We start from the raw sequence: 108,591 nt of genomic DNA, 5'->3' as shown, positions 1-108,591 counted from the left end.
TCTTGATGACTCTTCTAACATTTTATCGTTTATTTTTCTCTGTCTCTACTCTCTACTGGATACTGTACTTATAAATTTGGGGATTAAGGCAAATGTTTTGTAATTTGAGTATCTGTGGTGTCGCGAGGCTCTGAGCTTGCTTTTGTCTTTGCTGTCAGGCTGGGGATGACTCGAGCCTTAGGCTTGTGGAGCATAAGCTCTGCCAATTTTCATGGAAGCTCCAGGGATTTTTGACACAAGCCTTGACATTGGTTTACATTGGTTTACATTGGTTTACAGTGTGTTAAGTATCCCACTGAGCACTAACACTGAACTTCTAAAAGCTATTTAAAAGTTAAGACATAAAACCCATCTTGAGTTCAGAAATATGTGAGTTCTTGTATTCTATAGATTATGATTAGAATTTGTCAATGTGATGATGTTACTAGTCCACGTTCATGGGGCTAGATGGGTGCTGGAAGCTAGGGCAGACAAGGTAGAGATGCAGTGAGAAAGAAGTAGTAAGTCTAAACTAGCGCAACCATAGGGACCTCTTTGGTATGGTACTAGCAGCTGTGAAATAAGAATTTTGTTCCTGGGGCTGAGAGTGCCCAGCAGGTAAGAGCTCCTACTGCTGTTTCAGAGGACCATAGTTCGGTTCCCAGCTCCCACATCTGGTGGCTCACATTTGCCTGTAACTCCAGCTCCAAGGAATTTGATACCCTCTTCTGTCTTCTGTGGTCATCGTCAGACATGGAAATTAAAAAAAAAAAATTAAGCTATATGTCTATTTTTAAAAATGACTTTATTGTACAACTGAAGTTGAAGCTTGACATGTTTAAAGAATTCAGTTTAGTTTTGGCAAACATCAGGGCGTAAGACCATGAAAAAGTAAAAAACATTCTTAAAAGTTTACATTTGGTGTCGGTTAATACAGGAAAGTTAAGGGGAAAATAAGGACATTGTCATAGTCAGTTCAGACATCGAATTACCGACTGGTGACAAGCTCTGGCTTATACATGGCTATCTGTGTCCTCACAGAGTGGGAAGCCTCTTCTTGTCTGTACCAACCCCATCTTCAGGACGTATCTCCCAGCTCTTGCAATACTGTCACACTGAGTGAGGGTTAGGATTTCAACATAAGAGCTTACTGGGATGTGGGCTGATAAAGTACTTGTCGTGAGAGCAGTGAGGACCTACCTGTTACATAAAAGCCAGACAGTGTGGTGGCGCACACCTGAAATCCAAGGGCTGGGGAGAGATGGAGGGACTCAGTGGCTTCCTGGCTAGCTTGTTTTACCAAGTCAGTGAAGTCCAGGTTCAGTGAGAGAACCAGAAAAAAAAGTGGAGAGTAAAGACGATACCCAGGATTGACTTTTGACCTCCATAAGTTTACATACCTACACACATACACACACACCATACATAGAATTCAGTGGGGAACATTCTGTGTACAGAAAATGGGTGTTTCTTAGAACTACCATTGACTCTGTTCCTGTCCTTTCTCCCTTGCTAGCCAACTTTTATTCTCCCTGGCTTCTGTAACCGCCCTTCCCCAACGCCACCGATTGATCTCGTGTACTAACTCCATATTCTTGGGCAGTGACATGGTCATTCAGCCTTCCATCTGACCAGACACACACTTGTAGTACAGTGAGCAGCAGTTGCAGAGGGAAGACGTCTGCACTGTTTCTAATGAGGGTCCCTCAAAAAAGAAAAAGCCTATGTAAGGAGGAACTGATTAAAGAAATACAAGTGTCTCGTGGAAGGTGGAAGATAAACTCAGTAGTTAGGGTGGGCTCTGATGTTTCATCAGTAGGAAATTAATTAATTATGGGCAAAATTAATTTCTTGCCCATAGGTCTTGTTCATTTACACATCTGCTTTGTCCGCAGTCATATCCTTGTGTCCTGTCCACACCCCTCCCCCATAGTTTAACTAGCTGATGCTTTTTGGTAGAACACAATTGTGACTAGGGAGACCTCTCCTTTCTCACTCTCTCAGTTTATTTATTTTATATAGATGAGTGCTCTGTTTTCATGCACACCAGAAGAGGGATTCAGATTCCATTTCAGATGGTTGTGAGCCACCATGTGGTTGCTGGGAATTGAACTGAGGACCTCTGGAAAAGGAGCCAGTGCTCTTAACCACTGAGCCATCTCTCCAGCCTGGGAGACATTTCTGTTAAGGGGTCTATCATATATAGCTGCAAGACCAGGTCTGTGATTGGCAGAGTAGAAGAGGGAGACTTTCTGGGAGTTGCCAGCACATTAAGGGCTGTGTCTCTCAAAGATGTCCTGCTTTAGTGAACCCTCCGATGCCAAACCTGGCAACTTGAGTCTAATCCCCAGGACCCACATGGTAGAAGCAGAGAACTAACAAAAAGTTATCCTCTGACCTTCACACACATACACACACACACACACACACACACACACACACATCCTCAATAAATATAAAAAAATAATGTATTAAAAAAAAAACAATAAAAACCATGGTGACACCAAAGGATAAAATGACTGCCATTGAAAAAGCAATGCTGCTGTTGTTGGGGTTTTTGTTTTGTTTTGTTTTTGTATTTTTTTTGTTTTTTTAATCAAGCCAAGCATTGGTGGTGCACACTAATTCCAGCAGAGGCAGGCAGAACTCGAGAGTTCAAGGCCATCCAGGGCTACACTGGGAAACCTTGTCTTTAAAAACCAAAACATAAAAGGAAAAGGAAGAAAGAAAGACAAGAAAAGGCAGTTTGTGGGGCTGGTTGATGGCTTTGGTGGATACAGAACTGTGCCCCAGAGTGCCATGTGAGAGTTTAGAGACTTTAGAGCCTGTGCTGGATAGTTTCTTGTCAACTTGAAACAAGCTAGAGTCATCGGAGAGGAGGAAACCTCAATTGAGAAAAAGCCTCCATAAGATCTGGCTGTACATTTTCTTAATTAGTGACTGATGGTGGAAGGCCCAGCCCACTGTGGCTGGTGCCTCCCCTGGGCTGGTGGTCCTGGATTCTATAAGAAATCAGGAGGAGCAAGCCATGAGGAACAAGCCGGCAAGCAGCACCCCTCCACGGCCTCTGCATCAGCTCCCGCCTCCAGGTTTCAGCCCTGCTTGAGTTCCTGTCCTGACTTCAGTGATGACTACAACTTGGAAGTGTAAGCTGAATAAACAAACCCTTTTCTCCCCCAGGTTGCTTTGATCATGGTGTTTTATTGCACCAGTAGGAATTCTAACTAACACAGATTCCTAGTAGCCACGTAAAGGTCATTTGGGTGTGTTCACCCACCAGGAATCCCAGTGCCCAGGAGGTGAAGACAAGAATCCGCTGAACAAGTTAGTTAGACAAACTGAACTAGTGAGTCCAGGTTTAGCTAGGAACCCTGCCTTATAAGATGGAGAGTAATCAACCTCTGGCTTACACACCCTCACCCCCATGTACATGCATGTACATCTGCATGCTTACACGTGCACATATACAGTGCATGTCACTGTCACTGTATATGTGACAAAGGGGGGGGCAATTTGTTACAGCACCAAGAAGACTGTGGTATTTGAATGAGAATGAATACTTGGTCCATGCTTGGTGGAACTGTTTAGGAAGGATTAGGAGGTGTGGCCTTCTTGGAGGAGGTGTGTAACAGGAGTGGACTTGGAGGCTTTAGAAGGCTCCAGCCATCCCTGGCACACTCTCTGCCTCCTGCCTTTGGCTCAGGGTGTGTGTTCCCAGCGGATCCTGCCACCATGCCTTTGCTCTGCTATCATGGACTCCAACCATCTGGAACTGAAAGCCCAAACAAACACTTTTATAAGTTGTCTTGGTCGCAGTGTTTTATCACAACAGTAGAAAAGTAACTAAGAGAAGAACTGATGTTATACATCATCCAGATGTACGTAAAGCACCAGGCTCCATCAGTGTCCAGGAGTGAGAGGAAGGATGAGTAGGCAAGGCAGGACAGCAGGCTTAGGACTAACAGTCTCACGGGGCTCTGCCGTACAGAGGCTGTCCTAGTTACAAAGTCCTTGGTCCTGGGTTAGTCAGCTAGAGGAATGCTGCCCGAGGGGGTGTAGGAGCTAGATAGCAGAAGGGGGTGTCTCCAGGTGAGTGGTCTGTGCGAGTGGTACCCTCACAGAATTGATTTGCTATCTCCGGAAGTAGTGAGTGCTAAGAGGGACAGTCTTAGGTCAGTGAGGCCCTTAATTCTGGGTCATCAAAAATACAGCGCTAGAGAGGTGGCTCAGCAGTTAAGGGCACTGGCTGCCCTTTCAGAGGACCTGGGTTCTCTCCCAGCATGCACATTGCAGCTCACAAACATCTGTGACTCCGGTTGCAGGGGATCTGATGCCGCCTTCTGGCCTCTGCAGGTAGCAGGCATGCATGTCGGCACAGCACCCAAACGCATGAAAAGAATTTATTTTTTAATTTAGAAAGGGAAAGAATACAGGAAACAGGGTGCTAAAGAGATGCCTCGGCGGTTAGGAGCACTTGCTTCTCTTGCAGAGGACCCGGGTTCTCTGCACCCACACTGGGCTTCTCACAATGTCCTATAACTCCTGCTCCAGGGGACCCTCTTCTGGCCTCAAGGGCCCTGCACGCACATGACATACGCATATACAGACACTTCCGTATCGATAAAATTTAATATTTTAAGAATAAAAAAAATATATAATTACTATAAAAGGCAGCTGCTGTTCCTGAGGCTGTGGTTCCCTGGCAGGGAAAAGGCCTGCTTGTGCTTACAGATTAAAAGAGTCTCTTCAGAGGCTTACTGTGTAGATGGATACTGGATGTTCTTTTCAGTATGAGTATGTGAGAAACTGGAGAAGGTGGTTTTGGCTTTTGCCCTCAGCTTGGGTCTCTGAGTTTCCTATGTAACTAGGAGAGCTCGCCAGCCCACTAACCCTGTCAATTTATTACCTACTGTGTCCGCTTAGTGTCCGTCTTATGGATTGCATGGGTCACAAAGTCAAACAGAGCTCCAGTCTCTTCTAGTAATGGGAAAGAATATGTTAATTAAAATGTGAAAACTATGAGATGGATGAGGCAGTGGCTCACAACTTTAATCCTAACCCTCTGGAGGCAGACAGTTGGATCTCTGTGAGTTCAAGGCCAGTCTGCTCTACAGAGTGAGTTTCAGGACAGCCAGGGTTTTTTTTTGTGTGTGTGTGTGTGTGTTTGTTTTGTTTTGTTTGTTTGTTTTTTATTATTTTGAGAGACCCTGTCTCAAAAAATCCAAAATACTACTACTAATAATAACAATAATAATAATAAATAAATTATAAAAACTACCCTTGGGCTGATAAACAATGGTGAGGGTTCTTTTGTGGTCCAAACGTTGCCACCTTTCTCTGCTGCTCCCTTCACTTGAGTTCATAGGTGTTGTCCAGGCCCTGAACACAGGGTGGAAGAATGGCCTTCAGTCATCCGGTCTTAGACAGCCCACAGGATTCTTCCAAATGCCATTCTTAACTGGCAGTTTAAATAGACCTCTGTCCCTGCTCTTTGTTGCCACAGAAGAGGCATACCCTTGTCTACTTGCCGTCACGAGTTCTTGAGTTAAAGTTTGAGGGTGGACACCTGGGGAGCCCCCTCTTGGGTACCTTTGGAAATTCTGTAATAGAATTTATTAAAAAAAAAAAAATCAAGGGCCTGGGGGGTGATTCAGGGGCTAAGAGGACAGGAGTTTGGTTCTCCACACTCAGAACTGGGCGGCTTACAGCTTCCCATAACTACAGCTCCGGGGGATCCAATGTCATTCTCTGGACTTTGAGAGTACACTAATACACATGTGGCAGGCACACACCTACACACACACACACACACACACACACACCACAAAGGTAAAAGCAAAATCTTTTTGAAAAAAATGAATCAGGTTTACACCAAATAGGATAGATGCTATTTGAAAAAATGGGGCCTGGGGAGATGGCTCAGCGAGTAAAGGCCTAGATAAGACTGAGGACCTGAGTTCTGATCCCCAGTGTATGTGTAAGCCGACATAAAGGGGATGGTATGTATGAACACTGAGGTATGGAATTTATTAAGTGGCTGCTGTTCCTTTTTTCGTGAGCGTGTTTATCACAAATGACAACGAGCAGATCACTGCTGGCTAGAATGACCTCTTAGCCAGTTTCACTGGGAATGCCATAAGCTTCCTGTGGCTTGACAGCATCACACAGGAGCGAGAGCTAGATCGGAAAGGTTGCCTGGTGAACAATAAGCCCTGGTGATAACGTTTGGTATCAGATCTGGTTTCCCTGGCAACCAGAGTTCACTTAACGAGTGGCTCCAGGCAGCAGACACGAATTTTCCCATAGCAACAGCACATAAGGAAGTCCTCAGCAAATAATATTTCATTTTGGTCTGTGTACACAAGTCACTGGGTGATTTAAAAATAATATCAGAGTGCCGAAAGAGATAACACAAGGTCTGGGTGTCCTTATTCCTTAGCCATCTCTATCTCCTAAGAGATTATTTAGTTCGTGTTCTGTTGCCATTCCTGTACATGTTTCCCTCAGATTTGTGGGGTCTCCAGTCTCATAGTGAGGAACAAGAAGGTTTGACTGAGTTGGTTTTGCACACCGAAGGCTAATTGGGCTTAATTGGCAAAGAGATGGGGAAGGAACTAAAAGTCACAAAGAGAAGCTTTGGTTCCTGACATCTTTCCAGCTGCTGTATTGTCACTAGGACAGGACAACTTCCTACACCATCTTTGGACTCTGAGTCAGGAGCCAGCACATGTCCATTTATGCCAATTTGATTTGGCTTCTCTGTTACTGAAAGCCAAAAGCACCCTAAATGGATTTGGTTAAGTAGCCTTCCCCACACCTCTTTCCATATTGTTATATCACTTGCAGCAATTCCATCTGGCTATTGGTCCATGGAGAACACGAAGGAGTCTGCGTATCTCACTCATTGGCTCACCGTCAATATTGACAATTCTGAGTTCGCCTACAGAACTATAGGTAATATATTTTTACTTTCATTTTTTCCATTTTTTTCTTTTTTATGTTTTCTTTTTTATTTTTATATTAATCACAGGTTATTTACTTTGTATCCCAGCCATAGCTCCCTCCCTCATTTCCTCCCAATCTCACACTCCCTCCCTCATCTCCGCTCCTTTCCAAGTCCACTGATAGGGGAGGTCCTCCTCCCCTTCCATCTGACCCTAGCTTATCAGGTCTCTTCAGGGCTGGCTGCAATGTCCTCTTCTGTGGCCTAACAAAGCTGCTCCTCCCTTGGGGGTGGAGGGAAGGGGTCGAAGAGCCTGCCATTGAGTTCATGTCAGAAATAGTCCCTGTTCCCCTTACTAGGAAACCCACTTTAATACTGAGCTACCATGGGCTATATCCAAGCAGGGGTTCTAGGTTATATCTATACATGGTCCTTGGTTGGAGAAACAGTCTCATGAAAGACCCCTGTGCCCTGATATATTTGGTCCTTGTGGAGCTCCTATCCTCTCCAGGTCATATTAACTTCCCCTTCTTTCATATGATTCCCTGTATTCTGCTAAAGTTTTGATTATCACTCTTAATATCTGCTTTGATACACTGCTAGGTAGAGTCTTCCAGAGGCCCTCTGTGGTAGGCTCTTGTCCTGTTACTTGTTTTCTCCTACATCCATTGTCCATCCCATTTGTCTTTCTAAGTGAGGATTGATCATCTTACCCCAGGTCCTCTTTCTTGTTTATCTTCTTACTTTCATTTTTTTAAAGGACAATGTGGATGAGCCAGCAAGACAGCAAGAACTACACAGAGAAACACTATCTGGAAAAACAAAATCAAACTAAACCAAACAAATAAAGAAGAAGGAGGAGAAGAAACAATGTTTTAGGATAAAAATTTCTTGTAGATGTTATCTTCATATAAATCCAAGAATCAGACATGTTTAAATTAAGCAACTGCAAGGTACAGGGTCCTAGGATGAGTGTATGTGTGTGTACATGTGTGTATATGTGTGTGAGTGTATGTGCACATATGCATATGTGTATGAATGTGTGTATATGTGTATATGCATGTGTTTTGTGTGTGTATGTATGTGTGTATGTATGTTTGTATGTGTGTATGTGTATATGTATGTGTTTTGTGTGTGTATGTATGTGTGTATGTGTATATGTATGTGTTTTGTGTGTGTTTGTATGTATTTGTATATATATGTGTTTTGTATGTGTATGTATGTTTGTGTGTGTGTGTGTTGTGTTCTTGAATGAGGTGCCCCAGACCAAGCAGTTTATAAAGTAGTAAGTGTGCTGGCTAGTTTTATATCAAGCTAGAGTTATCTGAAAGGAGAGAAGCTCAATTGAGAAAAATGCCTCCATAAGACTTTACTGTACATTTTCTTAATTACCGATTGATGGGGGAGGGCGCAGCCCACTGTGGGTGGGGCCATACCAGGGCTGGTGGCCCTGACTTCTGTAAGAAAGCAGGCTGAGCAAGCCAGGGAGAACAAGCCAGTAAGCAGCACCCCCCGTGGCCTCTGTATCAGCTTCTGCCTTCGGATCTCCGCCTTGTTCCTTCCCTCAGTGATGGACTAATACCTGCAAGTGTAAGCGGAATAAACCCCCTCCTCCCAAAGCTGCTTTGGTCATGGCGTTTCATCAGCAATAGTGGCCCTAACTAGGACAGTATGGAAGAAACAGATAAGTAATAAGCAGATCCTGGATGGCTGAAATGAGCTGTAGATGGTACTTGCTTGATCACGGCTATTGTAAAAAGAACTCCCTGCAAAACACGTAAATGACATCACAGATATAGATGCCTGTTGGGCGTTTGAGCCGTTTGCGCCCTCTGGTGGTGAAGCTGTCCGCCGCACGAGGGCGGCAGGTGCTCCGGAAGCCTCTAGGGAACGCAGAACTTCCTCAGGTGAGTCAGCTCTGGGAGACAAAGAGCAAAGCGCCAGCAGCTAGTTCTTCTCACCATCCTACACTCAGTCACCCCTCCACCAAAGCACGCGCACATTCGCCCAACAACTTCCCCGCTTCCTTCTTTGCATCGTGGCGTTTCGCTTGCGATCCTCCCTTCAGCTCACCCACACACTCAGAGCCACCCCAGCCTTTCTGCCCTTGGACACCTGGCATGCTTAGTCGTCACTTCCCCATGAGAATCGGGTTCTCAGTTAATGTCAGTTCCTTTCATGTAATATTCCTGCTAAATTTTGCTCCACTCTTGATTTCCCAGGGTGATGCCATTTATTGTCATCTGTACTAATTTGGAATGACGGCTAGGAGCCTCGTGATGTCCATTTCATTAATAATGCACACATTTTAAAATTAACTCTGCAAGCATTGTGGCAGCTAAGTGCCGAGGAGCTGGGAACATAAGCAACCAGAGGCTTTGCGGAGCTGAGGTGCACGGCAGCTACCTAAAGCAGCCTGTCAAAGGCTGCATACGTAACAGTGTGAGCAAGAAGTGGCCGGAGCGGAGAGGCTGACGGGGCCAACGAGGTGTACCATGGAGTCAGGGACACCAGGAGCTTGCAGGGCTGAAGAGGGTAGGATGGCCTTGTAGATTTGCAGAAACAACAGCGCAGGAGCCGAGGGGACGATTTGGTAATTCAGAGCGCTTGCTTGCTGATCGTGCAGAGGTTCAGTTCCCAGCACCCACATGGCAGCTGTGAGCTCAATACCAGGGGACCCGAGGCGCTCTTCTGACCTCCACGTGGACTAGGCATGCATGGGGTGCACACACATACATGCGGGCAAAGCATTCACTGTCACATAAAAACTTATACATCTGAAAAGAGAACATCATATCAAGAAACCACATTCATTCATTCCCACGGCAGAAGGGAATCAGTGAGGTCAGGACAGACTATCCAGCACAGGTTCTAAGCTCAGATTCCCAGCACCCACATGTCTGTAAGCCTAGTGCTTAGGATGGGGAAGGAGGCAGTGAGAGGCAGATCCCAGAAACTCACGTCCAGCTAAACTACTGAATTGGCAACTTCAAGGATTGGTAAGAGACCCTGTCTCAACAAATAAGGTGGAGACATGATTAAAGAAGACACCTGAAGCCAGATATGGTAGCAAATGCCTTTAGTCTCAGCATTTGAGTGTCAGAGGCAGAAGGATCTCTGTGAGTTTGAGGCCAGCCTAGTCTACAGAATGAGTTTCAGGGCAGCCAGGGATACACAGGGAAACCCAGTCTCAAAAACAAAACAAAACAAATAAGAAGAAAAAGAAGAAGAAAGGGAAAAGGAAGAGGAGAAAGGAGGAGGAGGAAGAAGAGAAAGAAGGAGAATGAGGAGGAGGAGGAGGAGGAGGAGATGGAGGAGGAGGAAGAGGAGGAGGAGGAGGAGAAGAAGAAGAAACCTGATGTAGAACCTCTGGTCTCTACATGCACACTCATATGAGTGCTTGAGCACACACACACACACACACACACACACACACAGTCACAGTCACACGCCCCTTCCTGGTGGTGAGGAAGGGGAAGGCAGGCCACGGATCTGGAGCAGCTGCTGAGGGCCCGTGTGATAGGACACTCGGGAGGCTGCCGAGTGATGCACAAACATGTCCAGGACCTCCTCCTTGGGCATTAGTCCTGGCCAGTGGGAGTGAGAGTGTAGGGACGCCTGCAAGGCAAACAAGTAAAGTGAAAGGAACTTTCATTCGCCTGACGCAAATGTTATCTCGGAGGCTTGCTGCCTCCATCTGCTAACCTAGGCCTGGTCCTGGAAGCTTCTAGCCTCCTTACAATCTAACCCAGGCCTAGAATGTTTTCAGCTTCTGAGACTTATTGATGAATAAGCTCACCCTTTCTTGTTCTTACTGAGCTCTGGGCTCACTGGTGCAACTCAGCTGCTCTGGCTTAAAGCTGACTGATTCAAACTGGCTTCTCCCAGCTTCTGACTGAATTGCTTTGCTTAGCCTTACCAACTTCGGCAATATGTTTTAATCTTCTGGCTCCTTCTGTTTTCATCTGTGTCTAGCTTGTTCTCTCTTGAACCTGTCCCTGTAAAAGTCTCCTGGTAAAACTGTCTCCTCCTCCTCTCTCTCTGCACTGCTCTCTCCTAAGTCTCCTTTCACCTCTAGTTCTCATGAGAGTTGGGTAAATCCTATTCTGTCAAATCTTTCTCTGATTCATCACGTTTTCTGCCTCTCAATCCCCTTCAAACATGGGTGTTTTCTCCTTCAAACTAAATTTTCCTTCATTATTGGAGATTAAAGGTGTGTGCTAAGGGTCAGTCTGTGTTCCAGCCACAGTGGCAGCCATATTGCTGGATTAAAATTCCTCTACAAAGTAATGGTGATCCGGACACAGAAACCGTAGTTGTCCCCTTCGACTTCCTGTCTTCACTCCTGCCGTCTAGGCTAAAGGATGCAGGTGTGTGAACACTCTGGCTGCAGTTCAAGTTCTAGCCACAGCTCCAAAGGCCCTGGCAAACAGACGTCCCCTTTGGGCCAATGGGATCACATTGATGCCTCATCTGCTTTTCGGAGGACAAACTTGAGATCCCAAGTTGTCCAAACTCTTACCTGAACCTCAGAGTTACCTCGTTTAAAAAAATTATGAGGTCCTTAGTAACACAAATAATGGTCTAGAACAGTGGTTCTCAGCCTTCCTAATTCTGCGACCCTTCATGGTGTGGTGACCCCCAACCCTAAAATTATTTCGTTGCTACCACATAACTGTAATTTTGCTATTATTATGAACACGAATGTAAATATCTGACATGCAGGATAGCTGACATTCAACCTGTGAAGGGGTGTGACTCACAGGTTGAGAACCACTGGTCTAGACGGAGACTGGAGACTTAGACACTGGGTGCCATAGCCCCACAGGCCAATGGATTCCTCACTTTCCAGGAAGAGTGTCAGAGTCCTGGAATCTCCACAAGCCCAAGGCCAGGGCTGAGGTGTTGGCTGACGCAGGGATACACACGGGTTACTGTAATCAAGGGGGTCTATCTTAATTTGTTAGGCCTGTCGTGCCAAAAATAAAATAAAATAAAAGTCCAAGGCTTAGCAAAGCAGAAACTTATTTCCTCATACCTCTGGAGGCTGGAAGATCAAAAGCAAGTAAGTTTGGTGCCTCGAAGGGCCTCTGTCCTGAGCTTCTTTCTCTTAGTTCCTGCCAAGGCTGTCAGCCTTTGACACTTCTTTCTTCACATAGCAATCTCCTCATATGTCTGTGACGTCACAAGGCCATTTTTTAGAAAATAAAGGCACAGGCTGCCTTAAACTAGGAGCTTACCCTACTACAGCAGGGATTCAGTCCATCGTTTTTTTCTGTAGTAACAGCACAATCGTAAATGCATAACAAGGTTATTTAACAACAGACTGTATATGTGTATGTATATACGTGTAAGTATATGCATACAATGTTTGTATGATTGTAAGATTGTAGAGGGGCTGGTGTAATGGAAGTTTTGGTTTCTTTGTAAACTCAGTTATGTTATGTAAATATGTTTTTGTTTTAATCCCAAGTGTGGGATTTTAGCTTGGGCTTTAGTTTGTCTCATATGGGGCGTGGGTTTCGACAGCTGGTAATGGCCTGCCTTGTGGGTGCGGCATGGAGACGGGCGTGGTCTAGGGTTCTGAGGATATAAATATGAGAGCTCAGAAGGAAAAAAGTGCGGCGTGCGGTGGCGGCGTGTGGTAAGTGGCAGTCGGGAGAGACCAGAGACTGACGGAGCCAGACGGAGAGAAATGCAGCAGCGTGGAGGAGCCTGCTGCCGCATCTGCTGTTGATGGAGATTGGTTAGCCCCTAGAAGAGCCCACTGGCCCTCAACAGCAGGGAGAAGTGGAGGGGTTTGCACCTCTTCTCCCCACTAACCTTTCTCTCTTAAAGGGTTGGTGGAAGAGAAGTGGAGGCCTAAACACCCCAAATAAAGTAGAGTTTAAAGATGAGGGCAACGGCTGGTGAGATGGCTCAGCAGATAGAAGGCTTGTTGCCAAGGCTGGTCCCCTGAGCTCCCTCCCTGGAGCCCACAGGGTAAAGGGGAGAGCTGACTCCCACAGCCTCTGACCTCCATATGGGAACTCTGGTGCACAAGCACCCACACACCTCCACAGGCACAAAATAAATACATGTAGAAGTGCAAACGATTGCTAAGAAACCTAAAAACAAAAAATTATAAAGGAGCTGGGTTCTAATCAGTGAAATGGTTCTTGTTATAATGTAATGTGTGGCTTAGCAGGTAAAAGTGCTTGCCACCGAGCCTGAGTTCAATCTCAACCCCTTGGTAGAGTTTCTCTGCTCATCACAGGGGTGGTTTCACACAGACAGACAGACAGACACACAGACACATAGACACACACACTAAATCAATCAATCAATAAACTGCTGGTTATGGTGGTACACTTCTTTAATGCCAGAACTGAGAAGGCAGAAGGGAGGGGCAGGCAGACTTCTGTGAGTTTGAGGCCAGTCTGGTCTACAAAGCCTGTTCCAGGACAACCAGGGTTATATAGTGTGACCTTGTCTAAATAAACCCAAAAGCCAGGATCTCTGTGAGTTCAAGGCTAGCCTGTTCTACAGAGTGACTTATGGCTACACACGGAGAAATCCTGTCTCGAAAAACCAAACCAAATCAAACAAAAAGCCAACCAACCAACCAACCAAACAAACAAATAAACAAACAAAAATAAAAAACCAAAACCCAAAACAACTGTAAAAGAACATAATGTCATAGATTGCTCAATGCTGGCATGAGTAGGTCTCTGCTCTGTCTGTCCTGTTGAATTACAGTGCTCACACTTTTCTACAGTACATGATACTCGAGAAGGATAGGTGATCATGTGACTGCTCATCTGCTTGTGAGACTCTACTCTCTGACATTAATTTAGAGTATAATTCTGCTCTTTAAAAAAGATTATAGCTGGGTATGGGTGAGTACACACCCTCAATCCCAGCACACAGGAGGCAGAGGCAGGAGGATCTCTGTGAATTCCAGGCCAGCCAGGGCTACATTGTGAGGCCCTGTCTAAATTGTCTCACACACACACACCAAAAAAGTAGAAGTCATTACTGTGAAACAGTATGTGCTATTATACCGGCCTCAAACATCTTGTGTTTTTGGAATCTCTTGTTTATAACATCAGATAGACAGATAGATACACCACACTACACACACACACACACACACACACACACACACACACACACACACACGAGTATGTTTATATATATATATATATATATATATATATATATATATATATCCTATTTTAGGTGTGTAGAAGGCTCTGCCATCTAGGCTTATGTAAGTATACACCATGATGTTTAAACACAATGGAAATTGCCATATAGCACTATTTTTTCAGAATCTATCCTCAGTGTTAGATGACTCATGGCTGTCTCCAAACATGGTCATATTCTGAGGTTCTGAGTCTTTCTGCAATTCTTTGCCGAGCGACATAATCAGCCTGGTAGGGGGGAGGAAGGGCAGATAGGGACACTATCATATTTTCATTACAAAGATGCATTTGCAGCATCTAGTAGAAGGAATGAGCAGAATCACCATATCGATCGTTTGTGTCTTCTGATTTAACACCCCCAGCTCCTCAGCCAGATGTCCCTGGAGGAAGACAAGGCTGATACCAGCAGAAACTAACTTGATTAAGAGTTTCTAGGCCTGCCCGGATCCAAACATCCACAGAACAAGGAGTCATTGTGAAGGTGAGATACAGACATTGCCTGTCTCAAAGCATGACCAGACAGAGGGGCAAGACTGGAGTCTGGAATGGCTGACTGCCTTTGCGTCCACGCCCGTCCCTCCCAACCCACGTAATCTACTCACTGGAGATGAGACCTAAGAGAGAGCCCTAGGCCATCAGTCTGCTGTCTTTTCAGATTGCTGTCGTCTGAGGTTCAAGGGTCGGTTCCTGGGCTGGAGAGACAGGCTCTGTGGCTAAGTACTCACGCTGCTATAATGGAGTGCCCCAGTTTAATTCCTAGCTTAAGTGTTGGATATGGCTCACAGCTATGGGGCTCTAGCTTCGGGGGACCCGACACCTCTGGCTTCAGGGACACTGTCATGCTTCCACACACAATTAAAAACATAATAAATCTTGGAATTATTAGGGGTTTTTTTGTTGTTTCTTTGGTTTTGGAGACAGTGTTTCTCTTCTCTGGATGCTCTGGAACTCAGAGATCCACCTGCCTCTGCCTCCCAGTGCTGGGATTAAAGGCGTGCACCGCCGCCACTGGCCCTACTTTCATATTCTTGTTAACTGCTCTACACAGCTCTGGGTCTCTCCAGAAAGTTAGGACTTGGCTTGAAGACTCCAAAAGCTGTCTAAAGAGTTCCTCCCCTCCCCCCACCATGACAAACTCACGAGCAGCCACCAGGTGATTTCACATGGAGGTTTTTGTTCTCCTGGCTTCAGCCTTTCCACAGTCTTCACAAAATGTATGTATTGCATTGGATCTCTGTGCCTTATGGTTGGTTTCCTGGGTTTTAAGGCTTGTCCAGTGCCTGGTTTAAAAGCACTTTTTTTTTTCTATTGCTTTCTTCTTCCCAAGTTATGGGGTAGTATTGACCTCTGACTTAAAGGAAGATTCTGCTCCTTTTTATCTGGCTTATTTCAGAATTCCATCTCCAGAACAAGTGGCACAGCCCCTCCTCCTCATGAAGCATGGTCCGATTATGCTTGTGACCCTATGAAAAAGAAGCAGTGTTGGCATGCACTCTGTCTCTGTCTGTCTGTCTGCTCGTCTCTTCCTCTTTGTCTGTCTTTCTTTCTCTGCCTCTCTGTCTCTGTCTCTCCCTGTCTCTGTGTTTCTGTTTCTTTGTTTCTCTATCTCCTAGTTCTTAGTGGAGCAAATGGCTTTCGTGTCCCAACTGCAGCTACAGGGTTAACATATAAAGGTTTCTGGCTCTCTGAGTATTTTATCTGCACTCTGTTTTCTTTCACAGACAAGCTGCTTTGCTGTGCAAGGTCATCGAAAGCTTCATTTTCTTGGCCAGCTCTTCCTGGGACCATATGGTAGTGTAATTTTCAGACTTTTGTGAGGCAAAGGAAAAATGTATGAAAAAAAAATCTTTAAACCCTCATATGTATGCATACCAGCACACGTGTATGACATATGTGTAGTTCTTCTGTATAGTAATGCTAATTATACTGCGCCTTTTATTTGTAGTCACACCTCTAATGTTACGGTTCTAAAAACATAGTACTGAGAAAATACTTTACCAAGCTGCTACCTTCCAAACCAGAACTGTCCTAATTGCATTACAACTATTCTCATTTAAGCAAAAACAGCATGCCATGCCTGACACTGTCCACTCTGAGCAATCCCTGCCATGCCTCACACTGTCCACTCTAAGAAACCTCTGGCATGCCTCACACTGTCCACTCTAAGCAACCCCTGCCATGCCTCACACTGTCCACTCTGGGCAATCCCTCCCAGTAAATAAGAGACATCAGAGACTAACCACAGAAGCAGCACGTCCATGGTCATCTGAGGAGGACCACTCACCTTTCACGCTACTTTTCCTCACATATTTGCATTCTGTGTTATGAGGACCCTTTTGTACTCTGCGCTGTCGAACACTATCAGCAGGTACACTGTCACCAGCTTAGCTTAGCTCGTACCCATTGTCAGTGGTTTGCTGGTTCGGAGCTAACCTCCCTCAGAAGTTAGCTGTCCCTGGAGGGAGTACAAGAGAGATACCAGCAGGAGCTAACTTGATTCAATGTTTCAAGATGCACCGGAGCCCGAGCATCCACAGGATAAGGAAAGAATGCAATGGATGCTGAGAAGAACGCGAGAGAGCTACATCTCAAAAACATGGCTGACCACTGGAGCATAAGGGGTACACTGAAGTCCGGCGTGACCGGCTGCCTTTGCAGCCCCCAGTCTCCCCTATAGGCTGCTGGCTGGAGAAGCAATGTAAGACAGGGTACGAAGCCACTCTCGTCTCAGGTTGCCAGTTCTCTCGATAAAGTGCGGTTTTAAGATTCAGCTCCTGGACTAGAGCAACAGCTCGTTTGGCTAAGTGCTTGTTGCACAAACAGGAGGAGTTGAGTTCGGATCCCTAGCATCCACACACAAAAGCTGACGCTGTGGTGCTGTAATCCCAGTGCTGAGGAGGCAGAAACAGGAGGAGCCCTAGTCCTTTCTGGATAGCCGGTCCTTCTGAATAGGTGAGTTCCAGACTTACAGAGAGACCTTGTCTCAAGAGGGGGTAAACACTCAGTTCCAAGTTTTGGCTTCCACATTTGTATGCATGCACCCCTTCCCTCCCCACCCCCAAGGATTCAATTCTATCTCTGCTTTTATTGATTTATGTAAGTGACCGGCAGTATGACCCAAATTCTGGTTTCAAACCTACAGCAGGGTCTCTGTCAGATCACAGGTAGTGACAAGGGAGAGGACTCAGGTTCACAGAAACACCCTTCCAACCAGGCCTCCTGCAGACTGGAAACCAAGGTGTTTCCCCAGGGCAGCCTGGCCCTCACAGACTCTCACTAACCACCAAGAGCCCATTGGCCATCTCCACCATCCTTTTCCAACCACCATGGAGTTCTTTGGAAGGTAGCTGCGGAAGGGTGATCTACTGTTCCTTCTAAGATGAGCTTTCCTGACGTCGGCACTGCTGACATTTGGAACTGGATAATTTCTGGCTGTGGAAGACTGGCATGAGCCTCGTAGGATGTTTCACAGCAACACTGGCCTCTACCCAGCAGGTGCCAGTAACAACTATCCACCCTCCTGTAAAACTGAGGCAATAAACAATGTCTCCACACTTTGCCGAATGTTCGCTGTTGTAAGGATGGGAAGCCTGAGTTTATTCCATTCTAGTGCTTGCAGTAAGTAGTGGAAGAGGGAGTATGTTTATTATTTTTATTTTTTTGCCTTTTTGTTTTTTGTTTTGTTTTTCAAGACAAAGTTTCTCTGTGTAGCCTTGGCTGTCCTGGAACTCACTCTGTAGACCAGGCTGGGCCTCAAACTCACAGCTATCCACCTGCCTCTGCCTCCCTCAGTGCTGGGATTAAAGGGGTGAGCTACCGTGCCCAGCTGTTTCTGTGTTGTTATTTATTTATTTATTTGGAAGAGGGAGGATGAAGGATACTGATGTATCTCTTTCAGGGATGGCTCAAAGTCTAGTCATGGTCTGGACATGAAATGTAAATTCTATCACTGAGAGATGACTGGCTGAGAAGGCATTTGACCTCATCAGTGAATCAGTCTATCGATGAATGCGTTATTTAGTGGTATTTCTGGGAAGCGGGGCTGGCTGGATCAAGCAGGCTGCTGGAACATGCTCGGGGAAGATGCACCGTCTCCGGCTACCATGAGGGGAACAGCTCTCTGCCCACTCTCTGCCCACTCTCTGCCCGCTCTCTGGCTCTGACGACCTGCCTCACTGTTGCCCAGAGACAGTGGAGGCAGCCGGAGGGAGTCTGCACCTACGAGTGGGAATATACCTTCGTCCTGTAAATTGTTCCTCTCCGGTGGACTGAAACAGATACAGAGGGAATATCCTGCTCTGGGCGGTGGGTTGGACGACTATAATCATTCTGATAACTGCAATCATTCAAAATGACGAGCTTGGGACAGTGATATTCTGTGTGTGTCTCATGTGGTTGTCACCGGCAATCACTGATTCGCTGGCTTAGCCTCTGCACGCATGTTTGAGGACGTGGGATTCTCTGGGCCGTTACAGATGCGTTTCTGAAAAAGCCGGTCCTGATATGCAGAGAATCAGCTGCCAACGGGGAGAGGTGTGTGAAAAGACTGAAGACTGAGGGCTTTGATGAGGGCGTGGCAGCAAAACAGGAAGGTTTGAGCACACTGAAGGGGAGGAAGGGCTAGCTTAGGCCGTGGCAGCCTGTGGCCAACAAGAGTATACTTGGCTGTCTCAAAAACGGTTAACGTGGGGGCTGGAGAGACAGCTCTGTGGACTTGGGTACAATTCCCGGCACCCACATGGTGGCTCACAACTACCGTTAAATTCTAGTTCCTCAGGAGCCAATGCTCTCTTCTGGCCTCCGCAGCCATCACACATGCATGCTGTGCACAGACATATATGCAGGCGAAGCATTTATATACATACAATAAAAATAAATAAAACTTTGTTTTTGTAGACAGGGTTTCTCTGTGTAGCCCTGACTATCCTGGAACACTTTGTAGAGAAGGCTGGCCTGGAACTCAGAGATTCCCCTGTCTCTGCCTCCTGAGTGCTGGAATTAAAGGTGTGTGCCACCCACCACCCAGCAATACATCCTTTTAAAAAAGAAAGATAAGATATTAAAAACGTGTTTACAGGTCAAATACCAGTTAAGAGATGGTCCAGTCATCAGAGGCCGGCACCACATGCTTGGCTGACTACTTCCAATGACTTTCTTTTTTGTTTTTTCTTACTTTGGGATATGTTACAGGACACCTGGAAGGCAAGATGGCTGTAGTCACGTTAGGCTGGACTCCTACAGTGTGTATGAGGGCACATATAGCTATGTACCTTAGAGTTGGGCTGACTACTCTCCTTTTCCCCTCCTGTGCCATCAGGGTAGGTGAGTGGACACCGTTGGCATTTTCATAATGTTACACGTGGGGAGAAGGCAGAGCTACTGAAGTCAAAATGAGAAACAAAAGTTAGTGTTTGCTTCAGCTGCACATATACTGAAACAAAAACCAGATTTTACATTAGTGTTTTTACCCGGTTGCACAGACCCACCCAACTCTAGGCATATGAAATACACAATGCTCACAACCATCTCCCCTGAAATTTTCCTTCAGTGTCAGAATCCAGGGTAGCCTGAGTCCAGAGTTCGAGAAACACAGCCAAGCCCCTTCTGAGCTCACTTCTGCTTCCTGATCTCAGCTCTCTGACCAAACAGCAGCCAGAGTTAGCTCAGCTGAAGCCGCCAGGCAGAGAAAGCGGGCCCCAGAACCGAGGCTGGTGACTGGAAAAGGAGCAGGTGGTGGAGATGGCCAGTGGAGTGGATTATTAGCAAGAGCGAGGACCAGGCTGCTCCGGGAAAACCCCCTTTTTACATAAGAATCAGCAGTGACTAACGCTACAGCAGCTGTGCTGTCCCTCGGTGATCAGAACTTTGCAGCATAAACGTATGGAGCCATCATCGCTATGCAGATTGCCACTGACTGAAAGGAACATCATTACACGGTGTCTGACAAGACGTACTCAGTGATCACATCGCGTTCTTTTTTTTTTTTTCTTTGAAGATTTATTTATTTATTATCTATACAGCGTTCTGTCTGCATGTAGACCTGCATGTAGACAGCAGAGGGCGCCAGATCTCACTATAGATGGTTGTGAGCCACCATGTGGTTGCTGGGAATTAAATTCAAGACCTGTGGAAGAACAGCCAGTGCTCTTCACCTCTGAGCTCTCTCTCCAGCTTCTGCAATCATGTTCATAAATGACTTTCTTTTTACTTGGTGAGCTGACTGGGGATGTAGGTGTGTGTCTAGGGTCTTTACGTGGTATAGTAGCCATCATGCATAGAATTATTATTTGTTTTCGTTGTTTCTGACAGTGTTTTTGGCCTGTCTGTATTTCTAAGACTGTTTGCCTACTTTTAGTTAAGCCAAGGTTATTAAACAAGTCTTGCTATTCTTTAACCATTCATAAGTGAGACACAGAAGGATGTGTGGGCAAGAATGTGGTCACGAGACATTCTGTAGTAAGGGCTGAGGCACAGACTCAGAATGGAGGCCTGTGGTACCTGGCTGAGTCATTCACTGCATTTTCAAACCCACGATTTGTGTGTGTGTGTGTGTGTGTGTGTGTGTGTTTCTGTGTGTGGGGAACATGGGTGTGGGTTACATGTTTGTATGTGTTTGTGTGTTCAAGTGGGTGCATACATGTGCCTGTGGAGACCACAGGCCAATGATGGGTATCTTCCTCTTTCTCTCTCCACCTTAGTTTTTGAGACACTAAACCTGGAGCTCACCAGTTTGGGTAGTCTGGGTGGCCAGTGAGTTTCAGTGACCTGCCTATCTCTGCATCCTCAGCAAGGGGATTTAAAGTGTCCTGTGCAACTGGGGATTCGAACTCCCAACCTTACCAACTGAGTCATCTCCGAAGATTCCAAAAAACATGATCTTTCAGCCTGCTCCGTCTGCCTGTGGCGGACAGTAATCAATGCATGAGCACAGTCAGTGAGGAAGAGCTTTGGAATAACAGCGTCTCTCCTGTGGTCTAGAGGATTTTCCTCTGACATGATTGACACGCTCTGTCCAGCCTCTGCACAGTATGAACAGAGCCCTCTACCTTACAGGACCCTCTGCTCTGAGCAGAAGGAGTCCACCATCCGTTCTTAGGGAAGCGGTCCCCGTCTTCCCAATCAAGCGCTTTCTCCAGCCCCCCACAAAACTCTCGCAGTTCGAGAGCTGCAGCCATCACTGTCTTGTCAACTTTGCAGTAACACGTCAGGCTTCTCAGCGGTGTGAGTAACATGGGAAGCTGCCGGGTGAATCACCCCTTGTTTGTGTCTCTGCAAAGAGAGATGTTTGATGTCACAGTGCAGAAGCTTAGCTGGGTCCAGGCGCAGGTGTGTGTGGTGGGCAGGGCGACGTGATGACATGAGGGAACACACTTCAGCAAACGAAGATCTTTCAACCACTGAGAAAGAAATGGGAACACAACAGTGGAACAAACAATCCGTGCCCCATTACAACGCCACAAAGGCATTTTTTGTTGTGTGTGTTGATGTGTGTATGTGTGTGCGTATGTGCATGTATGTGTGGGTGCACAAGCACATGTGTGCTCTTTGGTATGGAGGCCAGAGCTCAGCCTTGGGTATAATCTCCCCAGGAGCCCCTCATCTTTCTTCTTTGATGTGTCACAGATTCTTGCTGGGCTGGGTGGCCAGGGAGCCTCAGGAGCCCACCTGTCTGATTATAAATGTGTGTCTCCATGCTGGGCTTTTTATATGGGTGCTGGGGCTTGAACTCAGGTCCTCAGGCTTGTGCAGCAAGCACTTTATCAGCTGAGATCTCCCCAGCTCCCATTTTCTTTCTTTTATTTTTATTTTTTTGATACAGAGTCTCGGAAAGCTGATTTCAAACTCACATAAATTCCTTATACTCCTGCCTCTGACCCCTAAGTGCTGGAATTACAGGTGTCATTCCTGGTTAGTATGCTTTCACATGTGTGGGGCACACAAGTGTGTGTTTGCACATGTGTGCTTGTGCACAGGTGTTTGCATGTGTGCACATGTGCATGAGAGTTTGCACAGTGTGCATGTCTGTGTGGAGGACAGGGGTGGATGTTTGGCATCTCCTGCTGCTCTGCTCTTTGTATACTGAAGACTCTGTCAGTGAATCTGGAGCTTATTGACTAAGCTACTCTAGGAAGCAAGCCTGCTCTAAGGACACTGTCCACACTGGCACTGGGATTACAGGCGGGCCACCACCTCTGCTCGGCACGTACGTGGATGCTGGGAATCTGCACTGCAGTAAGTGTGCACCCCATGCTGGGCTTCTGAAACACGGGTTCTGGGACTGAATCCAGACCTCATGCTTCCACAGCAAGAGCTCTATGGACAGAATGGTTTCCGCAGGCACAAAATATTTTCATTATGGAAACATTAAGAAAAGTATGGAGAAATGAACAGGGACGTCTCACGACCCTCAGCGGATGTCTGACACCGCAGGTACTGGCGAAACACACCTACGCACAGATTCAGTGTGTTTTCCATCTTAACGGCTGCACTTGCTTAGCACACACAGCGGCTGGAGCGCTGGTGGTTTGAGACGCGAAACAGCAATAGCCTGAAGTCTCTTTTCCTTCTTCACAACTGCAGCCACAGACAACTGTGCTGCCAATCTCAGCTTAGGCATCTCTCTCTCTTGTCTTAGGTGAAGGATTCATGTACCTTTTCATTTGAAGGGAACATTTTATGGCTTTGCGCTGACGTCTCGGAATGGCTGACATCCCGTCCCTTGTGCTCTGGGGCTATGATTATGGGTAATAAGGGCTACTTGAGCACAAGTGCTGAGGGCCTTGAGAGGAGGTCTGATAACCAGAAAGGATACTGAGTGCCGGAAGGACGGGTACTGAGCACAGTGTGAACAAAGAGATGAGTCATGCTCCGGGCTGGATGGAACAGGATGGTCCAAGATTTCATCACACTCAACGGGGCCCAATTTAAAACTTACGGAGTTTATCTCTGGGATTTTCCATTTACTATTTTCATGGTTGGTCATGGGTAACTGAAACAGTAAAGCTGAAGAGCAGCTAAGGAGAAGTTGGTCTACCAGACAGTGACATGCATAGCCCCCCGTTACTCAGCCTCCACACATACCTGCATTAGTTGACCTTGTTTCATCTATTCGGATTAACTGTTTTAAGTTTAAACACTTATCCATGGAGGAAGCACATGTGGAGAACAGAAGACAACATGAGTTGGTTTTCTCTCTGCTAGGTGGGATAGAGGCAGAATTCATGTTGTCTGGCTTGTCAGCAGGTGCCTTCACTTGCTGAGCCATCCCAAGTAGTTTAAACCAAACGCTCAACACAGTGTAACTACCATTTCATTGTTTTTAAGAAAAAGGCATATTTCTGACAGAAAAACTTCTTGAAAATATCATGAGAGGGGCTGGAGAGGTGGCTCAGTGTTTAGGAACAAGTGTACCAGGAGGCTTGCTATCACCTGTAACTTCAGTTCCGGGAGGATCTGATGCCTCCAGCTCCCCTGGGGACATGAGCATATACACAGACACAGACAGACACAAAAATAATAAAAATAAATCTTTAAAATTTTAGTTAGGATCACCATGATACTATTGTCATACAGAACCCGACTAACAATCGTTCCTTAATATGCAGAAAGAAGTCACCCCGTGTTCAGTCTCGTTGACTGTCTTAACCCTTAGGTTTACAATTAATTTGGAATCGGGTCTCAAGGTCAGTGGGAGGCAATTTGTTATGCATGCCACTTAACTCTTTTATACTCTATTAGTGTTTGTCCTCTCTTCTCCCTCTCTCCAGATTTGACTCCCTCCTTCCAGCCTGTGTTTACCAGGCATTGAACTCACATCATCAGCCTTGGCTGTAAGCACCTTCACCCACTGAGCCATCTCACTGGCCTCTTGATTTTTAACGTGAGAGAGAGAAATGAAAGTCATGGTTACTTTAAAAAATTTTTAATATTAATTACAGTTTATTCACTTTGTATCCCAGCTGTAGCCCCCTCCCTCATCCCCTCCCAATCCCACACTCCCTCCCTCATCTCCTCCCATGCCCCTCTCCAAGTCCACTGATAGGGGAGGTCCTTCTCCCCTTCCATCTGACCCTTGCTTATCAGGTCTCATCAGGACTGTGGTCTTCCTCTGTGGCCTGTCAAGGCTGCTCCCCAGTCAGGGGGAGGCGAGAAAGTCGTGGATTCTTATCCTTTTATGTTTCATAGACTCTCTCAGCAATCTGATAGACTCTTGATGAGCGTAATATTGCCCCATGTATAAAGTTAAATGAGGGGGTTACAGAGAAAATTACTGTTATAATCCTCAAAACATTAAAAAAATAATGTAGCCAGGCTTGATGGTGCATGCCTATAATCCCAGCACTAAGGAAGGCAGAGGCAGGCAGATCTCTGTGAATTCGAGGCTAGCCTGGTCTACAAAGCAAGTCCAGGAAAGCCAAGGCTACACAGAGAAACCCTGTCTCAAAAAACCAAAACCAAAACCAAATTTGTAACATTAACAATTGTATCCTTTTAGATTTCATTTGATTTTTGAAATGAAGTTTATTTAACCAGGCTGGTCTTAAACTTGTCAGCTCATGGGATCCTCAAGCCCCAGCCTCTCAGGAGCTTGTGTTTGTCAGCACTTTAAGCAACAGGCAGCTCTGTAACATGCTCTGGCATGCCACCCACTTTACTACAGTTTCGTTCATTTATCTCTGTAGTTTTTCACTGTTTGGAAATACTTTTAGAAACTTAAATATGTTTTCTCAGTTATGTAAAAGGCCTGCATGGATTCAAAGTTAAAACTATTTTAAATAAGGTGTTTGTAAAGAAGCCTTGCTTGCCTCTGTCCTTGCTACCCTACTGCTCTTTAAAAGTAGCCATGCATGGAAATGACCTTCATTCCTGAGTATAGCTTCGTAATTCCCCACCAATATCTGAATGGTAGGCTTAACCAAGAAGAGAAAATAATGAAAATGGAGAAGAAATAATCAACAAGTTGTCAGGAGCTTGACTACTAAGAATGAAAGAATTCACCCAATAGCCAGTGGAGTGGATAAATGGGCCCAATCTCTGCAAACTATTGTGCAACTTCCAAACACTGAAGAGAAAAAGAAATTTCCATAGGTTTTCAGAATAGAGGAAAAACAAACAATAAAAGAGGCTAGTAATAGAATCTTTCTAGCAGTTTCAATAATTCTTGGAGGTAGAAGTCATTGAAGTAAATGATTTCTGATCCTGAATTTTATACCCAGACAAACTAGAATGCCAAGGATGAAGTTTTGTTTTGTTTTTTTTTTTTCTTTTAAGCAGTCTTAGAATATTTACTGGATAGGGATAGCGCATAAAACTGGGAAGAAATACCCCAGCAAGTAGCAGTCAAACACATTTACAGACATGAACACAGCAATTAAATAAACACCAAAAGACAAAAGCAACTGCTTTAGGGGAGTTAGGTAGGAGGGTAGCAGGGATTGGCCTTTTTTTTTTTTTTGTAAATAATACCAATACTTCATTTTGACAAAAATTTAAAAAAAAATTGAAAAGCAAGATCTACTTATGTAACAATTTCGAAGAGTGTAACAACAGATATTAGAGGGGAAAGTGAGCCATGGAAATGAACGGAAAAGCACCGAGGCACACTTTGATCTCTTATTGTCTCTGTAATGCCTTGCCTTACTGTGATGTAGGACACCTGGTAGGCCTTTTGGAAGTAGTTGAACAACGGGGTGCGGGTGTACCAGAACAAGTTAGAGCAAGGAAGGATTCATAAAGTCTCTTTAAAATGAAAGGCCTAGAGCAGTCTCTGTTAACAGCAAGCTTCTCAATTTTTTTTGTTTTTGTTTTACTTTATGGATAATCGCTCGAAAGGCTTTAAAAATTGCAGTCTGAGATGTACCACATCACAATTAAATCAGAAGAAAACCCAAGCACCAGAAATGGGAAATTGCAGGAGGACAGTGCGTTTGAGTGAGCAATGTGCTTGGGACCTTGGATTCTAAGGCCAGCTATAGGCAACAGGGTGCCACCGAAAGAACTTTAAGGGGAAGTGGGGTCACACGTTTGGGGGCCTGAAGTGGGAGAAGACCAGAAGGAGCCTGCTGGTTAGGACTGATGAGGCCCCCTGACGTGTGCTGAGGGCTGAGGTGTCCCCCGGGCTCCTGTCTTCCGCCCCTCGACGAGCCCTGGGTGCTGGCCCAGGAGACCCGTGAGCCACCAGGAGGCGGCCGCGCCCTCTGATTGGGTCGGGGACCCCCCGATGGTGGGAACGCGACTCCTGTCCCCTCAGTCGCGAGGACCACCCGGCGTGGGTGGGGTGGGGGACGAGTGCGCGTCCCTGTCCCCGAGGGCTTCGGAGCGACGAAGCGCCCCCGGGACGGCAACCCGCCCGCGTGACAGGACCCCGACATGACGGAGGCGACGAGCGTCGCGCGGCCCCGGCCTTCGCTGCCCCGTCCGCTCCCGACCCCCGGGGACGGCGGCGCGCCGGGCGCGCGGTGAGTGCGACGTCGGCGCCTGAGGGGACGACGCGGGCGGCCCGAGGGGAGCGCGCCGCCGCGCGCCGAGCCAGCCGGAGCGATGGCTTCCAGGGCCGCGGGCCGCCGCCGGCCCCCGAGGAGACGCAGCTCGCGACGGGGCCCCGCACCGCGGGCCCGCGCTCCCGCCGCGAAGCTCGCCGGCCCGGAGGCCGGGCCTCCCCGCCGCGGGCCTCTCCCGCGCGCCGGCCCGGGCCGCGAGCCGCCCCTCGGGGCCAGGGCGGCCCCGGCCTCTCCCGCCGCGCGGCGGCGCGTGACGGCTCCCGGGCCCCCGCCGCCCCCGCCGCGTGGGAGCGCGGACCCGGCCTGCGCCGCGCCGCCCCCGCCGGCCCCGCACGAGCCACGGGAGGCGGCCTCCCGCCCCGGCCCGGGCCCGGAGCGCGGGGCCTCCGTGGCCCCCGCGCGCGTCCCCAGGCGGCGGCGGCGGCGGCGGCCCCGGGCCCTGTGGGACCCACGCGCGGCGAGGTGCGTAGCTGCTGTGGGGGGCGCCCGGGGCCCCGCGGCCTGGCTCGGGGACGGAGGAGGGAGGGCGTGCGCGGCGGTGACACGGCCCGGGGGCGGGAGGTGGGCGGCGCGGCCCAGCGGAGCGTCTTCGCTGCGGGGACGTCCCCGGGGCCCGCAGCCCGGCTCGAGGTGTGCGGGGCCGCGCGGGGAGGGCAGCGCGGGATCGGCGGGCGGCGCGGGGCCGAGCCCGGACGGGGAGGCCTCTGTCTTCCCTCGTCCCCCCGCCGCGGCCCACCCTCCGCGGGGCGCCGTGCGCAGAGGTGTGGGCTCAGCATGCCGCTTGGCCGGGCCCTGCCCTGCCCTGCCCATCCTCGGCCCGGTCCGCACTCTCGCCCTCGGGGGCTGTGCGCACTTGTAACCCGCCGGTGGCGGACGCGCTCTCTGCTCCCTGCCCAGGGGGGCGTTTCCCAGAGGCAAGCGAGCTGCGGTGCTGCAGCCTAGGGACGGTTCTTAGGGAGATGCGCAGCTTGGGGTGGGGGTGGGGGTGGGGGGGGTGGGTGAGGAGAAAAATTTAAAAAGAGGGAAGATGGGGTCGTGAAATCTGCAGGCTGCGCTGGCTTCAGCTCAACTGTCCTAATCCCTGCTTCTTTAGCTGGAGAGGATGATAAGCTGGGACCCGGAGGCCCTGTGTCCCTCACACCAGTATTTATCTCCAGCTGCCCAGTGTTCGGTGTTTCCCCGTGCCAGACATCTTTTTGATTTTGAGGAAAGGCTATTACCCTGTTGGCACAGTTTTTTGTTGAACAACCAGTTTTGGTGCTTTCTAGAAAGCACCTTGTATAGGGATCAGAAATATGTTTTAACTGTTTTTCTACCAGGTCTGTTTTGTAGGATTGCAGGGGGAATTCTTTTGTGTGTGTGTGTGTGTGTGTGTGTGCGTGTGTGTCTCTTTAAAGACAGTTAAGAAAATCTGTACAAAATAATGAGTTTCATGATGACATGAATATTACTGTGCCTTGCCTCTCCTTGCTTGTCTCTGCTCCGCTCAAATTGTCCCCCGTGTTTCACATCATTCATATATATATAGAAATCGGATTCTACAAATGAGAAAATAATTTTATTATTTCAGTATTTCATGAAATTTCTTTTAGTGTACACAGTGGGCTTTAGAGTTTTTCATACAAATACGTCATTGTGTTTTGCTCATATTCAGCCCCCACCAGTTACCTCCCACTCACCAAAATAGTCCCCCTCTGCCTTCATGCAGTGTGTGTGTTTTAAATTTATACTGTACACGAGAGAGAGAACACGATTTGCTTTTCTGAGTCTGGCTAATTTTGTTTTACTTGATCCCAAGTCCTATTCATTTTCATGCAAAATGATGTAGTTTGATTCTTTATGGATGAGTAAAACTCAATTGTGCATATATACCACATTTTCCTTATCCGCATCTCTTGAGGAGTGTCGAGGCTGTGATATTCTCGATGAGTGTCTGTATCTTGGATACTGCAGCAATACATATGAATGTGCAGTTGTCCCTGTGTTTCGCTGACTTCTGTTCCTTCAGGTAGATGCCATTGAGGATCTTTAATCTTGTGACTGATTTCTTCAATGGTTGCACCCCCCCAGCTACATGGACACCACTAACCCCAACCACAGCATTATCAGTTTTTGTTGTCAAGGCTGATTTTCCTCACCTAGTGAAATGGACTATCAGTGTAGTTTAAATTTGCGTTTTCCTGATGGTTAAGAATGTTGAATGCATTCAACACATTTATTGACCATTTGCATTTCTCCTTTTGAGGACAGCATCCAGTTCATTTGCCCATTTGTTGATTGGCTGGTGTGTGTGTGTGCGTGCGTGAGTGCGTGTGTGTGTGTGTGTGTGTGTGTGTGTGTGTGTGTGTGTTTCAATTTTGGAGTTCTGGGAGCTAGAGAGATGATTCAGTGGTTAACAGCACTTCCTGCTCTCGCAGAGGACCTGCGTTGGGTTCCCTGACCAACACGGTCGCTCACAATGTCTCTAACTCCAGTTCTGGCCTTCTGACGCCCTCTGCTGGCCTCTCTGGGCACACATGCACTTCAATTCATATATGTAGACAAAACACTCAAACGTACTATAAAAATAATTAAGTCTTTAATTTTGGAGTTCTTCACTAGATATTTCTAGTATTAATTAATATTAATTATTATTATTTCTAGATATTAATTCTTTATCATAATGTATATTTGATGAAGATTTTCTCCCATTCCGTAGGTGTCTTTTCACTGCTGATTATTTCCTTTGCTTGCTGTGTAGATGCATTTCAATTTTATGTAATCCTATTTGCCAATCAGTGCAATTATTTCCTCAGTTTTTGGAGCCCTTTTCAGAAAGTCCTTGCCTTTCAGAGTGGCAAGGCTTACATTAACCTGTTAGTGATCTATACATATCTTTTTTTTTTTTTTTTGTACAGGGTGAGAGGAGATCTAGTTGCCTGGGTCTCCATGGGAATATACAGTGTCCTCAGCCCCACTTGTGGAACTTTGGTGCCAATGTATGTTTGCCAGGAAGTAGGTGGCTACACCTGTACGCTGATTTATGAGTCCCTATTGTACTCAGCTGTTTCCAGTATCATGTTAGTGTAGTGAGGGCGCCTTAATATGAGTATTGCGATGACACATCTTTCTTCGTTCTGCCAGTGATTGGTCTGGCTATTCGTGGTCTTTTGTACTTCATATAAGTGTTTGAATTTTTCCTACTTCTCTGAAGTATGTTGAGACTTTGGCTAGAACTGCATTGAACCTGTAGATTGCTTTCAGTAACGTAGCAATACTCACTCTTATGCTGATCTGTGGTCATGGGAAGTCTTCCATCTTCTAGTATTTTCTTCAGTGTTTCAAAGTTTTCATTATAAAGGTCTTTTTACCTCCTTGGTTAGGTATTTCATTTTTTAGTTTTGAAGCATTGTGAATGCTCCCCCCCAAAAAACAACCCTGTTTTTTTCTTTGCAAGTTTACTCTTGTCATGTAGAAAAGCTACTGACTCTGTACGTTGATTTTATGTACTACTTTGTTGAGAGTATTTATCAGGTAAGAGTTTTCTGGTAGAAATTTTCAAGTAAGTGATGTTGCTTACCAATAGGGATTTTATAATTCTTCCTTTCCCATTTGTCACCTTTTCTTTTTGTTTTCTTACTACTCTAGTTAAGATTTTTTTTTTACTTTCTTTTTTTTTATTTTTTATTTTTTTATCTGTTACATTTTATTAACTCTGTATCCCAGCCGTGTCCCGATCCCTCATTCCCTCCCAGTCCCTCCCTCCCTCCCTCATCTCCACCGTGCCCCTTTCCAAGTCCACTGATAGGGGGGACCTCCTCCCCATTCATCTGATCCTGTTTTATCAGGTATCTTCAGGACTGGCTGCAAAGCCCTCCTCTGTGGCCTAACAGGACTGCTCCTCCCTTCGGGGGTGGGGAGACCAAAGAGCCAGTCATTGAGTTCCTGTTAGAAATAGTCCCTGTTCCCCTCACTTTGGGAAACCAATTGGTTACTGAGCTACCACAGGCTACATCTGAGTGGAGGTTCTAGGTTATATCCATACATGGTCCTTGGTTGAATGTCAGTCTCAGAAAAGACCCTGTGCCCAGATATATTTGGTCCTTGTGGAGCTCCTATCCTTTCCCCATCAGACTAACTCCCCTTCTTTCTTATGATTCCCTGTACTCTGCCAAAGGTTTGGTCATGAGTCTTTGCTTTGAAAACACTGCTAGTTAGAGTCTTTCAGATGCGCTCAGTAGACTCCTGTCATACATTCAATGCACATCCCATCTGTCTTTCTAAATGAGGATTGATCATCTTACCCCATTCTAGTTAAGATTTTAAACACTATGTTGAATGAGAGCTGAGAGGATGGATGACCTTTTCTCATTCCCAATTTTAGAGAAATTGTTCTCAACTTCCCCCCCATTTTAATGTTAATTATATGCTCTGTCTATTCTTATTTCTTAGAGCCTTTTTATATAAATGGACGTTGAGCTTTATCTAAAGTGTTTTATGCATTGTTGAGGCAATCGTATGATTTCTGGTGTTAAGTTTATCTGCTGTATTACACTTACTGGCTTGTGTATGTTGAACCATCCTTGCATTTCTAGGATAAAATCAACTTGGTCATTTTCTTAATGTGCTGGTTCAGTTTGCAAACATTTTATTGAGAAAATACGAATTTATGTTTGTCAGGGAAATTGGTGCATAGTTTTCTTTGTATTTTTATTTAGTTTTGGAATCAGTATTACTAGCTTTATAGAATGAGTTTGGGATTGTTCCTTCCTTTTCCATTTTATGGAGCAGTTTGAGGAGCATTGGTATATTAGATCCCCCTCCCCCCACTTTTGGTTTTTTGAAACATAGTTTTTCTGTGTAGCACTGTCCTAGAACTAGTGCTGTAGACTAGGCTGGCCTCAGACTCACAGAGACCCACCTGCCTCTGTATTCTGAGTGATGGGATTGAAGGCCACCGCTACCCAGCTTGTATATTAGCCCTGTAAAGATTTGGGAAAATTCAGAAGTAAATCTGTTCATTCTTGGATTCTTCTTTTTTTGTAAGACTCTTTATTACTGTTTGAATCTCAGTGATCACTATGGATCTTTTACAATTGCTTATATCCTCTTCATGTTATCTTGGTAAGTCATCTGTCTGTCCCCAGGAGTTTATCCATTTTGTCTAGATTTTCAAGTCTTTTGGAGTTGAAATTTTTAAAGCATTCTCTAATGATCCTGAGGATTTCTCTATCCACTATAGTATATGTCTTTCATCTCTAATTTTATTAATTTGAGTTTGTCTATTTTGTGTTTGTTAGTATTTGTCTTATGAGATTGAAAGGCCCAGTACTTGGCTGGGGGCTTAACTTATTCATTATATTGTCTTGCCATCTTCATGCTGTGCCTTCTTTACCTCTTAGACTGATTTTGGCTTGTATTCTACTTTATCCTATATAAGAATATCCACACAGCTTGTTTGTGACTTCTGCTTACTTAGTATATTAAGTGTGCCGTGAGTTCTTGGACATCGTGGTCATATCTACATATTTTTTCTCCTCTTATTGTCTGGATTACTTAGTCCTTGTCTTCCTTCCCTGATATTCTTCCATATTCTTATTTTAGTCTATTGGCAACTCTTTCTACTTAAAACAAAACTTGACTGAAATTTTATTTCTAGAATTTCCTTTTTTAAAGCTTTATTTTTTGTTATTTTAATTTTATGTGTATGAGCATTTTGTCTGCATGTATATATGTGCATTATATATGTGCCTGGTGCCCACGGAGGTCATCAGATCCCCTTGAACTGGAATTACAGATGGTTGTGAGCAGCCATGTAGATGCTGGGAATAGAACTTGGGCCCTTTGCAAGAACAGCAAGCGCTTTTAACCACTGAACCATTACCAGCTCCACATTTTTAACATTTCTTTTCTTTTTTTTTTTTCCTCAAAATCTCAGTTTCATTGCTGATTGGTTCAACTCTTGAGTCTAAGCATCTTTTGTAGGTCTTTAAATTCTCCAGAAGAGATAGAGATGGGGTGAGTGTATGTGATATGCCCTTACAGAACTGGATTTCGCTCCCACAGGCCTATGGGATTCTAAGTCCTTACACACACACACACACACACACAAAACAAACAAACAAACAAACAAAAATCAAAGCAAAAAAACCCAAAACCAACAACAACAACAACAACAACAAAACCACGGCCTACTGCACAGAGCTATATTCCCAATATGCCCGCTTAGATGAGCCAAAAATGAAATAAAGAGCTTCAGTGTAGTCATTTTCTTTTTACAATGACACAATGTATATTTTATTTTTCAAAAAGCTGGTCATAATTCACTAAGAAGACCACAGTCATTTCATGATGAAGGCGTTACCAGGTAATTACGGGTCCATATGGGATTAGGCACCTGTTCTTTTAACTTCCCAAACCACAACAAACAGGCCCTGCCTCTGTGGCATGCTTAAGCTCCTCTTTGCTGGTTGGTTCTCTTTTCTGTGGTTGCTATCAAAGATCCATTTCTGTGGTCTGTGCCCTTTTGTTATTTTACCTTTGCTTCTCAGGGTGAAATTCCTCTTAGCTGTGAAAATAGAGCCTGCAGGTGTTCTATTTGAGGGCAGTAGAGAGGGTGTGAGGACACTTAAGAACTGAAGTGGAGGTCGAAGGTTGGTTTCTGGCACTGGTTATTATTTTTTTTCTCTTTTCCCAATATGGATTTGCTAATTCTGAAATGTGCATAGGAATGTAATTTTTAATACAATGCTTTATTATGTATAATGAGCTACATAATATATAACATTTACTTTACAGTTGATGTGTGTATATGCACTTTTACAGTCTATATATTTAAATTAATTTTTTTACTGGCCATTGTTTTTAGTGACTGTGAGGAACAAGATACCCTTTGCTTTTCCAGATGGGGAAGTGGAGCTGAAAAGTCAGTGCTTTAGCCTCAGACTACTTTTCCAATGGGTTTCCTTAAGAGAGCATAATGTTATAAGAAACCTTTATACGCAAGAATGGTGGAAACACACATACAGAGACACAGACAGACACACAGACAGACAGACACATACGTGCACACACACTTAGAAAAGTTAAAACTTTTAAGTTACAACCAGAGATCAGTAGTGGAGGCAAAGCTGGGAAAACTCTGAGTATAAAAAGATCACTGAGCAAGACAAATAAATACTTCGGTAATTGAGAAATGTCATTATGCTGAAATCAAGAATGTTGTTCTTTTTATGGTAACAGCACTGGCTATTTTGTTTTTCTTATCTTAAAGCCTGTAAAACAAATATGGCCTTGTTTTCTTCTTTTGGTAAAATCTGGAAGAGTAAAAAACCTTTACCCGTTATACCCTGGGCTCAGTTTGCTTGAATTAGCTCCATCCTTTGCTGCTTAAATAAACTCCATGAACAGGGTGAGCTGGTGGGATGGTGTGTCCTTTGTGCTCAAAGCAAACCTGAGTTTAGCAGTATCAGCTTTTGAAGGTCAAGTACCATTTATGTAGAATCCTGATTTGCTCAGCACTGGGTCTTCTTGTCCTTGAGGGCAGCACTTGACTGGACAGGATTTCTAGCTTGAAAGACAAGGAGAGTAGTTGGGAGGAAACAAGAACAAGGATGCACAACATAGCAAACACAGCATTTCCTGGCCGTCTTGATTCACTGTGATAAGCGTGTTCAGCAGTTTGTGTCTAACCAGGGTGAGCTCCTCCTTCATGTTCTGGGGTGCTTCTGGGGCCCTCTTTTTTTGTAAGTGGCCTGTGCAACTCGCCATATAAGCAAAAACTAGGAATTAAATCTTTATAGGTTTTGTCTTTGTTGTTCATTTTGTGAGGGTATGTGTGTGGTACATACTTGACATAGCACAGGAAGAAAGGTCAGAGGATAACTTGCTGGAGTTGGTTCTTTCTTTCCACCTTATGGGTGGGTCTCAGGGATCAAACTCAGGTGTCAGGCTTGGTGGCAAGTGTCTTTAGCCACTGACCCCATCTCTCTGACTCCAGGATTTCTAGCTTGAAAAACAAGGAGGATAGTTGGGAGGAAACAAGAATAAGGATGCACACACAGCCAACACAGCATTACCGGTAATGCCATCTGTAAAATGCCCTTCATCTGGAAAGCCATTGTCTGAGAACACAATGAATTACCATTCCAAGGTCTTGTCTCCCCGCACATCTTTAGCAGCGGATTATCTGAGGGACAGGAAGCAAGAGCTTCCATTACTGTAGGGTTAGTCTTACCCCTCTGACCAGGTCTTTGGCCATGTTTCTGAGATTTTGTTTTCTTATTCTCCTCTCTGTGTAGCAGGGGGAGGTTTTGCATGGGTGACATCTAGATCGAAAGCTGATTCAGAATAAACCATTAGCAGTGTGTGTACTGGGCTACAAGTGGGTTCTTTTCCACAGAATGCAGTGCAAACATGGAATTATAATAGACTGTAGTGAGCCTGTCACTTTGGTCACCCTTGGACCAATTCCTTCTCTGTCCATCGACACCCACCCTTCCTGGGACGGCACACACTTTGCTAATTTTTAGACACCCATTTAAGCCTGAGCACACTGACAGGTAATAAGTGTGGCCACTGGGCTTTCTCTCCAATCATTCCTTTTTACTTGTTTTAAACTTATGTTTGCTTTTTTTTTGTTTTGAATCAGTTCTGATCCTCAGAGATATCTGATGGCTCAGGTTTGAGCTAAGGGTATACACCGATAAGCTTTGCTAATGGGAACAGAACATAAGCCATGCTGGGCAGACCTGTGAGGATAGATCAATGGAGATGGGAGCAAGCACTCAGACTGTAGCCCCTCAGTTCTCCTAGGAAGAAAAACGGGAAGTCAGTTTTGAGCTGTATCTGGATAGAGGAAGAGAAATTCAAGCAGGTAGGAGAAGAGGCATCAGTAATGAGAGGGGGAAGATTCTAGATTAAAGGACCAGCTGTTTTTTTTTTTTAAAGTATTGGTCAACATCAGGGTTTATACTATAAGCATAAATAGTAATAGTTTATCCTATGCCAGCCTGTGTGTAAACTATGGGCTCTGGAAATCAGCAAGGTGTGAACATAGCTTGTAACCTGGCCCATGTCTAATTTTCTTGTTTGTCTTGCAATAGGGGCAGATACACACTTTTCTGTTTCATTGGGTTGGTTTTTGTAGGATTTGCATTTAACTTTGAAATTCATTATGTTTTTCTAGTCACTGCTACTCTTTGTATATATACCTTGTCTTTCCAAGCGATCGTGAGGACAGATTTTGGATTCAGACTTGAGCTTGTGCTTTTCAAGTAGGATTCCAACCCATGTAAGCCTGTTTCCTGATCTGTCAAATTGGAATAACTGTATATCTCCTTTATTGACTTTTTCCAGTTATATTCTGCAGAAAATGGCTGAGAAGGGTTTAGCATGGCGCTGTCAGGAGTCTGCAGCATATTCTTCCTGTTGACGTGCAGCTGCTTTGGATTACTCTGATGAAGGTAGTGAGCAGGAAAAAAAAATGCCAGTCGGGCACATTCAGAGGCTCTGTGGAAATTGGAGTTCAGGCATCATTCATTGCACCTTTTCTGTGACTCAGTAGGTGTACTTAGGAAGGGGGTGCGTCCACTTCCTAAAGCAGCAGTAACAGGCTGCCACAACTGAGGGGCTAAACCAAAGAGCGGTCTCTCACACTTCAGGGGCGTTCTCCCCGTGTGGGCCTTTCATGGAGACCGTTGCTTCGATTAGTTTCTTTTTTCTTTTTTCTTTTCTTCTTCCTCTCCCTTTTCATCCTCTTCCTCTTCCTCTTCTTCCAGACAGGGCTTCTCTGTGTAGTCCTGGCTGTCTTGCAACTTACTCTGTAGTCCAGGCTGGCCTCAAACTCAAAAGATCCACCTGCCTCTGCCTCCTGAGTACTGGGATCAAAGGCATGCAGTGCCACCACCATTTGGCTTTAGTTTCATTATTTTATTTTTAACTATGTATATGTGTGTGTGTGTCTCTGTGTAGCTATGTGTGCATTAGTCCAGTGCCTGTGGAAATCAGAAGAGTGTGGGGTGCCAGATCTCCTGGAGCTAGAGTTCCCAATCTGTGTGCTCAGAAATGAACTCAGGTCCTCTGGAAGAGCAGTATGAACCCTGGAACAGTATATCCAGCCCCATTTGGTTATTTCTTAAATGTTTTTATGAGGGGATACACGCGCGCGCGCACACACACACACACTCACCTTCTTAACCTCTCTCACTTGTTCTCCTGATTGCTCTACAGATTGCTCTCCAATTTGCTTTATTCACTCTAATGGCATACTTTGCCAGGTTTTACGCCGTATATAGACTCACCTCTTATTTTAGAATATCTTAGTATTGTTCTGCTCCTAAGATGTACCACACTTTACATAAATTTCTCTGTGGAACTTTTGCATTTGAATGGCTTTTGCTCTCACAGAGAATCATACAGTGAATAAAGCATATTTGAAGAACAAATTCCCAACAACTGAAAGCTGTGTTCAAGTTTGGAAATTAAATGTTTTGTGACAGATGTTTATCTGGCTACAGTGTAGGTGAGAGGGACTGCCATACTTTTGCCACACTCTTCATAAAATGGTTATGAAGATAAGTCTCCTTCCTCTAACATGTTTCCAGTAAGGTTAAGTGATTTTGCTTCTGATGCTTCCTTCTAGATCTTAAAAATATTCTAGTTAATTAATTAGTTAATTCTGTGCTGTGTGTATGTGTGTGCACAAGTGCATATAGGTGCCCATGTGCTTGTGTCTGTGGAGGCCAGAGTCATCCCTGGGTGTCTTTAATCACTGCCTCATTGAGCCTGGGACTCGCTGCTGAGCTGGACTTTCTAGTTCGTGACCTCCAACGTCCCAGGGCTAGGACTACAGCACTGTGCTTCTCTGCCAGCTTTTTTCTGGAAGTGTCAGGAATATGAACTTAACTTGTCATGCTTGTGTTGTAAGCACTCTGTTGACCAAGCCAGAATTTATGTACATATAAACAAATGCATCTCCCTATTTGTATTCAACATTTGTCTGCTTATTATTTATTATTATTTATTTTATCAGGAAAGGGAGCATAATACAGTATTCTGTACCTGTTTTCTTCAAGTATAATTTGAAAATGATACTCTATCAGCACATAGAGATCGTGTAAAGTATTTTTTCTTTTTTTAAAAAATAATTTATTTTATGTATATGAGTGTTCTATCTGCATGTACATTTTTAGATGGTTGTGAGCCACCATGTAGTTGCTGGGAATTGAACTCAGGACCTCTGGAAGAACAGACAGTGCTCTTTACCGTTGAGCTATCTCTCCAGCCCAGAAAGTATTTTTGTAAAAACTGTTGCATAGGTGTACACTTAAAGAAGCTAATCAAGAAGGAGGACCCTGGGTAAGATGCTCAATCTTCATTCAGAAAGGCAAATGCTTTTATTTTATGTGCATTAGTGTGAAGGTGTCAGAGCCCTTGAAATCAGCATTTCATACAGTTGTGAGCTGCCATGTGGGTGCCAGGAATTGAACACAGGTTCTTTAGAAGAACAGACAGTGCTCTTAACCACTGAGAGTGCAGGGAATCATATGAAAGAAGGGGAAGTTAGTATGACCTGGAGAGGACAGGAGCTCCACAAAGACCAAATATATCTGGGCACAGGGGTCTTTTATGAGTTTCTATCTCCAACCAACCAAGGACCATGTATGGATATAACCTAGAATCCCTGCTTGCATGTAGCCCATGGTAGTTCAGTATCCAAGTGGGTTCCCTAGTAAGGGAAACAGGGACTATTTCTGACATGAACTCAATGGTTGGCTCTTTGACACCCTCCCCTCCCCCCCCAGGGAGGAGAAGCCTTGCTAGGCCACAGAGGAGGACATGGCAGCCAGTCCTGAGGATACCTGATAAGCTAAGGTTAGATGGAAGGGGAGGAGGACCTCCCCTATCAGTGGATTTGGAAAGGGGAAGAGAGGAAATGAGGGAGGGAGGGTGGGATTGAGAGGGAATGAGGGCTCCTGCTACAGCTGGGATACAAAGTTAATAAACTGTAACTAATATTAAAAAAATAAAAATTTAATTAAAAACAAAACAGAAAGGCAAACGGAAGAGGGAGAAAACAGGGAACAGGTCGGGAGCCTATCACAGAGGGCCTCTGAAAGACTCTATCCAGCAGGGTATCAAAACATATGCTGAGACTCATAGCCAAACTTTGGGCAGAGTACAGTGAATCTTATGGAAGAAGGGGGAGACAGAAAGACCTGGAGGGGACAGGAGCTCCACAAGGAGAGCAACAGAACCAAAAAATCTGGGCACAGGGGTCTTTTGTGAGACTGATACTCCAAACAAGGACCATGCATGGAGATAACCTAGAACCCCTGCACAGATGTAGCCCATGGCAGCTCAGTGTCCAAGTGGGCTCCTTAGTAATGGGAACAGGGACTGTCTTGGACATGAACTCATGGGCTGTCTCTTTGATCACCTCCCTCTGAGGGGGAGCAGCCTTAGCAGTCCACAGAGGAAGACAGAGAAGCCAGTCCTGATGAGACCTGATAGACTAGGTCAGATGGAAGGGGAGGAGGACCTCGCCCATCAGTGGACTGGGGGAGGGGCATAGGAAAAGTAAGGACTGATAGGTGAGTGATGTTTATTTTATTTTTTTCTATAAGTCAGTCTTGGAAACTCAGGGTGTTTGTGGATATTTCATAAAGATTGTCTTTAAAAAGCTCCTATAGGGCTGGGCATAGTGGTGCACCACTTTAATTCCAGCACTCAGGAGGCAGAGGCAGGTGGATCTTTGTGAGTTCAAGGCCAGCCTGGTCTGCAGAGTGAGTGCAGGACAGCCAGGGCTACACAGAGAAACCCTGTCTCAAAAAAATCAAAACACAACAACAAAAAACTCTTACAGGAATTACATGTGTATTTTTTTTTTTTTTACTAAATTCAGTATTTTATTATTCTAGTTTTTATTTCTTTCAAAATCTGTTTCCTCAGGTGGGACAGATACAAGTTATTTTGGTCCTGTGTTAATTTCAGCTTGTAAACACCAAGTCTTACAGCAGTGTCAAGTTAATTAACCTCCCTAGGAGTCTTGCTTCTCCTTTTCTCACATAGTGAGCTGTTCCATTAGTAAACTCCAAATTTTAATGAAAAAATGTATTTTGAAGTATTGCTTAGTCAAGGGACAAGAGTGAGTCAGTCTGAGGTGAGTCAAGTTCTAATCTGAGTGTCAGGGGAAATATAAAATCTAAAAACTGACTGTATTGAAAATTCTGCACAGAAACAAGCCAAGTCCAGAAAAAACCAGTAAAATGTTAGGCTTTTTCCCCATCCTCTTTCAAGCAAGCAAGCAAGCAAGCAAGCAAGCAAGGAAGCAAACAAACAAATGCCCATATTGTATCATGAAATCATGTCAGAACATTTTCTTTATTTTTCTTTGCAGTGTCAACAGTGGTTTTATTGGGTTTCATTTTTGTTTTGCCAGTCGTTGCTCATCTTTAAAGGGAATTAGGCAGAAAAGAAACTTAGTAGTTTGGGGAAGCTCTGGACTAGCAAACACATCTCTAGGTACAGAAAGAGCATGCTCTAGGAGATGTTTGTTCAGCACAACCTTTGACCTCCACACACACACTTTATATCAAACTCTGGTCCCGGGAGTTGTTCCAAGAGATCTTACCCCATGCTCACAGGTGTTACGTGTTCTATAGTAGGGCATGGTCAGAAAAAAGAATCATGATGTTCCAGATGGCAGCATGATGGTTCAGAGAGTTGAGAAATATCCAGCCATGTATGTTTTTTCATACATTGGTTGCATAGGGATTGGAGACTACATTTCCCACTGAGCAAACAATATTTTGATGTTGTACCTGGGCAACAGTTCTGTCCAGAACTGCACTCCCCAGTAGGACTTTTTGCTATGATGGAGACAGTTTGTTTTTTTCAAAGAGTAGCCGCTAGCCATCTAGCAATGGAGCATATAAGATGTGCTTAGAGTGACTGGAGAATGGGAGTTTTGTGCTGGAGAGACTACCCAGACATTAAGAGTGCTTGCTGCTCTGGCAGAGGACCTGGGTTGGATTCCCAGCGCCCACATAGCAGCTCACACCTGTAATTCCATTTCCAGGGAATCCAGCACACTCATCACATATAAAAAAATGGGTGCTTTGATTGTATGTTATCTAATTTGAATTAAATTGTCAGTATCCTTTCTCTGATATGGCCTGTCCTGGGTAGGTCATGCTACATCTGTACCCTTTATAAGGTCTTGGCAGAGAGGCCTTTCCATCCCCACCTTTATGGCATCATCATTTTACATTTTCTGCAATGTTCTCTACAAATAAAAACATTTGTATTGATCGGTGTAGGGAATGGAATTAAGATGTTGAAAGCATTTGTCATTGAAAGTGTGAGCAGAATATTTCGGAACAGGAAAACACAGGTTTGTACATTGTGAATGCTTCGGTCTTTGTAGGGGATTAAAAAGACAGATCATATCATGCATATCAGATATCTCCTACTAAAACTCTCTGCCTGGTGACAGCAGCCAGCTGTAGAGTGGTGGCCTTTGAGGACTGTGCCTTTGCAGAGAGATGGATTTACCGATTGCTGGCTTGTTCTTGCTCACAGGACCCCTCGGGAATTTGCTTTGCTGCTGTGCAACAAATCCAATGCATTTTACAGCCTTGGGAAGTGGAACGAAGCTTTTCTTGCTGCCAAAGAGTGTCTCCAGTGGGACCCAACCTATGTGAAGGTACAGTAGGAGTGGTGGCTTCCCTCTTCTTTTGTCCTCTTAATTTGCTTGTTTATTTATTTTTTTGGTCTTTGTTTGTTTGTTTTGTTTTCTTGTCAAAGTGGATATTCTAGAAATGCTTCTCCTTGAATGCACTTGCTTTTGAAGACAGAGGTCCATGGGCTGGGGGAGCCTTACCTCCAGAGGAGTTCAGAGATGGCGAGTGTTGAAACATGCTGCCTGGGGAGAGTAGAGCCTGACTCCCTGGTAGTTGGAGCTCAGTGAGAGGCTGGAGGAGCTCATTTAGACAGAGATAGACAAAGATTTTTGATTTGCAGGAGGTCTTTGCTATCAGCAAGCTTAATTTTAGCAAAGCTTTATTTCAGATGGCAGTTCAGTAGAAATCAAACTCTTTGAGGAAAGTATGGAAGTTCCAGGGGCCAGTAAGGCTGTTAACAAAGCTCAGTAAATGGTGTGTGTATGTCTGTATTTCTTTCTTTCCCTTTTTCCTTCCCCCTTCCTTTCTTCCCTTCTTTTTCATATTATTTTTTTGTTAATTAATTTGTTTATTCAGTTTACATCTCGGTTCTTAGGTCCCTCCCTCCTCTCCTCCCAGTCCCACCCTCCTGCATCCTCCTATTCTGAGGAATAGGGAAACTCTGCCCCATCCACACACTCCAACAGGAGGACTGAGTTCATCTTCTTTCCCTGTGGCTTGATAGGGCAGTCCCATTGTGGGGAAGTGATCGGAAAGCAGGCAACATAGTCCAGGTCAGAGATATGCCCTGTTCCCCTCACTAGTGGCCCCCATGAAGCTGTCCATCGGCTGCATATATGTAGAATCTAGGTCCAGTTCATGCAAGGTCCTTGGTTGGTGCGTCAGACTCCATAGGCCCCTCTGGGCCCTCGTTAGTTGGCTTTGTTGGTCTTCTTGTGGAGCTCTTGTCACCTCTAGGTACACTTATTCACCCCCACTCCACTTTTCTTCCCTCAGTTTGGAATCCTCAGTATGCACCTGCCTGTAACTTCAGCATTAGTTGGAGAGAGAGCTAGGTGAATCTTGAGGCCTGGCTGGCCAGCTGGTCAGTCTTGCTGAAGTGGTTCAGTGAGAAATCTTATCTAAAAAAAGTAAGGTGGAGAGCAATAGGGGAAGATACCTGACATTGACTTCTGGCTTCCATACAGGTCTCTCTTTCTCCCAAAATCTCTCTCTCTCTCTCTCTCTCTCTCTCTCTCTCTCTCTCTCTCACACACACACACACACACACACACACATACACACACAGAGGGAGAGGAAGGGAGGAGATGAGAGGAGAGTTGAGTTTCTTTGCACACAGTGAAACTTCTGGAGTTGGACTTTCCACATTGCAGTCTTGCTTTTCTTTTCAGCAGGTTAGAGGTCATGGGAACATCATAGCTTTTTTTTTTTTTTTTTTTCCTTTCCCAGGGATACTACCGAGCTGGTTACTCCTTGCTGCACTTGCTCCAGCCTTATGAAGCTGCTCGTATGTTTTTTGAGGGTCTACGACTTTTGCAGAGAAGCCCAGACCAAGTGCAGATTCCTGATTTTCTTGTTGGGATCTTCACAACAATGAGCAGTAAGTCAAACTGGAGAAAAGTATTTTAAGTTTCTGTTACTCTGAATGCCTCATGGGAAAATGACTCCAGAGTGTTCCTTTGGGGCTAATGTATTCAGTTGGAATGAAACTAGTTTTACCAGAAGGCATTTTGGAAGCTTCAGTGTCTTGTGCCTTTGTAAAAACAGTCAAGTCCTGTCACACTCATGACTTAAAGCTTTGAAGTCATGTTTTATACTCTGTAAGTTTCCTTTGCTGCTGGTTAGAGAATTCCTGCATATACTGTTTGTCCTAGATGATTTTGTTCTTCCTGTGACTTTCAAGTATTTTTTTCTCTAATCTACTAAAAGTTATTTATATTTTTAGAAATATTATTCTTAGTGTATGTTTCCTCTCTTAAGTTTTCAGACTATGTCACGAGCCTTTATGCACTGTGCCATCCCACTGACCCCTTAGTTGCTACGAACATAACCTAGAGGGCTACTGGAGGGTCCTGTGACAGCTGACAGGGTGTGTTTGGCATCCTAGCCGAAAACTTCTTTCCCAGGGATCAGACTTTGCTCATCCCAGGAGGGCTCACAGGGACCTTATATATTACATCTCTTGCCAGAAATGGTGCCTTGAGAGTCTACTGCCCTGGCAGTAATCTTGCTTTCAGATACTGTGTCTGTTAGATTTAAATTGCACTGACTTAACATGTGCTACTCATGTATGTTGTTCCAGGGATGGCAGGGTCTACTTTAAGACATACTTCTATTTTAGAGGTCTTAGAATATAAAAACTGACACACTAGAATCACTGAGAAATAATCCTGGCTTTCAAAAGTGGCGAAACCACTGTTGACAGTGCGTCAGCTGCTGTTCCCTTAGCCGTTCCCATTGCAACTGTGTTCACACAACTTTTGTGCTCTGCGGTGGAGCCTTACGGACTGTGGCATGTTTGGTACTGAGAGGAATTAGTGCATAGGCGGCAGCGGGAGGGGTTGGAGGCGGGTACACCTGTGTCCTCCAGACAGAGAGAAACAGTCTCCAGGTAAGTGACATTTCCATAGCCTACTGGAGAGAATAAATGCAAGCTTCTGCCCCTGGGCTCTGCAGATAAGAAAGCTAAGTGACTGCTAGCTTACATGTGCCATCTGACTCTTAGGGGACTGATGGTGTGGCTAAACTTCAAATAATTGCCCCCTCAGTCAGTCATACTGGACTTTATGCTTTGACGTGCATTTTCCTTCTGAGATCTTTAACTTGCCATTGACTCTGCAGTCTTCATTGGGGAACCGTTTCTCAACGCTCTATTCTTCCCTTACTTAAAAGTTTCTAAAGTATGGAATTTTCTTTCAGGTGACTCCATTGTTTTGCAGAGCTTCTTGCCCTGCTTTGATCATATTTTCACTACTGGATTTTCAACAGAAGTGTGGCAAATTGTAATAGAGAAGCTGTCAAAAAAAGGATTGTGGCATGTGAGTACAGGAGATTACTCTCTTACTAGGAAAATACACAGTCTCTTTGATACCAAGGGAATGTAATGTGGTATTTGTTTATCTTGATTCCAGAATAACTTTTCAAAAACATTTCTTTGTTTATTCTCTGTGTGGGTGTGTTTACACATGCATACCTCATGCATGTGTGCCTCTGTGTATATATGTGTGTTGTGTATAGTATATGTGATGTATACTTCTTTGTGTGTGCATATGTGCATGCAGATACATGTGCACATGTGTGTGCTTGTGTATGGAGGCCTGAGGTTGACGTTAGTGTCTTCCTTGGTCATTCTCCACCTTACTTTGTTGAAGAGGATCACTGAACCTGGAGCTCACCATTCAGCTAGGCTGGTTGGCCAGTGAGCTCAGGGATTGACCTAGCTTCTCGTGCCTGTTTCTGTGCCTAAATTTTTGTGTGGATTCTGGAGACCTGAACTCAGATCCTGATACTTGCATTACATGCACTTTACCAAGAAAGCCATCTTCACAACCCAAGGTTTCTGTGTAGTTTTAAGAGATTGCTAACCAGTGAATAATGCTCCATTGAGAGGTAATGCTCCATTTATAACTTGGACTGATAATTTCTCCTTTAAGCCTCATATTTTCATTTGTAAGTTGTAGCATACAGAGCTACTTTTCAGTGTTTTGCTGAGGTTTAAAAAGAATGGTTAATGGTATCTAGTGATAATTTGTTAGTATGTGCTCAAGTTTTATAAACACTGAGCTAACACATTTTCTTTTTCTTTCAAAATGTGTATGATGTTTGCCTGACTGTATGTCTATGCACTGCATGCATGTCTGGTGTCCAAGGGAGAGTGTAGGGGAGGGCATCAGATCCCCTGGAGCTGGACGTACATGTGAGCTGCCACATGGGTGCTGGGAATTAAACTCCGCTCCTCTGGAAGAGTAACCAGTGCTCTTAACCACCAAGCCATCTCTCCAGCTGCTGAGTTAAGAGTTATAATAACCTGACACCATCATCCTACACAATGAAGGGAAAGCCAAAGAATCCAGCCCAAGGAGACAGGCCTAACATCCTGGCTGTAGTGATGTGTAGGTAGTTTGTAAGTACTGGAGCCTGAGCATCTTGTAAAAGCCAAGCTAGCAGTCATGACTGTCAGAGTCCTGAGTGCATTATCTAGAGCTGAGCACAGGACAGTGGGCCTGTGGAGGTGGGCATCAACTGTGAATCAGACTGAAGGGACCTAGAAGCAAAGTGTGGCCTTAGTCTCAATTTTGGGCTCCTAGTTCATTGGCGGGGACGTGTATGAGGGATGGAATTATGTCTCTAGGCATGGTCATACAGAACCTGGAACTGTAGGTCTGTGTGACAACGAATTGCCTTCATCCCCTGATATGCTGCTTAATATTAGAGAATCTTGTCTTTAGCAGGTTGTGAGGGAATGTAGAAAGAACTTTGCCCATAGTTAGCAAGGAAAGCAGCTAAACAGAGAGACTTTGATTATCATGGTAGTTGCAAACTTTGTAGGTAGCTTAAAAAGTAGATGAAGCTTTTTGTTTGTTGTTGTTGGCTCATACACACCGCATGTAGATATTACTTTGCCAACTTTTTCTTGTTCTTTCTTACAAGCAGTCATTTCTACTCCTGTCAGCAAAGCAAGACCGACTGCCAAGCAATATCCATGTCTCTGAGTTGTCACTGAAAAGTCTTTTTGAGGTAAGGGGGTAATTCTAGAAACGTGCCTTTACAGGAAGGCGGCCGTGTCACTTGTGTTTAGGACTTCCCCAGCAGCCGCTTCATTGTAGACGTGTTAGACATGGTGCTCTCACACTGAGCATAATTAATTCAGGTTTTACGGATTCAAAAATGTGTGGATGAAGGAGCTTAAGTTTTTAGTATTGATGTAGTAACTTCCATGACTCAGCCAAATGGTGTTTGTTTTTTTTTTTTTTTTCAGAAGTATGTCTTCATTGGGCTTTATGAGAAAATGGAACAAGTTCCCAAGTTGGTTCAGTGGCTCATCTCCATTGGTGCAAACATTGAAACCATAGGACCCAGCCCTCTCCACGCCCTCATGCGGCTATGCATCCAAGCGAGTGAGTGCCCCTTCACACACCCACATAGCCACCTGACAGCTCAGAGCCCAAGGGCTCTGCCCAGAGTTAAGCTACTTGAAGCAGACTGTCCAAGCAGTTCAGGCTTTCAGCAAGTACACAGCACCTTTATTTTTCCTGGCACCTAGTCCAGAGATCTTATAAAGATTGTGTGTTTTTAGAGTCTAGACTGAAGGGTAGAGCCCCAGATAGGGGCTGGAACAGGTAATTGTGGAAAAAGAAGTAGCTTGCATGAGTCTGTCCCTTAATATGCTTTCCTCTTTAGCCCAAAGGGCCTAGAGCTGTGTTTGGGACTGTGGCTGGGGATCTTTGAGAGGAACACAGGCTAATACTGATACAGTTGGTTATATTGCCAAGGACTGCACACACTACACACTCTTTCTTCTCTCTCTTCTTCACCCTCCCTTCCTTTTTCTCCCTTAGGGCAGAAAGAAGGGCCCTTATATGCTAGACAAGCTGTCTGCCATTGGCTACTCTCACCCTCACACCCATTTCTAATTTTGAGACTGTGTTTTGCTAGTTTTTCTCTTTGGCTTTGAATTCACGCTGTAACTGAGGCAGTCTTTGGAGTTGTGTTCCTCTTGCTGTGGCCTTCAGAGTAGCTGGGGCAACAGACAACATGTGTTGCTAGACCTAACAGGCCTGTCATTTTCATCATTTGGCTTAAAAAATTAAATATTTGAGTCTACCATTAACACATATACTTACACCAACACTTCAGATAGAAACCTGGATTTTCTCTCTAGGTGTAAGTTTGATATCTGCCTGGACCGGAAGGAGCCAATTAAGTTCTGTGTAGCTCTTCCAGGTTGTGTCATCTTCCCAGAGGGGGTTGGGGTGGCCAGGGCCTGGGGCTCTTTTCTTCCATCTGTTGTTTCTCCTACACCATTATCCAATCTATACACTTAGGATTTTGTACATGATGCTATCCTCCTCTTACAAGGGAATTGGAAGATAAACATTTAAAAGTAAAGCCTGACTAAAAGCAGTCTGATCTTGGGTTCCATTTTCAAGTGAGACATGTGAAGATTAGAAATTTGCTCATGTCCTGAAGGTCAAGACCTGTCCTGTCTCCTCTTTACAGTAGCTAGAGCCGGATGTAGCTTAATACACGTCTAGCTCCTTCCCCTGTTCTGCCCTGCTTTGTTCACCCCCCTTTTCCTGAGTTTCTCCCCTCAGTAAACAGATAGGCAAGAATCACTGTCAGGCTTCTAGGGACCCTGACCTAAGATTATCATGAAGTTGCTTGCCTCTCTTCTCACCTTTTGGCAGAGAATAGAAATGTATGCTGTAGTCCACATATTAATCCCTTAGGGGCATATAGTTGCTTTGCTGATTTTATATAGAAAATAATATTTTCACCTTATTTCTGCCCAGGAGAGAATCAGCTTTTCCAGTGGGTCATGGAGCACAGGCCTGAGTGGAAAGGCCACATCAACCACAGAGATGATGCTGGCCGTACTCTCCTACATGTGGCTGCTACCCACTTCCCAGGATACTCCACCAAGCGTGAGTAGGGACACCATGCTGGGGACTGTGTTGTGGTCAGTGACTGTAGACATTAGAAAACCCACACATGGCAGGCTCAGAGGACCAAGCTTTCCTTTGGGAGAACAGGCAGTAAGTACGGAGGAGGTGGGTGAGAGGAGAATTACTGGGTTCCCGTGCTCTTTTGACTTTAAGTGGTTTCTGTGGAGTTGAATGCTTCCAGAACATAGGCTTCTGCCTACATCCTGCCCCCAGCACACCCCTACCATATGTTACAAAGTGCCTTTATTTTATGCCAAATTTGTGTTGGCTGCCTGAGATAAACTGTGTACTAGGCAACTGACACAGTCTTTATGGTCCTTAGAACCTAACATGGGAATTACATCCTGTCATACACACTGCTGTACTAACCACATATACAAGAGACTGACATAGGTGAAGAGAAGTTACTATGGTGACATGGACAGCCCTGTTAGACTGTGAAGGATGAAAGCTGTTCACCCCCATGGAGCTCTTTGATGACACTCACTTCTCTCAAACTCTCAGACCTATCAGTCTATCAGTATTTGATTTCTGTTGGTTATATACGAACATCCCTTTTTTTTTCTGTCACATTTGGTGTACATACATTTAAACCTAGCACTAGGGAGACAGAGGCAGGTGGATCTTTTTGAATTTAAGGCCAGCCTGTTCTACAGTGAGGCTCTATCTCAAACAGAGAACATTTTTTTCCCCTACAATCTCAGTGGTAATGAAATCTCAGTGTCAGTGGAATGGAGGTGACAGGAATGATGGTGCTAATGCCTTGGTGATATCATATAGAGCAGATTTGGTGAGCGAGGCTGGGCTGTGATCTTCTGATGGCTAGCAACACTGGGAATATGGATTTTTTTCTCTTCCTTTTTTAAAAAAAATCAATACTCAAGTATATATTTTGAAAATTAATTATTTGTGGTGTGTGTGGTGTGTAAATAGAAGACAAATTTTGGGAGTTGATTCTCCTTTTTCCACTATATGTGTTCCAGGGCTTGAGTTTAGGTTGTCATCCTTAGTGGCAAGTGCCTTTACCTGCTGAGTCATCTTGCCTGGTCATGTAATGTTTTTAAAAACAAGAACCAGTTAGTTTCCATTGTCCATTTGATAGCTTATGGATGGGAAGGTTTACCTTTCTTTTTTTATACTATAATAATTGTGTTAGTTTCCTGTGCTGTGTAATGAAGAACTATCAATGTGGTGATGTACAACAACGCTCCCTTCCTTTGTTTGGTGCTCATTTTTAAGCTCACAGTTCTGTAGGTCAGTAGTCTGGCCTTATGTGACTGTGTCTTCTGCTGATTTTCCGGAAGGGCTAAATTCAAGGTGTTGGCTGTGTTCTCATCTCGAATTCTAGGTCTGCTTTCAGGCATATTTGGTGGGGTAAATTTAAAGGCCTGAGGTTTTAACTTCCTTTCTGAATATCTGCCAGAAGTTGCTCTGAGCTTTGGTAGGGGCCACACATAGTCACTCTGCGGCATCCTGTACCTTCAAAATCAGCAGAGGATAACTTGCTGTGCATCCTGTTCCTCTCATCTTTGAATCTTTGATGACTGGGTTTCCTCTATGATCTTCAGAACTTTGGCATTTGACTCTCCTATAAGAAGGTCAGGCCCAATGGATAATCTGTCATAAGGTTAGCTAATTTGGGACTTGCAGAGTCTCATTACAGTAGTACCTAGATTAATATGATTAGGTATACAGACATCATGGATCAGGCAGCTTAGGGTTTAGCATTGTGCCAACCACAGTAAGATCTTGGTTGATAGGAAGTGAGTTTTTAATCTTTGTATAGTGAGAGAGGCAGCTGTGAGTACAGAGATGGGGGCAGCACAGTGAGCAGCCTGATACTTGGCATAAAGATGCCTTGTCAGGCAGTAAGCTTCAATAAGTATTACACAGGGGGTTGAAGGTTAGCATTGATGTAATTGTCTGTACCTGTGGAAGTCCTGTGTACCCCAGGGACATACCTGTTCCACTCTAAGAATAGTCAGACCTATGATAACTGAGACACCTTGATGCTTATCAAATAGGTACATCAGAGCACAACCGGAGCTGACAGCCAGAAGGTTGGGGCTGGGGAGTGATAACAGTAACAACAACAAAACCCCTAATGTCAAAGCAACTGCTTGGTTTTCTTCTGTCATCAGAGAGGGGTGTGTGTTTATGTGTTCATATTTATCTATCTGTCTGTCTATCTACCTGTCTGTCTATCTGTCTGCCTGCCTATCTATCTATCTATCTATCTATCTATCTATCTATCTATCTATCTATCTATCTATCTATCTGTCTATCTTCTGGAACAATATTCTCTTTCCTCTCCAGGGAAAAAAGAAATCTGAAGTCACAGGTTTCTCTTATCCTTACAGCTATAACTGTTGCCTAGTAACCAAATCCCCCTCTCTTTGCTTGTTGCCAAGGAGAGGGAGAAAGGTAGAGAGGAGCGCACTTCTGAACCTCTTAAAAGCTATTGTCCTTTCCACTCCACACCAGGACTCCTTGCTTTGGGGGGAGTGGGGTGAACTGCCCAAGGCTGTCAGTTTAGGCTGCTTAAACCAGAGGGACTGCAGTCCCTTGAGCACTCATGGGGACATCACCTTATGGAAGGAGCCATGAGCATTCATCTCTCTCATTTTGGCCTGCTGTAGGACAAACTGAGGATGTGCAGATGCTCCTGAACTTTGGAGCAGACCCTACTCTGCTAGATGGACATGCTCAGTCTGTTGTGGATATCCTGAAGAGGAACAAGAACTTCAGAGCGATCGAGAAAATCAACAGTCACCTAGAAAAGCTGGCTTCTTATTCTAAAGGCCTATCAGGTATAGCATCAATGAATCAACTTTTTGTGGGGAGATGTTGGGGAACTGGTTCTGTGCTATTAGATGCAAATTGATGTATCTTTTCTTTGCATGTGTAGGTGGAAGTGAAACCTTTCCTCTCCAATGTTAAGAAAATGTGTTTGTTTTTTATAAAGACAGAATGAGATAACTCTTATAGAGAACATCTTTAGAACTCTTCCAAGTCTACATTTGGACAGTGTGGGTGATCCTCCCGACCCATGTATCCACATGGAAAAAAGGGGAAACTGCATAGAAATAGGAGACAGCCAAAATTAAGCCTCCTTCTTAGAAACAGTCACTGCTGACAATTCACAATGTATTTACATCTCTATCCTTGATGTCAGTTTGGGGAGACTGCTATGTAAGATGGAGTGGATGGTTGTACCAGCTCTACTGCTAGGCATTTGTGGTAATGCCATTTATATCATTTTTCTTTTACCCTTAATTCTTTAAATTTTCCCTGCTTTGTCGATGCGTTGATCCTAAAATTGGAAACCAGTGGGTGGCATTTTCATGGTAGGGTGATTAAAATACCATAAGCGGCATGGCTGGGCCCATAGAAATGAATCACCAACTGCCTTCAAGCTGTTACTCTTTCAGTGTGACCCTCCTTAAGCAGCGCTGTCTAAAAAGTGTAGCTGGGCTGTGCTCTCCGTAGCTCCTGTACTCATTTATGACTTTTTAAAATTTCCTGTTACCTGTAGATTTCTTTCTTGATTATCAAGAATACCCATTTGAGCTAAGTTTTTCATAGAGTAGGCATGAATGGTAAAATTATGGAGTTTTTTAAAATGTCTTTATCTTCATATTGATTGATAAATTTTTAGATTTATTTATTATGTTTACAGTGTTCTGCCTGCATGTACACTGGCATGCCAGAAGAGAGTGCCAGATCTCACTATAGATGGTTGTGAGCCACCATGTGGGTGCTGCAGTTGAACTCAGGACCTCTGGAAGAGAAGCCAGTGCTCTTAACCTCTAAGCCAATTCTCCAGCCCCTGGTTGATAATTTGTGTATAATTATTCCACTTTATTGACAGTAACTTGCCCTTCCCTCACCCACCTTTTGTTAACTACATTTGTAATTAGACTGTGTTTTACCATTAGTAACCTGCCATCATTTAGTGGCAGCCTTTTCTGCTATATTGTAAATCCATAGTATCTTTAGATTTATACAATAATCTATAAAACTGTGTGACAACTTTGAAAAAATTGTTTAATTTTCTTCTAGCCCCCATTGCTACTGATTAGAAGTCTGATGTTAGTCATCTTGTTTCTTTTTCTAGAACATTCTCTGGCCTTGAGTTCTGAAATTTCCTTGGGATATATTAGGATGGAAGACTTATTCTTTTGTGCACTTTCTGGTTCCTTTTAATCTGACTTTCTTGGCTAGGAAAAATATTTCCTATCATTTCATTCCCCTCTAATTTTTTCTGCTACTATGTATTTGGCTAAGTTTCTTGCATTTGTGTCTCTCTACTTTCCCCTCACATACATATACTTAATTTGGTTTTTAATTTGGCCTTCAGCTTTTCCTTTTGTAATACTCATTGTTTTCAAAATTTGGGAAACTGTGATTTTCATTTCTAAGAACTCTTTCTTGTTATGATTATTTCTTTTTATTTCTTAAGAAATTTTATTTTATGTATACGAGTATATTGCATGCAAGCATACAGGTCTTTACACCACGTTGTGCCTTCTGCCATCAGAGGCAAAAAGAGAGTATTACATCCACCAAGACTGGAGCTACAGATGGTTGTGAGCTGCTGTGTGGGCTGAACCTGGGTTCTAGCAGAGTAGCCAGAGCTTTTAGCAGCTGAGCCATCTCTCCAGCCTGTTTCTTACTTTAGTGGCTTATTGTTTTCATTTGCCTAATCTTCTTGGATTACATTTAAGAATCTTAATGTATCTACATACATTTATTTAAAGGAAGTCTTACCGCCCCCAAATTATTTATGTTATTTTTGAGGTTTTTTTGGTTCCTTTTCTTGCTTCTGTCTGGTGCTATTGCTTTCCTTTAATTATCTCTTGATTTTTCTGTCATTTATATTTGTAAATGAAAGACTGGATTGAAATGGCTAGTGTTTGTGTCCTGCACAAAAACGATTCACATTTTTTAAAAATTCATTAGAAAGACTCACTCCCTTGAATGGGTAAAGGCAGGCGGCCGCGAAGAGTGTGTTCTGGGGGTGGGAGTCAGTTTGACGTCATCTCAGGATTATTGAAATGGTGAGTTTGACAAGGTTTTTCTTGAAATATTTACCCATTATTTCTGTTCTATGGGTGTGAGTGTTTTGTCTATAGGGTATAAGTGCACCATGTGTATGTAGTGCCTCAGAGTCCAGAAGAGGGTGTCAGATCCCCTTGACTGGAGTTAGAGATGGCTGTGAGCTGACGTGTTGGTGCTGGAAATCAAACCTGGTCCTCTTGAAGATCAGGAAGTGTTCTTAACCCCTAAGCCAGATCTTCAGCTTCAAAAACATTAAAAAAATGTTGGGGAGATTTTTTTTTTCAATGCAGTTTATTCAGGAACCTTGAACAATCATCTGACCCCGGGGAAAGCCAGCCCACAGCTTGAATAGCCTCTGGGTAGCCAACCCAGGCGTGCCACGTGGGCAATGCAGATAGGTCCACGTACACGGAAGCAAGCCAGATCCTCAGCCTTAGCCAAATGTGGAGTTGTTCGTGACAGAGAGCACTCACCATCGGGAAGGTGGAAGGTGGAAACCAGCTCCATCTTTAAGGCACGGCATTACGCAGCTCTCTACAGAGATTTTTTTTCTTTTCTTTTTTTGGTCTTCTGAGAAAGGGTTTCTCTGTGTAGTCTTGTCTGTCCTGGACTTGCTTTGTAGACCAGACTGGCCTCAAACTCACAGAGACCCACCTGCCTCTGCTTTCCTGAGTGCTAGGATTAAAGAAGTGCAGTGCCACATCCGGCTTGGGAAGATTGTTTTAATTTTTACTTATTCATTTGAGTCTCTTCTGTTGTTTCCATGAGGTCATGATAATAAGAAGAGTGAAACCTGTATGTGGAGTCTCAGCCCTCCCTCCTACCCCATAGATGTTCAATCAAGCTTCAGACTGTGACATACCAGGTTTTGTTTTTTAAATGTATTCATGTTTTAAGAAATAGAGGTTTGTTTTTTTTCCCCCCTGAAGGGCAGTGTAATTAACCAATCATTGTGACATGCTTTCTGATAACTTGTTTATATAATCTCAGTTTCAGAATGGCCTTTGCAATTTTAGAAATCTAAAATAACCAAAGAGATTACTTTGCCTATGAATTTTGAAGTTTTAAGATAATAACAAAAGGGCCATTAGTTAGTAGGTAGGAAGTGGCTGACATGCTTATGAAATTATTTTTAATTCTTGTCTTAATTCTTAGAATAGTTTGAATATTTTACTTTTTATTTATTTATTTATTTACTTTACATCCTGGTCATAGTCCCGCCCCTCTTTTCTACTGGTCCTGCCCTCCTTTCCTGTTCACTTTATCCAGTTCTCTACTCCTCAGAGAAGGGGATCCACCTCAGCATATCAAGTCGCATCAGGACTGAGCGCATCCTTTTCTCCTGTGTCCTGGCAAGGTAGCCCCGCCAGGGGAAAGTGATCGAAAAACAAGCAACAGAGTCCATGTCAGAGTTGGCCCCCACTCTCCTTACTAGGGAACCCATATGAGAACTGAGCTGCCCATTGGCTACATCTGTGTGTGGGGCTTAGGTGCAATCCATGCATGGTCCTTGGCTGATGCGTAAGTCTCCACAGGGCCCCCTAAGTCCTGGTTAGTTGGCTTGGTTGGTCTTCTTGTGGAGCTTCTGCCCCCTCTAGGTCCTTCTATCCTTATGCCAATCTTCCACACGACTCCCTGAGCTTCACCTAATGTTTGGCTGTGGGTTTCTGCATCTGTTTTTATCAGTCGCTATGTGGAGCCACTCAGAGGACAGCTGTGCTAGGCTCCTGTCTGCAAGCATAGCAGAGTATCGTTAATAGTGTCAGGGGATGGCTCTCTTCCATGGGCTGGGTCTCAAGTTAGGCCAGGCATTGTTTGGACATTCCCTTAATCACTGCTATATATTTGTCCTTATGCATTTTATAGGCAGAATAAATTTTGGGTAGAAGTTTTTGTGGGTGGGTTGTTGTTCTCCTCCCTTCACTAAGAGTCCTGACTAGTTAGAGGGTGGCCTCTTCAGTCTCCATGACCCCTGCTACTAGGAGTCTCAGCTCTCTTATCCTCCAGGAGCCTGGCCTGTTGTAGGTCTCCAGCTTGTCACGGAGATGTCCCTGCCCAAGGTTTTCCTTGTGTCTGTAAGCCCTCTCTGCTCCTGCCCCTGCCTTCTTCCCAGGTTTGATATTGACCCTCATTACTCTCTGTGCTCCCTCTATTACTCTGTTTTCTCTCTTCAACCACTGCTGCTGTCTATTCTAGTTTCCCTTCTAAGTGAGATTTAGCTTCCTTTGGATCCTTCTTGTTACTTATCTTCTTTGGGTCTGTGAATTGTAGTATGGTTATTGTCCTATACAATGTGGCTAAAATCTACTTATAAGTGAGTACATACCATGTGTGTTTTTCTGGGTCTGAGTTACCTCACTCAGTATGATCTTTTCTAGATCCTTTCATTTGATTGCAAATTTCATGATGTCCTTGTTTTTAATAGATGAATAGTATTCCATTGTGTAAATGTACCAGTTTCTTTATCCATTCTTCCATCGAGGGATGTCTAGGTTGTTTCCAGATTCTGGCTATTATGAATAAAGCTGCTATGAACATAGTTGAGCATATGTCCTTGCTGTATGGTGGAGCATCTTTTGGGTATATGCCCAGGAGAGGTATTGCTGAATCTTGAGGTAGAGCTAGTCCCAATATTCTGAGAAAGTGCAAGGTTGATTTCCAGAGTGGTTGTACAAGTTTGCACTCATACCAGCAATAGAGGAGTGTTTCTCTTTCTCCACATTCTCTCCAGCATATGTTGTCACTTGAGTTTTTCATCTTAGCCATTTTGATGGGTGTAAGATGGAATCTCAGAGTCATTTTGATTTGCATTTCTCTGATGACTAATGATGTTGAACATTTCTTTAAGTGCTTTTCCACCATTTGAGATTTCTCTGTTGAGAATTCTCTGTTTAGAACTGTATTCCATTTTTAACTTGGATTATTTTGTTTGTGCTGTTTAATTTTTTGAGTTCTTTATATATTTTGGGTATTAGCCCTTTTCAGATATAGGGTTGGTGAAGAGCTTTTCCCAATCTGTAGGCTGCCGTTTTGTTCTATTGACAGTTCTATTGTCCTTTGCTTTACAGAAGATTTTTGGTTTTATGAGGTCCCATTAATTAAATGTTGATCTTAGAGCTTGTGCTGTTGGTATTCTGTTCAGGAAGTTGCCTCCTGTGACAAAGAGTTCAAGGCTTTTCCCCACTTTCTTTTCTAATAGATTTAGTGCTTCTGGTTTTATGTTAAGGTCGTTGATCCATTTGGATTTGAGTTTTATGCAGGGCGATAGATATGGATCTATTTGAATTTTTCTACATGTAGACATCCAGTTAGACTAGCACCATTTGTTGAAGATGCTCCCCCCCCAACATTGTATGGTTGGCTTCTTTGTCAAAAATCAAGTATCTGTAGGTGTATGAGTTTATTTCTGAGTCTTCAATTCAGTTCCATTAATCAACCAGTTTCTATGTCAGTATAGTACAACTTGAAATCAGGGATGGAGTTTTTTTTTTATTGTATAGGATTGTTTTAGCATTTCTTGAATATTATTTTTTAATGGAGCCTTTTAATATCATCTTACCTTAAAGATGTCTCATCTGAGCCAGGCTTCTTTTTATCTTTTTTTTTTTTTTTTTTTTTTTTTTTTTTTTTTTTTTGTGATGCTGGGGTTGGAAGACAAGGACAAGGGTCTTGTCCTTGCTAAGCAGTGCCCTACCTCTGAGCCATACTCTAACCCTGCTCTTTCTGCTCTTCTCTGACATTAAGTACCTTTGTTTTAGAACCAAGAGAAAAAGCTCAATGGAATCTATGCTGTTCTCCATTGTGCTCATCAGGGTTAAGTTGTACTTGCTGCCAGGAAAGAATGCACAAGACGAATGTGCAATATTCCAGGATGACTAGTTGGTTTCCCAGGTAGGCTGGCTGACAGTGGTTGCAGTCCAGTCCAAAGATCTAGTCCTCAGTTGTTCTCAGCTCTCATTGGTTCTAGTTCTCATTGGACCCAGTCCTCATTGGTGGTTTTGAACATTGTGCATGAAGGTGTTTCTTGCTATGAAGAAGGAATAGTGAAAGACAATAGAGAAACACAAAAGTGGAAGTGAGAAAAGCACAACAGGAAACAATCAAGCAAGAAAAGGAAGTCACTGGCGGGAAGGAATTGTAACTTGAGTTCTCCTGTATTTACCAAGTACTCCTAGGTAGAGCCCTCATAGACATCTATCCTTGTCTGTAGTTCTGAGTGGGAACAATGCACCACCTGGCCCCTTTGAATATATATGGCTGCATGGAGTTGGATACATTTTTTGTTTTAAAGTTTTTTTTTTAACTATTGTATACTTTTTTTTGTTTTTGTTCTCTATTTTCTGTGGGTTCTTTTGAGACATGGTTTCTCTGTGTAGCCTTGGCTCTTTGGACTCACTTTGTATATCAGGCTGGCCTCGAACTCACAGAGATTCACCTGCCTGTGTGCTGGGATAAAAGACATGCGCCACTATGCCTGCCCCTGTTGTACAATTTTAAAAACTAAGGTGAGAGTGGACAATTTTTCTAGATAAGCTCTGCGTAATATAATGTTTGAGGAGATGGGAGTGTTCTGCATCTCTTTAGTCTCACATGATAGCCATTAGTCACATATGCCCATTAGTGCATATGGCTTATGTATCTGGAGAGCTGAAAATGTACTTTTATTTAGTTAGCTTTTCTATAAGTAAGGCAGTGGTCACTTTATCTGGCTGCTTTTAAATTTTAGCCCTGTCAAAGCAGACTTTGAGAAGATGGAAGAACCAAAAATAAAAGAAAAGAAAAAGAAAAAAAAAAAAAGAAAAAGGGTGTTGGGGTATGGGCATGAAGATGAATCTGCTTTCCTTGTGTGGGCCTCCCTCCTCATCCTCATCATTTGCAAGGACAAAGAAAAGGACTAGTATGTGAAGGACCCACCCCTAGGTTGCATGGATCTTCATCTTGATCAATCTGATGTGACAAGTTTTGCATTTTACACATGTGGTCCTGAGCTCTACACTGTTAGGGCAGAATTTTTTGTTTGCTTGTTATTTTTTGTTTTGTTTTGTTGTTTGTTGTTGTTCTTTGTTTTGCACATGGATGAATGCACAAGCGTACAGAATAGGATTAAGGGTACTTCCTCCATTTACTCTTTCGGAAAGTTGTGTACCCTGTTTACTGGTGATGGTACTCATCTCTCTAGATAGGGTAGCCTTTGGCATTAAGTGAGAAACAAATGATTTTGCCAGATATTTCTACTGTTTTCAAGACTAGAGATTTCTCAGTGTTTGTATGCACATATGTGCATTCAAATTTTGATTTGAGAAGTTCAGAGGGGACCCTAGATTTTGCACTTATCACCACTCACAGGGAATGCCATTTTGAGCACAAAATTTTAATCTCAGTCAGTCAAGATTATAAAATTACCTCTGATAGCTCTTGGGTGGCCACCACCAGATGGCACCATGTCCACTTACTAGGCCTTTTCTTAGAACCAGGAATAAAACAGCCATTTATCTGCTGCTGAAACTTTGCTAGTGACCCAGGTCCAAAGAGGAGCTGGCTGCTTTCTGTTATGGTCTCTCAACACTGGGAGGACACTTCTTTTCAGTTAGTGCAGGCTAGGGCATTGACCTAGGATGTCAGTTATATTTTCCTCTTTTATGTAAGCCAATATTTTAAAGAAAATGAATGAAATGTAGGAAAGAAAAAAACTAATTTTCTACATATTCACCTTCTAGGAAAACTTAATGTATATGTGAAGTGATCATTTAGTTTTTTTTTTATTCTAAGTGTAGTTAGATTTTTTCTTTCATAAAATGGAATTGATATATTAGCTTAATGATGGAATTGTGTGTAATAAAACTTATGAGTTTTGTCTTTTATACCTTGAGTGATAGACTTTGGGTAAAACTGAAGTCTCTCTTTGAAATGGTTTATGTCTATTTTCGACAATTTATGAGCTCTGTTGCAACTTCCAAAGCCCCCTTTAATTTTTATTTCAAGTATTTTTTATTTATATTTGCTAACTATGATCACTGTAGAAAATTTATGAAAATGGAGTTTTGTGTAACAATGTCAATCTTTTGTTAGTTATACTTTGGTGTGTTTTTATTCTATCTTTCTTGCTTATGTTTCAGTTAATAATCATCTTTTAAAAATCTGTGATTATAGGATACAAGCAATTTCATTTTCTGATATTTCTTTTGTCTCTTATTAAGCTTGTGGAAAAAGGAACAGAAACTTTAGATAATAAAAGGCAGCTGCACCAGTGACCCCATTTGTCACATTTAGAACTCCCCTTCTAAGCGTTTGGTACTGTCTAGAACAGTTTATGACCCCACTCCACATGCTGGAGGGTTTCCAGCCTGCAACTGATTCTTAGCTAGTCTGTGTCAAGCAATCATATGTTTATTGTACAGCTTTATCTCTTTGTTCCTGTTTATTGTCATGTGACTTTTATGCTAAACGAATTTTCCTGGGTGAAGAATAATCTTTCTGAAAGGCTTTTAAAGGTACGATGTAGACAAGTAGAAAAGTAGGAAAGGAGGTATTTCTTTTACAAAGGGTCCTCTTCCTTTCTTTGTATACCGTGGCCTTTCAGTGTAGTCATAGGTTTTAGGATGCAGGTAAGAGGCAAAGTCCAGGAGTGCTAGTTAGTATCCATAGCATCATGCATATTTTCTGTCTCAGCATGGGCTTCCAGGCAGGTGATGTGGGGTCTTTGACAAGAGGTTGCTCATGATCCTTAAAGTTTTTGTAGTGCTGGCAATAAAAGCTGGTATTGTAATAATTTTCTATATGCTGTAGTCATTTCTCTCTTCGGTAGATATTTGCTGAAGTTGGTGTGTAGGCTATTGTAGAATTGAATACTGTTTTATTTTTCCTTTCTGAGAAAATCAGGAAACTATCTTATAAGAACTCTAGATGACAACCTTAGATAATTATAGAAGGTTTTAGGTTCTAATTAGCTGAAGTTTAGCATTCAAAAAATTGGGGCCTGGGGCTGGCACATACCTTTGACCTCAGAATTCAGGAGGCAGACACAGGTAAATTTCTGTGAGTTTGAGACCAGCCTGGTTTATATAGTGAGTTACAGACCAGCCAGGGACACACAGTGAGATCCTGTCTCCCCCCACCCCCCGCCCACAAAAAAGGAAGAATTAGATCTAGAATTGTAGCTCAGTGGTGGGATGCTTACCTAACAAGTGTAAGGCCCTGAGTTCAATCCCTAGTACTAAATTTCGCTGAGCCTTCAAGACGGGATGTCTGGAGAAACCCCAATTGCTTCTCAGGGTATGTAGAATATCATGGTGGTTCCAGCTGAAGCTTTGCACTGGAGTCTGCTCCACTAGCCAGATGTGTGACCTTGGACTAATCAGTTATCTCTGGCACTGTCACCCTGCCTTTTCTCCCCCCCCTTTTATTTTTGTCTCAGCTAAGAGCCAACTGCATAATGTATACAAACAGTCCATCTTCCCTCAGTAAAATGCTCAAGCCCAGTAGCTGTTAGAGTGAGGTTAGGAAGACAAGTTTTGTATATCAGTGTATCAAGGATAAATGGCAGATTCTTCGATGGGACCTCCTTCTTTGGGATCTTTTAGATGCAGACATTTTGAGCAAATCACATTGAGGGAGCTTTTAAGCTTGGGCTTTCATGGCACTGACATGTCTGCATATAAACTTTCTCAAGGCTGTAAAAGTAAAACTTCAATTACTGGAATCTGGCAAAAGTTCTTCTAAAGGCTACAAAATGGAAATGCTACTTCTTGAAAGTCCTTTGCATTTCATGCTCTGTGGCCTCAGGTCTCCTGACTTCTCTGAGGACTGTGTGTGCTGTTGTGCTTCCTCAACCCCAACCCCAACCCCTCTGCAACTCAAATAGGCTTAATTTTTTAAAAAAAATATTTTTTACTTATATGCTAGCAATGCCAGAATTGGCTTCATTGTCACCTGGACCCATGGTCTTCCATCTTCAAGTCAGCCTGTCCTCTGGCCAGCTTTCATCTTAGACTTTCAGTTGAACCAAATGCAGGTCTCTAACCTCTGTCTTATTCAGCCTGTTTGGATCTGTGGACCCAGATCCCTCTTAAAACATTTGAATACCCCAACCCTCAGGCCTCACTTTTGATGTAACAGCCGAACCAACAGCTGTGATGAGAAGGACAGTCTTGACTAACTCAGGCCTGACTCCTTCACCCGCAGCAGGAAGTGTGCTGCTTCCAGAACACAGGAGCAGATTCTGAAGGTCAGAACTGCAAAGATTTGTTTTAAAAGTTTGCCTTCTTACTTTTGTTCTGATCCTTGTTAAAGTAAGATGATAGACTAACCTATATTTAATTTCTCTTGTTGTATTAAAATACATATTCATATCAAAGATTTAGGAAAAGATTGGAAGCAAAAGCCAGCAAACGCAAATCAAGTTTATTTTACTTGAGTAATCTTTCACTTTTCCCATCTGCTTTAGTTGGAGGAAGAGAAATCATAGGAACCTTTTTTGGAGTGGTTTATTCTTACACAGCTTTTTCAGTGATAGAATTGTCAGACCAAGTACAGAATGCCCAATATATTTGAATTTCAGATAAACAAGTTTTTCTTAGTGTAAATATATCCACAGTATTATATGAGCTCTACTAAAAAATTGTGTGTTCATTTGAAATTCAAATTTAGCCAAGAGCAGTGGTACATACCTGTAACCAATAACAGTTTCTTAGGAGTCTGAGGCAGAAAAATATTTGAGTTCAAGTCCTATCTGGGTTACACAGTGCATTTAAAGTCAGCCTGTGAAACTCAGTGAGACCCTGTCTCAAAATATTTTTTGAAGGGCTCGGTGGTAATGCCTACTTATATGTACAATACCCAGGGTTCTATCCCTAGTTCTACAACAGAAGGGAAGGGTTCAGGGTGAGATACAGGGGGGAAAAAGGGAAATAAGGACTGAATCAAAGTTAACTGGTATTCTTCTTTTTGTATTTTTAAAAGTATATTTCTTTATACATTAGGGAACACATGTACCAGTTTGCATGTAGAGGTCAGAGGACAACTTGTAGGAGTCATTCCTTCCACTATGTGGGTCTTAGAGATCAAACTCAAATCATAAGGTTTGGTGGCAAGTGTCTTTCCTCACTGGCAGTCTCTTTACTAAGGAACCTATTTAAATTTTTTTCTAACATTAAGAACAACAACATAGTGAAAGGGGATAGCTGCTCGCTTGTCTCTAGATGTCAGAGATCAGTCAGAAATACTGATAACTTGTGACACAGGGACTGAAGACTAAGGCATCTTCTGTCTCATCTCTAATGCCTTGTGGATTTTTAGCTCTTCTCTCGTATTTCCCTGTAATTTAGTGTTTATGTGTAGAATATGCCCTCGATGCTTTGACAAATTGAAGGCAGACTTTTCCTAACTCAAGTATTTGCCCCTAACCAAGCATTCTGTCTTCAAATACATCTTAATTTTATACTCTAGGTTAGGCTTTGTCTTCTTCATTGGGTATTTTTAGTCTTGGTGCTGGAGCTTTTGAGTAAGTGCCTGATCTGATGTTCATTCATGGTTAAGGAACTTGTCCAAAGTAATCTATTATTCCTTCATAAAACTTACATGGTGCTTAAAACTTTTGATTTATAAATCATTTTAATTATTTATGTATGTTGGAATTTAGTTGGGTGATGAAGAGAAAGCATATGAGCCATTTTTGGAGTATAGCTTATTCTTATTTTTGAAAGAAATTCCCGCTGGCCTGGTTTGTGACATTAACCGAGACTGCGCCAACACCTTCATCAAATTCTTACTGGAGAGACAAAAGTGGCCTGAAGTCCTTCTGCTGTTCACGCGCAAAGTCAGTGGGCAGCCTCATCTCAGAAACTGCCTCATCAAAAACTGTGACCTCTCAGACCTGGACATCTGTACTGTCATTCCCCATCTCAGCTCCTGGGACCAGAGGAAGATCCAGCTTCTGAGTCATTTAATTGACAGTGGAGGTGAGTGTACTCTGTTAGTTGTCTGGACAGTCTCCACTATAGCTTAGTTGTCTCTTCCTTTAGAGAAACCAGCACATTTTTCATCTTTGTCTCCCTCTCTCTGGGCTTAAGGTGAGTTGCCTTGAGGAATGCTACATTCCTATGAATTCCAGTTAGTCCTTTTCTGCTTTTCTCTTATGTAGGAAACACCATGTATGTGGAGGGTCCTTGGCTCTGGCTTAGTCAATTCTACTTGGCTAAACCTTTTTCTGCTCTTGATGTGACATGTGGTCCTTTGTCCACTTGTGGCATTTTTTCCTAATCAGTGGACTGGGATTTTATGATGCTTATTTATAGAGAAATGGCCAAGTAGTTCATGGGTGGAAACATTGGATACTCCAGTTGGTTGTGTGTCCAAAATATGGTTGGCTGTGTGTCCAAAATATGCAGGACTTTGTGCTAGATTGGATTTAGTTTTCAAGAATAATTCAGAAATACTCTTCCTACCCATATTCCCCAAATTATTCTTGCTTTACTAGGTGTGTGGCCCAAGCAGGCTTTCATACCTTTACCCATATATAAAATGGAAATAACAACAGTCTGTATTTCTTAGAGCTGCATTGCATATTAAATGAACTTGTATGTGCAGTCTTTTAGAAGAGTACCTTGGCTGTGTGGTTTTCTCCTTCGTGTTGTAACCCTTCATAAAGAGTAGTAGCACAGTGGTCCTAGGATTTCAAAGTGCTGCACACAGTACAGAGCCTCTAGGTATTGGCTTTACTCACAGGGAGGTAGAGTGCCTTTTACAAGTTACTCTTAAGCCTCTTCCTTGTGTGTGCTGCTATCTCAGAAATTACTGATATGACGGGATTCCTGTTTTTTGATTCCTTCCTTTGATTCAGCCCACACTCACAGAGCAGCTCCAGCATCAGGTGCTGATAAGCAGGGCTGCAGACTTACAGGGGTGGGCTGCCTCTGGGTGGAGGTTATGGAGGCTACAGTGCAAAGGCAGTGTGGACTGAACTCAAAAGAAGGTGAGGTGGTGAGTGGAAGTGTGCAGGGAGGGGAAAAGAAGAGTTAGGAAGTATACTCAGGTCCTGACTCCTGACTATGTCAGACAGATGGTGTTAGGAAACATCAAGGTTTCCATTGTTCTTGTACCTGTCCTCACTCTGTGGTAGAACTGTGGTCCTTGGTAGGACAGGAGAGATGGGATGGGCATGACTAGAGAGCATCACCCTTGAGGAGCAGGGTTTTCCCTGAGGGCCTGGGAAGCCTTACTGCTCAGAAAGGTAGGGGAGAGCATCTTGGACGTCAGATCAGCACCTTCTCCTTCTCATTGAGCGAGGCTCTGACTTCTTCCAGGGTCCTGATGCTTTTCCTTCTGCCTCTTTCTCCCATTCTACTCTCTTTCCAGCACTGCCCGAGGGTCTCCAAGAGAGCCAGGACAGGCCACTTCTCATGTGCCTGAGACATGAGGACTTCGAGTTGGCTTTTCTTCTCTTGACCAAGGGTGCAGACCCCCGTAGTGTCTCTCTCATGGAAGGTGACACTCCTTTGCATGCAGCACTCCATATCTTTCTGGACATCAATGGTAAGCTTCTTTCTTAAGTGGACTGTTTCTGGAGGAGGAAGCTGGATATTAGAACTATCCAGCTTTTGCAAAAGGCCTGTTTCCTCACCAGATCTGCCCACATATCCTGGCCTCTTACCCATAGCATGATGGGAAGAAGTGACTTTGTACATAGTGAGGAATGATCAGATTATAGTGTGGAGGGTTAGGTTTTAAAGTTGGCTGTAAGTAGCTTAAAAATACTTTCTATGTGTTTTCATCATTTTTCAAGAATCCTAAGTTACAGGATCTTACTATAATGTCATCAGGCAATTTTAGGAGGTACCATTGGTTGCTGGGCTGGTAATTATTTGTTGACAGGGGCTATCTTATGCATGGCCTCTGCTTACCGGTTGCCAGTATACCCTCCCGATTGTGATAACCAAACTGCTTCCACATTACCAGATTTTCCATGGGGCAAGTTACCTTGGTTGAGAACACTGGGTCATTTAATGAGTATCACGTCTTTGGAGAAGATCAGTATTGTCTAGTTGTTCAAACAGGCACTGCTTTTGTACCCAGAGTCTGCTGTCCCCTGAGAAGAATGGCTTTGCACTCACAGGATTATGTTTGTGTCTTTCAGCTGACATTGGCTTTAACTTCCTCAGCCACCTGTTGGACTTATTTTTGTCCAACCCTACCGAATTTTACTACCTAAATCCTAACGTCCAAGATAGCAATGGGAACACATTGATGCACCTCCTCTTCCAGAAGGGCATGCTGAAGCGCACGAAGAAGCTTATAGATCTGCTGGTGAAGTTTGACATCAACTTCAACCTGAAGAACAAGGCAGGCAAAGGGGTAAGGCATCGAATTAAGAAGAATGATGCTTTGCTTTTGGCCTGGAACAAAGCGCTGACAGAGAGCAGGCGGAAGAACCGGCAAGACCCTGCTGCCCATCTAGGGAGGCTCTCCAGGTCTTCTGCTCCTGGCCATATGTCTCAGCTCAAGTCCCAAACTTCCTTCAAGTCTCTGTCATGTGGTGCCACTGACAGAACTCTTTCCAAGGGAGTCACAGAGGTTCTACCTGATGTCCAGGTAACCAGGCAGGAGCCTGAAGCCATTAGGACACATTCTTTGAGAGACCGCCTTATACAGGACATCACAGTTCTGATCCAGCAGGTTGAGTTGGATATGTCTCTTCCAGAGGACTATCCTCAGCGAGGTTCTCTCAAGGTAGCAGCTGGCACAGAAGGAAAGAAAGACAAACTCCAGAGAGTCCAGAGTGTGGGGAGCTCTGGCTGTGGAAACAACCCTGTTGCCTCTGAGGCTGGGGATGGGCTTGCTCAGGCAGGCCCACAGTCCTCACAGCTTGTGCCTGCTGGTAACAGATTGGGAATGACCAGTGGTAATGAGGACAATTGGACTATGCAGGAGATTCAGGGCTTTCTGCAGGACTTTGATAACATGACCTGGGAGATTGAGTGCACTTCGGAAATGCTGAAGAAGCTGTCCAGTAAGGTTATGACCAAAGTTATAAAGAAGAAAATAATCCTTGCCATCCAGCAGCTGGGGAATGGTGAGTGGACCCAGGGCTTGCAGAAGCGGCTGAAGCACTCAAAAGGAAACATCCAACTATTTGAAGCAAAGCTGGACAAAGGTGCCAGGATGCTGTGGGAGCTTGCCATTGACTTCTCTGCTCGGTGCAGTGAGAACTCTGAGAAAATTATGGGTACAGATAGGAACATGTACTCTCTGGAAAAATCAGGGAGGGTCTATACAGAAATCATCCGCATCTGGGACATTGTCTTAGATCACTGCAAGCTGTCAGATTCCATCATGGCCATCTGCAGCGCCTACACCCGGGGCTTGTCTTGTGTCCTTCGAAAGAAGCTGAAGGGTATCAACAAAGGGCAGGTGTCAGCTAACATGAAAATCCAGAAGCGAATACCCCGCTGCTATGTGGAAGACACAGAGGCCAAGAAAAGCACAGAGCAGGTAGATCCTGAGTACTTTCCCCCAGCCAGTGCTGTAGAGACAGAGTACAACATCATGAAGTTCCACAGCTTCAGCACAAACATGGCCTTAAACATCCTCAGTGACATGACAGCAACGGTGGAGTATCCATTCCGAGTGGGTGAGCTTGAATATGCTGTGATTGACCTTAACCCCAAGCCCCCGGAACCCATCATCCTCATTGGGCGGAGTGGCACTGGGAAAACAACCTGTTGCTTGTACAGGCTTTGGAAAAAATTCCATGTTTACTGGGAGAAAGCTGAGCAGGCAGGAAGTCCGTTGCTGTCCAAACAGATCTTGCCAAAGAGAAGGTTGGAAGTAGAACCAGGGAAAGACAGTCCGGGTCGGGAGGAAGAAGAAGATGAGGAAGAGGAGGGCTCCATCAAAGTGGAAACAGCGGATAGTATAGATGAGGAGCAAGAGAATGAAGCCTGTGCAGGAGGAGCCACAGTGGAGCCAGCAGGGGACAGCCAAGTAGCAGAAGGATGTATGCCAGAACAGCCACCCCAACTGGAACATCTACACCAGATCTTTGTGACCAAGAACCATGTCCTGTGCCAGGAGGTGCAAAGGAATTTTATTGAGCTCTCCAAGTCTACCAAGGCCACCAGTCACTACAAGCCACTGGATCCCAGTGTCCACAAACTCCAGGACCTGAAGGATGAGAACTTCCCTCTGTTTGTTACTTCCAAGCAGCTACTCCTCCTGCTTGATGCCTCTCTGCCAAAACCATTTTTTCTGAGAAACGAAGATGGAAGCTTAAAAAGAACCATTGTAGGATGGTCCACACAGGAAGAGTTTAGCATCCCCAGCTGGGAAGAAGATGATGAAGAAATTGAGCCTGATGGGAACTATAGTGAGGAGGAGAAAGCTACAGAAACACATGCAGATGATAGTGATCCCCGGGTATATGTGACATTTGAGGTGTTCACCAATGAGATATGGCCCAAAATGATCAAAGGGAGAAGTTCCTACAATCCAGCACTGATTTGGAAAGAAATAAAATCATTCCTGAAGGGTTCTTTTGAGGCTCTTAGTTGTCCTCATGGGAGACTGACTGAAGAAGCCTATAAGAAATTAGGGAGGAAGCGATCCCCCAATTTCAGGGAAGATCGGAGTGAGATCTACAGCCTCTTCTGCCTGTATCAGCAGATTCGCTCCCAGAAAGGGTATTTTGACGAAGAGGATGTTCTGTACAGCCTGTCCTGGAGGCTGTCGAAGCTCAGGGTCCTCCCCTGGTCCATCCATGAGCTCTACGGCGATGAGGTTCAGGACTTCACCCAAGCAGAGCTGGCATTGCTGATGAAATGCATCAATGACCCCAACGCCATGTTCCTCACGGGAGACACTGCCCAAAGCATCATGAAGGGTGTGGCTTTCCGCTTCAGTGACCTGCTCTCTCTGTTCCACTATGCCAGTAGAAACACAGTAGACAAGCAGTGTGCTGTCCGAAAGCCCAAGAGAATCCACCAGCTGTACCAGAATTACAGATCTCACTCAGGTACCTGAGGCCTTAGGCTCACCTGCTGGGGAGGGGCTGGAGCATTGGCCTTGGGCTGTGTCTTATCAGAAGTAAGAACTACTGATCTGTTAGCAAATATGCTCATATGCTCATGAATAAGAGAACTTAGGTTTTATTTGTCACCACTCATCTGTCAATAGAGCCCTGAAAATGTAGTTTGTAGCAATGAGTCTTAAGTGACTGAGTTTCCATGATGCAGACATGTTTCAGGGGAACATTTAAAGTGCTCTGGAAACCTTTGCTAACTAACACTCCTTTGTAGAAGCACCAGTCATCTGGCCAGGGTCCATTTGCTCTAACCTGACAGGAATTGTTGATGACAAAGAGAAGCTCTTCATGTGCTGGTCTTCAACAGCTTTTGTATCTTTCAGCATCTTACAGTAGTAGGAAAGGACAGGAGGCAGGAGCAACAGCAGGTGCCATTGTTGACTGGCACAGAAGTCCTGCAGGCATTAGATAGTAGAACATTTAGCTCTACAAGTGCTACTGCTCTTGTGTAGGCCTGGGAAGTCAGAATTTCTGTTTTTCTTTTTTAAATTTGAAATTTTAAAAAATTAAAATATAAGTATATCACTTTTACCCGTCATGTACCCCTCCCAAGCCCTCCCATTTACCCAGTCTCCCTCCCAAATTCATGGCCTTTTTTTCTTTTTCTTTAATTATTATTGTTTCATACACACACACACACACACACGCACGCACACAATCTGCTCAGTCTGTTTAATGTTCTTTGTATGTATCTGTTCTCAGGGATGACTTCTTGGTATTGGATAACCAAGTAGGGGTCTTATCCCTGAGGACTAATTTGCCCTCTCTCAGTAGTCCAGCAATAGCGGTGGGGCTCCACTTCCCCCTTCCACATTAGCATGTCTGTTGTTAACACTTGTTCAGGGAACAAGGCTGAAAGTCAGGAATTCTTTACCTTGGCAACATTTGGTGTAAAGTTATTTTTATAAAACTGTGTTTGTTTCTCAGTTACTCTTTTAACCGGTCTATCACACAAATAATTGAGACTCTTATATTTGTTTAATCATTAGCTTCACAATAACTGAGCAGTTATTACTCTAGTCTTAATCTTCTAAGCTAATCTGGTTTCCTCCCAGTGCACATCCCAGAGATACTTGCACTTTGTAGCTTTCCTGTTCCAGGTCCTCTCCTGATGTCTCTTGGACCTCTCTGTGGCTGAATCCCTTACTTCTTCCTCTAACTCCCCCTCCCCTGGCTGGCAGGAAGTCCAGCCCTGTTCTCTCCTCGGCTCAGCAATTGGCTGCTTTATTGGGATACCAGGGGACAATTGGGGAACAGTGTACACAACACTGAGACAAGAGACTGTCAGAGCAGGGACTGCGACCAGATAGGGGCACAGAAATCAGCACTTGACTTACACAGTGACCTCATGCCTACCTACAATGCGATGCTGCAGTTCCCAGGTAGGATTAGGTACCAGGACTCTTCAGCTCTTGACAGTGGCCGGTGTTAGAATTCCCAGACCCGAGGTCATTCTTTGAAACCCTTCCAGCCACCTGGGCCTGCGGTGTGTCTTTGGCTCTTTAATGGACTTTCTCCTTCTGTAGCCTCAGTTTTCTTTCCTCTTTCTGTTTACTTTGTCCCACTTTCCCCTCTCCTGGTTACTCTGCTGAACTCATTGGCCTCTTCTTCATTGGCCAGTTGTCTGTCAATTGATCAACTGCTGCCACCTCTATCATTATGATCTCTCTCTCAACACTGCCTTCAAGGCGCTCTGCTGCCAATGCCATCATGGCCTCTCTGCTGCCTCAGCTGACTGACTGCTTCTTCCTTCATGTCACCAGTCCAGTCTAATGCAAAGTAAAAGAGAAAAGGCCATTCACTTCTAGAAGCCTTTTATTGTGCCTAATATTGTAGCACCAGGGGAGGGATGCTGCTCAGCAGGATGAGCTCTCAGCTGCTTGAGCCAAACAGCCTGCTTATATGGCCAGAGAAGGGTGCTTGTAACAACAATTAGCACACTCGGAATGCAAACAAAGGTTGTCTCTTTAGTGTCAGTCCCACTGACAGCAGCCTTGCTGCTAGGTCACTAGGGGAATTTCTCATCTTCTGGAGTAGGTGGAAATAGTTGCAGAGCCATCTAGAGTTTATTGAGCCTTGTGATAGCAAATTCTCCTAGAAACGGAAAGAGTTCTGACTAAGTTTGTACCTTCAGGAGCTGGGCCAGTCAGCTGCCATCATTGAATAGTTTTCTCAAGGCATTCATGGAATTCAAAATGGCTGGTGCTGGCCTAAGGGCAATTCTGCTGACTGTTTGACTGACAGTCCTTTTGCCCAAGGTGGCCAGGGCAGAAAGGGAGAGTCCAACAGCTGCCAGTTAGGGCGTGGAATTGCCTCACCTCCCAACTTCTTTGCTTATTTTTTAAGACATTAAAAATTTTGTTAATCCTGGATGTTGTAGCACACACCTTTAATTTCAGAACTCTGCAGGCAGAGGCTGGCAGATTTCTATGAGTTCAAGGCCAGTCTGATTTACAAAGTGAGTTCCAGGTTAGCCAGAGTACATAGTGAGATCATAGAGAGTACAAGAAACATCAAAAAAGGGCTTACTGTTCATTCTAATAATGACTTTAACAGCATTTTAACAATGATAACACTTGTCCAGTGCCACCAGGAAAAGGTGGGTCCACTTTATCCACTTAGAGTAATGTTTGATTAATAATTCATCAGTCCTTAAAACAGCTTTTCTCTCAAGCCAATTGGGAGACAATATACACTTGAATCTTTTTTTTTTTTTTTTACATTCTTCATGTATTTGTGTGTTGGATAGGTGTGTAGGCATGTCAACAAGTGTATTGATATACATGTGTGGCTGTGCAGATAGGTGTGCATGCATGAGTGTGTAGAGGACCAAGGTTGAAGTTGGGAGCCTCCCTGATCTTTCTCCAGCTTATTCTCTGAGGCAGCATCCCTTATTGTTTCTTCCTCCCAATCATCTTTCTGTTTTTATGGCGTTGTCTGTAACGGACATCTCATGTGAGTAGAAAGATACAGCATGCCGCCTTGTATGACTTACTTATTTTGCTTCATCTTTTCAAGATTTACCAAAGATATATCCAAGTATAGTGTGTGTGTGTGTTTCCTTTTTATGGTTGGCCTGTCTTTTTCGTTGTATATGGTGATAGCAAAAGTTACTTACCTAGTCTCCTGGTGACACTTCCGTGAATTCTGATTGTTCACGACAGTACTTTTATGCCCTTTTTCGAGCTTTGCCATCAGTGTAAGTCCTTGGCCCTTGCTAGCTGTTAGCCGACAGGGAACCACAGTGGCAATGGATTTTCTTAGGATCAGCAGTTGCTAATTATGTTCATGATTACGCTATATTGGAAACCTGAAGTAACTAAAGAACTAGATAATACATTTTATCTTTATCATTTGATAATATTTGTGATAACACATGAAATTTCATGGTGTCTGCCTTGATCGTTGTAACCTATCTTGGGTTAGACAAATGACAGATGGCTTTTAGGGGAACTAGAGAGATGCAGGAAGATAGGTGTTCAGTTAACTTGAGATCCCATCACTTAGAGGAGTTTTGTTAATCCTCAGGTGGTGGGATCCCTTAGTACCCTCTCCATGGTTTCATCTGGCCCTCTGAGTTCCTGTAAGAATTTTACAGAGTGATTTTTATGGGGGACTATTATATCCCAGACTTTAGTAAGTATTGCTTCAGAGCATACTTACTAAATGAGACCTGGTGGGAAAATGCTTTTTGTAAAGTCTGTTCTCTGGCTGCCACAATTTTCCTTTGTACAGTCTTATCTCAGCTGGGTAAACCTGGAGGAAAAGGATGATAGAGGCCTTGGTTGTGTCCAGTTAACAATTGCTTATGTTGTTACTGTGGTAATGTTGCTGCCAGCACGTGAGGACCAATGAGAGGAGACAGTGATTCTATATTTTTTATCATATTCTTACCATATTTATATGGACATTCCAGTACCTGGAGTTGTAGAGACATGTCTGCCTTGAGTTCTTTAGGCAGTGATCTTTCTGTTATCATTAAAATTGTAGTTGAGGGCCCATAAATGTTCTCAGCACAGCAACCATTCTGCCTTCATCTACTACACCCAGAGTGATAATGGGCTAAGAACACATTGTTAACCAAGTAGGAACTGGATATAAGCTTGAAATCAAGTATACTGCTAGGGTCAGTAATGCGTACTGACTTCCCTATGAAAAAGAAAACCAAATAACCAAAACCTCAGCCATGCTGTGTAGTATCTGACAGGTGCTTTCTGTTTCATCCAGGAATCCTCAATCTTGCATCTGGAGTGGTGGACTTACTTCAGTTCTATTTCCCAGAATCTTTTGATCGCCTTCCAAGAGATTCTGGACTCTTTGATGGTCCCAAACCAACTCTCTTGGACTCTTGTAGTGTAAGCGACTTAGCAATTTTGCTGCGAGGAAACAAAAGAAAAACCCAGCCCATTGAATTTGGTGCCCACCAGGTAAGCTTGGGATTGTGTATTCTGAAATAACTCAGTTTGAAGTTTCAGTCATGAAGCAGATGGTGAAGGAATTCAGTAGCTCTCGATCCAGAATGGGTGTGTGCTTGAGAGAGGCCATTGACTGGTACTGTCTTCTTAGTCCTGGCTGACTAATTCAACCCTGGCTATTTCTGTTTAAAGCCAACACTTGTTTTTTTTTTTTTTTTTTCAGTTAAATGTACAAATCTCTCCTTTATTTGTCTTTGTAGGATCTGATATCATTTGCTTTTATTCTACTTTAGGTGATTCTTGTTGCCAATGAAATGGCAAAGGAGAGAATTCCAGAAGAGCTGGGGTTAGCGCTTGTACTAACAGTTTATGAGGCCAAAGGATTGGAATTTGATGATGTCCTCCTGTACAACTTTTTTACTGATTCTGAGGTATGTCACACTGAATTCTTTTCACGCAGTCCAGGTCTGTGCCTGAGCAGAACTTCTGCTCTGCAGAAGACAGTTTGTCACAGGTGCCCATGTGTACTGTAGAGCATCTTGCACTTAGGGTTTTTGAGAGTTGATGGGGGGCTTGGGAATAGCTCTGGGTTGTTCCACAATGTGTCATGGGCTACTTTTCCCTGTGTACATTTCTGTCTCTCTTGTATTCATGTTTACTGAATGACCAGCACTCAAGGGCCAGTTTTCATTAGCTGCTGTTACCATTGGCTCCCAGGGATGCTTAAGTTGGAGCAAGTTCTAAGGAGAGCCATACATGAAGGCAAGGTTAGCAGTGTACACCCTATGAGGACAGAACTGGGCAGTCAGTAGCTAGAAAGACAACTCCAGGAAGACAGTGAGGCTCGGTTCCGGTCTGCTGGATCAGGTAATGTGGGTGACAAGAACAGTCACCCGATCTCCAGCTCCCTTTGGCATGCTTCACTACAACAGCTTCATACAGGTAGACCACAGTAGCCAGAGTCCCTGGATTCATCTCCAGTGACTTCTGTGCCAGCCATTGCCTGAACGTGGTTCCTGAGTCCTTGCCATTTTTTCCCTCCAAATTACTGTTGGGGGAACCACTAAATCAAGACCATTGCCCTGTGGCTTCCGGCCACTGGCTTCCTGTCACTAACATTGTCTTTGGTGGGGACTCAGGTTGGCTGCTATGGGTCTTCTTTGTGCTGCAGCTAGCTGTGTTCTGGTCCCTGTTGCAGATTTTTTGTTACAAGCTCGGAGAGGCTGTTTTATACCTAAATTGGAGCACCTTTTAGCTTTGATACCTTAAAATCTACCCCCTGATCTGACCCTTGAAATAGAATGCTTACATTTTTCTGATCATTCCTAAATGCCGTATTTGATTTAATAATATTTATGTCTGGTACTGCAACGGGTGCCTCACAGTTTATAAAGAACTTTTTGAATGCAGTGTCTCATCTCACCAGTGCGTTGAGGTCCTAAAATATTTTTGTTACCTTTGTTCTATAGATAAAGCCAAAGGTTCCTGGGTTAAGTAAGTTGTCTATAGTTAAAATATTCATAGCAGAGTCTGAAGAAAACCCAAATACTTTGAGCACTAAATACTTTTCCTTTGTCCTGTCTTCCTTTTCACTTGTGAATTGGCTTCTAGAATCTTTCACAATGAATAAATATGTCATTGTCATTTCTTGTGTACATCCCCTCCCTAGTAGGTTTGTTAATAAAAGCAGATGCATGCTCATTAACCCTGCTACCATTTTTCATCTCTGAGGTCTAACTTTTTTTTCCTAATAACTCATCCACTGGTCATGGTTGGACTGAGGCTCTCCTGAAAGAGAAGGGGTAAGATTTTGTTGTTACTGTCCTTTATTAAGCACCATTTGTATGCACATGCCAGTGATAAAGTCGAAGGTCAAAGATTTAAGGATCTATGTTGGGGTGCTTTGCTTTCGAAAGAAAAATCAGTTACTCTTTTCACCTGGTCCTGGGAACGGCACAGGTTTCTCTCTGTCCTCCCACTGATGACTCAGATTGTGTGAAATTCAGAAACACAAAAGCAGCAAACACGTAAACCGAATCTTCTGGTAACATTTGCTTTATTCTGTGTATATAATGAGATCTCTGATAACTATTTTGATATGGTGCTTCCTGGTGTAATGCAGTTGTGCATTCCCTGGCGCAAAGTATGCCCCCAATTTATCCTTTACAATCTCCAGACCAGAAAAAAATGCTATAAGAAAAGGAGAGGAAATGCATTAAAAAAAAAAAAAGGAAAAAAAGGAGAGAGAAGGCAGATAAAACCTCCCTCCCTACGTCTGTGGTCTGTGGTCTGGAATTTAGAGTTTCTTTAGAGGTGGCTGGATGAAAGTTGCTGAACAGTGATTGATATTTGATGTGGGGGATGGTGGAGATCATCTCTCTTTGTTCCTGTTAGTGTCCCAGGGAGGCACTGCCTTGAACCATCTGGCATTTGGGCCTGGGTGTGCATGGACATGGGTGGACACCATTTGTCATTCTTCTGTCTTGATGTATTTTGCCTGTTCAATCACATGATTACCAGATTGTCTTTGGAGTGGGTAGGCCAACCAAGGAATGGTCATACCAGACCCTTGTAGGATGTTTCTTTATCTTAGGGAAGAAGTTTCTTTCTGACACCCTTAAACTACCTTCCTTGGGAATTTAGAAAAGTGTCCTGAGGGCATTCATTCTTCCACACTCATATATGTGGGATGGGGGAGGGGCCTTGAAAACCACAAACTTTGGGGAGAATTGCTAGTGGAATCCAGACCTTTTTCATGGAAGAAGCAGCTCCTTTTATGGTCCCAAGTGCTACAGATCTGTTACCCTTGCTATAAACACCCAGCTTCTTCATGTTTACATCTTGAAAAAAAGTTTGCTTCCTGGAAATAAGTAGCCACAAACCATATGAGCAGGTTTGCTTCTCTCCCAGCAATTTCAAAATACATCATGCTTCTCTAGTTCCGTTGGCAGCTACTTTTGCTTCTTTGCTGCCAGGAGGGTCCTCTTGAATGTCAGCAGTTTTACCTGCTTTCCTTGATCTGCTTGCTAAGTAGCTTTGCAAAGAGAATGTCATGAGTATGTCCTAAAGAGTTTTTCTGAACCTTTCAACTATACAAATGATTTCACCTATGGTTGACATCACTTTTCAGATTATGGTAATGAATCCTGTAATTGGTTTTTATAGTAACACAACCAGCTCTGTTTAATAGACAGTGTTTTAGACATTTAACTTAGTCTAACCGGTAGCTAAGCTTAGTAACTTAAAGCAAACATCTATCAGCTCTATCCACTTTATGGTTCGGGCATTCTTAAGCTCTACAAAGATGTCAAGCTGCATCACTTTATAAAAATAAAATGCTGGAGAACAAAATGGCTTAGAAGACAGTGAAATATGGAACCTGAGACTCCTAGGAATTTTGAATTTTAAGTACTACACTGGGGAGTTCAGCCTGCTAGGGTCAGAAACCAATTCTGAAGCCTGCTGACCAGTTCCAACCCACTGGCTATTTCCAATATATTGGTACTAAGAATGGATTTTACATTTTTGAATGGTTAGAAAAAACTCAATAATATCTCATGACATGTGAAATTCTTGGAAACTTAATTTAGTATTGACCAATAGCTTTTTTGGAATATAGCATGTCTGTTCATTCACATGTCATGTGTGGTTGCTTTAGTGCTGTGGCAGGCTGACCAATGAGAGATCATGTAACATACAAATTTCACCCTTTGCAGCAGTTCTCAACCTTCCAAATGCTGCGACACCTGAATACAGTTTCTTATGTTATCGTGACTCCCAGTGATAAAATTATTTTTGTGGCTACTTCATAACTATAATTTTCCTACTGTTAGGAATCATAATGTAAATAAATGTGTTTTTTCTTAGTCTTAGGTGACTTCTGTGAAAGGGTCACTCAATCCCCCCAAAGAGGTTGCAACTCAAAGGTTGAGAACCACTGCTTAGAGGAAAACTTGCCATCCCCTAGTCATACAACCACCTTAGCTTTGGGGTTTTGGGTAAAGGAAAGAATGAATTAAAAGCAAGTACTATACCCTTGACAATTGATTATCTCCTTTTCTTTACCAACAAATTTGAGTTGTTGTATCATGCACTATTAAGATCATTGTGTTGAAGGTCAGATAGTTAGTAAATGGTAAGCTTAGTTATTAATTTGTCTTGTCTAGTTTATATCATGTAGCATCCAGTATCTGATTTTTCCCCATTCTTAGTTGATTAATTTAGATAATTCCGTCACCTGTGTCTTAAATGTTGTTCCTGTGTGGCATTTCTTAACCACATTGTGAGAATGAGTATGGTTCCTTCTGTGTATACTGTTTGTTGATATTCTTTGAATTACCATAATACCCTGGGGCCCTTAGCATCCTTGCTAACATTTGGGTACCTATATTTGCCTTCTAAATCATCTTATCCAAGTGTTGGTATATTTTCATGGTAGCTTCTTTGACACCTTCCGGGCCAATCTTCTCTCCTCCCACCTATTCCGAGGCTATGGGATGTATCCCTCTATACAGCTTGTGTTGAAGGCTCCCCACCTCTGGGTGGGGCTCAGTTCTCCATGCAGCTTGGGATGCACTTCAAAAGCAAATTCTGTTGTTCTTCAACTTGTTGTTGTTGTTCAGGCTTACAAGGAATGGAAGATCATTTCCTCATTCACACCGTCATCTGAATCCAGAGAGGAAAGCTGGCCGTTGGCTGAAGTTCCGCTGGAGAAATCAAGTTCCTCTCAGGCTCGATCTCTTATGGTGAACCCAGAAATGTACAAGGTGAATATGTGCACTTTGTACACACAGCAGTTAAATGTGGACAAATAAGAGTTGGAGTGACGATGAGTTAAAGAGCGGGGCCTTGTAGCTAGCTGTCCTTCCGTTCCATCGCCAGCGGCCTGAGGCAGGAGGAGTGGTGTTGGCTGCCTCCTCCCTCTCTGTAGAGCACTGGACCGGATGGAGGTGGAAATGCCTTCCATTCATTTAGTTCCTCTGGAACTAAACTTTATCAGAAAATTTGATGAAATCACAGAATGTTTCTAAAGTAGTTTAGTAGTAATGACAGTTGCTATACAAGATATGAGTCTTTATTTTTAAAAAGCAAGTGGTAGCAATTGTGAGGTCCTGGTGTCTTCATAAAAAGTTTGTAGTAATTCTTTAAAACTTAATTTTTGAAAAGTTTCTTTTATTTTTATTTATGTGTGTTTGGGTTCCTGTGGAGGCTGGAAGAGGATATTGGATCTGCTGGAGCTGGAATTATAATCATCCTTGAGCTACCTGCTGGGGACCTACATGACTTACATGACTCAGTCCTCTGCAAGAGCAGTTTGTGCTCTAACTGCAGAACCACTTCTCCAGCCTTTAAAATTTAACTTTTTTTGTGGGCCAGTGAGATGGTTCAGTGGGTAAAATGCTTGTCAGTCAAACCTGACTACATGAGTTCAATTCCTGGAACCCATATACAAAGAGGAGGGAACTTACTCCACAAAGTTGTCTGTGACCTATACACTGTGCTCACACATGTAAAATAATACACATACAAATAATAAAAGTAAATTAAAAATTAGTTCCGTTTTTTTTTTTTTTTTTTTTCCAAATCAGAGTAAGACCATTAAAGCACATTTCCTTTGTCCCTTGGACACAAGGCTCATCATTGTATCCTTAACCTTATTGTTAGCTCCTCAATGGAGAGCTGAAGCAGCTGTACACTGCCATCACACGGGCTCGCGTCAACCTCTGGATCTTTGACGAAAACCTAGAGAAACGGGCTCCTGCTTTCAAATATTTTATTAGGAGAGATTTTGTCCAAGTTGTAAAGACAGATGAAAATAAAGGTAAGATATCATTAAATTATTCTTGCTGTTGGAGGAAGGATGTCTCTCTACTGTTCTGATGTTCATGTAGAAAGGGCATTGTTCTTGATGTTTTGTGTTTTATAGCGCTGAAGATTGAACCTGGGTTCCTATGCACGCCAGGCAAGTGCTCTCCCCCTGACCTATGCTTCAGCCTGGGTGGCATTTTGTTTTTAATAGTACCCCCTCTGTGATTTTCTCAGAATAAGCATGTTACCTTATTTATGTTAAGGCAACTGGGAAAAAGTGTTCGTGATGCATTTGGGAGAGTTTGGCACTTCAGGGAAGATCTGTTATTTGTTCTTTAAAAGTGAAGGTTTTGGATAAGGGTTTCCGGAATTAGACCATAGTGGTATAATACAAGTTACTCCAAGCTTTTGGGCAGTTTGATTGAGTTGCCTATCAAAGTGAATATCAGACAGCTTTAGTTGTAATAACAAGAAAATGAAAGTAGCCTAAGCATCCAGTGCAGGGAAGGCTAATACCATGTAATCAAAGATGGAAGGGATTTCTGCTTGTTGATACGAAGAGATGTTCAAGATGTGGTAAATAAAAAGGAGAAAAATATAGACAGATAGAATGGTCCAATTTTAAAACCTTATATTAATACAAATATAAAACTATGTATATCAGCACATAGCAGATAAAACATTTTTATGCACATTTGTATGTGTGTATACACATGAAATTTGTTGGAATGCCTATAAATGTCAAGCCAAACTCATTTCCCACACTGGTACATTAAGAATTAGGTTTGTGAATATCTTAGTTACTTTTCTATTGCTACAAAGAGATGCTGTGAAAGCATTTAATTGCGGACTTACAGTTTTAAAAGGTCAGTCAGTTATCATCATAGTGGGAAGGAGACCAGCATGGTGCTGGAGTAGTAGCTGAGAGTTTTACATCCTGATCTATAAGCAACAGGCAGAGAGAGACAGAGAGCGAAAGAGAGAGAGAGAGAGAGAGAGAGAGAGAGAGAGAGAGAGAGACTGGGTCTGGCATGGGCTTTTGAAAACCTCAAAAACCCATCCCTACACTTCTTCCAGTAAGGTCATAACCCTTCCAACAAGACCACACCTCCTAATCCTTCCCAGATAGTCCCTCTAACTGGAGATCAAGCATTCAAACATAAAAACCAATAATGGCCATTCTCAGTCAAACCACCACAGTGGGAGTTCAGACAATCCATTGATTAGCTCCTGAATTATCACAGCACATGGACCAATAATTCAGATAGCAAGGTAGTTATTTGTATATATTCAATCCCTGGTTGTGAGTAACAGGGAGCCCCGTGATGAAACGGTCTGGAGAAAGAAAATGCATAAATATACATTTGCATGGCTGCTACTTCTGATGCTGACTTTACATTGCTTACTTTTGTATAGGTCTTGTGGGTGTGGGTTTGTTGTGTAGATGTGGATGCTATTTACTTCTCTTTTAGACCTTCTGCATTATTAAAAGAGTTTATGCTGTAGTAAATAAAAAGGTGTTAGGCTATATAAATGTTTATTATCAGCCCTAAGATTATCACCATGGTATTATCTAGCCCGCTATCACAAATAATAACACACAGACATCTGTTAGATTTTATAATTGCCATATTTACTTTGGGCAGAGCAGATACTTCACCCACACTGTCTCAATAGCCTCACCATCCACCTTCCGGCCCCCATCCAATGCCATTCTCCTTAACCATCCTCATCTGAGCTATCTTCCATCCATAATCTTATAAATACTTGCTTTTATTCTTCATCTGGGCCTTTCCGCAGCATTATTGGAGTCCTTCCTTCAGGCCCACATGATTCTTTCTTCATGCTAATCCATTGTGGCATCCTCCTTGCTCCTTTCTTCTTAGTCCTCTCGATGTCTCAAAAGCCCGGGAACCTTAGCCATGCTTAAACCATTCTACCCTGCCCTGCCCAGGTATAGGCCTTTTAATCAACCAATCAGTATGTCTTAGGCAGGTTTACATAACAAGGATATGTATAGACAGGAAGTAACCAGATCTTGAGGGACAGCATCAGAACAACCCCCAACACGTTTACAGAAATTATCATATATTATCATTATTGTAATTTACAAAGACTAGCTAATAAAAATGTAGGTCTATGAAGAAGATAATAACTATGAAGAAAAACATTCTTCCCTCTATGGAGAAGAAAACTATCTTCTTTCTTGAAAGCTAGTTAGTGAGTTGGTTCCTCCAGGCTAGGCTTAGTTTCTCTAATGGCTGGGGAAGAAGCAGGGCTTATTTACTGCAGAGGCTTGCTGATTGCCTGGCTACTTCTGGTTATTGATGGGGACTAGGATCTAATCTTTTTTTCCTAGAAAGCAAATGTTGTTGAAAAAGTGGTGAGAAAAATTGAAGGTTTAAAATTTAAAAACCCTCTGTGCCCCCTCTCCTACCTTGTCCCTTCTCTTCAGTCATTACCTCTGTCTATTCTATCTCCCCTTCCAAGTGAGATTTATGCATCCTCACTTGGGTCCTCCTTATTACTTTTCTTCTTTGGATCTGTGCCTCATAGTATGCTTATTTTGTACTATATGGCTAAACCCAAGTGCTTCTTTCTGGATCTGGGTTACCTCACTCAGGATGATCTTTTCTAGTTCCATCCATTTACCTACAAATTTCATGTTTTCTTTGTTTTTAATAGCTGAGTAGTATTCCATTTGTGTAAATGTTTGTAATATTCCATTTGTGCCACAGTTTCTTTATCCAGTTTTTGGTTGAGAACCATCTAGGTTGTTTCCAGATTCTGGCTATTATGAATAAAAAGCTGCTATGAACATAGTTGAGTAAGTGTCCTTGCTATATGGCAGAAAGTCTTTTGGGTATATTCGCAGGAGAGGTATAGCTGGGTCTTGAGGTAAACTGAGGCAAAATTCCCAATTTTTAAAGACATCACCAGATTGATTTACAAAGTGGTTGTACAAGTTTATACTCCCACCAGCAATGGAAAAGCATTTCCTTTTTCCACACCCTTGCCAGCAGGTCTAGAACAGACCTGAGGAAAGCAAGAGCAAGAGGACAGAAGGCCTGTAGAGAAAATAAAAACTGAGGGTGGGGACATGCCTATGACAAGATGGAGACCTAAGTCACTTGTCGGCTCCTGGGAGGATATGATGGGCACTCAAGCAGACAATCCTAGTAGCAGAGACCATAGACTGAAGAGGCCACCCTCTAACTAGACTAGTCTTCTAGTAAAAGGCAGGGAACCCCAACCTACCCACAAAAACTTCAACCCAAAATTTACCCTGCCTTTGAGATGTGTAGGGATAAAGATAGGGCAGATAGAGCAGAGGTTGAGAGGATGCCCAACTGATGCCTGGCCCAAAGACCCACCCTATCAGAGAGTGCCAACCCCTGACACTATGATGGATACTCTGCTAAGCTTGCAGACAGGAGCCTGTCAGAGTTGCCCTCTGAGAGGCTCTATGCAGCAGCACCTCAAAATAGATGCTGAGACTCACAGCCAAGCATCGGTCAATGCTTAGGGAACCTTGGAGAGTAGTGGGAGGAAAGAGAAAAGGACCTGGAGCTGACAGGAGCTCCACAATAAAAACAGAGCCAACTAACCAGGTCCCAGTGGGATTTGCTGAGACTGAAGCATCAACCAAGGACCATGCATGAATTGGACCTAGGACCCCTACAAAGATGGGCAGATGGGCAGCTTAGGCTTCAAGTGAGGACCCTGCATCGGACCCTGACTCACTTGCTAGCTTTTAGATCACTTTCCCCTGGTGGGACTGCCTTGTCAGGCCACAGGGAAAGAGAACACTTTCAGTCCTGATTCGACGTGATGAGCTGGGGTGAATAGGAAAGGGATCTCCTATTTTCTGAGGAAAAGGGGAGGGGGAGGGGGGAAGGAAAAAGGGACTGGCAGTGAAGGAGGGAAGGGGCTACAAGAAGGTAAAGTGAATAAAATAAGTAAATGAGAAAAAAATTTAAAACCCATATTCTCAAGAACCTTGCCATCTGAAAATAACCTTATTCAGGCCCAACTTCCTCTTCATGGGCCTTTCTCTCCTCACTAAAAGGAAAAGGAGTGGATTGGCCTAGTATATAATTTTCAATGTATCCTGTAGCTCATGTGACTTTTAATTACCAAATATGCTCTAGTACCCACTGGGCACCTTGTTCTCTTTATATGTAGTGTAGAGTTTTGCCATGGGAGTAAACCTCTACCTGGAGGTTAACACTCAAGGTTGCAGAATCATTGCTGCATTATGTTTCAGAAGACTAGTGGAAGGAAAGCAGGCTGTGAAGCTCTGCCTGGGTGTTGTACCTTCTGAACATAGTTGCCTTGCTCCTCTAGTTGGGATGCATTAATCAAGGCATATCTGGTCCCTTTAGCTTTGGTCTGGCTTGTTGACACTGTATTGAGGCAGTCACTGTATCTCCGGTACTTCACCAGCTGTGCATTTGTGCTCATTTCTGGTGACATTCTGAGGGCCATGTCTGGGGAGGGCTGGTAAGTTACAGGAAGGTTGGTATGAACAGAAAGGACAGACAACAGATGGTTACAGTACTGTGCCCACCAACAGGAATGTGTTAATCTGCCTACTGCTATGAGGACAACATCTGGAGTTAGAAGCACAAAAATAGATTTTGTTCAGCTTGGGATTTTTCAGGTTCACATTGGCATAAACAATTGATACACTTCAGTAGAAATTATATTTTGAAATTTCATCTTTTCCTCAGCTAGTAATAAGTGGGTACAACATTCCTAAAAAGGCTGAGCAGCGGCAGTGAACCTCTGCTGCCAGGCATCCATGAACTCACAATGGCGAATGCCCTGCACTCCACAGTGCTGAGTTGCTAAGCCAAGCACTTTTGAATTTACCATATTTCAGGTTTGCTGTGGGGTTTATTGAGATGCAACTCCATTAGAGGCCATGTAGGATATGTATTGTAAAATTTTGTTACCTTGTTCCATGCTGAATTCTGGGAGCTTGGTAAGAACTAGATGGCTTTGGATTTTTCAAGGAGGAATTAATAATTGCTGTTTGTGTTCTATTTCATAGCTACAGACAAGGAAAGTAGGACTAGAATTTAAAAAGCAAATTATGTCTTTTTCTCACTTCCACCTCCTTCTGAAACCTACACCAACCTGTCTTGGTGCTAAAATACATTTTGATGAAGTCTGGAAGGTCAACATGAGTGCATTTAACTGTAATAAAACAACAGAAGTTACTTCTCACATTTCTAGTAGCTAAAAGTTCAAGATGAAGGTGTGGGCTGGATTAGTTTCTTCTGAAGCCTCTCTTGGGCTTCCAGATCAAGAATATCTTCTCACTGTGTCCTCACATGGTCTTTCCTTTATGTGGTGGCCCCCTTTTCTCTTCCTCTCTTCCTCTCTCTCTCTCTATGTGTGTGTTTGTATATGTTTGTGTGTTGTATGTATCCTTATCTCTTCCAAGGATACCAGTAAGATTAGATTAAGGCCCATTCTAAAGGTTTTACTGTATAACCCTGGTGTCCAAATAAAGTCCTGTTTTGAAGCACTAGAGATTAAGAATTCAACAAACGAGTTTGGGAGGATACAGTTTAGGCCAGACACATATAAGTCAATAGCTACTGCCTGGAGAAACAAACTGGCTTTTCACTTTCATTTTAGACTTTGATGATAGCATGTTTGTTAAGACATCAACTCCTGATGAGTGGATCACACAAGGAGACTATTATGCCAAGCACCAGTGTTGGAAGGTAAGAAGCTGGGGCCAGATGCCAAGGGTGAGGGATGTCATGACTGCTGGCCTTGGCAGAGCTCATGGGAAAGTTTTCTACTGTCACATTGGTGACTAGGATGCAGTGATGATGTCAGTGACTGTGCCACTTCTGAGTTTATCCTGAAAGGAGGAGAGCTCCCTGCCCTATTACCTCCCTAGTCAGTGCAGGTACGCAGTCTTTTATTTCAGCAAAGTGTCAGCACATACTGATAGGTAGGTAGAATGTCATGATCTATCCCCTGCCAAGGATCCCTCCTATTTATTTTCTTGATTGACTTGCAGCTTAACAAAACCATCACAGACCCAATCTTATTTTATCTTTTCCCTTTGACAGCTGCAGCTTGTTAAAATGTTCCCCTTTATAGCTGCACAGTGGCTGCTTAAGCAGCTCTGAGCACCCCACTCTCAGCAGCATCCCACACAGGAATAAGGGCAGGTACCGTCTTTAGGATTGCTCTTGAGATGCAAAGTTCCCAGGGGACTTCCTTACACTTCTTCTGGTCAGTACCGAGTCACAGGGCCCTCATCTGAGTGTGCCCTCCTGCCTGACAGCTTCAGCCCAATATGTGGAATAAAATTTTCCATCTGGTAAGAAAGGAAGGAAGATGCTATGGGTAGCAACAGTGTCCACCACCACAGGCTGAACCTCAGGAAACTCACACCTCCTGGAGCTGACTGCTTGTGCACCTGGCTGACTGGGCACTCGAGTCTGCAGATAAAAGCAGCTGCGCTGAGTTTGGCAGATGGCTTTCTTTCCTTCTACACTCATGTATGGGGTTCAGCTTCTCAAGTGTCATAGACAGATGCCTGCAATTTCCCTTTCATGACTGAACGCACACACACTGATACAGTGGTTTCTCTCTGGGGCTCATTTTATTGCTCTACTAATCCTCATTATTGGAGTCTGTAAGTTAGGCCTGAGTGAAGAAGATAGGCAGCGGTGAAGATCCTGGAACCGCAGGGCAAAACTGATTAAAGTCATGCCTTGAGGTGTCTATGGTCTCACAAACCTGAGAAACAGAGCTCTTCAAGTTTCCTAGAAAAGTCTTGTCTGCTATGATGACAGGGGAAGTAGTTTACATGCGCAGAAAAGAACTTATATCTGGGTTTCTCAGCCTCCGGTTGCTGCATAACAAACACCTCCACACCCAAACTCAGTAGCTTATCAAGCGATTTGTGTTGCTCCCAGTTCTAAGGACTGGCAGTTTGAATCATCTGAATAGCTTCTGGACTCACATGGGAATTCATGTATCTACACTTAGCTGCCGTTCAGTTGTGTTGTCCTGTTTCTAGCAATTAGTTGTTTCCTGGCTCTGGTAATGTGGGTCATTGGGATTCATGGAAAACTTGTCCCTGATCCTTGAGCAGGTCAGTTTGGGCTAGTTCATATGATAGCAGGGTTCAAAGAAGTATGTCAGTCCCTGCAGGCCTGGTCTTAGAATTAACTCTGTACTATTTCTGCTGAATTATTTTTGGCTGGTTAAGTCACAGCCCACACCGAATGATAGGGAGACAGGGAGACTCAGGACTGTAGGAGCAGAACAGCAAAGGTGTATTCAAAGGAGTGAGGCAGAGGTCAGAGGTGTGAGGGTGCTGTGGCATCCCTTTTGATCTCTAGCATGAGGTGAAGAAACAGAACCATGTTGTTATAGATTTGGTATGTATGGAAACTCATTTTCAAAACATGTAAATTTAGCTATAGAAATTGATAGAAGTACTGAACATTTGGCTGTTGTAAAACCAAAATATTTTTTGGCAGGGTGGAGGGAGGCAGCAGGGAGGGGATGGCAAGGCAGGATGGGCAGCAGCAGTTGTGGGCATGAGCTATAATACAAAGTCTTACATTCCGTTCCTTTCAGAACGTCATTGATGTTGCCCATATGTGTTGTCCATGGGTTTCCAATTACTTATCCCTTTAAAAATACCTTTTGAATGTTTGAATCTAAAATTTTTTTAGGGGAGCCGGCACAGATGAGAATGTTATAAAAAGCCTTCTCCTCGCCTGACTTTATTTTGACCCCGCTAAAGGACTTCAGGATTCAGGTGGCTTATTGAGTTTTTGGCTGCATGTCAATGAATGTGTCAGAACCACCATGCAAGATCATTCATCCAAATACTTGTTGAGCTATGGGCCAGACATTATATCTAGATCCTAAGACTATGATGGTGAACAACAGTAGTACATAGACAGTGCACAGTTTAGTGTTTCAGGTGTCACAGATCAGAACCAGCTGTCCCCAGAGCCACCTGTCCTGGATACAGGAGGTCAGGGAAGCCTTTGAGAAAGGGAGTCTTGGAAATGAGATTTGTAGAAAAAATGAAGTAGGCAGAGAAAGGAAGGGGGAGCATTTCAGTTAGAACAGTGCATGCAAAGGCCCCAGCTGGGAAGGAGGGTGGTGCAGGTCCCAGACCTGTGAGGCTGGATTGACATGAGCAAAGAGCATGAGTGGGAGAGGTTGTTCTGTCTGATTCACCAGAAGGCACCACTCAGTGTCTCCCATACCAACATTGATACCTAATGCCAGGTGCAGTGTGAGCCTGCTGCTTCTGTATCTTGTGCTTTGAGACAGCATAAGCACTCCTGTTTCAGAAGAGCAGCTTTCTGCTGGCCAGGATTTGGGCTATGCTTGGAGACCCTTTGACACTCTTTTGCACACCTCATAGTCAGAGGTTTGTAAGCACAGATCTGCATGTTCTAAGGATCTGGATATGCTCTAAAGCCACATCTACTGCATTTTTATGCCACCATGTCTACACTGCTGCCTACCAGCACACAGGTTACCACTGCAGTTAGCCACTGTGTTAAAGCCCAGAAAAGCCACTGGGTGACTTTGGGCCCATTGCTCCATGGCTCTGACTGAGGTTGCTACTACATAAAATGAGGAGGTTTATGTCTCCTGCATATGGCTGTTGGAAGATTTAACAAAGTTGGTGTTGTGGTGGCCTATATATATATATTACATATGTTATATTCATCTTTTTCACTGGCTATTTCCTAATAAAACCTTTGGGTTGTGTTAGCTGGTCCCACTGCTGGGCTGTGTCTTCCGAGACTCCTCTTTTGAAATCACCTGCACCTTCCTGCTCTTCCCTGACAGATTGGGCTGGGCCAGACACAGAGCTCTGTCCATAGGAACATAATGCATGCATTAATTCTTGTTCTGTTAACTATTACCTTGCTGGGAACCAAACCTTGACCTATTCCAGGTTGCGGCTAAGTGTTACCAGAAAGGAGATGCATTTGAGAAGGAGAAGTTGGCGCTGGCCCACTACACTGCCCTGAATATGAAATCCAAGAAAGTCAGCCCCAAGTAAGTGTCTCAGGATTGGTTCAGATGCTCTCAGATTACAGCAGCAGGTTGCATATACCAGCCACAGTCCACAACAATGCTGGCTTATTTTCTTGCCACAGGGAAAAGGAGCTGCAGTATTTGGAACTGGCTAAGACGTACTTGGAGTGCAACGAGCCAAAGCTATCTCTTAAGTGTTTGAGCTACGCTAAGGAGTTCCAGCTTTCTGCCCAATTGTGTGAGAGGCTGGGAAAGGTATGGCCCCACCCAAGGGCACTCCTTGAAGAATTGGGGCTTCATCTCAGCAAAATGAGGGGAGGGTTTTCTTAGCCCTTGCTTGTGGCAGGACTCTAATTCTTGAAGGGAGGAGAGGCCAGCCCTGTTATCTGTGATTCTTTTTTCTCCACTTGCTCATGAGACTGTGTGTCTGTGTTCATCTACATCGTGTTGCCGTTCAAGGCCTGAAGTCAGTCACAGGGAGGCCAAGTCACAAACCCAAATCAGATGATGTTACAATATTTTTGCTTTCTTATTCTATGTGTTTATAGTCTAGAATCAACTTGAGGAAGCAGTCTGGTGTTTACATGGAAGTTTTTCTGTGTTCCCAGTAATTACCTAGATCACCACTATCTAATCCAGCAGCCTTGTGCAGCTACTTGATATAAAACTAAGTTAATTAAAAGGAAGTGAAGTTAAAGGCTTGACCTTCAGTGTCACTAGCCACAGTGTGAATACAGAATGGAATCATTGCACAAAGCTCCATTGGGCAGAGCTTCTAGTCTGGAATACAGCTTCTCAGTGGTCAGCAAACTGGCAGTGGGCAACAAATGGCTGCTTGTCTGTGGCAGGATTAAAACAGGAGGAAAAGCAGTTAGAAATTGTTCATAGCTACCTTGCATTGCTGTGACAGCCAAGAGTTTGTCATTTTCTCAGCAGTTCCCTTGTTTCTTTTCTATTTCCCTCTCTCTCTCTTTCTCTCTCTCTCTCTCTCTCTCTCTGTGTGTGTGTGTGTGTGTGTGTGCGCGCGTGTGCGCGCGCGCTCCTGCCCAAAGTTGATGTAGGGAATCATCTTCCATCCCTCTTTCACCTTACTCATTGTGGCAAGGTCAGCAAATCAAACCCAGAGCTCACTGATATGGCCAGTCTTGCTAGCTAACTTGCTCTGGGAATTCCCTGTCTTTTTTTTCAAAGCCACTTCCCTCACCAGGCATTTAATTGTGTTCTGGTGATCAGAATTCTGGTCTTCAGGCTTGTACAAGTACTTTAACTACTGAGCCACCTCCTCAGCCCAGCAATTTCTTGTCAGTGTGTCAGTTGTGTTGGGTAAGAATTTAAAACAGTCTGGGAGTTGGAAAAAATGTGCTAGAAAGCATGGGGCTGTGAGCCACTGCATCTCCTACCCAGGTTTCCTGCCTTCCATTTGGAATGCAGGGTAGGATTCCAAATGGAATGGTGAGGGGAGTAGCTTTGAAAGAAAAGACAGGGAATCCCCAGAGTAAGCTAGCCTGCCAGACTGGCCATATAAGCGAGCTCTTATTTTGCCTCAATGAGTAAGGTGAAAGAGGAATGGAAGATGATTCTCTACGTCACACACACACAGACACACAAATGGAAATAGAAACAAGGGAACTGCTGAGAAAATGACAAACATTGGCTGTCACAGCAATGCAATGTAGCTATGAACAATTTCTAACAATTTCTGCATCTGTGTGTCAGTGTAATTTCTAGGATTCCTAATTCACCCTGGGTATTGAAGTCAGGGGGATGGGGAATTGGAGGTGAGGGTCCCAGGTCAGTGTCTGAGAAGGAGATCAGTCCCTCTAAATGCTGCAGACCTGGCTCCATGTTTGTTATTGGATGTGACTTGTATGAGGGATGGGGGTAAAATAGAGATAGAATAGGCAATTAATGGGAGTAGACATCCTGCATTCTAGGAATTGAGAAAGTTTCCAGGCTCTCCAGTTTCTTTAGTCTCTGTCTTCAGATCTTTGGTGCTACCACCTTGAACCCTAAAAAGAGGTTACAAGAGACAGGCCTTGCCTATCACACTCCCCTCCCCTTGCCTCCCAGCGCCTGCCATGGGAAAGCAGCCAGCTATACTCTGTCTCTTTAATCTTGCCTCAGCCTCATATTCTCACATTGCTAAAGATTAGATAGTGGTGTTTTCTATATACACAGATTTTAAGCTTGTCTGAGTGGTGTCTTGTGTACTTTTGCTTTTCCACCTTTTCTCTGTGTTAAGCTCTGGCTGTGTCTCTATCACAGTATCTTTCCAGAGTAAACATTCTCTGTGTCGCTGCTCCAATCTCTCCAGCGATGGAAGTACAGGCTGCCCACTAATGCCCTGCTGCCATGTACGGCACGGTGGTGTAGCATGACAGTCTTGCTGGAGCTGTTTGTGATGTGTTGCTTTGAGTGGCCTGATGCCTGGGCGCTTCAGATAGCTGTTATCTCATTTTACTAGGTATGAGCACCTTGCTGTCCAGAATGGTCATGCCACTCTGTGTGTGAGATTCTGTGTTCCCTATGTCTTCGGCCAGGTTTATCAGATCCTAACTTTTGCAAGCTCATAGATGTATCTCACTGTGGATTTAATTCATGTTCCTCTGATTGTTATTGAGGTTGAGCAGCTTTGTGTCAGCTGTTCTCATTTCCCCATTGTAAATGGCATTTTATAGCCTGTGTTTTTAAAAATTCTAGGAGCTCCACAAGGAGAGCAACAGAACCAGAAAATCTGAGCACAGGGATCTTTTCTGAGACTCCAACCAAGCTCCATTCATTGATATAACCTAGAACTCCTGCTCAGATGTAGCCCAGGGCAGCTCAGTATCTAAGTGCGTTCCCTAGAAATGGGAACAGGGACTGTTTCTGACATGAACTCAGGGACTGGCTCTTTGATCATCTCCCTCTGAGGAGGAGCAGCCTTGCCAAGCCACAAAGGAGGACATTGAAGCCAGTCCTGATGAGACCTGATAAGATAGGGTCAGATGGAAGGGGAGGAGGACCTCCGCTATCAGTGGGCTTGGAGAGGGGCATGGGAGGAGATGAGGGAGTGAGGGTAGGATTGGGAGAGAATGAAGGAGGGGGCTATAGCTGAAATACAAATTGAATAAAATGTAAAATAATTTAATATAAAAAAATAACAATTTAATTTAAAAAGATTACTTAAAATTAAATAGAATTCAAAATTCAGTTTTTAGGTTATAGAACCCCATATATCAATGTCTCTATTCAGATTTGTCTAGTGACCAGCAGATTGAATATCACATTATAGTGAGATATATCTGTTCTCATAGAGAGACGCAGAATGCATGGATAGTGCAGCTCAATGCTAAAGTTGGTTTCCTCCCTTGTCTCCTCTCCCTCTTTCCTCTTTTCGCCCATTTCCAGTGCTGGGAATTGAACCTGGGGCCTCATGCTCATCTTCAGCAGGTGCTCTATCACTGAGTTATATTCTAAGCCCTTAAAATTTTTTCCTCAGCTTTATTTCATGAATAGCTTTAAAGTCAGAAAATTTATTAGCCTTTCTCCTAACATTTGTACTTTAAATTTTGTTGGAGACATTTTTTACTCACAGGTCACAGATGTTCCCATACATTTTTCCTAATAGCTTTTATATTTAAACCTTTAAGCTTTTTTTTATTTTTATTTTTGTCTTTTTATGTTTATGGGTGTTTTACCAACATGTATGTATGTGTACTGCATGTGTGCAGTGCCCAAGGAGACCAGAAGAGGGCATGGATCCCCTGAGACTGGAGGTACAGATGGTTGTGAGCTGCCATGTAGGTCCTAGTACTTGAACCTGCAAGAAAAGCAAGTGCTATTAACTGCTGAGCCATCTCTCTAGCCCATGTGTTTAAGTCTGTAATCCACCTGGACTCCTCTCCCATCTTTATATACTATGTGACATTGAGATTTAACTTTTCCCCTTTATTTTAAAAGGAATTACTTTTTATATTATTTATATTATGGTGGTCTTAATTAAATTCCAAGTAATAGACATAATCACTTTTATTATTTATGTGTTAGGTTTTCTTTTTTTTAAGATTAAAAAATTAGCCTGCCTTTGAATCCCTTTTGATAGCTGGGCTGCCTTGTCTGGCCTCAGCAGGAGAGGATGCACCTAGTCCTGCTGTGATCTGATGTACCCGGGTGGGTTGGTACCCATGGGGAGTCTCCTTTTCTCTAAGGGAGAGGGTGAGGGCGGGACTGGAAGGAGAGGAGGGAGTAGCTGAAGTCAGGTTGTGAAATGATTAAATAAATAAATTAATGAAAAGGAAAAAAATTTGAATACTTTAAATGAAAGAAACATTTTACCCTTCTAGATAAGAGATGCTGCCTATTTCTATAAGCGAAGCCAGTGCTTCAAAGATGCTTTCAGATGCTTTGAGCAGATTCAGGAATATGATCTCGCACTCAGAATGTACTGCCAAGAGGAGCTTTTTGAGGAAGCTGCTATTGCAGTGGAAAAGTAGGTGGTTTTATTCTTTTGCATCTTCTTTCTTCTCCCCTCTCTCAGGAGATGGCTTGCCTTGGTAGTTACTCTGCTGCTTCTGAAGTGGCCTGACCATGTCGTTCTTCCTCACCAGAGAGGATGCTTCAGTGCAGTCTCAGAGCTCCTTGAGAGTGGACTCTGCCTCTCAGCCTTGTGTTAAGCTCTGACCCATCGTCAGAGAAATGGCTGAAGATGAAGAATGTGTCCCTGTGTGTTTACGATAGGATATACTGATTCTAGCCAGTGGAGTTCAGGGACTCTGGAGAGCTTTATCATTGTAACATGATTCCGATCACATGCCCACCTAGCAGAAGAGAATAATGCAAGCTGGATAAAAACAAAGACTGCTGCAGCTGCTATTATGTGCTTTTTCTGTATCACAGTCATGTTTATCAAAGCTGAATATCCCAAATGTTTATTATACTTTGGTTTTTCAGTATGCATAATTTTTGCCTGGACAATGAAGCATTTCTAGAAATGTTTGAGTGCCAGGCAGGTTTAGATCTTTTCTCTAATGTCTGCTCATGGGAGCTTTATTTAAGTTGCTTTGTATTGCATTTTGGAGGGACGTTCCTATTTTGGTGATAGAAAGTTGATGTGTGTAGCCTCTGTCTTTGCAGATATGAAGAAATGTTAAAGAACAAGACCTTTCCCATTCCCAAAATCTCCTATTCTGCCAGTCAGTTTTACTTGGAAGCTGCTGCAAAGTACCTAAGTGCAAATCAGAGCAAGGAAATGATGGCTGTCCTTTCCAAGCTTGATGTAGAAGACCAGCTGGTGTTCCTGAAGTCTCGGAAATGCCTAGCAGAAGCAGCAGAATTGCTGAATAGGGAGGGCCGGAGGGAAGAGGCTGCCCTATTGATGAAGCAACATGGTTTCCTCCTGGAGGCAGCCAGGCTCACTGCCAACAAGGACTTCCAGGCCTTGTGCCTACTGGGGGTTGCCCGCATCAATGTGGCCAGGGATTCTGACATAGAACATACAAAGGCTATTCTGAGAGAAGCACTTGATCTCTGCTATCAAACCAGCCAGCTGGCCGGCATTGCAGAGGCTCAGTTTCTACAAGGGATTATCCTGAGGGACTTTCAGAAGCTTAGAGATGCCTTCGTCAAGTTTGACATGCTTAACCACTCAGCTGGAGTGGTCGAAACTCTCTATGAAGCAGCCAGCCAGTGCAAGTCTGAGCATCAGAAGGTTCTGGCCCTGGCTCCATGTGGCTTGGAAGTTCTTCTCAACCTGGTCAGGGCCCTTAAAAATGTGACAAACAATGCTGAGAAGGAAATGGTAAAATCTTGCTTTGAGTTTTTTGGAATCTCTCAGGTGGATGCCAAATATTGCCAAATAGCCCAGAATGATCCTGGGCCCATATTAAGAATAATTTTTGATCTGGATCTAACCTTGAGTGAGAAGAAAACAAAAGATCACTTCTTAATCATGACTGATCAAGTGAAATTAGCCCTGAACAAGCACCTTTTGGGCAGACTGTGTCAGATCACACAGATCCTGCTTGGGAGGACCTACCCAGGGATCTGCAGGAGATTTACTGTGGGCTTGAAATGTGAGGATGAGCAGTGTGAAGATTTCCACAGGCCCCTCAGGCGCTGTGAGGCCAAGAGCATGGTTCAGTCTAAAATGCACCTGGTGGCAATCAATGGGTTGCTTCTGGAAGCCAAGAAAGTGTTCCCTAATGTCTTAGCTGAAGAACTTGAAGAAATAGATTTTATTTTGTCTCCAGATACATATGGCCTTTGCAAATCCTTTCTAAACCTCCTCTTCCCTAGGCATTTTCACCAGAGAGTGCTGTCAGAAAACCCTATGGCATGCAAAGAAATCCTCAAGCCAAATTACAAGTCCTTTCGCTCCTACCGGTTTGCCTTGAAAGAGTACATCCATGACCTTTTCCAAAGAGAAAGTGCACACAGCCGCAGGGAGTCCACAGACCTGTGGCTGAGCGCCATGCAGGCTTTCCTTCTGTCCTCTAGCTACCCAGAGGAGTTTGAGAAGCTGCTTCAGCTAGAGGAGGACATTTACAACCGGGAGCTGAAAGCACTAGAGTCTGACAGAGAAGACAGAGGCAAGAATAGAGGCAACAGAACGAAAGGCATAGAAGGGAAATTTGGCATGTTGGTGCCCAACAGGGAAGATGAAAACATGGAGAAGTCCTATCTGTGCTTCATCCGGCTGCTGGAGAGTTCCATGGACCAGCTCTATGTGCATAGGAACCCTGAAGACTACAAGAGGCTCTTCTTCCGCTTCATGAATGTCCTTATCAAGAGGTGCAAAGCGCCGCTGGTCCCCAGCATTATCAACACAGTGGTGCTGCTGGAGCTGCAGTTTGTCCACTGTGTAGTGGTGCTGGCCCGCCTCTGGAAGAATGCTGTCCTGTGCCTCCCCAAGAGCTACATTGCGCTCCTGCACTTTTGGGAGTTCCTGTCCAGCAAAAAGGACAGGGAGTCTGCAGATGTGTTCTCCATCATCCAAGAGTACAAGCCAAAGGATGTGGCCAAAGCCATCCGGGACTTTCGGTTCCACCTGTCCTACCTCGTCAAGGTGCTGTGTGGCTACGAGAATATGAACTTCAATGTCCTGCTTGACGCCTTCAGTGAAATAGACTATGTGATCTCGGGGGAGTCAGAACGGACACTGGTGCTGTGTTTGGTGATGCTGGTGAATGCTGAGGAAGTCCTGCAGCCCTTCTGCAAGCCACTTCTGTTCCGCTACTTCCGGGAGATCCAGTCAAGGCTGCAGCTGATGAGCGTGGACTGGCCAGACCAGGTGCCCAAGAGGCTGCTGAAGGTGGTTCATCGGGTGTTGATGGCAGTCAGTGTGAAGTCTGTGGCCGAGGCGCTGCAGGACCTGCTCTTTGAGCGGGATGAGGAGTACCTGGTGGATTGCCACTGGCGATGGGACAGTGTGCACACCAAAGGCACTGTGGTTCGAGGCCTCTGTCATGAGGAGGTCAGACTGAACCGCCTGCTCTGTATGGGTCCTGTGGACCAGTTTGCTGACCCAGAGTGGGATTTTGGTGAAGATGAGACTCATGAATTAGATGAGTTGGCCCTGGAAGATCGAGATCATTTTTTGGCTGCCATCCTTTCCCAGAAGCAACGGAAGGCCTTGATCCAGCGCAAGCTGCGCAGAGCCTGTCTGGTGGTGTCTCTCTGCATCAGCTGGAGAAGATGGATCCAGACGGAGCATAGCAGGGAGGAGGCTATGGAGCTGAGGGCTGGGAACTTCAAAAGGGCCGATGTAGACAGGACCCAGTGTGACCTGTGTGGAGTGAAGTTCACCCGAAGCCCGGAAAGCTACTTCAGTCCTGTCAGAGCATTTGAGGGAGCAGCCTCAGAGGCTGTGATCATTTCCAGGGCTGAACTGGAAGGGAGGGAATGTAGAGAGAGAATGAGTGAGTCTTATGAGCAGCACATTCGCCTGGAAGGCCACCGGAGGCAGCAAGCAGCCTACCAGAAATACCTGGAATTTTTCCACGAAAAGGTAGACCCAGCCATCGAAGAAGGCAAAGTGGTGGTGCAGGACATTGAGCAGAGCATCTGGATCCGTAGTCACCTGGGTTCCAAGGAGCAGAGCCACATGCTGCAGAGGAAGGTTCAGGAGCACATCAGGAGGGCTTCAGATCTGGTGGAGGAGCTCTACAGGCGGAAGGCCTGGGCTGAAGGTGAGATCCCAAGGGTACTGGTCCAGGCACTGGTGAGCCTGGGCCTAAGGTGCTTAGTTACAGCTGACTTTGGGAAGTTGGGAGGTTAGTATTAGCAGAAAGACAAGAAAAGGCTGTTCTTAGATGCCAGCAAAACCTTGTTGAGATCATCGCCAGTTAAATATTTGTGATTATCATAAGCTGGGATGGTTCCTCTGGGTGCTAAAGATGAGAAAGTGGTTTGCTAATTCTAAGAAGAGGATACAGGGACAATGTTTAAAGTTGTAAGAAAACTCTTTGAGGTGCCTTTGTACTCTTCATTCAATGATTCCTTGATCATTGACAAGATGCTGAACCTTAGGTTAGGAATTGAGAGTATATAGGTCTCTTCTTAGGATGGCCCGAGTCACACTCAGTGTGGGCCTTATAGTAAGTGTTCTCATCTGTCTTACAACCAAGTTTCCCTCTGGCATTTTATTGGCTGTTTCTTAGCAGCACTGGAAATTAAGCATAAAATTAACAAAATTACATTGAAAAATTCTGTAATTCAGACACTTTTCCTAGGTTGGGGCTTAATGACCTTTTGAATACAAGTTTACAGAAAGATTTGCTTTTGGGACTCTACAGACCCACAGCTGTGGCACTGGGCTGTCATTTAAAGGCAGCCTGAGCTTGTGGTGGTAGAAGGCAGCTTTGGCAATTGGGGATCCTGGCCTGTTGCTTGGTGCTATAATGCCCGAAGCCATCTCTTTTCTCAGAACCCTTGTTTGGTTTTTGTAGCAGAGGAGGTGATGACTCGGCAGGTCAAAATCCTGACCCTGTCAGTCAAGAATGCACAAGAATGGCTGAAGAAGACAGAGCTCCGCTTAAAGGATGAAGGTAAGGCTTGTTCTCCTAGGACAGGTGAAACTTGGGCTTCTGTGATTGTTGGTCCTAATGGCTTCCAGGTGAGTGTCAGGTGGACTTGCCAGTGATGTCAGGAGCATCTGCCAGATACTCAGTGATAGAATGACTCCGTCTGCCGAAGGGCATTATTCTGGGCCCTCAGTCATTGCTTATGAATTATAGCTGTCAGTCATCATGCAGATGCAGCAGAGCAACTCTCAAGGAGAGGCGATGTGGTAAAGCCATTCCTTGATAAGTGTGTTTGCCTATGCCAGTCCATCGTGTTAGCCGGAGGGGATCTGTTGACTCTCTATGTGCCCGTGTGAAGATGGGCCTGGAGGTTCCCTCAGACAGAACAGATGGCAGGGAAGCCGCAGAGGGCTCCACCCTTGTGGAAGGTGTAACAGGTTTCTTAGCAGGTGTCATAATTTTCTTTCCACATTCTGTATGATACAGAATTTCTCCCCTCTTGCCCTTTCCAACTGCCCCCACCTGCCCCCCAGATCACAATCCTTCTTTCTCCAACTGTTTTATCTAGCTTGAAGACACTTCCAGATGATACTGGAAAACTCAGACTCCAGAGCTGAGGAAAACTTGGAGAAACTTGGTACAAATGTCTTTGCAAGTACACAGTCTTTAGCATGCCAAAGTCCCTTTTGGGTACTGTTATGTTGTGATTATTTCAAGAAAGATAATTGGAATATCAGCCCAAGGGACCAGCCTATGGAGATTTAATTCTGGAGAAGGGTGTTTGCTTGGGAAGAAAAACCAGTACTTGACAGAAGTTCCGTTCTCTACCACCCTAGCAGAAAGCTTCATTTCTTTAATTTAAAATGATCCCAGAAAAATCAGGTTTTACCAGGATATTAAACTCTGGTAGAACAGGAAGTTGGTGTTTTCACTTGGGTTTTGCTTTTTTTGCTTCTTAACCAGGTATTGTTCAGGAAGAGGAGTATGAAAATGAAGTGGAAGACTTTGGTGAGCTCCGCCCTAGAAAGCGAGCCTGGAAATGTGGAAAACAGAGAAAGTTCTAACATATTTTCATACATGGCTTGCCTCTTAAACCTTCAGAAAATTCCATCCTGTCTTAGAATTCTGATTGCTGTAGCAGAAGAGAAAAATAATATGAATTAGAGTTAAAAAAGAAAAGGGACAATCACCTTTGTTCTTCATTGTTATTATTGCCCATTTAATGGTGACATAGGGTCAGATTGTTCCCTCACACGCAGGGGTCTCCAGTTTTCCAAGTTCAAGTCTAACAGCAGCACTGCTCCCTCATGTACCACACATGCCCAGTTATGGGGGCAGGGAGATGAAAGGACTGCTGGGATTTCTCTGCCCGAATCTTAGTCTCCCTGGCTCATCACCACTCTGTGATGAGTAGATCAGAGGACTAGGCATTTAAGATTGGCACACCTCATCTTGGAGTGCCGTGCTCCAGGCCAGGAAATCCCTCTGTGGAGTCCTCATCTCTTGCCACACTGCTGTAAAACAGCAGGTAGAACCAAGGCTGGTTGTGCCCAGAGTTCATTTTGATCTTGCCATCAGCCACTCCTAAGCCCAGGCTACCTTTTCTGGTTGTCCAAGTGGCTTCTGTGGTGTGTTTCCCTTTTTTCTCTGGTGACTTTTCTGCCCTCGCTCTGTGTTTTATTTATCTATCTATTTATCTATTTATCTATTTATCTATCTATCTATCTATCTATTTATCTATCTATCTACCTACCTATCTATCTATTTATTTATTTATTTATTGTGTGTGCATGTGTATGTGTGTGCATGTGTGCTTATTCTCAGCTACCTGTGCAAGTCATGGTTAGACTGCCTCAGAATGTAGTTAAGTACCTGCCCAGCAGCCTTTGGACATCCTTTCCATTCAAGGAACATTTGAGGGTGTTTCCTGCCCTTTCCAAGGTAGTTTTGCCTTTGTCTTGGCTATTCTGTAGGTGATACAAGAAGCACCTTCTGTATGCCTGTACATCTATGTTTCTAGTTTCTTCTGGCATGGTTGACACCTATGCTCACATCGACAGCTTGAGTTTCTGCCCACTGGGCTCTGCAAGTGGAAAGCAATGGACAGAGGAGGAACCAGCCTTCTAATGTTAGTTCTTTGGGATTTGGTAGTGGATCACTGCCATGTGGCCTACAGGCCCTGCCAGAGGGGTTGCATGTGGCCTGCATTCCCCTCCACCCACTGCCAGCAACCCTCACCCTGCCCTCATTTGGGAAGCCTTCCTGCCTCTCTGATGGTCACTGCCTACCCTTTCCCCACTCAGCCCAGGTTCATGCTGGTCTCTGCAGGCTTTGCCTCACCAGAGAACCAGCTTTTCTTCCATGTTGCTGCTGCTTTTGCTGCTCACTATTGCCCTTCATCGTCTTTCTAAAATACTTTTTCTCGAAATGTTTGCTTTCTAATTTTTTATTAAGTTATGTTTCTCATTTTTATTCCTGATTTTTAATAAACTTGCCAGAAAAGTCTAATCAAATATTGCTGTATGATCTCATTTTATAAAGTTATAGCATCTCTCTTATGTGTTGTTGTCTTGTTTATTTACAATTTCTACTGAGCAAATACATGATAGTTGGTGCTGGCTCTTTCTGGGCTTCTGGCTGATGCTGGCTTTCTGTCCCTGCTGATATTAAGAAGTTCAAGGTCAGAGAAACACAGCTGAGTGCAGCACCCGTGCTTAGGAGTGTTGCTGAGGGCCAGCCTTGTACAAATTCTTTTCAGTCTGGTTGCTTCTATCCAAAAGAGTTTGTCAATGCTGTTTTACCAGGACTTCATACTAGCAAGGCCCTGGAAGGTAGGAGACCTAAAATCAGCTTTATTTACTTCTCATAATGAGCTGAATATCCTGAGATAAGCCAGATCTGCTCAATATGGTGTTCAGTTGATCCATCTTCCTCTGGTTGATACAACCTGGTGTAGGAGATCTGCTACTGTGGTGATAGAGAGGCATAATAAAGGGGGTAGCAGCAGCATTTGTATGCCCCTTTTGGAGCTCAGTTTCCTCTATGAGGAATTGGCAGAGTTGGCCTGTAAGCTACGGGGTTTGGATACCCTCAAGCCTTGGTGCTGTGATATCACTTATGTGACGTGGTTGGACATGTGAGCTGGAGAATGCCAAATGTTCCATCCTGGACTTTAGGAAAAAGGGTCTCAGATCCGGGACAGATAATACCACTGCCTTCTCTACCTTCAGCATCTAGTAGGCACCTGAAACAGTCTTTCTCTACAGGTTTGAGGTCCTGAGAAGAGAATGGAAGTCAGCAGGAGGGTCAGGAATGCCAACACTGATCTGAGCTCAAGAGCCTAGTCATGTGGCAGAAGCTTTGCTGTTCCAGGCCTGCCTGGAAGAACAGGATGTGGGTACATATCAAGGTCACAATACCAATTGTGAGGTCCAAAAACAAAAACAAAAAACAAACCAAAAAAAAACCAAACCATTTGTGGGGCACAGGGATTCAGCATGCAACAAAAGTCATGATGATGATTTACTTTGCAAAGGTAACTCAAGAATGGCCCAGAAAAGGAAAGGCAGATGGGTCAAAGTTGGGGGTCCTGGGTGTAAGAGTTACTCAGGGCATGCTTAGCTCTCAACAAGGGCTGAAGGTGCCTTTCCCAAACCATCCTGCATGAGTTTCCGACGTGGAATCTTCCAGTGGAGCCCCAGGTTTGCTAGGCACCGTGGCCTACAGTGACTGCCATAAGAGCTCCCGGCTCGCTATGTAATAGCTCACGATGCACTTGCTATCGTAGTGCACAAAGAGAGAACTCTCACCTTCATAGGTCCTGAGTGTCCCCAGGTCCCTCACACAGGCAGAGTGTGTCAGCTGTTAGTTTCTGTAGTGCAACAGAAAAAGCTTTCCTGGGCCACTGTAGCCATTGGGTGGGCACATGGATCAGGGCTCCTGAAAGGGATGAGATAGGAGTTACCTTCCTCCCTTACAGAAAGAGCCTTCAAACTAAACAGCAAGACCATTTCTGTGCCTCAGGAGAATGATTCTAGCTTTCATAATCTTAACAAAGCAACCTCTGTCCTTAAATGAGGCATTCCATTTTTATTTTTAAGTGTTATTGGCTTTGGCTGTGAGCTTCCTGTGTTTCCAGCTGATAGCACTAGGTCTATTAAAATCCTGGGGCTTAACGGCATAATAATTGGGTACACACGTGAATCTTGCTTGTGTATGAAATGTCTCTTTTACTTAATTTGATTCAGATCCCATTCTGTACCCTGTTCCCCGTATGGAAATTCAACACACATCATTATTGAGAGGCCCCTGCTTGGAGTCTCTCAGGGTTAGGAAGCTTCTGTGATGTGGGAGACATGAAGAAAACCCTCTCTCTTCAGTATGTGACATCTTCCGGTACAAGGTCTCCCTAAGCTGGCACAGTCTCAGACAATAGGTTACTTTCCTTTTGGAGCTGAGCACATGTGAGGCTTGGAGCCCTGGAGAAATCTCTGTCGTTGAACTATCTTGTCCCATTCTTGAGGTTTTATCATGACCCAATGTATTGCCTAGAACATGAGCACAGGTCTCTACTGGCCACAACATACCCTGGCACTCTCTTTGTGCCTGAACAGAGGGACTAAAGACCTTACTATTTTCCTGGGACGGGAGAGGAGAAATAGAATAAGCACAGATTGACAGATGAATAGAGCTGAGGTCCAAGTAGACTTCCAAGGATGGTCACTCCCCTTCCTCATTCCATGTCTGGATGTGTGTATTATATCCACCTAAAGGTGGAGTTTGTTCCCTTTCACCTAGGATTTAACTTTAGCCGAGACAGCAGTAGCAGCAGTGTGCCAACTCTACTTTTGCTTGTTAAAGGCCTGGCAGCTTTGGTAATTCAGCCACCATATGAAGACTCAGTTTCTTGAGACCTGTGCTGTGATGGACTCAGGCTAGCGTGAGGAAGCCTGGGTCCTTGTGGAAGCCAAGTGGAGTCCCGCATGCCTTCATGTGAGTGAAGAGCTCTCTGTGTTTCAGTCCAGGTGTCTACTGGTGGCCAGCTCAGTGCCCTTGGCTGACTTGAAAAGACCCAACCACCAGCTCAGACTTGCCTGGATGTATGCTGCCAAATCATAGAAATAGCCATTCCTGGCTTAAATCAGCCAGTTTGGATCAGTTTGCTATACAGAAATAGGGAATTAATGTGAGAGCCTGCTTCATCTTGGACAGTGTGAGGAATGTTACTCATCCAACCTCAAACCTCCTGACATCATTCTAGTCCAGAGTGGCACATGGTTTTTTATATGTAAAGTAAGGGGAGCTTTTGGCCAAGGCAGGAGGATGGCAGAACAGAGTTCCCAACTGGATCGTATGTGCTCAGCCTGCTGTTAGAAGAAAAAGTTTCACCTACACCTTCCTGGCCTAGTAGGGGCTGCAGCACCTTAGTGCCTAAAGCTCCAGGACTGTGGGGATCCAAAACTCTCCCCTAGAGTCAAGGCTTCATTATCTTAGCTATTGGCAACTAGCTGGCTGTGCAGGCTGAGACTCAGCTGCGGAGCATCTTGAAATATGGGTGAGCCTCTGGCCAATATCACTGGTCCTTTCTACTCAGTTCTGGAGATCTGGTTCCCTAGGGCCACTAGCAGCCAACAGAAGACATCTGTGGAAGCCTGGGTAAGAATACAGGTGGAGGCTGGATGGGTAGTGCATGCCTGTAACCTCAGCACGTGGGAGCTATAGGCAGAAGAATGGCCACAAGTTTAAGGCTAGCCCGAGCTACGTAATACCTTTCAGTTCAGCCAGGATTACATAGATCATGTCCCAAAAATCTTTTAAAAGAAAAGAATACAGATGAAGGCTTCCTGTGCCTACCACTCTCTTACCATGCTACTTCATACTATATTATGAAGGGCCTCCCTTGTGTGTATGGGCATTGCAGTCCTGCATCAAAACCCATTTGTTGGCTGTACACTGTCCTCTCCATGCAGCCAGACTTGCTGCCTCCTAACAGGACATCAGAGGAGAAGACTCAAGGCTCTGCAGGCAGGGCCGCCCGGATACTAGAATGTATCAGGTGTATTGTAGTTTCTCTTGCCGTGGTAAAAGCCATGACCAAAAGCAACTTGGGGAGGGGGGAACATTTATTTCCCTTTGGCTTGTTCAGTCTGTTGTCTTATATCTCCAGGACCACCTGCCCAGGAGTGACACTACCCACAGTGAGCTGAGCCCACCACCTCAATCATTGATCAGGAAAACGTGAAAATGTACTACACACTTGCCTATAGTTCATTCTTATGAAGGCATTTTTTTTCCCCCAATTGAGAGTCCCTTTTCCCAAATTATGTCAAGTGCACAAAGAAATACAGGAGGCACTTAATCTCATTGCAGCTTGGTATGCCATGGCTGGTTGATATCCATGGGAAGCCTGCCCTTTTCTGAAGAGAAACAAAGGAGGAGTGGATGGGATGTGGTGCAGAAAGGGGAGGTATGTGTGGGGGACTGGGAGGAGAGGAAGGAGGAAGAACTGTGGTTGAGATGTAAAATAGCCCAGTTCCAGAAAGACACACTTGGTATATACTCACTTATAAGCGGAATTAGCCAGATAGTATCGGATAATCATACTACAATCCACAAACCCTAAGAAGCCAAGGAAGAACACAGGGAAGATTCTTGAATCTCACTCAGAACAGGAAATAAAATAGACATCAGATGGAGGGAGGGAACTGGATGGGAGATGGGATGGGGAGGGTAAGGGGAGTGGGGATCAGGTGGGTAGAGAGGAGGAGGGCAGGTGGTGAGAACTGGGAGAGAACAGAAATTCAGGGCTGGGGGCATCTCTGGGACATCTCTGGAGGCTGCTGGGAGTCTGTGGGACTGATCCTAGTGGAGACTCCAAGAGACACATCTTAAGGAGCATAAAGTCAGCACCTCCTGTAGCCAGTTAGGACTCCCAGTGGAAGAAGGGGAACACCAACTCACACATAAAACCTTCCACCCAAAATGTGTCTTGTCTACAAGAAGTCTAGGGGCAAAGATGGAACAGAGACTGAGAGAATGGCAAACCACCCAATGACTGGCCCAGCTTGAGACCCGCCCCACAGGACAGGGATGACCACTGTCAGTATTAACGATACTCTGCTATGCTTTCAGACTGGAATCTAGCATAACTTGTCTTTTGAGAGGCTTTGTTGTGCAGCTTATGGAGATTGATGCAGAGATCCAAGACCAGGTAATGGGCAGAGCTCTGGAAGTGCTGTCAAAAAGTGGGGGGAAGGATAGAGGGAGCTGGAGGGGTCAAGGACACCACAAGAAGACCTGAAGAGTAATCTCTCCTGGGCTCTGGGCCCATAGGGGCTCACAGAGACTGAACCACCAGTCAAAGAGCAAATGTGCAGCTTGGTCATCATGTGGGTTCCCTAACAATGGGAATAGGGACTGTCTCTGAATCTGCTGCCTGCTGATGGGTCCCTTAGCTGGGCTGCCATGGCACTCCCCAGTGGGACAGGATATGCTTAGTCCTGCAGTAACTTGAGATACCAAAGTAGATTCATACCAGTGGGGGCCTTCCCTTCTCTGGAAAGAAGGAGAGGGAAGGAGGGGAGCAAGGGGATGGGACTGGGAGGAGAGGGGAGAGAGGCTGGAATCAGGATGTAAAGTGATTAAATAAAGGAATAAATGGAGGGGAATAAATAGCCAAGACAATGGGATTGTGTGTCCCCTGCAGATCTGGGATACAATGCTGTACCAGCAGTATGGTAGTGTCCACATTCTCAGTCATTTCTCCCCAGGCATAGTCTTCTTAGAGTCTGTGTTGCACAGAAGTCAGAATTCACAGATTCTTCAACCATGAAATTACCAAATTTTTCAGTTCCTTTCTCTTCTCCCTAACCTGTACACATCTCAAAATGAAGCTCTGTTTCAAACACATCTGTTCCCAGCAGGTCTATCTGGGGCCTAGGCTGCCTTAAATGTGTTCCAGGATCCATATCTATAATTGTCACAGTTCTGTGTCCCTGGGGTCACCCTTGACTTCAGGACTTAGAGGGTGGATAAGCCAATGCAGCAGATACCATCTTTGATGCAAATGCTTTTTGTTTTGGTTTGTTTTTTTTTCCTAGTCGGCTGAAACTGGCTTTAGCCTGATCTTGCCACTATAAATTCACCTAGATATTCTGCCTCTGGAACAAAATATTGGCTGGGTGGTGAGGGGTGCCATCTCCTCATTCAGCATCCCCTAGTCCCTTCAGCACAGACTAAGAAGAGTTTGACTCCATACTGCTGGGAGAAATCAGGTCCTTGACAGTGAGACAGTGGGTCCATCCTCCTAACCACCTACTTACTCATCCTCCCTGGGAAAATGCTCTTCTCTCTCAGGTGGAGGGAGAAGCCATCAGTCAGCACGGTACCTGGGATCTGTGTGTGTGTGTGTGTGTGTGTGTGTGTGTGTGTGTGTGTGTGTGTGCTTTCACGTGCAAGGGTGTGGAGGACAGTGTTGGATGTTTGTACTCACCATCCACCTCGGCTGAGACAGGGTCACCCTTGTCTGCTGCATACTGCAGGCTAGCTGCAGCTCATGTTCCCCGGTATTCTCCTTCTTTGCCTCCCAACTTCTTGTAGGAGCCCTAAGATTGCAGATGCATGTGCTACTGTGCCTGGATTTTTCTGTGGGTTCTGAAGATTAGAACTCAGGTCCTACCCATGTGCTTTACTCCTTGAGCCATCTCCCCAGCCTTTGGGCACTCTTTAGGTGACTTCTTTACAAGCACACTCCAACTCTGTGGAGAGCTCTGCTCTTTGCTTAGGAGGTGCGCACTCAGGACCTGATTATCTGCTGGGACCTTGGCCGCAACAGAGGAGCAGGTCACAGCCACCACCATATCTGGAGTGACACCTAAGATTAGAATGTGGCTTCCTTTCCTGGCTGTGAAAACCCAGGCAACTCATTTCCACTCTCTGAGCCCAGATGGGAATTTGTAAAATGGAAATAGTGACCCAGCTTCTAGCCTAGTTGTAAATGCCTTTTCCTCCCTGCCCACCTTCTGCAGATGAACCAAGAATCTCAAATGGTTTCAAGAAGGGGTTTGTGTCCAGAGCGGTGTGGGGTGGGGTTGGGGGTGTGATCACCAGCAATGAAGAGCTCTAAGGACAGAGCCGGGTCAGCTTTTGTGTCCCTCTGTTCAGAAGGGAACATTTGTAGGATGGCTTTGTTGCAGAGGGCCCGTCCTTCTTTTAGAGCTAGAGGCTATTTTTAACTTAAGTTTTAGAGACTCTACAGGCCAGCTGTTTCAGGAAAATATGTAGGTCAGTCTGTGGTTTTGGGGAGCCATCGTTTTTACGGCTGGGGAGTGGGATGTGGAAGAGAACACAAATAATTTTGGAGTTTCCGGAGGTGTCCACAGAGCTCTCCACCCACCCTGCGGGAAGCCACCACCCAGACGCACCTTCTGGAGATCTGCTTGGGGCCTGGAGGAGGAATATTCTTTGTTACACTTAAGCGGAGTGTGCTGGTTTTTATTCTCTTTCCCCTTCACTTGCCATCAGCAAGCCCCGATGGGGAGGAGACTGACCAGGGGAGGATGTGGCAAAGGGCCCTCTTACCCATTGCATGGGTAAAATGAGCAGGAACTCCACAAGGAGAGCAACAGAACCAGAAGATTTGAATACAGGGGTCTTCCCAGAGACTCATACTCCAACCAAGTACCAGGCATGGTGATAACCCAGAACCCTTGCACAGATGTATCCCATGGCAGTTCAGTGTCCAAGTGGTTACATAGTAATGGGAAGAGGGACTGCCTCTGACATAATCTGATTGGTCTGCTCTTTGACCACCTCCCCCTAATTGGGGAGCAGCCTTACCAGGCCACAGAAGATGACAATGCAGCCATTCCTGATGAGATTTGATAGACTAAGATCAGAAGGAAGGAGAGGGGGACCTCCCCTATCAGTGGACTTGGGGAGGGGCATTCATGAAGAAGGGGGAGAGAAGGTAGGATTAGGAGGGGAGGAGAGAGGGGTTTATGGGGGGAATAAAGTGTAACTAATGAAAGTTAAAAAAAAAGAAACAAAAAAATGAACATGGGTTTACTTTCAGGTCCAACACTTTCTATTCTTTGCAAGAAACTCATTTTTATGTATGTGTGTGTACAGGTACGTGTGTGTGTGTGTGTGTGTGTGTGTGTGTGTGTGAGTGCATGCATATAGGCCAAATGGAAGCCTCACCTATCATTTTTCAGGAGCCACCCCACCTTGTCTAGCTGAGACAGGGAGTTTCACTTTGGCCTGAAGCTCCCAGGCTTCTCTCTTCAGCTAGGCTGTCATCAGGCTTCAGGAGTCCACCTGTCTCTGCCTTCGCACCGCTGAAATTGCAATGTGTGCCATTCCCAGCTTTAACTTCATATAAGATCTAGGAATCAAACTCAAGTCCTTGTGTTTATGAGACAAACACTTTACTGTCTGAGTTATCCCTCTAGCTCAAACAAGTTTTGATTGTGGCAAAAGTCACATAAGCTTTACCACCTTGCTTTAAATGTACAGCTCAACAGTGTTGGGTGTATGCACACTGCCATATAAGCCACCTCCAGGACTTTTACAAACTGGGCTCACCCACTGACACCAGCTACCCGTTTCCTACCTCCCCAGGTCCTGGAAGCCTACTCTAGCTACTTCATACAAGTAGGACCCTGCAGTATTTGTCTGTGTTAAGGGCCAGCTGACTCCATTTTTTTCTTCTTTTCCCTGTCAAACAATGTTAGAATTTGTTCTATTTCTCTATGGTTTCCTATGGTGTTTTTCTCTAATCATGAGCTAAAGGTCAACTAATTTTTCTGACTTGTTCTTCCACTATGACCTTGTGACTGGCATGTTGTAAATTGTCTCTATTGTACCATGGTATGTTCTGGGAACTAATCATAAACTCACAATATGTACTTTTCCTGTAATCACCTGCTTGCTTGCTCTGTAAAAAGGCTCCCTTGCTTCTGGTCTTGACTGTATCTCTCTCCTAGTTATAGGAGATGGCAAGTGTGGTCCAGCCATAAAATAAATATTTTTACCTTGCAACATCTCAGTGTTAGCTCCTGGTTTTCTACACCATAACAGTCTATTTGTGTCTGGTTTATTTCGTTTAACATCTTCGTGGATTATACACACTCTAACAGGTGCTGGAGCATATCCTCCCTTCCAGGTTATATTCTGTGATATGTAAGCAATGAGCTTCATTTCAGGGATTTATGTTAGAGAAACATGTCTCAAGTGATGGATAGATGTTTACCTCAGTGTCATCTTGGAGAATGCAAAATTTGAATTGCCTTTTATCAGGCCTCAGGTGTGTTAGCGAAGATCAGCTCTTCACTGAAGTGTAAGTTGCAGAAGATGCTTGGTAGTTTGATCCACTTTTGTCAAAAATAAGTAAAACTTCAGTCCACAATTGTTGATGGGGTTGACTTTGAGGTTTCTGTAAGAGGTGAATTTTATAAAATAGTTTGTATTATATTTATCGATGCAAAGCAATGGAAATGTATCTGGAAGTCAAAGTGAACAGAGGTCCCAGAAAATACATGTTTGTTGTTCAAAGAGATGGTTGGAAGATAATTAACTCTGGTGTTTACAAAGAGACACTAGGGTGCTAGCAAAGCCCTGGAAGGTGGGTTTTCATGAGCTCCATGGTGTTGACAAGCGAATAGGAAAAGCAACTCTTTGCGTCACCCTTTGGGATCCACACAGAACTGGGCTTTCATCCAACTGACCCAATTGGCATGCGTCTGCAGCTGGTGAGTAAGGAGGAGTCTCACCACTGTGCTTGTCTGAACAAACCCTGCTCGTCCCCAGATCCTCTCATGCCCTGCTCTGGGCAATCTCCACACTCTTCTTTTTACCTTTCTGCCCGAAAGCAAACCTTGCCCTTGAGTCTCACAGTTCCTCACAACTCACACTTCCTCCTCCTACCTGGGTTTCCTTCCGTGATAACAACTGCTGTTTATGAACTGAGTCTTTCATACTGGCTCACACAGCCTCTTCACAGTGAATATCACAGCAAGCCCAAGAGGGATGCCACTACTGCATCCACTGTACAGGCAGAGATGGGGGCTAAAGAATCCTAACACCCTAACACACCTTGATGCCCAGCTTTCCCTCTCTAGCTACACTCTATGTAACTCTTCCATTTTCCATGTCACCAGCAATCTCTTCCTTTCTTCACTCTCCTTCCAGCAATGCCAGCATGTTTCCAGTTCCTAGACTTCTTTGGCTCTTAAAAAAGCAATTC

General features: G+C 44.2%; 1 protein-coding gene across 4 annotated transcripts; it reads left to right on the top strand.

Annotated features, from left to right (window-relative positions):
* Positions 1-26,613: 26,613 nt before the first annotated feature.
* Positions 26,614-107,389, top strand: Trank1 (tetratricopeptide repeat and ankyrin repeat containing 1). 4 transcript variants are annotated; one of them, XM_021654673.2, is made up of 22 exons: positions 26,614-27,071; positions 41,172-41,295; positions 42,722-42,872; positions 44,192-44,310; positions 45,926-46,009; positions 46,251-46,389; positions 47,785-47,916; positions 50,577-50,747; positions 62,700-62,954; positions 64,351-64,527; positions 65,129-68,002; positions 72,299-72,498; positions 72,780-72,917; positions 77,109-77,252; positions 78,151-78,307; positions 83,944-84,032; positions 87,263-87,366; positions 87,468-87,600; positions 91,671-91,816; positions 92,461-95,513; positions 96,273-96,371; positions 97,311-107,389. In XM_021654673.2, the coding sequence occupies exons 1-22, from the start codon at positions 26,650-26,652 to the stop codon at positions 97,409-97,411; spliced, it is 9,012 nt and encodes a 3,003-aa protein (XP_021510348.1). In that variant the 5' UTR covers positions 26,614-26,649; the 3' UTR covers positions 97,412-107,389. The 4 variants fall into 4 exon arrangements, with proteins under 4 accessions (XP_021510348.1, XP_021510350.2, XP_021510349.2 ...); XM_021654675.2 differs by having other exon boundaries at positions 45,923-46,009; positions 96,276-96,371; XM_021654674.2 differs by having other exon boundaries at positions 45,923-46,009.
* The last annotated feature ends 1,202 nt before the right edge of the window (positions 107,390-108,591 follow it).

Source organism: Meriones unguiculatus, chromosome 6 (genome assembly GCF_030254825.1).
Source record: "Meriones unguiculatus strain TT.TT164.6M chromosome 6, Bangor_MerUng_6.1, whole genome shotgun sequence".
Lineage (NCBI taxonomy): Eukaryota > Metazoa > Chordata > Mammalia > Rodentia > Muridae > Meriones > Meriones unguiculatus.
The sequence above is the reverse complement of the archived record's forward strand: the minus strand, read 5'-3'. Positions and strand labels throughout refer to the sequence as shown.

What these genes read in the sequence shown, in the direction of transcription:
- Trank1 (XM_021654674.2), top strand. Translation starts at nt 26,650, where the DNA reads ATGGCTTCCAGGGCCGCGGGCCGCCGCCGGCCCCCGAGGAGACGCAGC. An exon ending in CAAAAAAAGGATTGTGGCAT is followed by an intron (nt 44,311 to 45,922) that starts GTGAGTACAGGA and finishes CTTTCTTACAAG; the next exon opens with CAGTCATTTCTACTCCTGTC. An exon ending in TGAACCCAGAAATGTACAAG is followed by an intron (nt 77,253 to 78,150) that starts GTGAATATGTGC and finishes CCTTATTGTTAG; the next exon opens with CTCCTCAATGGAGAGCTGAA.